Source organism: Myotis daubentonii, chromosome 15, assembly GCF_963259705.1.
Source record: "Myotis daubentonii chromosome 15, mMyoDau2.1, whole genome shotgun sequence".
Taxonomy (NCBI): domain Eukaryota; kingdom Metazoa; phylum Chordata; class Mammalia; order Chiroptera; family Vespertilionidae; genus Myotis; species Myotis daubentonii.
The window spans coordinates 25946963-26084560 of NC_081854.1; the positions used below are offsets into that span (position 1 = coordinate 25946963).

General features: G+C 49.3%; 8 protein-coding genes and 2 long non-coding RNA genes across 33 annotated transcripts; 5 read left to right on the forward strand and 5 right to left on the reverse strand.

Annotated features, from left to right (window-relative positions):
- The first annotated feature begins 17967 nt into the window (after positions 1-17967).
- Positions 17968-32375, forward strand: PRODH2 (proline dehydrogenase 2). Of its 3 annotated transcripts, none has more exons than XM_059666767.1 (10): positions 17968-18212; positions 18289-18485; positions 18664-18802; positions 18885-18971; positions 22052-22132; positions 22215-22370; positions 22447-22613; positions 30613-30723; positions 31123-31208; positions 32112-32375. In XM_059666767.1, the coding sequence occupies exons 1-10, from the start codon at positions 18036-18038 to the stop codon at positions 32294-32296; spliced, it is 1386 nt and encodes a 461-aa protein (XP_059522750.1). In that variant the 5' UTR covers positions 17968-18035; the 3' UTR covers positions 32297-32375. The 3 variants fall into 3 exon arrangements, with proteins under 3 accessions (XP_059522750.1, XP_059522752.1, XP_059522753.1); XM_059666769.1 differs by having other exon boundaries at positions 31076-31208; positions 32112-32312; XM_059666770.1 differs by lacking the exon at positions 31123-31208 and having other exon boundaries at positions 32112-32282.
- Positions 32376-43841: 11466 nt separating this feature from the next.
- Positions 43842-70708, reverse strand: LOC132216978 (rho GTPase-activating protein 33). Of its 9 annotated transcripts, XM_059666773.1 has the most exons (22): positions 57301-57455; positions 55291-55388; positions 55129-55213; positions 54685-54765; positions 54443-54580; positions 53929-54021; positions 53236-53358; positions 53068-53145; positions 52918-52984; positions 52775-52834; positions 52540-52692; positions 52353-52455; positions 51062-51206; positions 50899-50981; positions 50708-50815; positions 49266-49411; positions 48479-48632; positions 48249-48394; positions 48097-48171; positions 45561-46223; positions 45080-45468; positions 43842-44998 (listed from the first exon to the last, which is right to left on the reverse strand). In XM_059666773.1, exons 1-22 carry the CDS (start codon positions 57304-57306, stop codon positions 44201-44203), a joined length of 3792 nt encoding a protein of 1263 aa, XP_059522756.1. In that variant the 5' UTR covers positions 57307-57455; the 3' UTR covers positions 43842-44200. The 9 variants fall into 9 exon arrangements, 8 of the variants coding, with proteins under 8 accessions (XP_059522756.1, XP_059522755.1, XP_059522762.1 ...); XM_059666772.1 differs by having other exon boundaries at positions 43842-45468; XR_009448821.1 differs by lacking the exons at positions 43842-44998; positions 45080-45468; positions 45561-46223; ... (14 more) ...; positions 54443-54580; positions 57301-57455 and adding exons at positions 61698-61779; positions 61864-62749; positions 62860-63035; ... (5 more) ...; positions 69543-69692; positions 70528-70708 and having other exon boundaries at positions 54715-54765.
- An 830-nt stretch (positions 70709-71538) lies between these two features.
- HSPB6 (heat shock protein family B (small) member 6) lies at positions 71539-73925 on the forward strand. The gene is made up of 3 exons (XM_059666795.1): positions 71539-71851; positions 72683-72805; positions 72914-73925. The coding sequence occupies exons 1-3, from the start codon at positions 71654-71656 to the stop codon at positions 73100-73102; spliced, it is 510 nt and encodes a 169-aa protein (XP_059522778.1). The 5' UTR covers positions 71539-71653; the 3' UTR covers positions 73103-73925.
- Positions 73926-73980: 55 nt separating this feature from the next.
- On the reverse strand, positions 73981-79521 carry LIN37 (lin-37 DREAM MuvB core complex component). Of its 8 annotated transcripts, none has more exons than XM_059666786.1 (10): positions 79065-79516; positions 77354-77458; positions 76435-76510; positions 76208-76258; positions 75850-75879; positions 75689-75774; positions 75437-75603; positions 74345-74427; positions 74183-74256; positions 73981-74098 (listed from the first exon to the last, which is right to left on the reverse strand). In XM_059666786.1, exons 1-10 carry the CDS (start codon positions 79288-79290, stop codon positions 74049-74051), a joined length of 948 nt encoding a protein of 315 aa, XP_059522769.1. In that variant the 5' UTR covers positions 79291-79516; the 3' UTR covers positions 73981-74048. The 8 variants fall into 8 exon arrangements, with proteins under 8 accessions (XP_059522769.1, XP_059522765.1, XP_059522766.1 ...); XM_059666782.1 differs by having other exon boundaries at positions 74345-74485; positions 79065-79505; XM_059666783.1 differs by having other exon boundaries at positions 73981-74256; positions 79065-79520.
- Positions 79522-80540: 1019 nt separating this feature from the next.
- On the reverse strand, positions 80541-81900 carry PSENEN (presenilin enhancer, gamma-secretase subunit). 2 transcript variants are annotated; one of them, XM_059666796.1, is made up of 4 exons: positions 81767-81900; positions 81497-81635; positions 81006-81110; positions 80541-80824 (listed from the first exon to the last, which is right to left on the reverse strand). In XM_059666796.1, the coding sequence occupies exons 2-4, from the start codon at positions 81555-81557 to the stop codon at positions 80685-80687; spliced, it is 306 nt and encodes a 101-aa protein (XP_059522779.1). In that variant the 5' UTR covers positions 81558-81635; positions 81767-81900; the 3' UTR covers positions 80541-80684. The 2 variants fall into 2 exon arrangements, with proteins under 2 accessions (XP_059522779.1, XP_059522781.1); XM_059666798.1 differs by lacking the exon at positions 81767-81900 and having other exon boundaries at positions 81497-81760.
- Positions 81901-81914: 14 nt separating this feature from the next.
- LOC132216986 (uncharacterized) lies at positions 81915-83574 on the forward strand. Its single transcript, XR_009448825.1, has 2 exons — positions 81915-82062; positions 82236-83574. It is a non-coding gene; the product is annotated as an uncharacterized LOC132216986 (long non-coding RNA).
- Positions 83575-84110: 536 nt separating this feature from the next.
- IGFLR1 (IGF like family receptor 1) lies at positions 84111-87125 on the forward strand. Of its 4 annotated transcripts, none has more exons than XM_059666793.1 (5): positions 84111-84758; positions 85210-85425; positions 85876-86054; positions 86475-86622; positions 86751-87125. In XM_059666793.1, the coding sequence occupies exons 2-5, from the start codon at positions 85272-85274 to the stop codon at positions 87074-87076; spliced, it is 807 nt and encodes a 268-aa protein (XP_059522776.1). In that variant the 5' UTR covers positions 84111-84758; positions 85210-85271; the 3' UTR covers positions 87077-87125. The 4 variants fall into 4 exon arrangements, with proteins under 4 accessions (XP_059522776.1, XP_059522777.1, XP_059522774.1 ...); XM_059666794.1 differs by having other exon boundaries at positions 85876-86048; XM_059666791.1 differs by having other exon boundaries at positions 84113-84758; positions 86358-86622.
- A 412-nt stretch (positions 87126-87537) lies between these two features.
- KMT2B (lysine methyltransferase 2B) lies at positions 87538-107086 on the reverse strand. The gene is made up of 37 exons (XM_059666771.1): positions 106730-107086; positions 105633-105705; positions 103448-105387; positions 103130-103243; positions 102886-103036; positions 102350-102629; positions 102132-102187; positions 101606-101884; positions 101205-101299; positions 100832-100930; positions 100577-100690; positions 100290-100436; positions 100096-100191; positions 99550-99667; positions 98915-99028; positions 98567-98751; positions 98402-98491; positions 98205-98309; positions 97998-98071; positions 97333-97448; positions 97152-97243; positions 96935-97072; positions 96073-96231; positions 95727-95847; positions 95572-95650; positions 95313-95473; positions 93975-94202; positions 92602-93892; positions 92430-92507; positions 92249-92352; positions 89730-89867; positions 89570-89644; positions 89289-89466; positions 88885-88992; positions 88442-88525; positions 88196-88325; positions 87538-88110 (listed from the first exon to the last, which is right to left on the reverse strand). Exons 1-37 carry the CDS (start codon positions 107084-107086, stop codon positions 87835-87837), a joined length of 8043 nt encoding a protein of 2680 aa, XP_059522754.1. The 3' UTR covers positions 87538-87834.
- Positions 107087-107140: 54 nt separating this feature from the next.
- LOC132216985 (uncharacterized) lies at positions 107141-114029 on the forward strand. 3 transcript variants are annotated; one of them, XR_009448822.1, is made up of 5 exons: positions 107220-107336; positions 108260-109133; positions 109718-109898; positions 112026-112170; positions 112282-114029. It is a non-coding gene; the product is annotated as an uncharacterized LOC132216985 (long non-coding RNA). The 3 variants fall into 3 exon arrangements; XR_009448824.1 differs by lacking the exon at positions 109718-109898; XR_009448823.1 differs by lacking the exons at positions 108260-109133; positions 109718-109898 and having other exon boundaries at positions 107141-107336.
- On the reverse strand, positions 108311-111805 carry ZBTB32 (zinc finger and BTB domain containing 32). The gene is made up of 6 exons (XM_059666781.1): positions 111767-111805; positions 109746-110725; positions 109420-109493; positions 109241-109309; positions 108952-109116; positions 108311-108579 (listed from the first exon to the last, which is right to left on the reverse strand). The coding sequence occupies exons 2-6, from the start codon at positions 110624-110626 to the stop codon at positions 108311-108313; spliced, it is 1458 nt and encodes a 485-aa protein (XP_059522764.1). The 5' UTR covers positions 110627-110725; positions 111767-111805.
- Positions 114030-137598: the final 23569 nt, after the last annotated feature.

Consider the following 137598-nt stretch of genomic DNA (forward strand, 5'->3'; position numbering starts at 1 on the left):
GTTTGCTTCCATTTCATTTAGTTCTTTATCTGGAAATTTCTTCTGTTCTTTTATTTGTGACTTGTTTCTTTGTCTCCACATTTTGGCTGCTTCCCTGTGTTTGTTTCTATGTATTAGGTAGAGCTGCTGTGTCACCTGGAATTGGTAGAGTGGCCTTGTGTAGTAGGTGTGCTGTAGGGCCCAGTGGCTCAGCCTCCCCGGTCACCTGAGCTGGGCACTCTAGGTGTGCCTCTATTTGGGCTGTGTGAACAGTGTTCTTGTAGTTGAGCCTTGATTAATCTTGGAGGATTTGACCTTCAGGTCAATTGACTGTGAGGACTAGCTGCAAATACAGTGGAAGAGCTGCTGTGCAGAAGACACCTCTATGGAGTAGGGCTTGCTTCAATGGACTTGCTTTGTTGCTCACTGAGTCTGCCCCTTGAGTGTGTTGTCACTTGTGGATGTGTAAAGTTGTAATGTGGTGTGGTCTGAAGCTGTCTACTGAGCGCACTGGCTCTAGGGCCTCCCAGGAGGGGCCACCCAGCAGGAACTACAGAGCAATCGGCAAATGGATACTTGTGTTGGGCTTGGAAGTGCCCAGGTGAGGCTCAGCTGTGAAACAAGTCAGCCTGTTGCTAGTGCTGGGTTTTGGACCTCTTATTGATAAGTATGGGGCATGCTGATGCCAGGTGATGCTTGTTTGAGAGATTTTAGAAAAGTCAGAAGCCTGAGCCAGGACAGGCCATTCATATGGAAAAGCTGCTGCCAACAGCTTGGGTGGGGCTGCAAATTGGATAGGGCGGGGTCTCAGAGCCAAACAGTGTCAGCCACATTGATGGAGACTCAGATATGGTGCCTTCCAGTCAGTCCCAATGCCACACAATCCATTTCCTCCCCAAATGTCCCTGGATCCCCCACAAGCCACTGCCCCAGTGCTGGAGCTCAGAGGGAGTGAATCTGAGTAAGTCCTTTAAGAGGAACTTCTGGAACTCCAGCAGCTTCTGTGCCACTCAGCTACAATCCCACTAGTTTTTACAGCCTGAAGTTATGGTAACTTTTCTTCCCAGTATTGGAAGCCTGGGCTGAGGGGTCTGGTGTGGGTCTGGGATGCCTTGCTCCTCACAGGAGGCCTCCACAGCCAAAATATTTCTCCCAATTAAAAGAATGCCACCTGTGGGTGTCAGGCCAGCCAATTCTGCACCTCTGTCCCTCTTACCAGTCTCAATATGCTTTCTTCTTTACTTCTCTAGTTGTAGGGCTTCTGTTCAGCCAGATTTTAGGCAGTTCTGAGTGAAGGTTATTCTGTATTTAAGGTGCAATTTTGATGTGGTTGTGGGAGGTAGGGAATACCACGTTTATCTCTGCCACCATCCTGGTTCTCTTCCCCTCAGTCATTACTTTTTCAAAGATTGTCTTTCTTGCATTCCCTCTAATTTATGTTTGAGGAGCTTTTGTTAGATATTCAGTGTATCTTAATCTCTCATATATTCATCTCTTTGTCTTTCTGTGCTGTGTAATTTCCTCTGATATACCTTTCAGTTCAATAGTTCTGTCTTCAGCTATGTCTAAATGCACTGAGTTTTTATTTTAAGAATTACATTTATTATAGCATTCATCTCCAGAGGTTTCATCTTTTATTTTTCAAGTAAACTTTTTCATTTCTGACATTTTTGTTGTTTGCTTATATTTGTGAGTAATTTATTTATTTAAACATTTTACAAAGGTCTATTTATAAAATCTAGTCTGATTTTGACAATTCCAATAGCTGAGATTCTTTCAGGTCTTAATTTGTTGTGACAGATTGTATTTTTCAAAGATGGCCACAACAAGATTTTCTCCTCTTACAATGTGATTTGACATTAGTCACTGAAAGATAAAATAGGAACTATGTTCCCACTTTGATTTAAGCAGGTTTATGACTGTGGCAGAAGTAACACCGTGTGACTTCCAAGGCTAGGTCATAAAAGGTAATACAACTTCTTCCTAATTCCCTTAGGATGCTCAGTCTAAGAACTTGACCACTGGGTTGTAAAGAAGCCCAAGTATCCTATGGAGAGCAACTGAAGCCCCCAGCCCACAGCCTTGACTGAGATTCCAGTCAACTGGGCAGCACCAAGTTGTCAGACATGTGCATATAGCATCTTAAAGTGCATCCTCCAGCCTCAAGTTGAGCTGCCCCTGCTCATACCAAATGGAGCAGAAATTAGCTAGCTAGACCGAGCCCTGCACACATTGCCAATTTGTAAGCAAAAGAACATATTGCTGCTATTTTAAGCCACCAAGATTATGGATAGTTTCTTTTTCAGCAGCAAATAACAGGAACCATTGCTCCCTTTGAGAGAGAGAGAGAGAGAGAGAGAGAGAGAGAGAGAGAGAGAGAGAGAGAGAGGTGGGGGAGAGAAGGAGAAAGGGAAGAGGGAGAGAGAGAAACATAAATGTGAGAGAGATACATGGATTGGTTGCCTCCTTCATGTACCCAGACTGGGGCCAGGGATCGTACCTGCAACCCAGGTATGTGCCCTTGACTAGGAATCAAACCTGTGACAGTTTGTTGTGTGGGCCGACAGTAAGTCCTGGTCACACTAGGCAGGGATGGAACAATTGCCCTGCTTACTCTCATTCATGGTGGCTTACTTTCTTGTGTGTTTGGTGATTTTTTTGAGGATGAACTTATGGTTTAATCTTAGTTACTGGGAGTCCTGCAAACTTAAATTTAGGAAGCCTTCCTTCAGAGAGGATTTGCTTCTGGTTGTGGTGGTACTTAAGAGAAAATGATTGACCTGAGTCCATCTCAGCCCCTGTCAGGGCCTTGGCTTACCTTGAGAGTCAGATCCCCCATTTTACCAAGGTCAGATCCCCCATTTTACCAATGGCCCAAGACTCAGCATCTTAATAGCAATTCTACTATCAGCAACCACGCTTAGTGCAATTCCTCCTCTCCAGCTTTCCCCTTTGCCAGATCATGATTTTTTTTAAGGGGTGATTCTTGGGGCCTCCTCTATTTTTTTCGAGAATCACAATGACTCAATGTGGGAACCACACCAGAGTCCCCAGATAGCCAAGGCCACTCAGAGTGTGAAAGGCCTTGTTGTTAGTATGATGGAATGTCCAAGGCCACTCTACACCTAGACTAAGATACCATAAGCAGGTGCAAAGAACAAGCACAACAATACCACAGTATACTGCACATGTATGCCCTTCTATAGCCAAAATATGATTGATGTAACTATTGGCACAAAGCCTTCTTTGTCTCTGGAAAAATATACAAGTTACTGACCAGCTAGCATCCTGGAGTGTGAAGTATGCTGAAGAGATGGAGCTGAGAGCTGGTACTGCTATGATGTAAGGCTAAGAGCTCACAGAAAGCTCAGATATAGCTACCATGTTAACCAGCCAGTGTGCTGAGAGAGAAGTTTAGGAGTATTTACTATGTGAGGCTCCAGAGACCAGCCAGTGTGCTGGGCAGGGGAAGTAGGAGAAACTGCTGAGCCAGAGAGGCTGTAGAGAGTACTGAGGCTGTAGCTCTAAGGGAGAGCTCGGGTGCCCCTGCTATGTGAGCAGCTGCTCAGACAATAACTGTGGGTATAGAGATTAATGCTACTATGGGAAAGATATGTATTTACCAGCCAGTGTCTGGCTGCCTGCCTGTATGGAACTGCTGTGAAGGACTATTTTGTCTGATGACTTATGGCCACTGGCTTCTGCAATAAAGACTCATTCTTTTTATTTATTTTTTATTTTTATTTTTATTTTAAATTTCTTTATTGATTAAGGTATTACAAATGTGTCCTCATTTCCCATTAATCCCCAACCTCCCCCCCCCCCACCCCCACACTCATGCTGTCATTCCCCTGTTGTCCGTGTCCATTGGTTTGGCTTATATGCATGCATCTCTCCCTTTTACCCCCTCCCTCCCCTACTTTCCCTCTGGGGATTGATAGTCTGATAGCTGTTTCTCTGTCTTTGGATCTGTCCCTGTTCATCAGTCTACGTTGTTCTCTATATTCTACGAATGCGTGAGATCATGTGATATTTATCTTTCTCTGACTGGCTTATTTCACTTAGCATAATGCTCTCCAGTTCCATCCATGCTGTTGAAAATGGCAATAATTCCTTCTTTTTTACCGCAGCATAGTATTCCATTGTGTAGATGTACCACAGTTTTTTAATCCACTCATCTGCTGATGGACACTTAGGCTGTTTCCAAATCTTAGCTATGGTGAATTGTGCTGCTACGAACATAGGGGTGCATATATCCTTTCTGATTGGTGTTTCTGGCTTCTTGGGATATATTCCTAGAAGTGGAATCACTGGGGCAAATGGGAGTTCCATTTTTAGTTTTATGAGGAAACGCCATACTGTTCTCCACAGTGGCTGCACCAGTCTGCATTCCCACCAGCAGTGCAGAAGGGTTCCTTTTTCTCCACATCCTCTCCAACGCTTGTTGTTTGTTGATTTGTTGATGATAGCCATTCTGACAGGTGTGAGATGATACCGCATTGTCGTTTTGATTTGCACCTCTTGTATAATTAGTGACTTTGAGCATGTTTTCATATGCCTTTCGGCCTTCTGTATGTCCTCTTTTGAAAAGTGTCTATTGAGGTCCGTTGCCCATTTTTTGATTGGATTGTTTATCTTCCTTTTGTTAAGTTTCATGAGTTCCCTGTAAATGTTGGAGATTAAACACTTACCGGTGATATCATTGGCAAATATGTTCTCCCATGCAGTGGGCTTTCTTGTTGTTTCGTTGATGGTTTCCTTTGCTGTGCAAAAGCTTTTTATTTTGATGTAGTCCCATTTGTTTATTTTCTCTTTAATTTCCATTTCCCTAGGAGCAGTATCAGTGAAGAAATTCCTTCAGCATATGTTTGTGATTTCGTTGCCTGTGAATTCCTCAAGTATTTTTATGGTTTCCCGTTTTATGTTTAAGTCCTTTATCCATTTTTAGTTTATTTTTGTGTATGGTGTGAGTTGGTGGTCTAGTTTCATCGTTTCGCATGTATCTGTCCAATTTTCCCAACACCATTTATTGAAGAGACTGTCTTGGCTCCATTGTATGCTCTTGCCTCCTTTGTCAAACATTAATTGGGCATAGTGGTTTGGGTCCATTTCTGGTGTCTCTGTTCTATTCCATTGATCTATATGTCTGTTCTTGTGCCAGTACCAAGCTGTTTTAAGAGCAGTGGCTTTGTAATACAACTTGATATCTGGTATTGAGATCCCACTTACTTTGTTCTTCTTTCTCAGGATTGCTGCAGCTATTCGAGCACTTTTTTTTATTCCAGATGAATTTTTGGAACATTCGTTCTGATCTGTGAAATATGCCATTGGTAATTTGATGGGGATTGCATTGGATCTATAGATTGCTTTGGGTAGTATGGATATTTGATGATGTTGATTCTACCAATCCATGAGCACGGTATGTTCTCCCATCTGTTTATGTCTTCCTCTATCTCTTTTTTCAACGTCCTGTAGTTTTTCGAGTATAAGTCTTTTATCTCCTTAGTTAAGTTTATTCCTAGGTATCTTAACTTTTTTTGGTGCGATGGTAAATGGGATTGCTTTTTTAGTCTCACTTTCTGTAAGTTCACTATTGGTGTAAAGAAATGCCATAGATTTCTTGGCATTAATTTTGTATCCTGCTACATTGCCAAATTCATTTATTAAGTCTAATAATTTTTTGATGTAGTCTTTAGGGTTCTCTATGTACAGTATCATGTCATCTGCAAATAAGGACAGTTTTACTTCTTCTTTTCCAATTTGGATGTCTTTTATTTCTTCTTCTTGTCTGATCACAACGGCTAGTACTTTCCAGTACTATGTTGAACAGGAGTGGTGAGAGGGGGCATCCCTGTCTTGTTCCTGTTCTTAGGGGGAATGGTTTTAGTTTTTGCGCATTGATTATGATGTTGGTTCTGGGTTTGTCATATATGGCTTTTATTATGTTGAGGTATGATCCTTCTATTCCTACCTTGCTGAGAGTTTTTATCAAGAAAGGGTGTTGGATTTTGTCAAATGCTTTTTCTGCATCAATTGATATGACTATGTGGTTTTTATCTTTCAATTTGTTTATGTGATGTGTTACGTTTATTGATTTGTGGATATTATACCATCCTTGCATCCCTGGGAAAAATCCCACTTGGTCATGGTGTATGATCTTTCTGATGTACTGCTGGATCCGATTTGCTAGGATTTTGTTGAGGATTTTGGCATCTATGTTCATAAGGGATATTGGCCTGTAATTCTCTTTCATTGTGTTGTCTTTCCCTGGTTTTGGTATTAGGGTGATGCTGGCTTCATAGAATGAGTTGGGAAGTGTTCCTTCCTCTTGAATTTTTTGGAATAGTCTGAGGAGGATAGGTTTTAGTTCTTCCTTGAATATTTGGTAAAACTCCCCTGTGAAGCCATCTGGCCCCAGGCTTTTGTTTGCTGAAAGATTTTTGATTACTGCTTCAATTTCTCCCATAGTTATTGGCCTATTGATATTTTTAGATTCTTCCTGATTAAGTTTTGGAAGGTTGTATTTTTCTAGGAATATGTCCATTTCCTCCAGGTTGTCTAATTTGTTGGAGTAGAGTTGTTCATATTATTTTTTAACAATCCTTTGTATTTCTGTGGGGTCTGTTATTTCTCCTCTTTCATTTCTGATCTTATTTATTTGGGTCCTCTCTCTTTGTTACTTTGTGAGCCTGGCTAGAGATTCATCAATTTTGTTTATCCTTTCAAAGAACCAGCGTTTGATTTTGTTGATCTTTTGTATTTTTTTTTTTTTTTTTGGTCTCTATGTCGTTTATCTCCGCTCTGATCTTTATTATTTCCTTCCTTCTGCTTACACTGGGCTTTTCTTGTTGCTCTCTTTCTAGCTCTTTGAGTTGTAGGGTTAGGTAATTTAGTATCATTGTTTCTTGTTTTTTGCAGTACGCTTGTAAAGCTATGAACTTTCCCCTCAAGACTGCTTTCGCTGTGTCCCATAGGTTTTGGATTGTTGTGTTTTCATTGTCGTTTGTTGCCATGATGTTTTTTATTTCTTCTTTGATCTCTCTGGTAACCCAGTCATTGTTTAATAGCATGCTATTTAGTCTCCATGTGTTTGATTTTTTTGGATTGTTTTTATTGTAGTTGATTTCCAGTTTTATGCCATTGTGATCTGAGAAGATGCTTGATATGATTTCTATCTTCTTGAATTTAAAAAGACTGCATGTGACCCAATATATGGTCTATCTTTGAAAATGACCCATGTGCAATTGAGAAGAATGTATATTCTGTGGCTTTGGGGTGAAATGTTCTGAAGATGTCAATTAATTCCATCTGATCTAGTGAGTCATTTAGGATTGATGTTTCTTTTTAATATATTTTTTATTGATTAAGATATTACATATGTGTCCTTGTCCCCACGTTGCCCTCTACCCCCCCCCCGCTCATGCCCTCACCCCCCCGTTGTCCGTGTCCATTGGTTAGGCCTATATGCTTGCATATAAGTCCTTTGGTTGATCTTTCCCCCTTACCCCTACCCTCCCCTACCTTCCCTCCAAGGCCCGACAGTCCAATCAATGCCTCTCCGTCTCTGGATCAGCCCTTGTTCATCAGTTTATGTTGTTCATTATATTCCACAAATGAGTGAGATCCTGTGTATTTATCCGCTCTCCAGTTCCATCCATGCTGTGGCAAATGGTAAGAGTTCCTTTTTCTTCTTCCTCTTCTTAAAGAATACCTTTCAGCATTTCATATAATGCTGGTTTGGTGGTGATGAACTCCTTTAGCTTTTTCTTATCCGTGAAGCTCTTTATCTGACCTTCTATTCTGAATGATAGCTTTGCTGGATAAAGTAATTTTGGTTGCAGGTTCTTGGTATTCATCACTTTGAATATTTCTTGCCACTCTCTTCTGGCCTGCATGGTTTCTGTTGAGAAATCAGCTGACAGTCGTATGGGTACTCCCTTGTAGGTAACTGACTGTCTTTCTCTTGCTGCTTTTAAGATTCTCTCTTTGTCTTTTGCTCTTGGCATTTTAATTATGATGTGTCTTGGTGTGGTCCTCTTTGGATTCCTTTTGTTTGGGGTTCTCTGCACTTCCTGGACTTGTAAGTCCATTTCTTTCACCAGGTAGGGGAAGTTTTCTGTCATTATTTCTTCAAATAGGTTTTCAATATCTTGCTCTCTCTCATCTTCTGGTACCCCTATAATTCTGATGTTGGTACGCTTGAAGTTGCCCCAGAGGTTCCTTACACTATCTTCATATTTTTTGAATCTCTTTTCTTTTTTCTTTTTCGGTTGGGTATTTTTTGTTTCTTTGTATTTCAAATCTTTGACTTGATTCTTGGGATCCTCTTGTCTGCTGTTGGATCTCTGTAAATTATTCTTTATTTCAGTCAGTGTATGCTTAATTTCTAGTTGGTCCTTTTTCATGTCCTCCATGGTCTCACTATACTTATTGAGGGATTCATTAAATTTATCGGCGGTTTCCATAAAATTCTTGAAAAACCTTATAAACGTGGCCTTGAACTCTATATCCAGTCATTTGCTTTCCTCCATTTCTGCCATTTGTGATCTGTTTCTTTGTCTCCGCATTTTGGCTGCTTCCCTGTGTTGATAGAGTGGTCCTGCGCGCCAGGTGTCCTGTAGGGCCCAGTGGCTCAGCCTCCCCAGTTACCTGAGGTGGACACTCTTGGTGCACTCTTGGTGCCTTGGTTGTTGTAGGAGCACTGGGAGGAATTGACCTCCAGGCCAATTGGCTGTGAGAATCAGCTGTGTCTGAAGTGGGAGAACTTCTGTGCTGAAGACACCCTTCTGGGGCAAGACTTGCTTCAGTGGGGCTTTGGTGCTCACTGAGTCTGCTCCCTGAGTGTGTCCCTTACGAATCTGAGGAGTTGCAATCTGGATGGTCCCCCTCTGACCACTGGGTACAGTGGCTCCTGGATGTAAGGAGGTGCTAATTCAGCCTCTGCCTGAGGCCACACAGAAGGAGCCACCAAGAGGCTCAGCTGTGAAGCAATGCAAGCCGCTGCGGGGCCTTGGGCCTTCTCTTGGAAGTTCCGGGTCTGCCTGGCTCGGCTGCAGTTAGGTACATTCACATGCAAAAGCCTCTGCCGCAGCCTGGGTGGGACAGGGTCTCAGGGAATCAAAGGGCGGAGCAAAGAGCTATGGCTGATTCTCCGCCCAGCCCTAAGGAGTCGCGGGTCTCAGTGACCCGATAATTGCTGCAAGCACCTCTGAGGGAAAGCCGCCCTCAAGTTCACCCGCTGCCCGACAGTCCAGCTTCCCGTATGAGTCCTGGGTCCCCAGAGACTTCCCAGAACCGGAGTTCAGAGCAGTCGGGAGCTTGTGATTCAAAAAGACAGCCGCGTCCTCAGGTGCCACCCCCTTTCCGCGCACGCGCGAGCCGCCATACCTCTGCACTTCACCTCCGCAGCTCCTCTGGCTCTCAGTGTGCTTTTCTTTCCTTCTAGTTGTAGAATTTACACTCAGCCAGCCTTCCTGTTGTTCTGGATGATGTCCGCTCTGTCCTTTGCGGTATTTTTCAATTGTTGTGGGAGGCGGCAATTTTTTTTTAATTAAATCTTTATTGTTCAGATTATTACATTTGTTCCTCTTTTTCCCCCCCATATCTCCCCTCCTCCCAGTTCCCGCCCCACCCTCCGCCCTCACTCCCCACCCACTGTCCTCATCCATAGGTGCACGATTTTTGTCCAGTCTCTTCCCGCATCTCCCACCCCCCTTTCCCCCCCAAGAATAGTCAGTCCATTCTCTTTCTATGTCCCTGATTCTATTATAATCACCAGTTCATTCTGTTCATCAGATTATTTATTCACTTGATTTTTAGATTCACTTGTTGATAGATGCATATTTGTTGTTCATAATTTGTATCTTTACCTTTTTCTTCCTCTTCCTCTTCTTAAAGAATACCTTTCAGCATTTCATATAATCCTGGTTTGGTGGTGATGAACTCCTTTAGCTTTTCCTTATCTGTGAAGCTCTTTATCTGACCTTCAATTCTGAATGATAGCTTTGCTGGATAAAGTAATCTTGGTTGTAGGTTCTTGCTATTCATCACTTTGAATATTTCTTGCCACTCCCTTCTGGCCTGCAAAGTTTCTGTTGAGAAATCAGCTGACAGTCGTATGGGTATTCCCTTGTAGGTAACTGGGTTTCTTTCTCTTGCTGCTATTAACATTCTGTCTTTGTCTTTTGCTCTTGGCATTTTAATTATGATGTGTCTTGGTGTGGTCCTCTTTGGATTCCTTTTGTTTGGGGTTCTCCACGCTTCTTGGACCTGTAAGTCCATTTCTTTCACCAGGTGGGGGAAGTTTTCTGTCATTATTTCTTCGAATAGGTTTTCAATATCTTGCTCTCTCTCATCTTCTGGCACCCCTATAATTCTGATGTTGGTACGCTTGAAGCTGTCCCAGAGGCTCCTTACACTATCCTCGCATTTTTGGATTCTTTTTTCATTTTGCTTTTCCGGTTGGGTGTTTTTTGCTTCCTCGCATTTCAAATCTTTGACTTGATTCTTGCGCTCCTCTGGTCTGCTGTCGGGCGTCTGTATAATATTCGTTATTTCAGTCCGTGTATGCTTAATTTCTAGTTGGTTCCCCAACATAACATCGAGGGTCTTATTAGTTTTCTTGTAGATCTCATTAAGTTTATCGGCAGCTTCTAAACAGTTCTTGAGAGACCTTAAAAGTGTGGTTCTGAACTCTATATCTTCCACTGACAATTTTGTCCTGTTTCTTTGTCTCCACATTTTGTTATGCTTCCTTGGTGCACCCCCTAGTGGTCTTTGTTCGCAGTCTTATAGTTAAACCTTGATTGTTGTAGTTAATACCAGGGAGGGTTTGACCTCCAGGCCAAGTGGCTATGAGAATCAGCTGTGTCAGCAGTGAGAGAACATCTGTCCTCTAGGGAGGTGCTAATCTAGCCTTTGCCTGAGGCTATCCGGCAAATGCCTCTGTGCAGGGCTTGGGCAGGGCGGGTCGAACAGGATCAACAGGGTGGGCCGGAGAGAGCAGTTATGGCGGCTCTCAGTCCTGTCCCCAGGGGCTCTGCCTCTCTGAGTTCCAGCACCCGCTGCAAAGCTCAGAGAGAAAGCTGCACTCGCTCTGACCGAAGCCAGACAGTCCCGCTTCTCCCGTTTGAGTCTGGGTCCCTAAAGACTCGCCTGTATCTGGAGCTGAGAGTCTGCGACTCCCTCCCGATTGAAAACACCAACCGCGCCCTCCGCTGCCAGCCCACTCCGCGCACTCCGCACCTCAGAATTTGACTTCAGCACTGCGCCTCCTCTGAGTGTCCGTGTGCGTTTCTCTTTCCTCCTAGTTGTAGGACTTCCACTCAGCCAGCGTTCCTGTGGTTCAGGGAGATGTCCGTTCCGTCTTTTAATTTCACTTTTGAAGTAGTTGTTCAAAGCAGCAAACTCCGGCGTTAACCTATGCCGCCATCTTGGTTCTCTCGGAGGCGGCAATTTCCCGGTGTTTATCTATGCCGCCATCTTAGTTTCTCGGATTGATGTTTCTTTGCTGATTTTTTGTTTAGAGGATTTGTCCAATGGTGATAATGGGGTGTTAAAGTCCCCTATTATGATTGTATTGCTGTCCATCTCTCCCTTGATCTCCTCCAGAAGTTTTCTTATGTATTTGGATGCTCCTATATTTGGTGCATATGTTTACCAGAATTATTTCTTCTTGTTGGATTGCTCCCTTTAATATTATGAAGTGGGAGGAGAACCAAGATGGCGGCATAGGTTAACGCCGGAGTTTGCTGCTTTGAACAACTACTTCAAAAGTGAAACCAAAAAACGGAAGGGACATCACCCAGAACCACAGGAACGCTGGCTGAGTGGAAGTCCTACAACTAGGAGGAAAGAGAAACGCACACAGACACTCAGAGGAGGCGCAGTGCTGAAGTCAAATTCTGAGGTGCGGAGTGCGTGGAGTGGGCTGGCGGCGGAGGGTGCGGTTGTTGTTTTCAATCAGGAGGGAGTCGCAGACTCTGAGCTCCAGATACAGGCGAGTCTTTAGGGACCCAGACTCAAACGGGAGAAGCGGGACTGTCTGGCTTCGGTCAGAGCGAGTGCAGCTTTCTCTCCCAGCTTTGCAGCGGGTGCTGGGACTCAGAGAGGCAGAGCCCCTGGGGACAGGACTGAGAGCCGCCATAACTGCTCTCTCCGGCCCACCCTGTTGATCCTGTTCGACCCGCCCTGCCCAAGCCCTGCACAGAGGCCTTTGTCGGATAGCCTCAGGCAAAGGCTAGATTAGCACCTCCCTAGAGGACAGATGTTCTCTCACTGCTGACACAGCTGATTCTCATAGCCACTTGGCCTGGAGGTCAAACCCTCCCTGGAATTAGCTACAACAATCAAGATTTAACTATAAGACTGCGAACAAAGACCACTAGGGGGTGCACCAAGGAAGCATAACAAAATGTGGAGACAAAGAAACAGGACAAAATTGTCAAAGGAAGATATAGAGTTCAGAACCACACTTTTAAGGTCTCTCAAGAACTGTTTAGAAGCTGCCGATAAACTTAATGAGATCTACACGAAAACTAATAAGACCCTCGATCTTATATTGGGGAACCAACTAGAAATTAAGCATACACGGACTGAAATAATGAATATTATACAGACGCCCGACAGCAGACCAGAGGAGCGCAAGAATCAAGTCAATGATTTGATATGCGAGGAAGCAAAAAACATCCACCCGGAAAAGCAAAATGAAAAAAGAATCCAAAAATGCGAGGATAGTGTAAGGAGCCTCTGGGACAGCTTCAAGCGTACCAACATCAGAATTATAGGGGTGCCAGAAGATGAGAGAGAGCAAGATATTGAAAACCTAGTTGAAGAAATAATGTCAGAAAACTTCCCCCACCTGGTGAAAGAAATGGACTTACAGGTGCAAGAAGCGTGGAGAACCCCAAACAAAAGGAATCCAAAGAGGACCACACCAAAACACATCATAATTAAAATGCCAAGAGCAAAAGACAAAGACAGAATGTTAAAAGCAGCAAGAGAAAGAAACTCAGTTACCTACAAGGGAATACCCATACGACTGTCAGCTGATTTCTCAACAGAAACTTTGCAGGCCAGAAGGGAGTGGCAAGAAATATTCAAAGTGATGAATAGCAAGAACCTACAACCAAGATTACTTTATCCAGCAAAGCTATCATTCAGAATTGAAGGTCAGATAAAGAGCTTCACAGATAAGGAAAAGCTAAAGGAGTTCATCACCACCAAACCAGGATTATATGAAATGCTGAAAGGTATCCTTTAAGAAGAGGAAGAGGAAGAAAAAGGTAAAGATACAAATTATGAACAACAAATATGCATCTATCAACAAGTGAATCTAAGAATCAAGTGAATAAATAATCTGATGAACAGAATGAACTGGTGATTATAATAGAATCAGGGACATAGAAAGGGAATGGACTGACTATTCTTGGGGGGGGGGGGGGGAAGGGGTGTGGGAGATGTGGGAAGAGACTGGACAAAAATCGTGCACCTATGGCTGAGGACAGTGGGTGGGGAGTGAGGGCGGAGGGTGGGGCGGGAACTGGGAGGAGGGGAGTTATGGGGGGAAAAAAAGAGGAACAAATGTAATAATCTGAACAATAAAGATTTAATTAAAAAAATATTATGAAGTGGCCTTCCTTATCTCTTTTTATGTCCTTCACTTTGAGATCTAATTTGTCAGATATAAGTATTGCTACCCCGGCTTTTTTTCCATTTCCATTCGCCTGAAAAACCTTTCCCTTCACCATCAGTCTGTGTGCATCTTTTTTTCTGAGGTGGGTTTCCTGTAGACAGCAGATATATGGGTCATGTTTTCTTATCCACTCAGTTACCCTATTTCTTTTGATTGGGGCATTTAATCCATTTACATTTAAAGTTATTATTGATAGGTACTTGTTTGTTGCCATTTTTATTCTTTACCCCTGAGTTCCTTCTTTGTTTCCTATTTTTTCTTTTTACAGCAGACCCTTTAGCATTTCTTGCATTGCTGGTTTGGTGGTAATAAACTCCCGTAGTCCTTTTTTGTCTGTGAAGCTCCTGATTTCACCCTCAATTTTGATTGATAGCCTTGCTGGGTACAGTATTCTTGGATTCAGACCCTTTCTTTGCATGACTTTGTATATTTCATTCCATTCCCTTCTTGCCTGATGTGTTTCTGTTGAGAAATCAGTCGCTAGTCTGATGGGGGATCCTATGTAGGTAACTTTCTGTCTCTCTCTGGCTGCTTTTAAGATTCTTGCTTTGTCGTTGGTGTTTGCCAATTTAATTATGATGTGCCTTGGCATTGGTCTTTTGGGGTTCATTTTGTTTGGGACTCTGTGAGCTTCTTGGATTTGTGTGAGTTTTTTCTTCCCTATATCAGAGAAGTTTTCTGTCATTATTTTTTCAAACAGGTTGTCTATTCCTTGCTCAGTTTCCTCTCCTTCTGGCACCCCTATTATGTGGAAGTTGTTTCATTTCGTGTTGTTCCAAAGTTCTCTTAGGCTCTCCTCCTGCTTTTTAATTTCCTTTTCTAGAAGTTGCTCCACTTGGGTATTTTTTCCTACCTTGTCTTCTAGCTCACTGATGCAGCCCTCTGCTTCTTCTAGTCTACTGTTGATGCTTTCTATTGAGTTCTTTATAGCAGTGATGTCATTTTTTCATTTCTTCTTGGTTCTTCTTCATTTCTTCTTGGTTCTTACACATATTGCTGAATTTGTCTTCCATTCTTTTCATCCACCTTATGACCATTTCTCTGAATTCTTTCTCTGACAGGTTGCTTGCCTACATTGCCTACATTTCGTTTACTTCCTTTTCTGGTGATGTCTGTTTTTCTTTAATATGCGGGCTGTTTCTTTGTCTCTCCATGATCTCTCTTCTCCAGGTGTTTGGTTATGTAGGCACAAAATACAACACAACAAGGCACAATGCACAAGGCACTGAGCACAAATGTATTCACGATACTAATAATCCCAAATAAAGGTGACCACCCGAGCAAAGAGAATTAGGGGATAAGGAAGAAAGAAAAGAAAAAGAAAAAAAAGGGGGGGAGTGCAAAAATTAAATTGGGAAAAGGGAAAAAAAAGTAAGAGAGAAAATAAAGGGAATGAAATAGAAGAGGGGAAGAAACTATTTATATGGGGAGAAAACTCCAATAGAACAGCCATTAATCCCAACAAATTCTAGCAACAGATCCCTGGAGATGAATGCAATCTACAAACAACAACTAATATCAAGTGAGGCAAGGGAAAACAGAAGCAAAAAAATAACTGGGAAAAAACCAACAGAAAAAGAAAAAGAAAAAGCAACACAATCTCACAAACAAGCATAAAAAAACCCCAATATACTCAACAATCAACCAAACAACAACAAAACAACAGGGAGAAAAAAAATTTGAATAATGAAGAAAGATAAGAGAGAGGTGTATATGGATTTAGAGCAGGGGATTGGAAATTAGATATATAAGTAGGGTGAAATTTTAAAAGGGGGTAAAAAGAAGGAACAGGGGAAATCTAAAGTAGGAATAGGGTAAGAGAAACTGGACAACAAAAGGGGAAACGTGAGGGAGAGAGTTTTGGCATAAAGGTAAAGTTGAGGTAGAGAAAAATGATGTTAAAGGAAAGATGAAAATAGAATTTAGACCACTAATCCCAAAATAAAATAAAGAGAAAATAAAATGACACTTTTAAAAAAGGTAAAATGGTAGTAGTAATAATACTGGTTAAAAATAAAAATGTAGTAATTAAAAAGGTAAAATCAGGTGATGAAAAAAAGAAAAAAATATAGTTTCTTAATTAAAAGGTGAAAGAAAAAAAAATGTGCAGTAGTGAAGGTCCTTCACTTCTTCTACTCTTCTGTCTGGCACGCCTTAGTCCTGCCAGGTATTCAGGAAAGTGTTGAAGTTCCCTGCGATACACTGTTCTCCGTGTTGTAAACCACAGTCCTGATTTTAAAGTAGGCCATATTTGCCTCCCAGACTGCCTTTATTTGTATTTACAGAAGAGACAGTTTGTGGTTCAGCCCCTGGGTGGCAGTGTTTCTGGATTGACCTCTGAGGCTATAAGTCCTCTCTATCCAGTAGTTAGGGTTTATTTTCCCTATCGCACTTAATACTGGTTTGGAAGAGTCAGCTATCCATAGCTGGTTCTTTGATCGTTACTCCCCACTCTGTTTCCCAGGTTCCACAAAAACAACTTTCCCCTGCAGTCTCTGTGAATGATCCCAATTGGGCGATCCTATGTATTGGGTTTAATAATCAAACACAAAGATTTAAGGGGGAGAGAAAAAAAAGAAAAGAACCTGAGAAGGTGCACGAATTCGCAACCCTCCACCATCCAGCTCTGTGTGCAGCCTCTTCCGCACGTCCTCTCTCCCTTGTCACTAAGCAGCGGGCACACTGGCAAAATCCGAGGCTGCCTTTTTGCATCCAGTCCAGCTATGGGCTTATTTTTAGAGTTCCCTTCTGCCAGCAGCCCTCCAGGACCCCTTCCACACTCACGGATCACGCTGGCCCCAACGGCCCGCGGACTTTGTGGGGCACAAACTACCCCCGCGCGCGTCCCTCTCTCCAACCTGAATTGCAAACAGCACCTTTGTCTAGGCAAAATCTGACCTTTCCGTGAGGAGGAGCAGGGCTCCTCTGAGTCCACGTATTCGCGCTGCTTGAGATCCGGTGTTTCTGGGTTAGTAGCTAATCCCTGGATGCCGTGGTTGCAGGATTTCTGGATGTATACACTTCCGATAACAGCCACTCAGGGTGGCACAGTCTCCGCAGCTGAGCCTGCGTTCCGGGAGAGATTTCAGCAGCAGTGGAGGCTGCCCGGTTAGGGGAGCCCAATCCAGCAGTCTCCAACAGTCCCCTTTCTCCGGGAGTCCTCTGCCTTTCCTGGCTGCAAACTGTCTCCCAGCTGAATCTACTCTGCCTATTCGGGCTGGATCATGGGAAAGTTTTTTGGGTCAGGGTGAGGGTACACTCTCTCTCAGATGCTGCTCCTGATCAAAATCTCCATGTCTGTCACCAAGGCTCATGTTAGCATCCCTGGCTGCAGTACTCTACATATGTTGTCACACATTGTTGGTGGGAAGACTGGGTGCTACTCACTTGATTCTATTGGGCAAGTACAACTAGACTCTTATGCCTGGCATCTCATGGACCCTATGCTCCTCTTCCCTTTGATATTTTCATCTTTTCCTGAGTTCTATGAGTCCCTCTAGTGAATCATTGAACCTGAGGTGGTTTATTGGATCCCCAACACAAGGGTGATTAATGGTATATACCTCACCAGGGGCACAGGCACCAATGAGATTGTGCATACACAGCATGTGCTGATCACAGCCAGTAGTTATTGAGTTCATATTGTGTACCAATTTTTGTGTGTCTATGAATTCATTGAATCTTCAGGACAATCCTGTGAGATTGATAAATTTTTATTCCCAGCCCCCACCATGATAACTTTTTTACTTTTTATTGTGAAATGTATTTTATACTCAGGAGTATAAAATATAGATGTATGGCTTATACTTATGTGAAAAACTGTGAATCATCATCACCTAAAGAATAAAGGACATAGAAGCCCCCATGAACCCCTACCCAGTGACAATTCCTCCCACCTCCTGAGGTAATAATTTTCTTCCTTCTTTTCTTTATAGTTACAGGTTATATGCACTTTCAGATTTTTTCAATAACACTGCACTCTTTCACATTTTAAGATGAAGCAATTGCAACAAGAGAAGTCAAGTAACTTTCCCAAGATCACAAAGCCAAACTGCCTTGAACCCAGAGATCCTTGTTCCCAGAACCAAGCTCCCACTTAGCACCCACTGGCACATGGTGGACAGCAAATAATTGCGAGCTATTATGCTGAGGGGGTTGGCGGCGTCATTAGGGGTTTTCTCTCCTGTCCATGTTATTCTGAACTCTGTCCCCATTAGTTAATAATTAGCTGCCCCCCAAGAAGCTTGTGATCCTAAGATTTGCCTTTCCCTGCCTACTATCTGGTTAATCAGTCACTGCCCCCAGCTGGTAGCGCAGCTGCCTCCAAAGCCCCGTTGCCTGGTGTAGAAGTGGTGAAGAATTCATGATGCTCCGGACCTGTCCAGTGCTCTATTCCAAGGCTGGTCCCCCAACTGGGGGCTGGCAGCCCCTGAGCTTTGATGGTGGGGCCTTCCACCTAAAGGGTACTGGAGAGCTGATGCGGGCATTGCTGGTGCTACGGCTGTGTGCCTGGCCCCCTCTGGTCACCCATGGCCTGGCGGTGAGCAGTGACCTTGGGGATGGGCCTAGAGGCTCCCTAGGGCCTGGCATTGAGCCCTCGCCCCCTGTCACCCCAGATCCAGGCCTGGTCTCAACGGCTCCTGGGCTCCCGGTTCTCGGGTGCACTTCTCCGAGCATCCATCTATGGGCAGTTTGTGGCTGGTGAGACAGCAGAGGAGGTGAGAGGCTGTGTCCAACAACTCCAGACTCTAAGCCTCCGGCCCCTACTGGCAGTGCCTACAGAGGAGGAGCCAGACTCAGCTGTCAAGACTGGGTGAGTAAGCACAGACACCTCATGGGCCATCACAGTCCATACATGCCTAGTCCTGACTTGTCATGGGAGGTTTGATTAAAAATAACAAAATTTAAAAAGATTGGATGAGTCCAGGGCCCAGGGAGGCTGGTGGAAGGGGGTTGGCTGCTCCAGGACCTGACACCTGCTGGCTGGGCAGCGAGGCCTGGTATGAGGAGAACCTCAGTGCTATGCTGCGGTGTGTGGACCTGTCACGAAGCCTTCTGGAGACCCCTGGCCCAAATGGGAACATCCTCATGCAGTTGAAGGTGACGGCACTGACCAGCACTCGGCTCTGTGTAAGGAGCTGGCAGGTTGTGGGAGGAAGGTGTGGCTGCCCACCATGTCCCCCTCACCACTCCACCTGCCATCCCATTCCAGAAGGAGCTAACCTCATGGGTCAGAAGGCCAGGGGCTTCCTTGGAGCTGAGCCCTGAGAGGCTGGCAGAAGCCATGGACTCTGGACAGGTAAGGACCTCAGGCTGTGCGAGAAATGAATGGTTGGTGGGAAATGTCAGGAGCAGAGACCCCTGATCTTGGTGTAGCAGGCATGTGCAAGTGGGATGTTCAAATTTTTTATTGCCACTACTTACTAGGCTCAGAACAATCACAATAAATGTGGTTGTGGTCCTGGGGCATGGTTGGAAAGGATAGAATGTGGATAATATGGGGGCTCTAGGGAAGGGGTCTGGGGGCTCGAAGCTTTGAAAAGTGATTGAGACAGCAGCTCTCTAGCAACTACAAGAAGATATATCAGTATTATATCAATCAACTCAACTATGCTAGTGTGTGCTGGAAGTTATGGTTAGACCAGTGGGGTTTGATTTAATCATTCATCCATCCATCCATCCATCCATCCCTTCTTATTTTCATGTCCTATTTCTGCCCTGCCTACCATTGGCACCCACTCTATTATATATATATATATATATATATATATATATATATATATATATATATATATATATATAATTGTGATTTTGTTTTGCCAAGTATATAAGTATATACTCTGTGGGGACATATTTTTTCCAACATTTTATTATGAAAATTTCCAAACACATAAAAAAGTTGAAAGAATTTTACTGTGGACACTATATACCTGCCATTGTTAACATTTAACTATATTTGTTTTAAATCATCTGTCTCTGTATCCATTGCTCTATGCATCCATCAATCCATCTTATTTTTTTGATGCACTTCAAAGTAAGTTGAACACATCAGCACACTTCCACCCAAATGCTTCAGAAAGCATATCACCAATTAGAGTTCAATAATTATTTATAGTACTTTATTTCTTTTCAGGTAAAATCCTATATAATAAAAGGCTAATATGCAAATCAATCAAACGGCAGAACGACCAGTTACTATGACACGCACTGACCAACAGGGAGCAGATGCTAATGCAGGAGCTGCCCCCTGGTGGTCAGTGCATTCCCACAGGAGGAGCACTGCTCAGCCAGAAGCTGGGCTCATGATGGAGTGCAGTGTGGTGGCTGGATCCTCTCCCGCCTCCGTGGCAGCACTAAGACTGTCCGACTCACGGTTTAGGCCTGCTCCATCCCCTGAGGGCTCCTGGACTGTGAAAGGGATCAGGCCAGGCTGAGGCCCCTCCACTACTCCGCCCCCCGCCTCCAGTGCAAGAATTTCATACACCGGGCCTCTATTTTCCATTTAATGAAATACACAAATTGTAAAGGTACCCTTTGATGAGCTTTTACACATAGACAAACCTGAGCAATTCAAATCCCTATAGAGTTATATAACATTTCCATCATTGCAGAAAGTTCCCTTGTGTCCTTTAAGATGTATATAAATAGTGTTATGTTATCTATTTCGTTCTGTTTCATACTTTTTCCCACTGAGCACTTGGACTTTAAGGCCCATCCAAGTGTCTTTGTGAACATCTAATCTATTGCTTACAATTGTTGTTTCTAGCTGTGTGACTTATCTCTCCTGGGATGGACACCCTGGTTACCTCCAAGTCTCCACTACCCTAAACAATACTGCAAGGGGCTGATGTTTTCTTTTTGAAACCCTATAAGAAGACTGAGTTAGAGGCAGTTATGATTTCCACATTATAAATGTATTCATTCCCTAAATGTTTATTGGCCATCCACCATGTTCCAAGTGTTGTGCTAGGAGTGGAGGAGTGATGACCAAGACAAACAAACTCCCTGCCCTCAAGGCATCACTTGCTACTCAGGGAGGGGGTAAGAAACAATAATGAAAACCAATACCAATATGTAACAAGTATAAGTAAACATTGTAGGGGCAAATAGGCTGAGGAAGGGGGAAGGGAAGCCCCAGATAGGGAGTTGTAAACTTACACCATGGGAAAGCTCATTGAGAAGGGAATATGGACAAAGATCTGCAGGAGAGGTAAGTGGACCTCAGCAGGAAGAGTGTTCCAGGCAGAAGGAACAGCCAGAACAAAGCCTCTGAGGTGGGAAGATACCTGTTATGTTCAATAGCAGGAAGGCCAGTGTGGTTGGAGGGCAGAGAGCAAGGCGGAGAGTGGGAGGGGCCAAAGCAGCAGAGCCAGTGGGCTGCAATGAGGCCTTGGCATGTCAGAGGAAATTGAGGTCCTAAGAGACTAATAGGAGGAAACACTATGACATGTATTGTGAGCTAGCCACTGCTCTAAGCATTTCCTTAGGTCAATTCCAAGCCACTTCTCTCTCCGAGCTTGTTTCCTCACTGAAAAATGGAGCTTGGAATAACTCCTGTCTACTAGGATCATTGTGGAAAGTAAATAAACAAGATAGTAAATGCAACACCTATTATTATTATAATGTCATGGATTGAGTGCTTATTATGTGCTGGCACTGTCCTGTTCTTGTTATGTCCAGGTGCATCTCACCTAGTAACCCATTTTTACCCACATAACTTAATGAGGAAGCTAATATTATTATCTCCACTAGAGGCCTGATGCACAAAATTTGTGCAGGGAGTGGGGGGTGTCCCTCAGTCCAGCCTGCACCCTCTCCAATCTGGGACCCCTTGGGGGATGTCGGACATCCCTCTCAAAATCCAGGACTGCTGGCTCCTAACCACTCACCTGCCTGCCTGCCTGCCTGATTCCCCTAACTGCTTTTGCCTGCCAGCCTGATCGCCCCCTAACTGCTCCCCTGACACCTGATTGATGCCTAACTGTTCCCCTGCTGGCCCAATCGCCCCCAACTGCCCTCCCCTGCTGGCCATCTTGTGGTGGCCATCTTGTGATGACATGAGGCATCGCGCAAGGGTGCAAGGGCCACCTAAGCTTTTATTAGTATAGATGTTATAGAGGAGAAAATTGAGGCCCAGAGAGGTTATATGACTTGCTCAAGGACAAGCAGCAAAGGTAGAACCAGGATCAAACTCAGATTCTGGGTTCTTAACCACTGAATTACACTTAAATAAATTGTATATATGTGATATAGCAACTTTTCAGATTTCTAAAAATTCTAATCATATTTCCCTTCCTGGTAGCGGGGAGGGGGGTTGGAGACTTGTGCCCTGGAAGAAAGTCCTGAGCTGCTCTCGTCTTCTCTGCTGCCCTCCCCCAGGATCTCCAGGTCTCCTGCCTCAGCACCGAGCAAAACCAGCATCTCCGGGCCTCTCTGAGCCGCTTGCAGCAGGTAGCACAGGTAATGCCTTCTGCTGTGGCCTGGCTCTGCTGCACCCAGTGGGCACCCCTGGGGCTCTGACCATAGTCTTTCTCTCCCTCAGCACGCCCAGGCCCAACACGTGAGGCTCCTGGTGGATGCTGAGTACACCTCACTGAATCCTGCTCTCTCTCTGCTGGTGGCTGCCCTGGCCTTGCGTTGGAACAGATCCAGGGAGGGTGGGCCCTGGGTGTGGAACACTTACCAGGCCTACCTGAAGGTGTGTGATGGGTTCTGGGGAAATTTGGGCCTGGGTTCCAGCACCCTGATCTGAAACTGCCCTTGTGCTCTGCCAGGACACTTACGAAAGGCTGAGGCGGGATGCTGAGGCTGCAGACAGGGCTGGCCTGTCCTTCGGGGTGAAGTTGGTACGAGGGGCGTATCTGGACAAGGAGAGAGATATGGCCCAGCTTCAAGGGACCAAAGATCCCACTCAGCCTGACTATGAGGCTACCAGTCAGAGGTAAGAATGGACCAGGCCAGCCTCTGAGACAAATAATAACATCTAACCTTTAATGCTCACTACCCATGATGCTGAGCATCCTGTATGTGTCTACACATTCCTCCCTCTTCCTGGTCTAGGAGACCATCATTTCTCACCTTTGTCCTCCCTTCCCAGTCCATGACCCACATGCAGCCAGAGGGAGCCTTGTTTATACCTAAGTCAAATCATGTCCCTTCTCAGTTCAAAATCCTTCCATGGACCCCATTGCACCCTCAGTAAACCCCAAATCCTTGCAGCACCCCACAAGGCCCCACATGATCTGGTCACTGTCACCTCTCTAACTTTTCTTTCCACCCTTCTCCTCACTCACTGCACTCCTTGAGGATCCCCAGGGCCTTTGTACTTCCTGTCCTGCTGCCTAGAATGCTCTCCCTCCAGAGACCTGCATGGCACAATCCCTCACCTCCTTAGGTCTTTGTGTATTGGTACCTTCTTGGGGGGCTTTCCCTGTCATATTTATCAAAAACTAGATTCTCCTCACCCACTCTCTTCCTGGATTTATTTTTCTCTTTATCACTTACCAGTAGTTAAGATTCTATACAGTTTCATACTAAATTGCTCATTGTCTATCTCCCCCACTAGTGTGTGGGCCCGGGAGGGCAGGGGTTTCTGATTTTTTCACTTCTGAACCTTCAGTGTTTAAAATTGTGTCTGATACACAGTGGTGCTCACTCAGTACAGATCTGCTGAGTGAATAAACAAACAACTCCAAGCAGTAAGTACTATTATTATCATCCGCATTGCACAGAGGATGAAACTGAGGAACTGAGAAGTGGCAGGGCCAAGACTTGAGCCCAGGCAGGCTGGCTATAGAACCCGCATTCTTACCCATCACAAATCAACCTGTGTTGGGGCAAGATGTGGGTGAGCTCATTGGATCTCCCCACCCCATGGCCCTGGGAAGGAGGACTTTATTTCTTCAACACATACTTGCTGGCCACCTGATTTAGATCAGGTCCTATTTTAGACCTTGGTCTCAGTAGCAATCAAGGTGACCCTAGGTCAGTGATGGCAAACCTATGACATGAGTGTCAGAGGTGACACGCAAACTCATTTTTTTGGTTGATTTTTCTTTGTTAAATAGCATTTAAATATGTAAAATAAATATAAAAATATAAATCTTTGTTTTACTATGGTTGCAAATATCAAAAAATTTCTATATGTGACACGGCACCAGAGTTAAGTTAGGGTTTTTCAAAATGCTGACATGCCGAGCTCAAAAGTTTTGCCATCACTGCCCTAGGTCCTGTCCTGAAGGAGCTTTCAAAGTCTGACTCCATTTCACAATGGACCAAGGAGAGGTTTGTACAACTGCAGGGAATTATGCAAGATTTCAGGGCAAGGGGCCAATCCATCCTTGGAACCCAGGGCCAGTGAGTATTTCTGGGCAAGTACCATACAATTCACATACCATAAAATTCACCATTCAAAAGTGTACAATTAATGCAGTAGACTTTAGTATATTCACAAGGTTGTGCAACCACTGTCACTATCTAATTACAGAACATTTTCATTACTTCAAAAAGAAATGCCATTTCCATTCATTAGCAGTCACTCCCCATTCCCTCGTCCCCTCAACCCTTGCCAACTACTAGTCTTTTTAAAGTCTCTATGAATTTGCCTATTCTGAACATTTCATATAAATAGTATCATGTAATATGTGACCTTTGTATCTGGCTTATTTCATTCAGCATGTTTTCAGGGTTCAACCATGTTCTAGTACATATCTGTGCTTCATTCCTTTTTATGACTAAGTCATATTCCACTGTATGAATGGACTACATTTCATTTATTCGTTCATCAGTTGATGGATATTTTAATTGTCTCCATCTTTTGACTGTTGTGAATAGTGCTGTTGTGAACATTCATGTACACATTTTTGTGTAAACATACATTCAACTCTCCCAAAAGTTCAGTTATCTGGGAGGGGATTGCAAAATCACATGGTAATTCCATGTTTAAACTTTTGAAGAACTCTAGATGGTGTTCCACAGTCCTGCACCATTTTACATTCATACCAGCACCTGTTTCAATTTCTGCACATCTTCTTTAGCATGGTATTATTCATGTTTTAATATAGATTTTGAATACTTAATAAATTCACATGATTCAAAAATCAAAATGATATGAAAATGAATACACTGACATATCTCATTTTGACACAAATCCACATCTAATCATGGATTCTCCCTGGCCCCCCCCCCCAGGTAACCCCTTTTGTTAGTTTCTTACATGTGTTTCCTAAATTCCTTTATACATATAGAGGCAAACACAAAGGTTTTTGTATTTGCAAAAGGCATCATGTTTACATATTGCTCCTGGCTTTTCCACTCAACTGCATATTTTAAAGGCAAAATAGTCTAGATTTAAAATGACAACGGAGTAAGTGGAAGCTACACTGATGCTCCCCCAGGACCAAACTGGAAATACAACTAAAATACAGAAAAAAAATCCTGAAAAATCAACTGAAGACTAGCTGGAGAGAACCCTGATAACCAAGGACGGAAAGTGGAGACCGCATAGAGACTGGTAGGAAGTGCGGAGATGTGAAAGGGGTGGCTGGGCTCCCACAGACAGCAGCTGAAGTCCCAGAGGGATATCTCGGCTGTGGGGGGTTCCCACTGAGAACTCTGGGATCTAAACTTCAAGCTGGGATCCCCAGCCCAGAGCACCAGAACTGAGAAAAATGCCCACATAACACCTGTCTATGAAAAGCAGCAGGTTTGCTGTCTGCCAGACAGAGATGGCTAGAAATGGAAGCACCATTTTGAAGAGCCAATGCACAAAATTTTGTTTTCAGCCACTCACCTTAAGCTCCAACAGAGGGAGGGCAGAGTGGACTGGAGCTGTGTGAGGAAAGTCCAGGGTTGGGGGCTCTGGGGTTGGAGCTCGGAGGGCAGCCAACTCAGTTTCCTATGTTGAGTCATATGTTGAGTCATTATATCACGATGTGGAGAACATCTTTCTCCGGTGGACCTTTGCTATGCAGGTGATTTTTGCTGGGGTAAAGGCAGTCAACACACCCTGTTAGAAGAACTCTCACTCCACCCTGAGGTCAATAGCCTGAGGCCAATCAAAACTGATAACAATCTGACTGCAGGCAGAGGAGGATCTCTAGAGCCTTTGAGTCTTTGCCTGATCTCTTTCTTGGCTTGGGGCTAGGAAAAGCAGACCCTGGTGCACATCTTGGTCCTTTCCAAAGGCATCCAGCCCCAGGAGAAAGAGCTACAAGCTGGGGATTGCTGACAGCTCCAAACAGTACTGAGGGACAGTCACAAACAGTGTTTGAGATTGTCCTGTACTAGAGATTGGGAGTCTTAGCAGATCTACCTAATACAAAGACAAAAACCCAAATGGGAAGCCAAAATGGAGAGACAAAAACAAGCCCCAAAAGAAAGAACAAGATTCTCCAGAAGAAGATATAAATGAAGTGTCGATAAGAAATTTATCTGATATAGAGTTCAGAATAATGATGGCAAAGATGTTCAGTAGCATGAGAAAAAATATAGTAACTATGAAAAAAAGACCAGTTGGAAATAAAGAATGACATAGCACTACTAAAGAGCACATAGAAAGGAATACACGGCAGATTAGAAAAAGCTGAGGATTGAATCAGTGAATTAGAAGACAGGGTAGGAAAAAAATCACTCAGAGAACCAAAAAGAAAAACCAATTAAAAAACAGCAGGACAAGTTAATGGAGATATGGGACAACATGAAATGTAACAATATTCACATTATTGGAATGCCAGAAGGAGAAGAAAGTGAACAAAGGATAGAGAATGTGTTTGAAGAAATAATGGCAGAAAACTTCCCTAACCTGCTGAAAGAAAAAGTCACACAAGTTCAGGGGCATAGGGAGTCCCAAGTAAAAAGAACCCAAACAGGCCCACACTCAGATACATCATAATTAGAATGCCAAAAATTAAAGACAAACAGAAATTCCTAAAGGGAGCAAGAGAAAAGCAAACTGTTACCTACAAAGGAGCTCCCATAAGGCTTCCAGCTGATTGATCATCAGAAATTCTATAAGTCAGAAGGAAATGGCATGAAGGACTCAAGGTAATGAAAAGCAAGAATTGGAAACCAAGATTATTATATTCACCAAGGCTATCATTCAAAATAGATGGTGAAATAAAGAGCTTCCCAGACCAAAAAAAAAAAGACTAATGGAGTTTATCACCACCAAACCAGCACTGCAAGAAATGTTAAAGGGACTACTGTAATGAGAAGAATCAAAGAGAGAGAGAGAAAAAAATAGGCATAAAGAATGAAAATGGCAATAAGTAAGTACTTACCAAAAATAACCTTAAATGTAAATGAATTAAATGCTCCAATCAAAAGACATAGGGTAGCTGAATGGAGTACAAAAACATGACCCAATTATATGCTGTCTACAAGAGACCCAACTCAGAACAAAAGACTGACACAGGATGAGAGTGAAGATATGGAAAAAATTTCTATGCAAATGGAAATGAAAAAATAAAAAGTTGTGATAGCAATACTCACATCTGACAAAACTTCAAAATGCAGGCCATCACAAGAGACAACAAAGGTTACTATGTAATACTAAAGGGATTGATCCAATGAGAGAATATAACCTTGTAAACATCTATGCACCCAAAATAGAAGCACCTAAATATATAGGCTCTAGGGGACCCAGACACATACAATATATATATATATATACTTCTAAAGGACTTTAAGGGAGAGGTCAACAGCAATATAGTCATAGTAGGAAACTTTAACTGCCCTCTGATTTCACTAGATAGATCTTCCAGAAAACAATTAACAAAGAAATAGTGACTCAAAATGACACACTGGATCAGATGGATTTAATTGACTTTATAGAACATTTCACCCCAAAGTTGCAGAATATACATTCTTCTCAAGTGCACAAGGGTCATTCTCAAAGGTAGACCTCATGTTAAGACACAAAATAAGTATCTACAAGTTCAAGAAGATTGAAATCATATCAAGCACCTTCTCAGACCACAATGGAATGAAATTAGAAATCAACTACTATAAAAACACTAAAAAACATTCAGACACATGGATGCTAAATAGCATGTTATTTAACAATGAGTGGGTTACCAATAAGATAAAGAAAGAAAAACAAAATACGAGGCTCTAGGGGACCCAGACACATACAAGGAGAAACTGGATTGTCTGGCATCGGGGCAGGAACCCGGGGGTGGCTTCTAGTGAAAATATTTTTTAAAAAGTAGTCAAAGACCTAAATAGACACTTCTCCAAACCAGACACATAGATGGCCAAGAGACATATGAAAAAATGCTCAAAGTCAATAAAAATATATTTTTTAAAGCAACAATGAGATATCACCTCACACCTGTCAGAATGGCTACCATCAACAAATGACAAGTGCTGGCGAGGATGTGGAGAATAGGAACCCTAGTACACTGCTGGTGGGAATGCAAACTGGTGCAGCCATTATGGAAAACAGTATGAAGTTTCCTCAAATAATTAAATATGGCCTGGCAGCGTGGCTCAGTGGTTGAGTGTTGACCTATGAACCAAGAGGTCATGGTTCGATTCCTGGTCAGGGCACATGCCCAGGTTGTGGGCTCAATTCCTATTATGGGGCATGCAGGAAGCAGCTGATCAATTATTCTCTCTCATCACTAATGTTTCTATCTCCCTCTCCCTTCCTCTCTGAAATCAATAAAAAAATATATTTTTTAAAAAAATTAAATATGGGCTCTAGCCAGTTTTGCTCAGTGAATAGAGCATCAGCCTGTGGACCAAAGGGTCCTGGGTTCTATTCCGGTCAAGGGCACATGCCTGGATTGTGGGTTCGATCCCAGGAAGAGCATGCAGGAGGCAGCCGATCAATGATTCTTTCTCATCATTGATGTTTCTATCTCTCTCTCCCTCTCCCTTCCTCTCTGAAATCAATAAAAATATATTTAAAAAAATTAAATATGGAACTGCCATTTCACCCAGTGATCCCACTTCTAGGAATATATCCTAAGAAACCCAAAACACCAATCAGAAAGAATGTATGCACCCCTCTGTTTATAGCACTAATTTACAGTAGCTACAGCCCAAGTGCCCATCAGTAAATGATTGGATAAAAAAGCTGTGGTACATTTACACCATGGAATATTCTGCAGGTATAAAAAATAAGGCTCTCTTACCCTTTGAGAGAGCATGGAGGGACCTGGAGACTATTATGCTAAGTGAAATAAGCCAGTCAGAGAAAGATAAGTATCACATGAGCTCATTCATATGTGGAATCTAATGAACAAAATAAACTGATGAACAAAATAGATCCAGAGGTTTAGAAGCATGGAATAGACTGCGGAATCTCAGAGGGAAGGCGGGGAGGGTGGGTGGGAAGAGATGAACCAAAGATCATGTATGCATAACCCCTAGGCACAGACAATAGGGTGGTGAAGACCTGGGTTGGGGGTTGGGCGGGCAAAAGAGGTCAATGGGGGGAATAAAGGGGACACATGTAATACTTTCAGCAATAAAATTTTAATTTAAAAAAAGGCAAAATACTCTAGTAATAATGAGCCCAAGTCTTGGAGCATCAGCCTGGGTTCCATACTGATTGGGGAGGCTGAGCACTGGGTCCTATAGGACATCTACTTGGCCATTTCTAGCTGTGTGACCTGGGGACAAGAGACTTAACCTCTTTCACCTTCAATCTCTCCCTCTGTAAAATGGGCGTAATCAGAACATCTGCCTCACAGAGTTGATTTGAGAGTGAGATGAGTGAATATATGTATGTCAGGCAAGGAGACTTAATGAAGGGACTAAATTAATGGAGTGCAGGCAAGGTTGGAAGAACCCACAGGGAATGTTGAGGCACCCAGGAACCCACAAAAGTGGGTAGCTGTTATGGCCCCTGTGCTATAGGTAAGGAAGGAGAGCCACCTGGAGGAGATGTGGCCAACATAGGACAGTTAGGGTAGAGCAGGGGGGGGGCTGAGGGACAAAACACCTGAGTTCTCTTTCCTCTCACCTCTGATCTTCTGCCCATGACTCCATGGGTGATGCAGAACATAAAAGTCAGCCTCCAGAGGGGCAGAGAAGAACAAAGAACAGATCTGGAGGGCAATGGAAATTGCCTGTGAAGGCTGTAAGGTGGCATCTGGCCTACGGCAGCTCAGAAAGCATTTTCCAGTCTTTTCATCTTTCTGTGCCCAGAGTGTCCTTGTTCTTTCTACAGCTACCTGGCCATCCTCTGTGTGCCATCATTCATCTAGCCCAGTGGTTCCCAAACTTATTTGGCCTACCGCCCCCTTTCCAGAAAAAATATTACTCAGCGCCCCCTGGAAATTATTATTTTTTTAATTTTAATAGCAATTAAACAGAAAGATATATGTATTAATGTTTCTACCTTTTTAGTAAAATATAGTAAAGAAAGGTGTAAATTAGAAACATTGAAGTTTGAAATTATGAAACTATTTATTGAACTCAGAATAGAAAGGTAATACAAAAAAAGTTCAAACAAATGCACCTGTGGCCATCACCGCCCCCCTGCATCGCTGCAGCGCCCACCAGGGGGCGGTAGCGCCCACTTTGGGAATCACTGATCTAGCCAGTCCCCTACTTACAGACACTTGGGTGGTTGCTAGTCTTGTTCTATAGACAATGCTGCAGTGAATGACCGTAAGGAAACATCATCTTCTGCATGTGATGTGGCCCTTTGTTGTGAGACTGCCGTCGTGACAAAGGCTTTTTGTACACCTTCATCTCACTCCATCCTCACAGCATCACTGTTAGCTGAACTCACATTGTTACAAGAGAGGAAAAAATGCTCTGGGAAGGAATGTTCCTTGCAGCCAGTCCAGGAGGAAGTGGGGTATTTTGTGACTCCAGAGTTCTTGCTCTTAGGCACCCCATGTCCCAAGAACAGAAATGCCCAGTCCCTGAGGCCTGACCCTTGCTCACCAGGTACCATAGCTGAACGGAGCAACTCTCTTCAGTTACAGACGCTGTCTAGAGCTGATGCTGACTCATGTGTCCCACCGTGGCCCCATGTGCCACCTCATGGTGGCTTCCCACAATGAGGAATCTGTTCACCAAGCAACCAAACGGTATGAGGTGGGCCGCTCCCTTCCTCTCCCTCACTCAAAAGCTAGGGATAGGTAGAGGATGGTGGACATGGAACAAGGGGAGGAGCAGTGTGGGGACAGCAGGTTCAGAGGAATTCTGGGGAGGCTATTAGAAACATTTAACCCCTGCTATGCCTGTAGGTCTTGTAGGCCCCAGCTGAACAAGGCATCATCTCTTATTTGCTGGGGCATGGGGAGGTCTGAGGGCATCAGGGAACTCACTAAGGAAATTTCAGGGACTTCAGAGCACTAGTTATTTATCATTAAGTTTAGAAGTATTTTAATATTTAAATAACTGGAATAGCCCTGTGGGTACCTAATGGCTGACTTTCAGCTCAGATTCAGCCACTGTCTGGATTGATGATCTGGCCTTTTCTGTAGCATGTGGGAGCTGGGCATTCCTCCGGATGGGCCTGTCTGTTTTGGACAACTTCTGGGGATGTGTGACCACGTCTCTCTGGCATTGGGTATGTGAATGGCTCATTCCTCACCACCACCACGCCTCACCCAGCCCCAGGCCTCACTCCTTCTCAGCCAGGTCCCCTCTTACATTTCCAACCATTGCCTGGCCATCCTCCTCTCTAGAGTCTTCAGATGGCCCAGTCTCCAGACCCTCCCAGAGAGATCTGTTACTCCAACGTCTAAGGCCTTGCAGGCCTTTGTCTCTGTGCCTGCTGTCTGTTGTTTAGCTGTTCTTGATCATGCTGTCTTGTTTCCTATGTGCTTTGTTACCTTTACCACTTTGCTCCCCAGGGACTGAGACCAGAAGAATTATGTTTTCCTCTGCCATTGTACCCTAAATTCATAGCTTCAGGTTTCTTGAGATATCCCAGATATGCAAATTTAGGCTGCATATATGTAAGGGGATTTACTCATGGCCACAACCTCTCAGAGGTGGATTTCTCTGCTTTCTTCCCTGCTCTACTTATGGTCAAGGCCGTTCCCTTGGAGTGGAGGGAGCTCTTACTCTGAGGGTGTACATTTTTGTGTTCCAGCTGAATGTGGGGGAGTTCTCTACACCCTGGTCAGACTTTGGCCTCATTTTCTGTATCCCTTGGGCTCTGTGAAGTCATCAAATCTGTCCTCAATTTTGCCTTCAGGACAGAAGCGCTTCCTGTGCTTCCTTTCCCTCTCTGGTTCTCACTTTCTCTTAATTCCTGGATTAGTAAATTCCTTATTCTCTTGGCAGCATTCTAAACTTTAAGATTTTTTTAATGTTAACTCCAGAATTGTTAGTTTTCCAGTAGGAAATGTTGTCTAATTCATTTAGTCTGCCATGTTCTCAGAACTGGAAATCTCTGTTCTAGATGGGGCCTAGGGGAGCCTCTCTCCAGACATGAGCCCACATCCTGCTTACACTCTCCCTGCAGGGCAGGCTGGCTATGCCGTGTATAAGTCCATCCCCTACGGCTCCCTGGAGGAGGTGATCCCCTACCTGATCCGGAGGGCCCAGGAGAACCAGAGCGTGCTGCGGGGTGCTCGCAGGGAATGGGAGCTGCTCAGTCAAGAACTTCGGCGGAGGCTGCTGGGGCGGGGCCTGAGGGTACCTTCTTAGTTCCCCCCGGGGTCATGTGGTCAATAAAGGTCCTGAGCTTCTGCCCAGGCTGCTGCCCTGCACTGAAGCTGCCTCCTTGGAGAGGCAGCCCAAGAGGGTGCTCTGCAGCTCATGAGAGAACTTTAGATAACCCTGGAGCAGTGGTTCTCAACCTTCCTAATGCCGCGACCCTTTAATACAGTTCCTCATGTTGTGGTGACCCCCAACCATAAAATTATTTTCGTTGCTACTTCATAACTGTAATTTTGCTTCTGTTGTGAATTGTAATGTAAATATCTCATATGCAGGATGTATTTTCATTGTTACAAATTGAACATAATTAAAGCATAGTGATGAATCACAAAAACAATATGTAGTTATATATTTGTTTTCCGATGGTCTTAGGCGACCCCTGTGAAAGGGTTCGTTCGACCCCCAAAGGGGTCGCGACCCACAGGTTGAGAACCGCTGCCCTAGAGCATATCAAGGGTATTGATCAAAGACTAATGAAACCTCCCCCACCCTGAAGCAGTCTATTTTAAGATGGGCCTGGGGTCAGCTCTCTTCAGCCAGTCAGTGACTGAAGCAGGAACTTTCTCACTCCAGTGGATGCCCGGATGAAGAGGAGACACTGAGGCACCGAAGTCGAGAGTCTGGGCTAGAGCCACACCTGCAGGGAGAGACAAAGGGGAAAGGCAAACACTCTCATTTAGTAACATTTTCTGAGGCCCCTTCTGAGCTAGACTCTGAGGTGAACAATGCTAGGGACACAACAGTGCCAAAGACAACCCCAGGCCCAGCCTCACAGGGTTCTTAGTCCAGGAGAGGTAGACAGACCCATCTTCAGACAGCGATAGTCCAGAATGGTCAGGCTGTGATGGGGAAAGCCCATGCAGATATCAGGCCAGAGGAGACACCTCTGTGATCAAGAGAGCTTCCCAAAGTATCCATAAGAATAACCAAGTGAGCATGGAGAAGAGCATTCAAAGGCAAGGGCATGTGCATAAACAGAATTGTGAAACAGACTGGAGAGTGTGGAGACAAGGATGGAGGATGGGCAGGGCCAGGTGATGCAGTTTTAGATGCCAGGCTACAGAGCATTGACCTGGTCCCAAGGTCCCTGGGGAGTCAGGAGCATTTCAAGCAGGGGAGAGACGGTCAGGTTTGGCTTTAAGAAGGTCCCCCTGGCTGCCTGTGGTGGGTGAACCAGAGTGGGGAGACAGGCCGGGAGCCCAGGGGAATCTGGAGTAGGAAAAGCCCCAGGGCTAGGCTGTGGGGGAGGGAGAGAGGGCAATCAGGAGACTGAGTGGGATGTGGGGTTAATAGGCTGGAAGGGAAGGAGCCTAGGCCTCTGGCTTGAAGTGGGGACAGTGGGGAAAATCCTGAGACAGGGATCAGGAGGGAAATGCAGTTTGGGGAGATACTGAGGCCACTGTAGGACCTAGTGGGTATGAAGGTCGCAAGAGGAGATGTCTAGGATATTGCGGGGCCCCAGGTCTGGGGAAAAGAGGAGAAGCTGAGGCAGAACAGAGAGATGAAACAGCCCCTGGTGGTGGGTGGGAAGTATTCGACCAAGACCACCAAGCACAGGGATAGGAAGGCCAGCTGCCTCAAACAAGCCCTGAAGTCCCAGGCTGGGGTGGGGCGGGGCAGGAAGGGTACTTTGGAGCAGATGACAGCTCCAAGGCAGAATCAGTGTCTGTTCTCTCTGGTCACCTCAGAGCCCTAGGGGGAGGGTGCCTCTCACTGGAGGGAGCCTATTGTGCAAACGCAAACGTGGCAGGAAGCATTGATGAACCTGCGCTTAGGATTCCCACCCAAATTGCCAGAGCTAGTGCTCCAGGATCACCTGGCAGACACATAGTGATCACTGTTGAAGCCCCATTACCCTGGTCTGGGCCTCAGAAACTTCTTAGAGCTTACTGGGTCCTCAGCTTTCCACCAGACCCTGCTCCTGCCCGGCTGACCCCACCCTCAGGCTGCCCTCTTCTTCCCCACTCCTCTACAGCCCCAGGCCCCACTCCTTTATCATAGCCTGGCTCCATTTCGCAGACCCTTGCCAAGCATGTCAAACGCGCCACCAGTAGGCCGAATGCGGCCCACCAGCCCCGAGTTTGACATGCCAGCGACCCTTTCTGCCATTGGTCCTTCCCCTAACCTGTAGACCCCACCCCAACACACTGACACTTCCCTAAACCGCTGCCTGCTCCCTCACCCCCAGACCCTCTCATAGCCCGCAGACCTTGAGCCCTCTCTCCTCCCTCAAGCCCCAGCCACTACACGCAGGCCAGGGCCCTTTCCCCAGCGCACAGAACCTACCTTCCAACCACCCTCTCCCCTTGGACCTACTCTCACAGCCCGTAGACCCCACTGCCTCTTAGGCCCCTCTTCCTCCAGCACATAGGTAATCTTCAGACCCTCTTGCCAAGCCCCCAGACTCCTTTTCCAGGTCCAGATCCTATCCCTGTAGGTCTGTACCCTCTCTCAGATTTCCTTAGATCCCCTTCGGCTCTCAGGCTCCCTTAGATCCCTGATCTTTATGATCTTACGGGTATGTAGCTCTCCCAGAACCTAACCCTTTCTCATTCAGATGCCTCCCTCCAAATCAGACCCCTGATTTTCTTCCTTTTCAGACCGCCCCTCCCTCCCCCCAGGACTCCCAGCCAGCTCTTTTTTTTCTTTACTTTTTAAAAAATATATTTTTATTGATTTCAGAGAGGAAGGGAGAGGAAGAGATAGAAACATCAATGATGAGAGAGAATCATTAATCAGCTGCCTCCTGCATACCCCTTACCGGGGATCAAGCCCACCACCCAGGCATGTGCACCACCAGGAATCAAACGAACTATGACCTCCTGGTTCATAAGTTGAGGCTCTACCACTGAGCCACACTGGCTGGGCCCAGCTCTGTCTTTATTGCCCCCTGAGGTCCCATTCATCTCTTCATCCCATCTTCATGAGACCCCCCCAGTTGATCCCTGCCTAGGCGCTGACTGAGTCCAGAGCCCACAGATGTCCTCCCTGAGTGAGCTCTCATTTCCACGTGGAGCTGAACTCCACCTAGGATCCAGAAACCCTGGTGGGCCTTCTGCATCATCTGGCTGTTGCTGGCAGTCCAGGCTGGGGCCTCTTCCAGCTCCTGAGATGTGAGGGTTTGGCTGCTGGAACTACCTGTGGAGGCAAAATCCAGGGGCAATATGGAGATTCAACTTTTGGCGAGTCAACAATTTTGTTCCAGACGCCTACTATGTACCCAGCTCTATTGTCTGTGCTGGGGACTTAGGGGAAAACATGATCTTTTGGGTCGATGTGAGTGAAATCTATTATGGGAATTTAAGAGAGTGATGAGGATAAGGTAGACACACTGGAAAGGATGGGCTTTTGGGTGGGGTGGTACTTGAGTCTCACAGTATAAGAGCCAATCATACAAAAAGCTGGAGGAAATGCATTTCAGAAAGGTGGAATGACCATTGCAAAGGGCCTGAAGTCAAAATAAACTGGGTATGTGTAAGTAGCAGCAGGGAGCAAGGGTACTCAAGGAGAGGACTGCAGCTGAAGAGGCAGCAGGAACAGACAGGAAAGAGCCTCAAAAGGAATATATGGATTTTGTTCTGTGTGTGATGGGACATCATAAGAGTCATGGGTAGAAATTAATATTACCCAGTTTGCAATTTCTGTTTTTCATTGATTTGTGTAATTTGATTGTGTATCTGACCACTTTGTGAACTTGCTTAATAGTTGTAATTGTTGATTCTGTTACTTTTTCTTATCTGCAGATGGTGGCGGTTTGGTCTCAGCCCGTCAATCTTTTTTGTTGTTGTTTTTTCAGAGAGGAAGGGTGAGGGAGAGAGATAGAAACATCAATGATGAGAAAGAATCACTGATTGGCTGCCTCTTGCATGCGCACACTGGATATCGAGCCTGCAACCCAGGCATGTGACCTCCTGATTCATAGGCAGACAATCAACCACTGAGCCACACCAGTCGGGCACCAGCCCTTCAATCTTTAAACTCTAATTTATTTATTTTGTCATAAGGTGTTGGTCAAAACTCCCTACCTTATTGTCAATAGGCAATTCTTTCTTTGTTCTTGATATTTAAGGGAATAAGTCTATGTTTCTGCGTTAAGTATCATGCTTGCTCTTGGCTTTTGGTTTATAAATTTTTATTAACTAAGGAAGTTCTTATCTATTCTTAGTTTTCTGAGGTGTTTTCCCCCTAATCACAAGTAGGCATTGAATTTTATCAATTGCCTTTTCTGTATTTACTGAAATAAGCATGATTTTAGTCCTTTAATCCATGAATGTGTTTTATTACATTGATTTATTTTCTTTTGTGGAATTATCCTTGCTTTCTGGGAATAAACTGATGGATTAGCTCTTTATTTAGGGGTTTTGTATATGTGATCATAAATAAAATTGATATGTAATTTTATTTTCTGGTTTAGGAAACTCTCATCTGGTTTTGGAATTAAGGTCATACTAGTGTCATAAAATGAATCTTGACCTCTTTTTTTTATTTTTCTGTTTTTGGAACAACGTGTGTAAGTATCTATATAAAAAATGAAATTATTATCATTATAATAATTATCTAGATCAAGAAATGCTTTGTGGTATATTGCCTCAGGCAAGGGAAATAAGAGGAAAAAATAAACAAATGGGAGTACATCAAGCTAAAAAGGTTTTGCACAGCAAAAGAAACAATCAACAAAATGAAAAGACAATCCACTGAATGAGAGAACATATTCGCTGATACATCTGATATGGGCTTAATATCCAAAATTTATAAAGAACTTATAAAACTCAACACCAAAAAACCCCCAAACAATCTAATTAAGAAATGGGCAAAGGATCTAAATAGACACTTCTCCAAAGAGTATATACAGATGGCCAATAGACAGAAGATGTTCAATGTCACTAGTCACCAGAGAAATGAAAATTAAAACCACAAGGAGATATCACTTCACACCTGTTAGAGTGGCAATCATCAATCAATCAACAAACAACAAAATGTTGGTGAGGACATGGAGAAAAGGAAACCCTTGTGCACTTTTGGTGGGAATGCAGACTGGTGCAGCCAGTATGGAAAACAGTATGGAGTTGCCTCAAAAAGTTAAAAATTGCCCTAACTGGTTTGGCTCAGTGGAGAGAGCGTCGGCCTGTGGACTGAAGGGTCCCAGGTTCGATTCCAGTCAAGGGCATGAGTAGGGGGTGTGCAGGAGGCAGCTGATGGATGTTTCTAACTTTCTATCCCTCTCCCTTCCTCTCTGTAAAAAATCAATAAAATATATTTTTTAAAAATGTAAAAATGGAACTGCCTTATGACCCAAGCAATTACACTTCTGGGAATATATCAAAACACTAGAATTAGAATTTCAAAACACTAATTCAAAAGAATATGCACCCCCGTGTTCATAACAGCATTTACAACAGCCAAGATATGGAAACAGCCCAAGTGCCCATGAATAGATGAGTGGATAAAAAAGCTGTGGTACATTTTTAGTACACAATAAAATACTAATCAACCATAAAAAACAAGGAAAACTTACCTTTTGCGACAGCATAGATGGACCTGGAGAATATTATCCTAAGTGAAATAAGCCAGTCAGAGGAAGATAAGTATATGATTTCACTTATATGTGGAATTTAATGAACAAAATAAACTAACAAAGTGGACACAAACAACAGCATGGTGATTGCCAGAGCATAGGGGAGTGAGGGGAGGTAAAAGAGGGTAAAGGGGGGATAAATGGGAGTGGAAGGAGACTTGACTTGGAGTAAATACGATATACAGATATATATTGTAGAATTGAATAGCTGAAACCTATATAATTTTATTTACCAATGTTACCCCAATAAATTCTATTTTTAAAAGGCATCTAAAAAAAAAGAAAAATGCTTTGTGTTTTAATATCCCTCTGCAGGGGTCATTCAAGACAAATGCAGAAAACCAGTTAGGATGCCATTGAAAAGATGGTGGGCTACTGAGACAAATAAGATGCAGTAAGTGTGATGTTCAGAGGTTCCTGAGGATCTCATTTGGAGAGATTCTGTGGCAGAGACTAAGCTGGGTTTGATCAAGTGCATGGTTCATTAGCCATGTCTGCCAAGGACTTAGAAGTTCAAGGACAAGTATGCCATGTGTGCTATTCCTGAGACATGGGATAGGGCCTTGAAAAGTGGAACTCAGAGATAATGGGTGCATAGAAATAGGGCTTGGGGTATGATGGGTGCAGAGATGAGGGCTTGGGAGGGGTGATCTAAGCAGGATGATAGGGGAGGGGATTAGCAAGAGCATAGAGCAGGGGTCCTCAAACTACGGACCGCGGGCCACATGTGGCCCACTGAAAACATTTATCCGGCTGCCGCTGCCTGTTGCTTAGCAGACGACTCCTCCCAGGCCCGCAGTGCGCATGTGTGGAATGTGCGCTGCACTCTCCGACTCCCCTCCTTCTCTCTGTCTCTGGACTCCTCCTCTCAGTCTCGGGTGTGATCGGACAAGTCACGAGCTTGCCTGTGCAGAGCCTGCTGCTGCCTGAGGGCTGAGGTAAGAACAAGTTAGGATTTATTTTTTTTTTTTTTAAGTTAGGAGGTCTATTTTTTTTTATTTTGAAATTAGTAGGGCCTTTTTTTTTTGAAGTTAGGAGAGCCTTTTTTTTTTTTTTTTGAAGTTTTGTTTTTTTACTTCAAAACAAGATATGTGCAGTGTGCATAGGAATTTGTTCATAGTTTTTTTTTTTAACTATAGTCCGGCCCTCCAACGGTCTGAGGGACAGTGAACTGGCCCCCTGTTTAAAAAGTTTGAGGACCCCTGGCATAGAGGTAGAGGTGCTGAGGAGGTTGCTACCTGGATTCTGCCTTACATGTAGTGTTCAAACTAAACGAGAGATTTCCTGATAAAATCCAGAGAGTTTGCTTTCCTTGAAGAATTGGCAAGGCCTGCACATACACTGAATTAGAGCTAGGTGGAGGCTGCTTGCCCTGCCCAGTGCATGAGGCTCATGTCCCCACAAACTCCACTGTCTCCCTGGCCTCTGGGTACCTTTGTGTGATTTTGACAGCTCTGTGATGGGGGATAGATGTCTGCATGGCAGGTAAATGTCATCCCTTGTTCCAACACTCTGGACTTAATGGTGAGCACTGGGTTGAGATGGATCCTGATGCAGAGTTCCCAGGGGCTGGAGGGTAGGGGTTCCAGGACATAGGAATGGAACCTGGGACCAAGGGTAACCCAGTCAGGGACTGGGAATTGTCAAAGGTGTTGCCTGGAGTGAGGGGCAGGGACAGTCCTGAGCTTCGCTGCCCCTCAGTTGTCTAGGTAGATGGTGAGAACTCTGCTTGGCAGACAGTGCTCTTCCTCTCAGTGCTGTTGGGCCACAGCTCTACCATGCAGCTCCTGCTGGCCCTTGGTGCCAACCCAAACCAATGAGTGGACAGGTGGTGATGCCCCCATACTCCCAGGGCCCTGAGTCAGGGCCCCAGAGAGCCAGGGCTCTCTTTCCCAGAGGACTCTCACTCCTTGATGGCCCTCCTGTCCCCAGTGACCCCTTTTATCCCCAGTGACCCCTCTTGACCTTTCAATTAACCCCTTCTTGTCCTCCAATGATTATTCCCATTCTCCTGGTGCCTCTCATGCTCATAGTGATCCTCTCATCCTCTCAAAGACCCCACTGTGTCCCCAAGCTATCCCTCCTGTCCTGATAGCCACCTTCTATGTTCACAGTGACTTTTTTCATCCCTCAGTGCTCCCATTCTGCCACCTCTTCTCTGGTCCCTTTTCTGATCCACTCATGTCCTCATTGTTCAGCTGCTGCCTCAATTGCAGCACACTTGTGCACACAGATGTCTTCTTCGGCTGCAGCCTGGTGGTATGGCATGTGCTGCAGGTGTGGGGTGACCTGCATCTGCATGAATAGCACTCCTTGGGACTGGGCAGAGAAGTTTGGTCCCAAGCAGAGCCAGGATGTTAGCAGTGGCCCAAGTGGACTGGGAGCATCAGGGCTAGCACCTTCACCGTATCTCACCCCACATGCCCCTCACCCAGGAGCTTGAGATATTACAGCCCTGTCATTCCCACGTATTAGCAGTAGCGCAGGGCGATGAGTTGGCATGCCCTGCATCACTGGGCCAATTGCAGACTGGCTCTGGACATAGCCTGTGTGGCTCCCTGTCCTTGCTGCGGCTGGTGCAGACAGGCAACTGTCCACACTGTGAAGCCACCACTCCCAGCTACCCAGGCTTACCTTCAGACTGCCCTTTACCCAGGGCACTAAGGCCAGAGCAGATCATGAAACCCCCCAAATCCAGCCTCGGGGTTCAGTCAGCAGGAGAGGTTGGCAGAGCAGGGAGCACCACTGTCCTCTTCATGCCTCATAGTCCCGAACCCTTCCCCAGCTGAGCGGCCTGTAGCCACTGGGGCTGGTAACAACTATAGCCCTCATGGGCCCCAAAGAGCAGCTGCCAGCCTAGGTGAGCCCTGTCACACTTATGAGAGCAGCTCACACACTAATCGTCAAGTGAGAGATAGCTCCTCCCACACCCCTGCCTGGCTGTCAAGAAGAAAGCTCCAAAGAGATTCCAGACCTCCTGTTCCCCTCACAAGGAAAGCTCTTTCATCTCAGATGTACACTCTCTCCCCTCCCCATCTCCAGCCTCCTATGGAGGGGCCATCCAATCAGAGCGTGGCAACTGAAGGCTCCTGGAACCCAGGCTGATATACTGTTGGCTGACCTTCAGCACTGCAGGTATGCCACCCCACCCTTCTCCCAGGTCAACCTAGTCTCCTGCCTGCCCTCCTGACTCAAATGTTTATAAACAAAAGACCAGGGAGTATGGCAATAGCCATGGTTACAGTCTTCACTTCTGGACCAGTACCTGGCATGAAGCCCTCCTACTGAAGTGACCCTCCTCCCACTGAATAGTGGGTACCCAGTTCTGTGTGTTGTATCTCATAGGCTGCAGAGAGGAGGTAGGTGTACCACAAACAGGGAACAAACTGGGTGCTGGCTCTCCTGTCCAGTTGCTGGTACAGATCAACAGCCTCTGGCACATGGTGATCTGTGCCCAGGGGTAGCCTCCACCCCATGCAGACTGGGCCTCTTTGTGAGTGGCCTGCTTTTCTCCTACCTAGCACCCTGCACCACCCGACCTGCTGCTGCTGATGGCACTGAGCCCTATGGCAGGCCTGTTGGGGCTGTACTTCCTCTTCGAGCCCATGTGGCTGGGCTCCCATGTGGCTCTGCACACGCAGGGACCAGGCAAGGGCAGTCTCGCACTAAGCCAAGCCTGCTGCCCAGCCACTGCTGCTGCAGGCAAAGAGGCTCTGTTGTTTCTGCAGGCCCACTGGCATGCCTGTGGCAGCCTCAGTTTGCATCTGTGCAGCTGGTGAGGCCAGGCCTGGCCAAAGTGGGCAGCCTGGAGCATGGGCGCCCACTACACCAGTGCTGGCTACAGCCCAAGTGAGTACATGTCTCACCTGCCTGCCCAGTGTTCTTGTCTAGTGGTCAGTAGCTTAGCAGGCCCTTCATTCTCCACAGGCCTCAGCAAGGTTACCTCTGGGGAGGCCCAGGCCCAAGACTACCCCACCTCCCGAACTGTACCCATGGCTGCCACTTGAGCTCATGTGCGGTGATATGCCTGTGGCCACCTCAGACCTCTACAGCTGCTCCACCCTGGCCCAGGAGGTCTTCACTGGTCAGTAAGTGACTCTACACACTGCACTATTGAGGTACCCGGCTGGTTTGGATCCTCCAATCATGCTTCCTCATAAGAGAGCTGGACTGGAAAAGAGGGCCTGAGGTAAAGGCTAACTGGAGGCAGTCTAGAGCCTGGCCTTGGAACCCTTGGTGCCAACCCCCTACCAGGCCTTGGTTCGGGCTGGGCTGGACCAAGAGCCTGCTGACTGGTGGGCAGCCTGCAGAATACCCGATACCTGCCATAGGAGGCCATGGCCTAGGTATAGGACAGGTTGGCAGGGGCGGGTAGTGGCCGGGGAACCTCCGTAGGGCTCATGTTCCCACATCCAGCCTCCTTTCAACAGGATTTGGCTCCTGGGGTGAGCTCTCTGGTGAATTGGACCACACTGTGCCCTGCACTCCAGGGTTCCCCACCAATTTAGAGAGCAAAGAAGGGTGGTGGCAAGTGCTGAGCACAGCTTGGCTGTACCCCCTAATTCCAACCAACTGGTTTATACCCCCAGTGACACTGTACTATGAGCTGGCTCCCAGAGGCAAGACTACGCTCAGGCCTGTGACATCCCAAGGCCCCTCACCATTCCAGGTAGGAGCCAGGGCAGGGATGTGGAGAATCAAGGGAGCTGTGGGGCACCTAGGCCACCCATGCCAGCTCTCTGATGGCCGTGGAGACTCCTAAGGTCACAGGCCACAGAAGAGCCCAGAGGGGCCCAGCCTAGGACTCTGGCAGCATCCCCAGTGCCTAGGCCACAGCCGCACAACCAGGGTCAGCCTGCACCACTGCCTGGAGCCCAGCTCAACAGTATGGCTATCCCTAAAGGTCTGTGTGACCATTCAATCCCTAACTTTTGACCCATCCCCCCAGTAGTCACCAGTTTCTTTGGCTGCCTCTCCTCTGTACAGAAACCACTTCCTGGGACTCCCAACCGTCCCCTCACTGACCTGTGAGCCCTGACCAACCCTGCTTCCCCCATGGCTCTGCACTGCACTCCAGCCTTCAGGACTCAGCTTCCCTGCCAGGGAGCCAGGGCTCTGGTGCAGCTCTCAGCCAAAATCCCAGCTCTGCAGGGAGGCTTCCCATACCCTGGAGGCTGCTGGCAGAGAAGGCCACCAGGGCAGGTGAAGCAGAAGACCCTGAGATCATGCCCTGACCCCCCATCCCCCCCCCGACACACACACACACACACACACACACACACACACACACACACACACCGCCAGGTCTATCCTGAGCCCCATGGCCACTGGGGGCAGCTCCAGCCTTTTCCCCTAAGGCAGCCAGCCCTGAGCAGAGAGGAAGTCCCTTCTTCAGCAGGCACAAGTGAGAAATGGGCCCTGGTAGGAGGGACTGGAGGCCCCTTCCTCAAATCTGAGGTAACCCTCAGTCCATCCCTTCCCCACTACTCCCCAAGGATGGATCTGCTGGAGATTATAGCAGAGCTGCAAGGTGGATGCCAACTCGGAGATAGGCCCAGCCTAGACCCCTCCTGACAGATTCTTAGGATATCCACGGCCCCTCTGCAGTTACCGTCCCTAAGAGCCTCTCAAGAGTGACTCCCCACTCAGCACCTGCTGAAGTGATAAAATGATAAAGCAGCCCAGCCAGTTTGGCTCGGTGGTTGAACGTTGATCTATGAACCAAGAGATTACCAGTTCCATTCCCAGTCGAGGTATATGCCCAGGTTGCAGGTTTGATTCCCAGAAGGGTGTGTGCAGGAGGCAGCCAACTGATAATGCTTCTCTCTCATCGATGTTTCTATCTCTATCCCCCTCCTTTGCTCTCTAAAATCAATAAATACATATTTAAACAAAAATGATAAAGCAGCCCATTGCCTCTTTGTTCACTGAGCCTAGTCCCAGCATGACACTAGCAGCCACATTTTCACCATTTTTATTCATTAATTTTGTCAGATGGTTTAGTGGGGCATGTGGAAGATAGGCAGGAGTTGTCCCCCAACCCCTGTGCATAGGTCAGGACATGCTGGGGGCTCCTGGAGGAAGAGGAAGGGCAGTGTGTCAGCCTAGCCCTCAGATTTGTGTGAGAGCCCCATGATAGAGGTTGGTGGGGTGCCCTTAGTCCAGGGTAGGGAAGCCATACAGGTTAGGGATCCACATCAGAAGCAAGTTACAAAGTTAGAAACCTGGAGTAGGGGTCAGGAGCTCAAGAAAATACAAAACAAGGAATTGAGTTGGGCCAAGATCAGTGAGAAGGGAAGGAAGGTCTCTGCTCTGGTTCAGCAGTAACTTCGGGTCTGGCCCTCAGAGTGAAGGGACCAGCTGGGAGTGGGGTAAGGGGGTGGGGGACCAGCCCCCTCCCTTCCTTGGCCCCCATTCCTGTACAAGGACCCTCGGTGGTGCCTGCCCTGCCTTCCATAGGCTGGTGGAGCTGCCCTGTAGTACAGGAGAGGCTCAGGAGAGCCCCAGGCCCCAGGCACCCTGTGAGGGGTGTGAGGATCCCAGGGGGCCCTCTCTTTCTGGGGAAGGTGGGGGGCTGTGGGGCCTGAATCTGAACGGCTATGGGGATGAGCAGGAGGGGAAGAGGAGCTGGAAGAGGTGGATGAGGGACCCCTGGGCCCTAGGGCTAGGTTGACATAGAGGGGTTCAGGCCGAGTGGGGCACCTGGCAGGGTGCTGAAGGGCTGAATAGCCCAGGTGGTTATGGGGAAAGCAGGAGGGGGGTGGTGGGTAGCTGAGTAGGAAGTCAGGGGACCTATGGAATGGCGGTGATTGGTCAAGCATGCCATATGAGGCATTGAGTCTATCTGGTGGCATGGAGCGAAAGGGACTCCAGGACTGGGTGGTGCCAGAGTAGGGGGACCCCTCACCCGCCTCAATCTCATAGTACAGGTTCTCTCCCCTGTCAAGTGGTGCAGGGGGACCCAAAGGGCTCCTCCAAACTGGGGTTGGGGAACTGGGCTGGAAGGATGAGGAGCCCAGGGGGTACAAGCCTGGTTTTGGGACCCCAAGAAAGGGTGGCAGGCACTCCTGGGGAGCTGAGGAGAAGCAGCCAGGGGTTCTCACGGAAGAAACAACCTGGAGGAGACAGAACATAGGAACTGGGACAATGTCTCTGGCACATCCCTGAAGCCCACCCTTCCTGAGCTGGGTACTGACCTGGGCAGAGCTTCTGTGTCCCCTCCTTGAGATCCCCATGGGCCGCTGGCTCCTCACCAGGCTCCCAACACTTTGTTGCCGTGGTAGGGAGGGTGAGGGTCCTGGAGCCCAGGCATCAGGGTGGGCTAGGGAGGGGGCGGGTGGCCCACTCCCTGAGGTCCCGAGGGGCTCACCACCCACCTTCAGGGACAGTGAGCAGTAGAAAGGGGAGCGGGGAGCCGATGGGGTACTCCCATGCTCCTGTTGGCTCTGTCTCTGGGCCACCTGCTGAGCCTGTTCAGCCAGGGCCAGGGCCATGAGGCGTGCTGGGTTCTTGGGGGGTGGAGGTGGGGCCCCCCCAGGGCGCAGGAGGGACAGGGGTGGGGGCAGTGGTGAATCCATGACAGGTCCTATACAAAGAGGAATGGGAAGGGGCGTCACCCAGGTCTTGGATGCAGCCTCAGGGTCTGTGAGGGTGTCGGATGGGTTGAGTAGGACTCACCATGCTGTCGTTGGGCTTCCCCGGGACCAGGTAGTGCTAGGTTGCTGCTGACCTCCTGTTGACAGGTGTCACTCAGCTGGGCTTCAGCTCCATGTGGCAGCAGGGGGATGACATGGGGGCATAGGCCTGGGCTGGGGCTGAGTGCTTGTGTTGGGGTGAGTGAGGCAGGTGTTCCCCCAGCCCCCAGCAGCTCCAGAACAGCAGGTGGCACTGATACAGACAGGGGCTCTGAGATATCCAGGGCAGTGGATGAAGCAGGGCTGGTGGGCCCATGGGGCAAAAGGGCCTGGGAAGTTGCCCTGGGTGGGAAGGCAGAAGCAGGGGCTGGGGGGGCCGGGCTGGCAGGAGGTGCAGGGTCCCCTGGGGTAGGGCTGCTGCAGCGAAAGGTAAGGGGATCAAAGTCGAGCCCCCGGAGCCCCTCCAGGCAGTGAGGTGGGCTGAAGTCCAGATCATCACCATCATCTAGCCAGGCTGAGGTTCGGTGAGAGGGGGAACCGGAAAGTGCCCCGAGCCCAGCTGCTGAGGATGAGGAGGACTCAGAGGATGAGGAGGATGCAGAGGAGGATGAGGACAGGCTCTCACAGGAGCCCGCTGGTGCTGGACCCACAGGGAAAGCATCACTGCTAGAGTGGGGTCGCCGTAGTCTGCTCAGCCTCTGGAGGCCTGGGGGGGAGGAGGAGCAGTTAGGGCTCAGGGCTCAAAAGTTTACATACCCACACATTAGTGAGAACAGGACACACAACCCAGGAGGCTGGGAAATAACATGCAGAGGCACTTCCCTGGGTAGGGCCACAATGGCTGTGAACCCAGGGAGAGCTGTTCAGACTCACAGTGACAAAGGAAATGAATGGCAAGTCCCTGGGGAGAACCATTCCAGACCCAAGGGCCAGAATAAAGTCTGACAACCCCACGGCTATGAGCATGAGACCAATAGGATCCCAAACCAGGCTGCTGGGAGTACAGGCTGGGGCGACCACGTTTGGAAAACAATTGGGCATTTTCTTGTTCAGTTGAACATGCATATACCCTAGAGCAGCGGTTCTCAACCTGTGGGTCGTGACCCCTTTGGGGGTCGAACGACCCTTTCACAGGGGTCGTCTAAGACCATCGGAAAACACATATATAATTACATATTGTTTTTGTGATTAATCACTATGCTTTAATTATGTTCAATTTGTAACAATGAAAATACATCCTACATATCAGATATTTACATGACGATTCATAACAGTATGAAATTAGTTATAAAGTAGCAACGAAAATAATTTTATGGCTGGGGGTCACAACATGAGGAACTGTATTAAAGGGTCGCGGCATTAGGAAGGTTGAGAACCATGCCCTGGAGTATGTGTAGAGCTCTCTCAGGAGTGTGGGCATGGCAGGGAGCACCCATAGAGCTCCCAGATCCATCAGGAGTGGGATGGACAAGCAACTCCCGATGAAATATCCACATGAAACACTAAAGATCAGCAGGCAGGAGTGAGCCTGAGCTATACCTGGCAACACGATGGTATCTGTAATGCAGTGGTGAATGAAGTCAATTTCCACATACAGCACTAAACCCCCTTTCTTATACCTTTAATTGACATTTTAAAATGACTAGAACTGATCAATGTTTATGTATACATCTGTACGTGATAAAACCTTAAAACCAAGGATGACAGCTCTGGCCAGTTGTGCTCAGTGGTTAGAGTTAAGCCCACTCACCAGAGTTCTGGGTTCAATTTCCAGTCAAGGGCATGTACCTGGGTTGCAGGTTCGATCCCCGGCCCTGGTCGGGGCACGTGCAGGAGGCAACCAATCGATGTGTCTCTCTCACATAGCTGTTTTTCTATCTCCTCTCTCTCTCTCACCCATCCTCCTCTCCCTTCTACTTGCTCTTAAAAGAAAAAAAAGAAATCAACAGAAAAAATATCCTCCAGTCAGGATTAATAAACAGACAAAAAAATCAATGAGGATAGCCGAAACCGGTTTGGCTCAGTGGATAGAGCGTTGGCCTGTGGACTGAAAGGTCCCAGGTTCGATTCCGGTCAAGGGCATGTACCTGGGTTTCGGGCACATCCCCAGTGGGGGATGTGCAGGAGGCTGCTGATCAATGTTTCTCTCTCATAGATGTTTCTGACTCTCTATCTCTCTCCCTTCCTCTCTGTAAAAAATCAATAAAATATATTTTAAAAAAAAAAATCAATGAGGATGATGACCATCTAATCTAGAGGATGCCTCTGGTGGATAGGCAGTAGGTAGGAGAGGGGAGGAGCTTGAAGATAAGGTAGTGGGGGTTCTTCTAGTTCTGGCCAGTGGGTACATGGGTGTTCATTATATTATTTATATTTTTTCAAAAGGAATGAATAAGACTGTTTGAAAGGACCCTGTATGGACCATTGATCACAGTGTGTTATGAACTAAGGGTGATGCTTTATCCAATTCATCATACCCAGTGTCCAAATTAAAAACTATAAACCACCAAAACCCCCAAATTTGAAGTACAGCATTTGGAGGCTCCACCCCGCCACAGGCCAGGCCACCGTGAGCTCACCAGCCCCGCTGGCCTGAGATGACAGAGACTCCTCACTCTTGGCAGATCGGAGTGTGACTGTGTCAGGTCGGTTGCCTGCAAGGAGATTAGAAGGGTCACAGAGGCACTCCAGAGTGCCTCTCCCCCACCACACTGACTGCCCGACCTCTGACCTGAAGGCTGTGGTGGAGCACGCATCCCCCCCAGCCAGGGAAGGGGCTTCTTCCGGGGAATGCTGGGGCCGCGGCCCAGTGCAAAGAAAGTCTTCCAGCTGCTACCACCTGGCTTCCGCTGTTTCTGGCCTCTCTCCCCTTTCCTCCTGGAGTTTGGGTGAGACACAGGAGGCAGTCTGAGGAGCTGGGACCTCAAGGCTTACCCCTCCTCTCCCCTGCACCCCACGCACCTTTCCACAGGAGAGTCTGAAGCCTTGGGAGCTGTGGATTCACTGGGTGTCCCCAGTCGGCCCTGGGTTCGAGCCTGGGCTTCCTCCAGTGTCAACAGGCGAGTGGAGGGGCCACTGCCCACAAGGGACTTGGGCCTGGGAAGGAGGCAGCGGCCTGGGAGTTGGGAAAGTGGGCAGCTGTCAGCCCAGGGAACATTCAAGGTAACAGGTAAAGCTAAGTGCTACTGCCCAAGCTCTGGCCCCAAAGCATAACCCCCACCCCGGCTGGCAAGGCAGGGAACCAGAGAGGATCAGGTGGGAATGGGTGGGCAGCAGGCAGGTGAGCAGGAATGAGGCAGAACCAGCTGATGAGGCAGCTCCCAGCAGCCAGCAAAGGCAGTGGCTCTGGCTTCAGTTACCTCGGGCCAGAGGGCCCTCCGATGTGCTGAATCCTGATTGGACTGGGGTCCCGGGCAGGGTGGGGAGTCTGGGTGGGGCCTGGGCAGGGTCAAGTCTGGGGACCTCCCACCTCCTCCCAGGTGGACCTCTGGCCCCAAGCACCCCCAGGAGCTACAAGGGGTGGAGGAAGAACGATGTCCAGGCCAAGAAGTGGGGATCCTGAGCGTAGGAGCTGAAATGAGAAGGGGAGGGAGGGGAGGGAGAGGCCGGGGCGGGGTCCTCAAGGAGCCAGGAAGGAGGTAACAGCTTCAGTGGGTAGGGACAGGGCTGGGAGCCCTCCTGCCCTCCCACTGCAGTCCTGACAACGAGGAGGCAGTAGCCAGGACATCAGGAGATAGGACAAGCATACCTGCAGGGTCGAGGCCAGCAGAGGTGAAGGTGTCACTGAACAGGACATCCACATGGGTGAGAAGGAATTCCACCACCACTGACTGCACCCGCACCTCACGGAAGGCTGCTGCCCCACCCAGCCCCACTGACTCCAGCTCCATGGACCTGAATGGGAGAGGGAGAGGGAGGTCAGGTGCCTTGAGCCACAGCTGGAGGAGGGGGAGGGTTGTGACTAGGTTAGGTAGGGAGCTAATAGAAGCAAAGACTGTCATTCAATAGCTCTGATTTTATCAAATTGATCACATCTACAACTTGGTTCTCAACTTTTGCCCAGCTTGCTCCCTCACCACCTTCCCCATCTCAGTCAATGCAGTCCTTCAGTGGTCCAGGCAAGACACCTTGGAATTGTCCTTGACTTCACTCTTTCCCTCACACCCACATCCAATCTGCCCAAAAACCTTGTGTGTTCCCCCCACAAAATCTGTCCAGAATCTAAACTAGTCTCCCACTCTACTGCCCCACCCTCCATCCTCTCCCTCCTGGCTGTCACAGCCACCTTCTTCCTTGGCCCCTGGTCCCACCCCACCCCCACAGTCTGCTTCTCATGCACAGCTGGAGGAAGCTATGAACACCTCCTGGCACCTCACTCCTGGTGAAAGCAAAGTCCTCACATGACTCACAACCTATAAGTCTCTCCTCCTCTATCTGGGTCCCCATCACCTACCTGCTCTCATCATCTCCTCCCTCTCAGTCCCTTTCTCAATCACTCACTCAGTTCCAGACACAATGGCCTCCCTACTGTTCCTCCTGACCCAGCCTCAGGACCACTGCACTTATTGTTCCTTCTGCCTGGTTTGCTCGTCCCCAGATATCTCACCTTCTACAGTTCTTGACTCAAATGTTACCTTCTCAGTGGAGTCTTCCCCATCTGCCTTATTTAAAATTGTAAACTTTCTCTGTATTCCAGGTCTATCTGTGTTTCTTTCCCCGCATAGTTCTTACACCCACCACGTATTTTATTTAGGACAGAGAGCTTAGCTTGCCTGTCTCGGTCACCATCAAATTTGAGACTTTCTGTGCTGCTGGCTATTGAAGACTTTTTACTGAAGCCTTCCCTAACACTCTACACATTCCAAAATGCCATGACCCTGTGCATGCCCCTCCCTGCGTTGTAATCTTTATCCTTGTCACTCACTGCTATCAGACCATTCTCTGTGTTTTCTTGTTACTAGTTCATTGCCCACCTCCCCAGGAGCACAGGATCTTGCTCACTACTCCATCCCCAGTGCTGAGAACAGGGGCTGGCTCACTGGAGATATTTAATAAATTCATGTTGAATGAAATGAACAAGAGAATCAAAAGTTGGGTGAATTCCTAGGGTAGGTATAGAAGTAGGGGGAGACTGGGGCTCAGCCCATGGGAGGGAACTGTGGGTGACAGGCTGGTGAGCTGCCAGCTTACCGTAGCAGGTTGGGCGCCCAGACAATGGCCAGGTTGCGGGCATGCATGCTGGTATTGGCACTGTGTCTTGCCATGCGGGCCAAGTGCCTCAGCAGATACTCCAGGGTCCTGGGGTGGGAATGGAGGGGGACACCTGAGCCTCAACTCCCTTGTGAGCCCACCATAGCCCTTCCCTACCCCTCCTGGTTTACCTATAGTGTGGCGGGGGCAGTTGTTGGATGACGTCATGGACACGCACCAGGCGTTCGTCCTCCCCAGGTACTGACATGGCCTCCTGAGATTGTGCACAGGCATGATGGGGACAGGGCCCGATGCATCCCAGCACCCTCCAACCTCACTATCTCCTTTACTCACACTGAACTTCCCGTAGAGCTGATATGTGAGCAGGGGGTTGGGCAGCTCTCGGAAGTAGAGCTTGCAGAGAGAAGACACACTGTGAATGTCCTGTAGGAAGGTGGGGCCAGACAGTTCAGGGATCCTCTCACTGTCAAACTCATGCCTGAGGCCACCAGGTCGAAGAAAAGAAAGACTCGTGTCAGAGCTGGCCCGCCTGGCTGTGCACCCCATACCCACACTGTCCACAGGTGGATGCAACCCTCTTCCCGCACTCTGTTCCTCAAAGGACAGAGACTTACTTCCTCTGCCCCAAGGACAGGGGCGCTCTTTTACAGAGGACACTGACGCTCCGGTGGAGGTGTCCCTCCTGCAGCTACCCAAGGCTATCGGATTCCAGAGCACGACCCTGCTACTGCTACTTCCACCACCTTATGCCATTCTCCTGACTTCAAGAGGGTCACTGGAAAACTGGCTGAAATCCCAGTAGCCCCTCCTCACAAGTGTCTGGTTGTCTCACTGCTTGAGGGGAAAAGCTCAGTGCACATGAACTCATGCTGCGTCTCTCACACCTCCGGGCTCTATACTCTCACTTCAGGGCCTCCTGTCAGTCTCAACACTTGTGCCTCACTCCTTCCCACCTCATGTCTCCTCAGTTCAGAACCCTCCAGTGTAAAAGCCAAAATCCAAACAGTTGTTAAAAAGGCCTTGCACACTCGGCCCCTAATCACTTCTCAGACATCATCTCCTGCTACGTTGCCTTTTGGACTGCCTGTTCCCTCCACCATGAATGCTTTTCCCAGAATATCCACATGGCTCGCTCCCTCCCTCCCATCCTCCAAAAGGAGCTCCCCTCCAAGAGGCCTTCACTGCCCACCCTATCTAACACTGCAATATCCCTCCCAGATTTATTATGATTCTCCTTACCCCCATCTCTTGTTCTCCATAGCACTTGTCACCTACTAGTAAACTCTCTCATTTCCTTGTTTGTCTCTACCTCTAGCATGTGAGGGTGGGAATCTCTGATTATCTCATTGATCATTGTGTCCCCAGTGCCTAGTGTTTGGCACGTAGCAAGTACTCAATGAAGGTTATCTCTCTACTTCCAACACTCATTCTGCTCTCACCTTTCAGGCCTCAGCTGGAGTCACTTCCTCAAAGAAGCCCTCCCTGTCCACAGCCCTGATCCAACCCCATTAGATGTCCTCCCGACTCCCAAGAACTCTTGTCACCAGCACATGGCACAGGGCCTAGACTAGAGATGATGTTCAGTAAGTGTTTGTGGAGGGAAGGGTTGGTGGAGGGCCCTCACCGTAGCCTCTGGATATTGGATGACACGCCTGAGAGTCGGTAGATTCCATCCACCACCCCATGGGCCTCAATAAACTCAGAGCAACAGCGAAGCACCTGGGGCACTGGGAGAAAGCAGTGAGGTCAGGGATGGGCAGGTCAAATCCTGGGTAAGAGGGGTGGGCTAGGCAGATGGGCCCGGACCTCACCGTCCTGGCCTGAGTTACTGAGGTGCTCTCCAAGGTCACAGCCAAACACCCTCTGCCGTAGGATACCCCGTTGTCGTAGCCGCTGCCGAGAAGGGCGGGAGCGCATGAAGGTGCGAAGGAGGCCAGCCAGCTTCCCACGTGGCCGGGGCACAGCTGTGAGAGTAAGGCAGGCCATGCAGGGTCAGTGCAGTTACCAGTCTGATATGAAGGAGGCATAGCCTCTTATTTCCATTACCTGAGGTCAAAGAGGAGACACCCTGGGGAGCTGGAACACCACACAGGAGACCATCGGCATCTGTGGGGTGAACAATGGGTGGGAAGGATGGACAACAGGCAAAGGATGCAGGAAGGATTCCCCACTTTGCTGCCGGCACTTACCCCCCTTGAGTCCTGGACAGGGCCGCTCTGTGAATAGCTCCACACACTCGCTGGGGAAGAAACCGACCTGAGGAGGGTTCAGGGTCAGTGCCTGGGCCACCCTAGCTAGCACAGTGCCCTAGCCACCAGTCTACCCCAACCCAGGCTCACCTGGAAGCCTCGCTTGCCCCGCCACCAGCTCCGATCCTCTGTGGGTGGCATGTCGATCACGGAGACAATGTCTCCCACCTAGGAGTGGGCAGATGAGATGAGGGAGGGTCAGAAGTGGCCGGAAGAGAGGAGTCCAGATGGAGTCTGCCCCGCCCCCCACAGCCTCACCTCGAAGGACAGCTCGTCTGGTGCCTGAGCTGTGTACCGTTTCACCACATGGGCAGCAGCCACCGCGGGGATATTGAGGGAGGCCTCCTCACTGAGGAGCAGTCGCCTGCCATGGTTGTCCAGCTGAGGTGGAGGGTGAATGTGGCAGGGAGAGGCCAGAAGGTAATAAATCATTAAGGCAGAGAAGGTTCTTCCAGGCCCAGTGGAGGCCACTACTTGCTCCTCATCTAAGGGCACCAATCACTCAGAGCTATTGATCAAACGCCTAAATTCATGCCCCTTCTAAAACAAGGCCGCTTCCTTCCTCTCACATGCCTCAGGATTGCTCTACCCTGAAGTCCTCCTGATACACCCCTGCACCCTCTCCATCCACAGCAGACACTGCACATCTGCTCTCTGAAAGCTGCTGGCTTAAGTCACTCTTAGCCAGGCATTCTTCTGTGAGTTACAGCCAAACCTATTCGATATATCTTGAAATTCTCATGTCCCCACAGCCCAACCCCTGCTAACACACACACACACACACACACATACTCATTCTAACAGACATATACCCAAACAGACACTGAAATGCCAGTGACTCCTCCTGTCTGGCTCATTTCCTTCCTGTGCCCACACACACTCCCAGGCTGGTTCTCACTCTTCAGACATGCCTCACTCATTCCCAACTTCAAGCCCCGTTGCCCGGCCCACCTCCATCCAGGTGAGCACAGGCCCACAGTTGAGGTTACTGTCCACCAGTCCTGACAGGGTCTCCAGGTATTGCAGCAGCAGCGGCACCAGCATCTGTGGTCAGATTGTCAGGGTGGGCTCTTGTGAGGAGACACCCGTGAGAGCCCATTGCCCTTCTATACTGCCTTAGCTTGCCTCTAAGCAGGACAGAAATTCAACCTCAAAGAATGGGTGCCACTCTACTGTTAGGTACTAAAATATTGTCATGGTAGTTGGTAAACAGGCTACGTCAAGCTCCTGTGTGTTTCCATTGGTCTGGCCATGTTGATCCTCCCATGGAACTCTTTATGATCCTAAAATAAAGAGGGCCTCCAGAACCCTGTTGCAGTCCTATGGTCTCTCCATTCTGATTGGTTGGGACTCAGGCCATACTTGTGATTAAGTATTTATCAATCCCTCCTGCCTTGATGGTTTCACACAGCGATGATGAGGACACACCATGGCTGAGGCAGGGATGGGATAACAAGCAGTTTACCTGGGCAGCCCTGGCACCCTCTGGGGGTGGGGGGAGCTCTGGGAGACAGGAAAATCTCCGGTCAAATATGCACCGGTGGAGGTGGGTATCCAGGGAACGGAAGTCATCGTAACTGCGGAGAACTGGCCAAGAACGGCCCTGTGGGAGGGTGAGGGACAAAAAGGAGCAATGGTCCCATTTCACTGAGCTGAGGACCATGGCAACCAGTCCGACAGGCCAGATGAGAGGCAGGGTGGCCTTACCTGACAGGTCACCTGCACCCCAAACACCAGCTCATTCTCCCCAGAGAAGCTAGAGCCATCACGCTCTGGAGACAGTAGGAGCTGTAGAGGGAAAGAAAAGCCCAGGAAAGAAAAGCTCACTTTTGTTCCTGTCCTAACCTCTCCAGGCTGGCACTATCTAGGGATGGGGCTGTGTTCCCCAAGGGCAGGGCCTAGTGATGCCCCAATCAGAGTACAGGGTCCTGGCACAGAGCACACACCTAACAAAAAGTTGCTGCAGAATGAATAAAGGAACAAACGATGAGTGAGGAACAGCTCTCCCTTCCCACCCTGCAACTCCTGCCACTGACTTCTCGGATGGGTAGAGCAGCCAGTCCCAGGGACAGATCTCAGGGGTAGGGTGGCTAACATTGCTTCATGGTTGGGTGGGATCTCATCTTCCCACCTGGGTGAAAACCCTCATACCTGAATGTGGCCAAAGTCGACATTCTCATAGTGGAAATGCGCACAGTCAGCCAGCCGGGGAAAGGGACCGCGAGGAGCCGAGAGCCTGGAAGACAGGGGACACATCACTATGGCTTCTGTGCGTGGCCCCCTCCTAAGCTGGGCCTCTCCCACACCTCTCACCTCTTCCCAGGCTTCTCCTTCACACTGGGACCCCCAGTGGGGGGCAAGGGCTGCACTGAGCCCTCCCCTGGGCCATCCAGGCTGTCAGTGCTGCGGGCCTGTAGAGCAGAAAGAAGAATCAGAGGCCCCCAGAGATGGGAACCGAGACAACAGGAGCATTGTTATCTGCCACCTTGAGCCTAGAGGCCTGAATCACTCCATACACTGCCCTGAGCATGGAGTAGCAGAGGAGGTCAGGGGGAGGTGAAGACCAGATGAGGATAGTTCTTCATCTTCCTGTGTGGTCTGGGGTGGGCGGGCTGGAAGAGGAGGGGCCCAGGGTGAGGCAGGAAGAAAGAAGGCTGGTACCATCTCTTTGGATTTAAACTCCTCCTGTAGCCCCTGCAGAATATAGTCATCTTCCAGTTGTGCCTCTCCACACCTCTCATCACTGTCTGGACAACCACAGCTCCCAGTTTATCAGTCTTCCTGCTTCCAACCTCTCCCCTCCTACCAGCATCTCCACAGCAAGCACTAATATAATTTTCACACAACACACATCTGCCTCTGTCTCTCCATAGATCATGGACCTTCAATGGCTCCCTGTTGTCTTCAAGATAATTCTCTGGTCTCTGTTTACCTCTCCACCCTCATCTCTTCCCACTGCCTCCCCTCTCAGACCTCTCAAATTTCTGAGAGCCCAACAAAAGCACCATCTTCTCGTTTTCTTCTAGGCCTTTGCAGAGGCTGTCCCCACTGCGTGGAACACCCTTCCCCATTCCTTCACTAGGTTCACTCTTCCTCATCTCTCACATCTCGGCTCTTCATGTTTCCTCCTCAGTTCTCCCTGACCCTTCAGGCTGCATCAGTCACCTCTCTGGACTCTCCCATCCCCTGAAGTTCCTCCATCCTAGCTTGAGGACTCTGCCTGGTTTTCCCCAGCATAGCCCTGAGCACTCTGAGACGTCACTATCTGGCAACAAGTCCATCTCCCACACTGGACTGTGACCTCCCAGCTAGCTCCCCAGCATTGCCCAGCAGAGGGGGACACAGAATTGGTGCCTGATTCCTCGCTGGGTCCCCATGCCCAATTTCAGCCCAGCTGCCAGCAGGGACCGGATAAAATCTGATGAATTAACCAGCTGTCAGATGGGGATTTCCCAGACTGGCTCTAGCTTCTCCTTCCTTCATCTCCCTGCAACCCCAAGTTCAACCTTGGGTCTCCCCCTCGGATCTGTCCCCCTCCAACCCATGAAACCCCCCAAGGCAGGACGGGTCCTGACTTTCCCTGTGTCTAGAGCATGGGCTTGCAGAGGTCTCAGTGAATATCTGTTAAGTGAGGGAATGAGGGAATGGATGAATGAGCAGGAGCAGCGGGTGGAAGAGGGAGCCGGTAGGGGAGGGAGGATGAGGACAAGATGGAGAGGACCCAAGGATCGTGCTGGGGTTGGGGTGGAGTAAGTAGGAGGGGAGCAGCTGGAAAGGATGAGGTTCAGGCTGATGGGAGCGGAGGTGGTTTGGTTGAGTGGGCCTGGGATGGGGTGAAAATGATGAGAAAGAGAAGAAAAGGGTTAGGCTGAGGATGGAGCTGAGTGGGGGTGGGGCTCGAGAATGGAAAAGTGGCTGGTGGGCGGAGGGGGAGGGAGGCCCGGTCGGGTGGAGGTTGGGATGAGGACAATGAAGGCGGCGCGGGTATGGGGGCTGGTGAGGAGCCCGGGGAGCTTCCGCAGGGCCCCGCGGGGACCGCTCGGGGGACGCCGGATCCTTCCCGGGACCAGCCCCTCCTCCTCCCAAGTCCGAGCCCTCGGCCGCAAACACCCATCCGGGCCGCGGAAGGAGATGCACGCTGAGAGGGCGGGGCCGAGTGAGGGCTCGGACCGAGCCGGGCTGGGGACCAGAGGACCCGCGACGAGGGGTGAGGGGCGGCGCGGGCCCCGGGCTCGGGCGGGGCCGGGGGCGGGGCGCGCGGGGCCGGGCCGTGCATGGACAGACTGCCACGCGGATGGTATGACGGCCGCGTAGGCCCCTCACCACCATGGTCGCGTGGCCTCCTCAGGCGCTGGCCGCCCTAGACCCCTCCATCGTCGTCCTCGTCGCCGAAGCCGCCGCCATGGCGACACAAAGGGGAGGGCGCGAGCCGCGCGCGGGCGACTGTAGTCTCCGCCTCTAGCCGCTGAGCCGCTGGTCCCACGGGGGCGGGCACCGCGGGGGCGCGGCGCCGCTTCTCATTGGCTCCACCCTCGGCCTAGGACGCCCCACCCACCTGGCGGCTTTTCATTGGCTTCGGCTGGAGCACCATTCCCGGCTGGGTCTCTTCGGCCCCGCCCCGAAGAGTTTGACAGCGCCACGCCCAGGACCTCTTTCATTGGCCGTCGTCCCCCGAGACACCGCCAGGTTCTTTACGCTTTGCTTTTTCTAACGCTAAGCAAGGGCCTCCCCTCAGTCTACTCTCAGTGACCGCTCCTCTGACACTCATAACTGGATTCTCCCGTGGGCTCAGGGCTTTTCTCCATCCGCAAGCAGCTTTTCAAAGTTCCAATCCTCTAAGCCACACCTTGCCTGTCCTGACCCCAACCCTGTCTTCAGAATACTGAGGACATTCGCCCATGGGCATTTTCCACGGACTCAAATGCCCTGCCTGGGACATAATTCTAGGCACTCTGCGACTTGGCTCTACCCACTGTTTATTTCCTTGCCTCCTCTACTGTTTTTTACAGGTCAGCCTCCAGCCTTGAATCCTTTTTCCTAGGAGTAAGCTTAGCTCCAAATGCCAGAACATGGCCATGCCTCCCAAAAAGCCAATCCCAATCTTTCCCGCTGCTGACGAGCCAGATTCAGAAAACACTAACACCCTTTCCAAGAGAACTCTCATTGGTCATGCCTTCAACAAGGCTTTCACCTCAGAAGGTTCATCCTTGACCCACCTACTCATTCATTCAAAAAACTCCTACCACTTATTTAATTTGTGGACACATCAGTAAACAAAACAGGAAAATGTACCCTGCCTACATGGAACTAAAAAACTAGTGGGAGAAAACAGTGAACAAAATAAATATTTAAAAACAAAGAATATTAGAAGGTGATAAGTTCTATGGATAAAAAGTAAGCAGGACCCAGCTAATGTGGCTCAGTGGTCATGGTTTAATTCCTGGCCAGGGCACATGCCCAGGTTGTGATTCCCAGGATGGGGCGTACACGAGGCAGCCGATCAATGATTCGCTCTCATTATTGATGTTTCTATCTCTCTTTCCCTCTCTCTTCCTCTCTGAAATCAATAAAAAAAATTTTTTTCAATTAAGCAGGGATTGGGGGAGTACTGGAGGAGGGGTCAATTTACAGTTACTCACTTGAATTTATTAAATTTGCAGACCTCACTCTCATCACAGATACCTCCCATGTGTTGTTCCCTCTACCTGGAGTAATCCTCTTTTCCCACTCAACCTCTGTGGTGGTTGCAAATCCTTTGACACTTCTCTCATGAAAAGGTAGAAAGTACATCCCCTCCCCTTTGAATCTGGGCAGATTTGTGACAACTTCAACTAATAGAGATTGTGACTTCCACCCTGGCCAGCAATGCTAAGTGGTTAGAGCATCAGCCCACTTACCCGAGGGTCACAGGTTCAATTCCCGGTCAAGGGCACGTACCTGGATTGCAGGTCCCATCCCCACCCCCAGTCTGTGTGCGTGTGGGAGGCAACCAATCAATGTGTCTGTCACATAGATGTTTCTCTCTCCCCCTCTACACCCTCCCTTCACTCTAAAATTAATGCGGGGGGTGGGGGTGGGGGGAGGAATTCCTACTCCTTGGGTAATGATTTAAAAAAATGATAAAAATAGAGAGATAATGTGACTTCCAAGGTTAGGTAGTAAGAGGCAATGCAGCTTCCTCCTTGTCTACTGGAATGACTAGCTCTAGATGTGTTGAGGCATGTGAGAAACGTGGTTATGCTGAGATAGTCATCATGTTCTGAGGAAGCCCAAGCCACATGGAAATCATGTGTAGTTACTATAGTCTATAGTTCCAGCTCATCATGTGAGCCCTGGTGCCAGATTGTTTTATGCCACTAAATTTTGGGGGTGATTTGTAACCCAGCAATAGTAATTAAAATAGCCCTCTGTCAACTAGTTAATGTCTACCTGTCACAGCTTAAATCTAACTTCTCAGGAATCCTTCTAGGCTTTACTCACCCTCCTACTAGATCAGGTTCTTCTACTATAAACATCTTTTATTTTTTTATATCTAAACATATATTTCCTTCCTGTTGGTTTAATTTAAATGTGTGGTTTGTTCAAAAAGGTGGTAAACAAATATTTACCATGTCTGTGATATACAGAAACTTTTTACAGAAATCTAGTCCATCCTCCCGTTTTAAAATAGGTATCAAAATAATCCTGATTATATATTCTCCAACGTTTTATTATGAAGTTTCTAACATACAGCACAGTTGAACAATTTACAATATATCCACCACTTAGATCTTACCATTAACATTTTACTGTTTGCTTTATTCACATCCATCTATTTATTACTCTATTCATCCATTAATCTAAATTTTTTAAAATATAGTTTATTGATTTTTTACAGAGAGAAAGGGAGAGGGATAGAGAGTCAGAAACATGGATGACAGAGAAACATCGATCAGCTGCCTCCTGCACACCCCCTACTGGGGATGTGCCCACAACCAAGGTATATGCCCTTGACCAGAATCCAACCTGGGACCCTTCAGTCCGCAGGCCGATGCTCTATCCACTGAGCCAAACCGGTTAGGGCCATTAATCTAATTTTTAATTTATTTCAAAATAAATTAGACATTGGTATGCTGTTCCCTAAATAATTCAGCATGCATATCTTTAACTAGAGTTCAATATTTATTTTCTTTTTTTTTCAATATTTCTTTTTCTTGAGGTAAACTTTACATACAATGAAATTCAAAAATTTCACTGTATGTTGACAAGTGCACACACCTGTGTAACACAAATCCCTACCCAACATAGTAACTGGACTCTTTATATGGTAGCCCAGGGCTCGAGAGAGCAAGAGAGATCAAGAAAGAGAAAGCGAGAGGAGCCACATGGAAATTATATCATCTTTTCTAATCCAGTTTAGAAATTTAAAGCAGTATCACTTCCTCTGCATTCTGTTTATGGAGGTGGTCACTAAGTTCTATCCAGTTTCAAGGAGAAGAAATCTAGATTCTACTTTTTTATAAGAAATGTTTCAAAGAACTTGCTGACAAAACAAACAGGTTTTTAATAGTCCAAACAGATAATGATAGCTTAGACTAAGGTGAGGGCCATGGAAGGGGAAGAAGGGGTTAAATTCTGGATAGATTTTAAAGGTAGACCTGACAGGACTTGCTGGTCAACTGACTGTGGGTATAAGGAAAAGACAGGAGTCAAGGACGACTATGAGGCATTTGGACTGAGCAGGAAGGACAAAGCTGAGGAAAGTTTGGGAGGAGCAGGTTTAGGGGGAAGATTGGGAGCTCAGTTTAAGACCTGTGCAGTATGGGACATCTCTTAGACCTCTGAGTGAGGATGATGAGCAGGTAGCAGGATATAGAAGCCTGAGGTTTAGTGGCCAGGTCTAGACTGAAGATATAAATTTAGGGACTATCAGAATAGAGATAGGATGTAGAGCCAGGAAGCTACAATAGCACATGGGAATGAGTTTAGATAGAGAAATTAAGACCAGAGCCCTGAGACACACCAAAGTGACATGTCAGTGATGCTAGAGGCAGGGGAAGGAAAAGCTTCGAGGGTGGGATCAATGAACCAAATACTGTGCTGGTTCAAGCAGAATGTGGACTGAGGACTAACCATTGTCCAACACCCTGAAAGCTTCATACCAAGAGGGAAGTTCCTTCTGTCTCATCTGAGACAGGAGGATCCACTCGTGAGTTAAGATGAGTCCCAGTCCTACCTGAAGCTTTGCCTGGAACCCCTCCCCTGCCTAGACCTCAAAGAGGATAAAACTAGACGAGATTCTGTACCACAGTCAGTAACTGGGGTGGGGGTGGGGGTGGGGGTGGGGGGGGACTATTTCCCAAGCATGACTCTTGGCCTTTCCAGACTCTTTTTTCAGAGACAACCTGTAACCCGAAAAGAGCATTTCATTGGGAAAAACAGAATTTCTACAATTCAAAGTCTTCTGGCCTCAAGTGAGGCTCCTTCCCTCCTCAGCCGCATCCTTGGGGACCTGGGGGTCGACCTGGCTGGAGGAGACCAAGTCCCTGAATCTTCAGTGTGACTCAGTAGGAGGGATAATTGGGCGTCCACTTTCCTGGAAAAAAGCCAGGTAGTAGAGGCTGAGGTATTGTAATGTGCTCAGGATTGGGGTCTGGGGCTCTGGATAGTTCTGGGAAAGGGGTTCAAGAGAGGTGGACACTTGACGGCAATCTCAGAAGATAAAGCCTGGAGATAGTCACCTTTTCTGCCGCCGCAGCTCGGCCCTCTGAGCCCTTAGCACCTGCAGCACAGGGTCCTCCTGGAACTCGCTGCTGTCGGAATCTGGAGGAAAAAGAGCGAGCTCCAGGGGGCTGGACTCATAGGATGCTCGACAGCAGATCCCAGCAGCCACACGCATCAGCTCACCTTCAGCAGCCTGCAGAAGCCTCGCGGCCTGGGAGAGCAGGTCCTCTGGGGGGGCGTGGTCAGCAGCGGGCGAGGAGCTGACCGCAGCCTCTAGAGACCCCGCCTCGACCGAAGGGGGCGGGGCCTCAACCGAAGGGGGCGGGGCCTCGACCCCGGTGGAAGCCTCTTCAGCTGGAGGGGGCGGGGCCTTGGGCTGAGGATTTCTGACTTCCTTGCAAAGCACGCACTTGGCATCTGGAGACTCGGCCTTAGGCCGACCAGGTGGGGTCGCCTGAGGAAACCGTGAATCCGATAGAGGGGAGGTAACTTCTGAGCACCGGGGCATAACCTTAGTTTTGGGTTGTGCGGTCTTCATTTTCTGAGATTCAGCCAGAGGTGGAGGCAGGCCCTTGAATCGAGGGGGCGTGTCCTCCAGGCTGTCGGGGAAGAGCCGAGCGGTCACTACCTGGCCCAGAGGGCCACGGAGCTGCGGGCTGGGCTCCTGGTCAGCCACCATGACTCGCCCAGCGGATTCTGGGCGCCAGGCTCTACCCTTCCGAGGTTTGGGGTCCTGCCTCTCGAGCTGGGCGGAGCTACATGGCGCAGGGGTGGGCGGGCCCTGGGGAGTGATAGAGGGCCCAGGAGTAGAGGCACAGGGCGTGTGGGGGACGCCCCCAAAAGATACCCAGGAACCGGTCTGTGGGGCCCAGAAAAACCCTTGGGGGTAGGGGCCCCGAAAGATGTGTGGAGAGAACCCTGGGGGAATAGGGGGCCTCTCCACATAAGCTTCCTGGGGAGCAGGCCCAGCCACACTACCCCAAAGTGGGATGCAGTTAGGCTGTGTTCCCAGGGAACTAAGGGTCTCCGCAGGGGCAGGCGAGGTATGCAGACAGACGGGGACAGGAACCTGAGGGGGAGAGAAAGGGTAGGGTGTCCTCAGTTCCACTCAGGTCTCCGGCCTCCCTCCCTCCAACTACCCTTAGGATCCCCCTCAGGTGCCTCCCTCCACCATCTCACCGGAGTAGTGAGGGCAGAGGTCCCTGGCAGCACCCAGGTTCCGTCACCCTGACCTCCTTGAGCTTGTTCAAGTTTCCGCCGCTGTCGCCACTGGTACAGAATGTCATCCTCTGGCCGCAGGGGTGCCTGGGAGGAGACCAAGGCTGGAGCAGGGATGGGGGCTGGTGCGGGAGTTGCTGTAGGGTAAGTAGAGGGAAGAAGGGTAAGACAGGAGGTTGGGGGGGATGAGCAACCTGGTGACAGCCAGTGCACACAACATTCGACTGTACCAACATTCAGACATGCTCTCCAGATATGTCCCAACTCCTCTCTACAGTGGGAAGTGAAAAGGGCAGAGTCAGAGGAGAGAGGACTCATGGACTTCCCAACTTGCCATCATTCAATTCTTCCTTCATTAACAAATGTTTATTTAGCTCTTACTATTGAGCCAGGCACTGGTCTGGCTCAGGACAACAGTGACTCAGGACACGGCCACTGGCTGTCCTCGGTCCAGTACGGCAAAAGAACATTTTCCCGTCACCCAGAGCATCATTTCAACAGCAATGATCAGTAGGGCTACCACTGTCTCTCAGAAGCCTGACCATCTAATGCTACAGAGAGGAGGTGGGGGGGGGGGGGCGACATCATCTCAGACCTCTCTCTCCTCCCCAACTCTTTATATCCCCCAAAAAGATGTGTGGATAGAATCCTGTGATTCTACTTCCAAACCTGGCCACTCTACTCTGCTCCTCAAGCTCTGGCCCAAGCCAAACTACCAGCATCTCTCACTGGGTACCGAGAGCAGCCGGGGGGAGTTTGTTAACACTCGAGGAAAATCATGTACCCTCCCTCCTCAGAACCCTCTCGTGGCTCCCTGGTACTAAGATAATGACCAAATGCCTCCCCAAGCCTACATGGCCCAATGTAATCTACCTCTGCCAATCTGTCCCTCCTTATCACATACTACTCTCACCACTGGCTCTTGCCTTTTCTAGTTCATTGTCTGCACCATGCTTCAGGTCCTTTGAACATGTTAGAAGGCGCTTGTCCCCACCTTCATCATTCAGGTCTCCACCTAGATAGCATCTCTTCTAGGAAGACCTTCTCTGACTTCTCAGCATCACAATCCTCTCCTGAATAGCCCTTGTTTCTGCCTACATTTCACATTTGTTTGTGGGGTTATGTAACTACTCTATTCTACACTCACTATGCTGTGAGAACCCTGAGGATAAAAGTATTTATGGTTGGTTCACTGTGGAATATCTAATCCTACTCTCAGGGCCTCATACACAGCAGAAATTTAATTTTTGTTAGATGAATGAATGAATAAATTTGATCTGCAAAAAAAAAATCATGAAATAGGTACTAGTGATAGCCAGTTAGCCTGGAGGTCAAACCACCCCCAGTATTGCCGACAACAATCAAGGCTTAACTACAACAAGACTGCGCACAAAGACCACAAGGTGGTGCACCAAGAAAGCATAAAAAATGTGGAGACAAAGAAACATGACAGAAATGGAGGATATAGAGCTAAAAACCACACTTTTAAGGTCTTTCAATAATTTTCTAGAAACTGCTGATAAATGTAGTGAGATCCTCAAGAAATCTAATGAGACCCTCAATGTTGTGATAAAGAACCAACTAGAAATTAAGCATACACTGACTGAAATAAAGAATATTATACAGACTCCCAACAGCAGACCAGAGGAGCGCAAGAATCAAGTCAAAGATTTGAAATGCGAAGAAGCAAAAAACACCCAACCGGAAAAGCAAAATGAAAAAAGAATCCGAAAATACGAAGATAGTGTAAGGAGCCTCTGGGACGGCTTCAAGCGTACCAACATCAGAATTATAGGGGTGCCAGAAGATGAGAGAGAGCAAGGTATTGAAAACCTATTTGAAGAAATAATGACAGAAACTTCCCCCACCTGGTGAAAGAAATAGACTTACAAGTCCAGGAAGCGCAGAGAACCCCAAACAAAAGGAATCCAAAGAGGACCACACCACGACACATCATAATTAAAATGCCAAGAGCAAAAGACAAAGAGAGAATCTTAAAAGCAGCAAGAGAAAGAAACTCAGTTACCTACAAGGGAATACCCATACGACTGTCAGCTGATTTCTCAACAGAAACTTTGCAGGCCAGAAGGGAGTGGCAAGAAATATTCAAAGTGATGAATACCAAGAACCTACAACCAAGATTACTTTATCCAGCAAAGCTATCATTCAGAACTGAAGGTCAGATAAAGAGCTTCACAGATAAGGAAAAGCTAAAGGAGTTCATCACCACCAAACCAGTATTATATGAAATGCTGAAAGGTATCCTTTAAGAAGAGGAAGAAGAAGAAAAAGGTAAAGATACAAATTATGAACAACAAACATGCATCTATCAACAAGTGAATCTAAGAATCAAGTGAATAAATAATCTGATGAACAGAATGAACTGGTGATTATAATAGAATCAGGGACATAGAAAGGGAATGAACTGACTATTCTTGGGGGGGGAAGGGGTGTGGGAGATGCGGGAAGAGACTGGACAAAAATTGTGCACCTATGGATGAGGACAGTGGGTGGGGAGTGAGGGCGGAGGGTGGGGCGGGAACTGGGAGGGGGGGAGTTATGGGGGGAAAAAAGAGGAACAAATGTAATAATCTGAACAATAAAGATTTAAAAAAAAAAAGAAATAGGTACTAGTTTTATTCCCATTTTAAAGAAGAGAAAATTGAGGTTCAGAAAGGAAAGGTGAACAAAAGGTGGAACTTAGTTGGAAGGAAGAATCAGACAGGTGAGTTTGAGCAGGATCACACACATGCATGAAAACCTCTCTGGTTACTTGTGCTTGCCTGTCCCCACTCATGGAGCCCCATGAGATATACAGAGCACCTGTCTTGTGCTCCACTGCATCCCAGGACCTGGGCACAGACTAAAAGTAACCACAATGATGGCAGCAACAGTAACTCTGGTCCTTAATCTCATTTCTGAAATCTTGCATGTTTTAGCAAAGTTGTATGGTATATACAGTGGACTGATGCAGTACACCAGACTCTAACACATTGGTATTTGGTTGAACAACATGCAATTGGCAATATTTAACCATTTTTTACTTACAAAGGCAAAAATTTCATATGTTTCAATGTAATATATCCATAGCAAAAAGTATGAAGTTGTCCTAAATGATAGATAGATAGATAGATAGATAGATAATAAATATCCTTCTCATTGTTGAGGTCAGATTTTGCTGTCAAATCAAATGTAGCGCCAAATCTGCAAGAAGCTTTCTGATTTTGGAGCTTTGTGTTTAGAGAGGCAAATAGGATACAGAGAGAGAACCTGTCCTACTAATGATAGCTACTATTAACTGACTGGTGCTAAGTACTCCATATTCATCAACTAATTTAATCTTCACCACACCCACAGTAGAAGAGTACAATTATTATCCCTGTTTTAAAGCTGAGGAAACAAGGAAGGAACAGAGAGGCCCAAGGTCACATAGCTGATTAGTGGCATTTGTGGGACTCACACTGGCTGCCCTCAATCCTTGCTCTCCAGAACTCACCATGTGCCTTGGGGTCAGAGCCCTTGCTGGAGTCAGGGGTGAAGGCCACAGAGGAAGGAGAAAAACCATCAAAGCTGACAGGGAATACGGAATTGCTGGAATTGCTGGGGCTGCAGGAGGAGGAGATGGAGGCTTTGCTGTAGGAAGAATACAGAAGTAAGGCAAGAGGGGTCTCAGAGGCAATGGGTGGGGCCTGGAGTTGAAGGAGTGGAGAGGATGATGGGGGCAGGGAAAGCACCTGTGTTTCAGCAGCCTGGCAGCCCTGCTTTGCAGGCTCAGCATCTCCAGGTCCAGCAGAGATGAGTTCCATGTGTTGAGGCTCTGTGAGGTGAGATGGTCAGAGGCCAGCCCAGATTCCAAAGGCTGCTCAGACAGAGGGCCTGGAATGCACATCTGCACTCCACCTGGTACCCTCACACGCTGGCTTAGAATCTGCTCTTCCTCTTCAGGGAAGAGTGACCCATTTTTCCTGTGTGGATCACACCCCTCAATGAAATTCCTGTTGTAGGAGAAGTGTTGACCCTGCCTTCCTGACCAGGCTTGGCTAATCACAACATTCTGTCCTCTGGTTCACAGTGATTGTGAGCTGATGAGAGTAACAGGGGCTTTGGATGGAGCTATCGGAAAAGGCTCCTCTTTCCTGTGGATTAAATAAGTTAAAAGGCTAGAACTACTGAGGCCATCTTAGCTACTTTGAGAGGAAAGCCTGCCTGAGACTGAGCCCAACAAAGAAGAACAGAAAGCCAAACCAGTCAAGTTTTTCCCAATAGTGTTCAAACACTTGGATCCAGCCATGCCTGAAAGAAGCTACTTTTGGACTTTTTAATTGCATTAGCAAACGAATCCTTTTTTTGTTTGTTTGTTTATGCTTCCTTGAATTGTGGACTGACTCTAATTCTATCCCAGGGCTGGTGCTGTCAGTTCAGGTAACATAGGCGGAGTAAATGGGGATGTCACCTGCTTTATTTCCTGAAGGGGGGCCACAGCCTTAGCCTGTGATGCACTGGCCACCTTGGCAAGAGTCGGGACTTCCGTGGTGAGTCTTCCTTCTGGTTTATTGGCTCCTGCTGAGAAACCCCAATTGATTTAGAAGGGCCAGGAGGAGTGGCTGCTGAGAGCACTGTACAAGAAAGATTCTGGAACAGCATGGAAGGACCTGGAGAGTACTATGCTAAGCGAAATAAACCAGTCAGAGAAAGACAAGTACCCCATGATCTCACTTACATGTGGAATCTAATGAACAAAATAAACTGATGAACAAAAATGATCCAGAGCTGAAACCGGTTTGGCGCAGTGGATAGAGCGTCAGCCTGTGGACTGAGAGGTCCCAGGTTTGATTCCGGTCAAGGGCATGTACCTGGGTTGCAGGCACATCCCGAGTAGGAGATGTGCAGGAGGCAACTGATCGATGTTTCTCTCTCATCGATGTTTCTAACTATCTCTCTCCCTTCCTCTCTGTAAAAAATCAATAAAATATATTTTTTTAAAAAAATGATCCAGAGACCTTGAAACAAACAACAGACTAACGTATTTCAGAGGGAAGGGAGTGGGGGGGAAGAGATTAAACAATGAATTTATATGCATATATGCATAGCCCATTGACAGGCAATAGTGAGGGAAAGGCCTGGTGAGGGGACAGGAGTGGAGGGGGTCGATGGAGGGAAAAAAGACATTTGTAATACTTTCAACAATAAAGATAAATTTTTTAAAAAAGAAAGAAAAGGTTTTGGGCCAGGAGTGGATGGGACTGAAGCAAGTACCTGCTGCAAGTTGACTACTAGGGTCTGGAGATTCAGGCCGCAACCACCAAAAGTCAGCTGGGGTTGGGCCTGCAGGCTGGCGTTCCTCTCGGCTTGTGGGCTGAGCCTGGCGGAACCGGTTTATGAACCTGTGGGCATCAGAGAATGGGAGGAGGGTGGGGTAAGGAGAGCCAAATAATAATAACAGTAATAATCACAACTACCAGGTGCTTCCATAATGCTCAATGTTTATTGAGCATTATGGAAGCACCTGGTAGTTGTCCCTCACTATCCATTCTCTTTTCTTATACAGTAATACAATATTGTGGACACATACCCACTCTTCTATACATACATTTACCAGGTGCCCTTGTAACTTTTATGGCCATGTAACTGGGTTCTTGACTAACAGGGTGTGAAGAGATGTGATTCTGAATAATTGATGTTGTTAGGAGCCATTTTGGTCCATGAAGGAAAGGGCAACAGTCTGGGGAGGGGAGAAGTGGCGGCGGGGAGTGGGGGTGGGGGGGATGAGATAGAAGTAAACTGTGTCTCTGATACCTCAACTAGGGGCTGCTATATTGGCCCTGGTTGCTTCTGCCTATACTGTTAGTTGAGGGAGAAATAAGTACTATTTTTGTTTAAGCCACAATTAATTTGGGGCTCTTTGTTGTAACAGCTGAACTTGTACCCTACAAATCCAAGTGCTCACTATGTGACAAGCATTATTATAGAAGCTTTACAGACAGTAAGTAACTCATTGAAAGCTTAAACAGCCCTAGGGGATATGTTATTCATATCCCCAATTTACAGACAAAAAAACAGACCAAGATCATACAAAGAGTAAGTGACAGAGCTGGGATTTGAACCCAGGCAGCCTAACTCCAGAGCTCTTAACACACATGAAGTGTGATCCTGAAAGTGCTACATAAACAGCACTGGCTGTGGTAATAACAGGATGCCTTCCCCCCGCCCCCCAATCTTTCTTGCCCTCAGGGCTGATGGTACTTACTTGGCCACCACGGAGTCACCACTGTCAATCAGGGTGGATGGTGAGGAGGCACCCATCTGTTCCTCAGTGGTGCTGGGTGGGGAAGGGGTCCCTGACCTGGATGGCCAGGACTCCTCAAATAGCTCAGGGGAGTTGGGATCTGTGGCCAGAGCCTTGGGAGTTTCTGGGATCCTGGATCTCTGGGACCTGGATGGACTCAGGGTCTAAGATAGGGGAGGTAGGGAGAAGAAAAAGTGATATCCCTGAAACAAAGACACACATGAAGTCTTAGTCCAGAGGGGAGGAAACACATCTCACAATGGTAACAACTCAGAGTAAATTTGGCTATGCTGGTGGTAGAGGACTAGATGAAGGAAGGGCCGGGGGAGGGGAGGAGGGACTGTGTTTAATCTCTCACCCGCATCTCTTATCACAGGTCTTCACTCCCTTGCTACTAGGCTGGCACAGACCACTCTCTGTGTGGTGTTCTCACCTTGGGGTCCAGGTCTAGCTTTGACCCAGGGGAGCATCCCCAAAGGGGCTGTCTTGAGTGTTGTAAACTGGCAGGCTGCAAGGAGAGAGTAAAGTTGGTAGGCAGAGCATGGTCACTGCAGCCCAGGAGGAATCAGGGCAGGAGGATGGGAAGAGGAGGGCAGAAAGACTACAATTCCCATGGATTCCTGTAAGAGATGGACCATAATTCCCACAAAGCACCACTGCACATTCAAGATAATGATACTGGAGGCGCCAGCCCTTGGAGCAGTCTCAAAAGAGAAGAACCGAGGAACTGCTAATGGTGGCTCTCAACACTGGATCCAGCCTAGGAGCTGTCTTTAAACAACAACAGATGTGTGGTCCTCACTCCAGACTAAAAGAATAAGAATTATCGGGAAGCAGTTGTTAGGCATCTGTATCTTTTTCCTAGCGCCCCGGAGAATTCTGGAGTGGAGCTCGGGTTAAGAACCATGGCTAAACCCTATCGCAGTACATTTCCCATAAGTCTTGGGGGCACTAAGGAAAAAGGGGCAGATGCACTACAATCCCCATCAGTCAATGGGCTCTTCCTAAGCAAGAAAGATAAACAAACAAAACAACACCTATGGGAGTCTGGGGGCAATTTCAAAATTAAGAAACTTGATTCCCAAGATGCCCCTGGACACTCTTAGAAGAAGGAAAAAAACCATCTTGGGGTCACTAACAGCGGAACGCAAGGCACTATGGGACCCCCGGGGACGGTGGAGTCCACGACTGGAGCAGCCAAAGCTGTGGAACAGTTTGCGGGTTTTAGTTCCCTGCGGCCGAGGAGAGACTCCGGACCCCAGCCATCCGGCCCCCAGGCTGTGCTTCTCTCACCCTGGTCTTCCCGGGGCATCCTGCGGTCCCCGGAAGAGGGATGGCCTCACCTGCGGTTCATCCGGTGGCTACTTCCGCGCTTCACGGAGCCCCCCTTCACCGACCGACCCAGCGCCTCTCGGTCGCTTAGCAACGCCCTATCAGCCCGCCCCCTCCGGGTGCCCTCGCGGGACTACAGCCGCCTCCAAGGCGACCAATGATGAACAGTAATTGGAAAGCGGCCAAAGGCGGGTGACTGAGAGAGCGTGTGTGATTGGAGAACCATAAGTGCAGCAGTGATTGGCAAGCCTATGGACCAATGGAGAGAATATAAAACTGTTCAAGGTTAGGAGGGGTTCTAAAGTACTCGCGCTTCCCCGCAGCCTGGTCTTACAACCTTCTTGCGGCGGGAATCTCGTCCAGACTATTCCAACAACCGCTTTTCCCGTTGTAGGGGCAATCAGGGAGACTGTCCCCTCTCTAACGGACATCCCTCCATCAGTCGGACCTGCAGGACCGTCCCTCCCGGTCACCTGCTTCCATCTTGCTGCAGGAGCAGCTGGTTGCGCCAAGTGCCAGGCCTGGGCTCCTGGCCAGGTGGCGGGATCAAAACAAGCTATTTCGGGCCAGGCGCGCGCCCCCCCGGGGGCCAACCTGGACTCTTGTCCACGGTCCCTGGCCGCTGCTCACCTGGCAGACCCCGCTACTCTGCATCCGAGACTGAGTCAGAGGCACAGAATTAGGCCCGGCTTGCCCGGGACTGGGCTGATGGAAATAGAGTCTGTCCTGTGTCCTTCTGACCGTTTGGCTGGTCCACCGCATTCTCTGTACCCACGACTCTGCTCATAAGACTGCCATCTGCGTCATCCCCAGAGCTGCCTGCGGGGCGGGGGTGGAGTAAAGGGACTGGGAGCTCTGCAGAGGGCTTCTCAAGCCCTGGGTCCCAAATTCCGGCAAGGCTCCGCCTCCTCAGCCTTAGTTTCCCTTCGGGGAAACTGGAGAATCTTGATACCTCTCTGGCATCCAGCAGGAGCTTAATAAATGGCCAAGTCATTGTTGGCTTTCTAAATAAGGCTCTGTTAGTGGCTGGGTCTGGCCGCAGTCCGAGTGTCCCCGGGCGGCCCGCGGAGGGCGGACACAGGGCGTCCTATAAAGCTGCGGGGCGCACCAGGGGCACCACCGCGCAGGAGGAGCAGGATGGAGATCCCGGTGCCCGTGCAGCCGTCTTGGCTGCGCCGCGCCTCCGCCCCGCTGCCCGGGCTTTCGGCGCCTGGGCGCCTCTTCGACCAGCGCTTCGGCGAGGGGCTCCTGGAGGCTGAGCTCGCTGCACTCTGCCCCACCACGCTGGCGCCCTACTACCTGCGCGCACCCAGCGTGGCGCTGCCCGCCGCCCAGGTGCCGGCCTGGGGAGGGGTTCTGGCCATCCTCGGGGGGATGAGGGAATGTCCCGTGACTTTGAGAGGGACGAAGAATCCGGCCACTCAGAGGGGTTTCCGGAGTTCCCCAAGTACGGGATTTTAGAGGCCAGATTAATGGAGGGGTCGAAGGTCCCCGTCCATCTGAGGAGAATCTCAGTTCTAAGGGGACTGATAGGGTGAGGTGGTCACTCTGAGGGGGGAATCTTGGTGACTTTGAAGGAGGCTAGTAACCCAGGGAATCTGGGGTGGGGGTGGGAGGCCGATCATTCTGAAGGGCGTAGGGGCGCCCAGTGACCCCTGCGGGGAGGGAACGTTGTGTTATTCTCGGGAAGAGCTTGTAGATGATATGAAGGGACCCTATTCCCCGGAGAGGCAGAGGGGAGGGTCTTGTGACTCGAGAGTGGGGAGGGGCTGGCCACTCTGAGAAGGGAGGAGGACTAGTAACGGCTGAGGGGCCAGGGGTCCCGTGTGGGTGTGGCAGCGAGGGCCCCAGGGACTCTGAGAGGTAAGGGCCCGCCGAGTCAGCGTCCAGGAGGACACATCGACTGTGGGGTCGCCGACGGGGGAGGAAGGGGACTCACTCTGTGAGGCCTGAGGCCTCTGACTGGCGGGGAAAGGGGCCTCTTCCCTCGGGTGAGAGGAGGATGAGACCAGTTATTCGGGATGAGGCGGCCATCCATAGCTACACGTTGGAAAGGGGACTCCCAGTTTCGGAGGCCAGAGCCAGCTGCGCTAGAACCCCGGGGGGAGAGGCCTGGCTTGGGTCCTGGGAGCCCTGCCGCGCCCGATGACAATGGGCTGTGCACAGGTGCCCGCCGACCCCGGGCATTTCTCGGTGCTGCTGGATGTGAAGCACTTCTCCCCGGAGGAAATCACTGTCAAGGTGGTTGGTGAACATGTGGAGGTGCACGCTCGCCATGAGGAGCGCCCGGTGAGCCCGCTGGTGGGGGCAGCGCCCGGTGAGCCCGCTGGTGGGCAGGCCTCGGGGAGCAGGGCAGCCATAGGGAAGGGTGGGCCTCTCAAGCCTCTCCGTTTCCAGGATGAGCACGGATACGTGGCTCGGGAGTTCCACCGCCGCTACCGTTTGCCGCCTGGTGTGGACCCTGCCGCCGTGACATCAGCGTTGTCCCCTGAGGGCGTTCTGTCCATCCAGGCCGCGCCCGTGCTGGCCCAGGCCCCACTGCCGCAACCACAGGCTGCTGCCAAGTTGGGGTCTGGGCACACCTGAAGCCTGGGGACCGCCGCAGGACACCTCTTTTAAAGCCGACCTGACTCCGCCCAGCCAGATGTACCGAGCTCGCCAAGACCACCACCCCTACACCCCATCTGGGGTCCAGCCCGGACCCTTCCAACCTGGACTCAGCCCTGATCTCTCTCACACACCCTCGTTTTCAAACCCCAACACCTTCCTAGCTTCCAGACCCTACGAGCCCATCCCCACTAACCCATTTCATGGCTTGTAAACCCACTCAAAACCTATTTCCTTCTCATTATGAAAATAATCACTCTGACGCCTGATTATGATATAGACAGCCCTGTTCCCACCATAGGCCAATTAAGCACAACCCTCCCCCCACCCCCCCACCCCCACCCCACAAAGCCCGACTCTGCAGACTTCCCACACCAGATCACCCAAGCCTGGTCTTCCCCTCATTCTAACCAGACAGCCCACCCCACCCCTCTTCTCATCTTCTGACATAAAACCTCAGCCAGCCACCTTCAGACTCTTGAATCCCTTTTCAGACCCCCGCCCTTGGAAAACCCATTCTAGACCAACCAGGACCCTCAAAATGTAGATATCCTGCTCATTTCCCCAGGCTCTGCAGAATGTCCTAACCCTCCTCCAACTTCACCAAGGACACCCCAGTCACTTTGTCTTGACCCTTAAGTCTCTAATCACAGGCAATCCACCTTCCAGACTCTACCCCTTATTCTCCAAGACCCAGCCTGCAGCCACTTTCTTAGATTTTGATTCCCCACAATTTTTCTCCCTCCCTAAATTCCCTGCTGTCCTATCCCCTCACTCCTCAATAAATGTGCTAGAGCTGTGCCATCTGCTTTATGTCTGGGCCTGGAAGGATAGGCTGGAGCAATCAGAGGCCAGTGTAAAGAGGGGAAATGTTTATTGAGGTCAGGGGAACATCACTGTCGCTCATACATCTCCCGTAGGATCTTCATGCTTTCTGAGTAACGAAGCTGGTTCCGATGAGATGCCTCCTTCCACCTACAGTGGGCGAGGGAAAGCAGAGGGAGGGCTCAGCAGTTGGGGCAGAAGCCATAGAGGAGCAAGCAGGTTGGGGATGCTTACCTCTGGCGGATGCGTTTCCAGCGCTGCATGTTGCGGTAGATGAGTGTGGAAGGTGAGGGTGAGGGCTCAGAGGGCTGTGTGGACAGAGAAGCCAGGTTCGGTGGCCATGCCCAAGCCCCACAACATATGTCCCATAGCCCCAGGCAAATTTTGCAGACCCACCTCATCCTCAGGGGTACCCTGTGTCTCAGGCTGCAGTGGGGATGGAATTCGGGATCTGCAGGCATCTCCAGGGGGCCCAGGGGCTGTGGGAGGAGGCAACTTGTACACATCACGACTCTTGCTGGTGGTGACCTCTGAACCCTGGAGACACAGGAGCCCCATAACAGATCCAAGAGTCAGAGATGAGGGCCAGGGGTACACATTTTACCCCTCCTTCCTTTTCTAGTGACAACAAACATGAAGGTCTCCTCTGGGACCTGTACTTGGGAGTCATGTCTACATTTCTATCTATGCCTGCATACCTTAGGGCAGTGGTCAGCAAACTCATTAGTCAACAGAGCCAAATATCAACAGTACTTCTTCAAAATAGACTCGCCCAGGCCGAAAACCGACTTCTGCGCATGAGCCATGAAGTTTCAATCGCACTGTACGCGCGCCCGCACATGGTATTTTGCGGAAGAGTCACACTCAAGGGGCCAAAGAGCCGCATGTGGCTCACGAGCCACAGTTTGCCGACCACGGCCCTAGGGCATCCCCATCTGCTCCTGAAGATCAGGTGGCTATACCTGTTTACACTAAGGACCCCTTTCCAGCCCCCCAGCTCTGGGGATCCCAATCTTAGAAGTCACACATATCTGCCCAGGTGAACCCTGTCCCCTCTTTCTCCCAGTACAGGTAGCCATGTGTGTCTGCTCTGGAGAGCTCCATCCATACTCCTAATATAAGGGTTCATATCTGTGTGCCTCAATGGATCCAGGAGACATTTAAGGGACACAGAAAACTGCCTGTCTATCCCAAATAGCTGGTGAGGAGGGTACCTTGGTCCTAGACCAACCAGGACCCTCAAAATGTAGATATCCTGCTCATTTCCCCAGGCTCTGCAGAATGTCCTAACCCTCCTCCAACTTCACCAAGGACACCCCAGTCACTTTGTCTTGACCCTTAAGTCTCTAATCACAGGCAATTCACCTTCCAGACTCTACCCCTTATTCTCCAAGACCCAGCCTGCAGCCACTTTCTTAGGTTTTGATTCCCCACAATTTTTCCCACTCCCTCCCTGGCTGTTGGGCAGGGGCCTACCACCCATCCTACCTCCTCATCCTCGGGCAGTGGGGGCAACGGTGAGCTGGGTGAGCGTTCGTGCTCACGCACTGTGGGGCTGTTGCGCATCCAGGCACGGCAGATTGGGTACAGCGGTGTGTTCTCACTGAACTGAGCTAAGTCCACACTCCGGTCAAACAGCTTAATCACATACGTGTCTAGGAAAGTGGGAGTGGGAGGTATGTGAACATGCTTATATAGTCCCCTATCACTGACCGCCCTCTAGGGCTACCACCTACTCACTAGATCGTTGTGGCCCTCCTTCGGCCAGCCCATCATCCATCTCCCTTCTCTTCTTCCTCCGCTGGTGGGGGAAGCGGGCAGATGGCCTGCGTGAGTTGAGAGAACATCAGGACCAGCGCTGGGGACTTCTTTTTACTTGGCTGAAACCCCCGCCACCTTACCGTTTGCCAGTGGCCACAATGGAGCAATCCCTGTGGGAAGAGACAGGGCATGAGCAGGCTCACCCTTGAACAAATGCCTGCTCAAAATCTCCCAAAAGACACCCTATGGATCCTGAGATCAAGCCTGAGATGCCCACATGTACCCCACTAACTCTGTAGGCGTTGTGTCCCACCCAAGCCCCTGGGGCTCTAGTTGCCAAGCATGACGGGACCTAAGCTTCTGCTGCCCCAGGGTCTTTGTGCACATAGAGTGGTTCAAACTGTGGTGGAGGAAGCAGGGGACAGAGTGGTCAGGGCTTGGGTGAGGGAAGTAATTCACCACAAACTCTCAGATACAGATCCCACCAGTAAAACTTACTTGCTGTGGGTGTCTGAGGGGGTCTTCCTGGCTTCCTCATCCAGACGCTCCCTGGTAGCAGAAGATAACTGTGGACTCAGGGTTCCAAGGGCCCAGAGTGGTAAGGCAATGAGTGGCCTCTCCATTGGGCCCCTTCCTCCCTAAGCCAGGTTCTGGGGTCCCACCTAGACCCACCCAGGACTAGAGGGCCCAACCCCCTCTGACCTCAGGCTGGCCCAAGTCCCAACCTGTCCATGTGACTCTTCTCCAGCAGACACTGTAGAACGGCATCCAGTTGGTTCCGGGCCTTGGCCATCTCCAACTCTGGGGAAGAGGGTACCAAGCAAGAGTCAGTTCCCAGGCCCAAGGCAGGTGGGAAGCCAACTGGGCTGGGGAAGGGCACGCACAGTCAAACCTATGGCAAGGCTCAGGTGTGCTGAGAGGGTGTGAGGGCAGACTACTGAAATGATGAGTAAGAGCTCTGGGTTCCTGGGCTGTCCCACCTAAGACAAGTCATCTTACCTCACTGAGCCTGTTTCCTCTTGAAAATAGGTCTCCAAATGATACCTATTTGTTAGGACTGTTCTGAGACTTAAATTGACCTATGTTGTATATGAATCTCTTAGCAGAATGCAATAATAAGTAATATGTACAGAGTACTTATTATGTGTCAAGCATTGTTTCAAGCATATCACACATATTAACCCACTGAATTCTCACAATAACCCTGGTAGGTACATATGATTTTTACCCATTTTACAGATCATGAAACTGAGGCACATAGATGTTAGGTAGTTGCCCAAAGTCACATAGCTAGGGAATAAGGATTTGCATGCAGGCCATCTGGCTCCACAGCTGAAATTATATGGCAGGGACTCATACGGGGTGCGGTATCTAGTGCCCAGATAAGCTTTGTTTGGATAAGGCAGTGGAGTTATATTAAATCTGAATTAAATCTGAATGAACTCACATTGAATTGGGAGATTTCACCCAAGAGACCCATTTTTGCACCCCCCCCCCCTCCAACACACACACACACACAGGAAATGAGATCTGGGCCCACTTCCTGCATATCACAGGCCCTGCCTGGCCCTGCAGCCTGTGTCTTTGCCTCTGTTCATCATAGAACTTAAGGAGGTAATGATATTATAAATATTCTCTTCTCACCCTGTGAGGTGTTTGCTCTCCTCTTCCAGCTAGTAGGTGCTTTGGCACAGTGCTCAGAGCCTGGAAGGACACTTGGGGATATGCTTTGGCCAGCCCTGGGACTTCCTGAGGAGACCAGAAGACGCACGGATTCCTGACATCACTCAGAGACAGGGTAGGGGTGTGGATTGGGGCAGCTGAGATTCTAGCAAAAAGCCTTGTTCAGGAGACAAGGTATGGATCATGCCCACATCTCTTTCCCTAGCCCCCACTTCTCTCCTGAACCTCAGATCTTGGGATCCCATGGACTCCTGGACACCTCCCCCTGGTTCTTCTACCTATTGGCTCCCACATTATCACTGGCCTCAGTGTTTCTCTAAACTTACCCTCTTTCCTGGACCCCCATCTCAAGAGTAGCTCTGCTGTCCCCCAATCCCTCCCTGGGCCTCAACATGGACACCTCTCTCTCTCCTCCATCCCAAACCACCGACTCTTGTCCACTTGGCCTCCTTTTCTACCCCCTGTCCCAACCCTACCCTGCCCACCCTGGTCCTTTTCGTTCCTTCCCTTGGGTTCCCAACCTCAGTCTCCCCTTCTGATCCACCCTCCACAAGGTGGCCAGGGAGATCTTCCTAAAATCAATCCTGACCCCGATACTCCCCCTTAGAACCCTGCACAACTCTGTAGTGCCCACATCATCATTGCGGTCAGGCCCCCTACACTTTTCCATCCACAATTTTTTTGGCATTTGAAAGGCATCTTTATTAACTCACTCCTCAATTCAAAACCCTCCCTTGGTTCCCCATTTCCCTCACAGCAAAACCTAAGTCCTAACCTGGGTCCACAGATTGGTTCCTCTCTCCTCCCCGCTTTGCCTCCATCTCCTCACACTCTCTACCTCAGTCTGTTCCAACCACACTGGCCTCCCGGCTGATCCTCGAACAGGCCAGACAAGGCTTTCTCAAAGCTATTTCCTTCGTCTTATTCGCTGTTGGCTCACATATCCTCATGGCTCTCTCCCTCACCTTACCTCACTCCTGATCTCACGTTTGCTCTCCTGTTTCATTTTATTCCACGTATGCCATCTAACATCGTACATCATTTTACTAGTATACTTTGTCTGGATTCTGTGCCTCTCCCACCGCCCTTAACCTACCAGTCCTGGGTTCCCATAAACTCGGTCCCAACCCAAAATGAATTCTTCTCTCTCAGCTTGTTTTCCCATCTACCACATTTCTGACTTCTAGGATTATTGGGATACAGTGACTTCAAAGATTAAAAACCTCCTTGTACTTCAGGCACTCAGTACAATGCTTGATTCATAACTATTGCTGGAAATGGAAAAACTGAGACACAGCCAAGTAGTCTTTCTCGGGGTCACGGGGCTGGGAATCCCCATGCCTTGCGGCACCACACTGCCTGAGCCACCACCACTCAATCTCAAAGCAATCTCGAGCAGACTGGTAAGGTATGCAGCGGCAGGAATCGCTCAATGCCTGACGTAGCGATAGGCAGAAGGGCTGCAGGGAGAAGTCTCAGTCTACCTTATCGCGATAACCCTGACTATCTCAGGGCCTGGGACCTCGCCTCGGGCTCTCTGAGTCCCCCCGCCCCCCCCCCCCGCCCCCCCAGGCCCGCAGCTCACCAACTTCAGGGAGGGAAGGAGGCTGGGGACTCGCATACCCAGATCAGTCCCGTGCTCCTCTACAGGCCCCCGACCTAGAAACCTCACCTGATTTCTCCACTTTCACCTTCACTGGGAACATGGTTTGGGTCTGGAGTCTGGCTAGTTGGGTCAGAGGAGCCCAAAAGGGCCTAGCGTCACAAGTCAAGGGCAGAGGCAGACGGAGACCGTCAAAGATAAGCTTCGTACGCGGGAGGTCTTCTGCCCCGAGCAGCGTCGGTCTACGACAGCCGCCGCCGCCAGCACCTCTTGCTCCCCTTTGGTGGGGCCCCATCGGCAGTCGCTTGTTCCCATTAGTCAGTATAACCGTCGATCTCGTACCTTGACCAATTGACAGCTCTCAGCTCTAAGTCCCACCTTGCTAGGGACCCATTTCCGGAAACAAACCAACGACATCCCGGCACGCTTTCTGGGAGGTGTAGTTCTGGCTCCCGAGACTCAGCCGTAGTAACAGCGCCTGCGCCGCGCGAGGCACGGTGGGAGATAAAGGACCAGGGCATCGCGAGGTTTTTTGGAATGAGGTTTTTTGGAACTTATAGTGTTAGTAGCTTTTATTTATTTTATTTTTTATATATTTTATTGATTTTTTTACAGAGAGGAAGGGAGAGAGATAGAGAGTTAGAAACATCGATGAGAGAGAAACATCGATCAGCTGCCTCCTGCACATCTCCCACCGGGGATGTGCCCGCAACCCAGGTACATGCCCTTGACCGGAGTCGAACCTGGGACCTTTCAGTCCGCAGGCCGACGCTCTATCCACTGAGCCAAACCGGTTTCGGCTAGTATTAGTAGCTTTTAATAAAAGCCATTTAGGTATTAACAGTAACTATTTAACCATGTGCTTCTTGCCCCTAATTGGAAGACAGTCTGGAGTTAGGCTTTTTCCCTCTAACTGAGTACTCACTAGTGCCAGCTACCTATTAATCTCTTTTCAGGCACAACTTTATTCACTTAGCATTCACTTTATTCAAATATTATTACTGTGTGAGTCACTCTTCTAGGCACTGGGGACAAGCAGAGTACAAAACAAACAAAAATATCTGTCCTAATAGAGTTTATATTTTGAGGATGGGGGCACACAATAAACAAGTAAAACACTGAAATTTTAAATAGGTTGGTTAAGCAAGCTTTCTCTGATAAGCCAGACATCTCCTTCAGAAAATGGAGAACTTCATTTTACTACATATGCCTTGACCCAGATTAATTCCAAGAGGTAGCATTGTGGTCCAAACTTTAGATGAGAATACTAAGGCCAAAAGGAAAAGTAATGTTTTCAAACTCACATAATACCAGTACAGGATAGCAGCTACTAGTAATAGAATATTCCCTTCCTGGTTCTGCATCTGTAAAATAGGTTTCTGGAGCAGGATAGTTCCTATTTCAGAGGGTTATGAGTAGTATTCAGTGAAAAGATGCACATAATGTGTGAAGCACTAACCCTGGAACAAAGTAAGCATTTAATGAACGTTTCTGAATAATAATCATTTTCTGTTTCAATGTTCAAAAGATCCCAGGAAGTCAACATAGAGAATCAGGGACATTTATTGGAGTATGTCAACAGAGAACACAGGAGATAGGAATAAGTATTAGGGGCTTGAAAGTGGGCTGGGAGTACAGAAGCCCATCCTGGGAGAATGATCAGGTCCCAGGCCTGTGCTGAAGAATTTGTCAGGGAGTACCCAGAGGTATGGTGAAGGAGAGGTAGTCCCCAAGGGCGCCCCAACGGGGCCGGTAGATCTGGAAGATGGTGATCCAGGTGGTGAGTATAATCACCCAAAAAAGGAAGCCCACAGCAGAGCGCCAGACATCTGTAAAAGGCAACAGGAGTGGGTAAGGTTGGCTTCCACCTGCTCTCTGGTCACCTCCAGACAAGTTCTCTCTTTTCTTCCACGGAGCCCTAGAAATCTGGAACTTCTTTCATCCCATCCCACCAGAGCTCCACTTCCCCACCTCCCCAGTGGCCTTCTTTCAACTGTACCCTGGACTCACAGCCTTTGATTTGGCTCTGCTCTGTGTATGCCGGGACGAGGAAGGCCTCTCGGAAGAACCAGAAGATGTTGACCAACCAGAGAAAAGGCAGGAAAGCAAACCCACCTAAAGAGAAAAAAGCCAAACTAGGACATAAGACAATGAGTATCCTCCCCAACGCCCACTTAGATGACTTATTTGGAAAGCCCTTCTCCCACACCCAAGTTCAATTGAGATCTCTGCTATTAAGGACTCTGATATCAAGGCTCCTCCCTGGGATCCAGGAATTTGATTCCTCAGCCATCTCTTTGTCAGGATCCAGCAGTCCAGCCCCCAACTCCCCTCTTGGGACCAATAAGCTCTTGAGGCCCAGCCTCTCCCTCCTCAGGACCCAGTTCCTTCCCTCAGAGCTCGCGCTCCCAGCCGCTTCATCCCTTAGACCCAAGCATCCGGCCCTACAGACTTTATTCCGTCCCCTCTCTTCTCCTGGACCCTAGGAGACTGGCCCTTACCCAGGTAGTACTTGCGGCACAGGTTCAACTTCTCTTCGTTGGACACCCGCTCCAAGTTCATAGTGGCGCTAGGGCTAGGTCGTTCCGTGGGTCTGAGGGGCAAGACACTGAGATGCAAGGATCGCGAAAGTCCACGCCCCTTTTACGACAAAACAAAGATAAATTCAAGGTTGGGTTTGCTGAAAGTAGGGCGCCCCCGCCCCCACCAGCAAGTTGATTGGGTTGAGACGCTCTTGTTTACTGGGGTGCGTGAAACGACCCCCATCTCACCAGTGGAGTTTACTTCCTCCGGATAGATGCCTTTGCCACTTTCAACTTACGGACGTGTGCGTGTGATGCCGCAAGGATCTCTGGCGTTTGTAGTCTTTTTTATAGGCAGCGCTGCACGCATGCGCTCTCAGGGAATTTCTGTCGGTGATTCTGTGGAGAGGGGGCAGGCTTCCAACACGCAAGCGCATTAGGGAGTTTCTGAGCGTGCTAAGCAAGACGAAGCAGCGAAGAACTACACTTCCCAATGTTCTGAAGCAACGGACGTGACTTCGAGCCAATCGAGTTGGAGAGTTCGGGTAAAAATGGCCGAATTCTTCAATATTCCGGACTGAGGACAAGCGGAAACGGGCGCAGGCACTATCCTATCGGGGTTGCTGGGCGACGTGGGACAGTATTTCTGGGGTATCCAGCCCTCAGCTCACCTCTGTCTTTGCACCCCTTCCAGGGTTAACTGCTCCTTTTACTTTAGGATCGGGGCCTTCCGGCATGGGGACCAATGCTCCCGGCTTCCCGAAACAAACTTTCAGGCTGGTGAGACTTGGCACGGAGCCTGGAGGGTTAAAGCCTCCCGGCTGTTCCCCTTCCGTTGTCCATCATCCCGAGGTCCCGCCTTTTCCGGATATCTTAGGCCCACCCCACTGCCCGGCTTTTTTCTTGTCGGACCTCTGCTATTCCTCCCTCAACCTACACCCCTCGGTTGTCTCTCACTTCTAGGTCCTCCCTCTGCTGGTTTCCTTAGGGACATGCATCGCTGATGCATTCAAGATGCTTAGGCTTCTTCCCAGCATCTTTGCACATAGCCCTGCTCTTTCTGCTCAGGACCCTGCTCCTCTTAATTCTATTCAGACAATAGTGCTGCTCAACCTGTACCGGAATCCACAGAACACCGCCCAAACCGCAGACGGATCGCACTGGAGGGACCATTTCTTGGGGGCAGGACGGACTGCCCTCTGCAGGCCACTTCCTGATTCCACTCTACCTACCCCCTCCAGGTCACGTGCGTGAGGTAGAGGTACAAGAACACTATGATAGCGTATTTGAGGTGAGGATTGGCAGAGATGGGTTGAGTTGTGGGCCAGGAGTTCAGCTGAACACCTCCTGGTCTCCACAGGAGGTGATCATGGAACTGCAGGAGAAGTACGGGGAGATTGAAGAGATGAATGTGTGTAACAACTTGGGGGACCACCTCGTGGGCAATGTCTATGTCAATGTGCCTGCTTTCCTCCCATTAGAGACCAGAGGTGGAGGCATTTCAGTGCCTAAAGATCACCACTTAAGCCTCATAGTTTGAGGTCCATCACTAAATCCAGTCCAGCCCCAGAGCTGCTTACAAATCCCCTGAAGGTTTCTGAGTTTGACTACCAAACTTGACCTACTTCCGGCATGAAGAGGATGCTGAGTGGGCAGTAGCTGAACTCAGTAACCGCTGGTTCAGTGGGCAGGCTCTGCATGCTGATCTGTCCCCTGTCACCGACTTCCGGAAGTCATGCTGTCGGCAGTATGAGATGGGGTATGGCAGTAAGGGGGTGGGATGGGCACCTGGAGTTCCAGACCCCTGTGTGTGTATTGGTGGGGCTGTCAATGACAATGTCCTCTTCCACCCATCCATCCTCAACCCAGAGAATGTATTCGTGGTAGCTTTTGCAACTTCATGCACCTGTGACCCACCTCCCGGAACTTCTGGCAGCAGTTCTATTGGTTGGAACCCAGGCTCAGGTATCTCAGGACCAGCCTGCCAAGAGTTCTCAAACTCTAGAGCTCCTATAACCTGAGATGAACCTGATTCTATGTCTCAATAACAATATCTCAAGCCTTTGGTATCCTAGGACTAGTACTGAGCCCATTCCAAGACCAGCACCTAAGTCCCAACCCCCAAACCATTCTGAATCCCAAACTGAAGACCAGCTTGGATCTCTAATCCTGAGATCAGCTCCTGAGCACCTGTCCTAGACCACCCCCAGGAACTCTAGTTACTTCATCACCTGCTCTGCCCCATGCCTCTAACCCAGCCGTGGGCAAACTACTGCCCGCGGGCGGATCCGGCCCGTTTGAAATGAATAAAACTAAAAAAAAAAAAAAAAAAGACCGGCCAAAACCGGTTTGGCTCAGTGGATAGAGCGTCGGCCTGCGGACTGAAGGGTCCCAGGTTCGATTCCGGTCAAGGGCATATACCTTGGTTGCGGGCACATCCCCAGTGGGGAGTGTGCAGGAGGCAGCTGATCGATGTTTCTCTCTCATCGATGTTTCTAACTCTCTATCTCTCTCCTTTCCTCTCTGTAAAAACTCAATAAAATATATTAAAAAAAAAAAAAGACCGTACCCTTTTATGTAATGATGTTTACTATGAATTTATATTAGTTCACACAAACACTCCATCCATGCTTTTGTACCGGCCCTCTGGTCCAGTTTAAGAACCCATTGTGGCCCTCCAGTCAAAAAGTTTGCCCACCCCTGCTCTAACCCTTCTCCCCACTGCTGTCCCCAGGTCACTCCCAAGGTCCCATACCTGCTACTGTCCCAAAGAAAGAAACTGATGACATTCCCCAGGCCACCAGCAGGGTCACTTCTAAGATCTTGACCCTCTTGCCCTCCACCCCTAACAGGTAGATAGGTTCCTGGCCAGGACCCCTCCTCAAAGCTCCCTTAACTCCCCAGGGCCATCTTCCCCAGCCCCTAGTCTGCCACCCCTCCCGAATAAAGTTCTGTATTTTGAGTTTGAGTCTAGCTGCGGGCTGGAGTTTCCTTCCACCCCCACATCCGACGAAAAGGGGAAGTAGGTTGGGCTCTAGCCACAACTGCAGTTGAAGAACTTCAAACAGGTGGAAAATTATTGGACTCAGGGCTCAACGCCCTAGAAACCCTCAAGTGGGACTGGTGGAGCGCCTTCGTGCTGGAAACTTCATATCCATCTGAGGCTTTTCAAAGGGAAGACGCCTAGTTGTGGCAGATTGGAGGATTCCCAACCCAGAGGAGTTTGGGGTTAGGATCTAAGGTAAGGCCACTTGGAGTTGAGTTGGAGTCTTCAGTAAATGAGGGCTGGGTCCTCCATCCCTGAGTCCCTGAAATGGGAGTCAGTAATACCTAATACTTAAGCTTGCCATATACCAGGTGCTGCCCTAAGAGCTTTACTTATAATAAGGGTTTTTTTAAAAATCACTTTTTATTTTTCAATTATAGTTGACTCTAGTAAGTTTTAGTTCTCCACAATACCCCTATGAGACAGGTGGTATTAGCCTACTATACAGATGGAACATGGCAGATATGGGATATGAATCCACAGACTGGCTTCAGAGCCCTTGCTCTAGCAATCTTGAGGCCTTGTGGTTTCTGATAATGGGTCAGGAGCTGGACTGAGGACTGGGAGCTGGGTGTAGGTAGGTTCCCGTCCTATATCCCCACATTCACTGTTTCCTTCTCCCTGATTTCCTGGGAAAATGGCAAAGGCGCTGTGGCCGGAAGTCCTACAGTCTCGGGCCCCCAGGCTGCACGCACTCGCACCGCTGGGATGAGGCCCCAGCACCTCTTGTCTGCTGCGCTGTTCCTGGCCCAAGCGGTGCCACATGAAGCCTCACAACACTGCAACCGCCTTGAGTACTGGAACCCTGACAACCTGTGCTGTGGCAGCTGCCTACAGCGCTTTGGGCCTCCCCCGTGCCCTGGTGAGGAGCTGAGACTGGGCGTATCCCTTTATCTACCTATGCATATGTTCGGGCTGATTGAGGGGGTGATAGAGATCCTGTGAAGGAACAAGGTTTGGGGGCTTGCTTCTAGGTAGGGGCAGTGGGCTTTAATCAGTAAGGCAGGTATGGGGGCTAAGCCTGTGAGAAAGGTTGGAAGCAGGATCCAGGCAGAAAGGGGTGAGCTATACAGATCAATCCCAGCATGGGCAGAGCTTGGTGTGGAAGCAGGAGGGGCATGAAGGGTAAGGAGCCTGTGGAGCCTTTTGAGACTAGCAGGGCTAGTGTGGGGAAGGGAGAATGGAGGGGTGAGCATGTCTGCTGATGGGTGGATAAAGTCCAAGGGGTGAGGCCCGCTAGGATAGGACAAAAGGGAAAGGACCTTTTAGAGGTGGGGCTTAGAAGCCACTTACAAGCCTTGTCTCCCACTAGACTATGAGTTTTCAGAAAACTGCGGGCTCAATGACTTTGGTGATCACATAATGCACCCCTTCCAAGAGTGTCCTCGTGGGCAGTGCAATCCGGACCTCGCAGAACTATGTAGCTTCTGTGGCAGCGGAACCAGGGCCCCTACTCCCGAGGGAAGCCGGCAGCGCTGTGGAGAGGTGCTTGTCTGGCTCAGACTGCATGGGCAAAGGTGTAGCCTGCCAGAAGTGGGGTGGGGTGTAGAGGGCATGGTTTGGGATTGGGATTGGGTGGGCAGGGTCTGGATCAGAAGTGGTGGTGTGGCTAGCCCCACTGAAGAGGATAGGGGTGGGGACATTTGTATCTGGGGGTGACCAGCTAGGGTTAAAGTAGTACGGGGGGGGGGGGGGGCGTGTCTGGATCAGGCGAGGACGTGGCTTATAAGGATGAAAAATTTGGGCTGAGGGGGCAGGAGTGGGGTTTGCCTCCAGCTCTACTCCTATTCTCAGAAGCCTGCCCCTACCAAGGAGCCCTGTCCCCTGAAGCCTGAAACACCCAGCGTCCTAAGCTCACAGGAGACCAGCTCACCAGCCTCTCGAACATCTGAACACACCATCCCTTGGCAGGCCTTGCTGACTTTTGCCCTGCCCCTGGTGCTGGTTCTGCTCGTGACCTCAGCAGCCATCCTCCTGTTTGCCCGGAAAAGGCACAGTCCCTACCTCCCCTATCCTGGCTCCAACACCTCTGGAGGCTCTCTGATGACATCGGAAGCAGGTGACTCATGGGTTTCTCTGCTCCCACTCCTGGCGGAGGGGGGGGTGGGATTAGTCCCAGACATGCTGAGGGGAATATGGACTGGAAGCCCAACCTTCCTCCCCCTCATCCCTCCCTCTGTTTCCCAGAGCTGCCAAATCTGGCATCACAGCCCCTGTCTCGCCTTCTGGATGAGTTGGAGGTGCTGGAGGAGCTGATTGTGCTGCTGGACCCTGAGCCTGGGCCAGGTGGGGCTTTGGCCTGTGGTACTACTCGACACCTGGCTGCAAAATATGGACTGCCTGCTTCCTGGTCCACCTTTGCCTACTCACTGCGACCCAGTCACTCGCCTCTGCGTGCCCTCATTGAGATGGTGGTGGCAAGGGAGCCCTCTGCTTCTCTGGGCCAGCTTGGCACACACCTGGCCCAGCTAGGGCGGGCAGATGCCCTGCAGGTGCTGTCTAAACTTGCCTGATCTGGAGCTCGCCTGGCCTAGTACTCAATAAAGTTTCCCTTGAAATTAAGTGTCTGCTGTGACCTGGACACATTAGGAGCCCTCTTGAAATAGTCTTAATCGGGCCAAGACCCAGCAGACATTCTCATCCCCCACCCAGAATAGGGCCCATTCTATCACAGAAGACCAGGTGTGGGAGAGCTGGTCTCAGTGCTTCTGGGCAATCAGGGTCCCCTCTTGAGGAAAACTCCCACTACCCAAGAGGGATCCACAGGCATCCAGCTGGGTTCTAACTTACAGTATATAAAACATTTGTTGCTCTGAAGCCTGACAGACCCCACAATGTACTTCTAATTCTGAACAGTGGCCTTTCACCTGCCTGTTGAGGCTGATGGGCTTCCTTGGTTCAGAATAGGTGTGGGGCATGGAGAAATGGGAGCTCCTACATGCCTCCAGCACCATACAAACTATAAGACCACCTCTCCAAACATTGACAGACTTTATTGGGGGAGGTTCCCACCTGGGATCCCACCTCTTAAATAAAAAAGTGCATAGAAAAGAAGGGATTTAGAAACCTTTGTACAATATCTACATTCTGGGCCCCCAGGGCAAGAAGGGGGCAATTGCTGAGTGGGCTGGAGGGGTAGGGGCAGGGCCCTTGCCACCTGCATGCCCACATTCACCCTGGACATGAGGGTGGGGGTGAGATGCTCTGGGGGGACTAGGGAGCCCCCAGACCAGGGGCAAGATGGCAGCGGGAGGTGTGGGCAACCACAGCTTCAGTTAAGGAACCGACGGCAGCGCTTGGCGCCACAGTTGCAGGGCAGCTTGTTGCTGGCATCCTCAATGGGGAACTTGTAGTCATAGGTGAGCTCCTCACCACGCAGGATGCGGCGCAGGGCAAAGATGACGATGTGCTTCTGGCCCTCCACGTGGATGACTCGAGAGAAGCAGTTGGGCTCACAGGAGTGGTTGATGAAGCGGGCGGCATTGCCATGCATTGTGGCATCCACCACGTCAAAGTCATCCATGCGGAACATGTAGCACCCAATACCCTACAGGGACAAGGGAGGGGCAGTTAGATGCTCTGTTCCCAGAGTAGGCCCTGCTTCTCCCACCTCATGACCTGGCAGAGCCCACCTTCCCATCGTAGAACTTCTCCCGCTTGTCAGTCAGCACAGAACGAATGACAATACCAGAGTACTCAATGACCATCTCGCCAGCATCGATGTTGCGCTTACAGAACAGGCCCCGCCCATGGATGGCAGACCTGCAGGGTAGGATGGGCAAGGGGAGCTCAGGGGGCAGGGGAATAAAACCAGGGCAGCCCCACACCAGGGCACCTGTCATCCTCCCAAGGGGCATCCTCCCCCCAACCCCACTAACCTGTAGACACCTACAGCCTCTTTGGATGTCTTTTTGAGGTGGCGAAAGCGCATGGCCATGGGAAGCTCCAGGCTGGTGGCACGTCTGGTGGGGGACAATAGTATCACAAAGGCTAGTACCCAGAAATGATCTCTTTAATTTATTTTTTAAATATATTTTATTGATTTTTTACAGAGAGGAAGGGAGAGGGATAGAGAGTTAGAAACATCGATGAGAGAGAAACATCGATCAGCTGCCTCCTGCACACTCCCTCCTGCACACTGGGGATGTGCCCGCAACCAAGGTACATGCCGTTGACCAGAATCGAACCTGGGACCCTTCAGTACTCTGGCCGACACTCTATCCATTGAGCCAAACCGGATAGGGCGAAATGATCTCTTTTGCCCCTGGTCACCCTGTCAGACCCTCCAGACTACCCCAGCTCCCTGGTCTGTCCTCCATACCTGGTTGACCTGAGCTGTACCTCATCCTCTTCCTCATCACAGGTGGCTCCCTCAGGGAGCACCCTGTGCTGAGAGGCCAGGAAGTTGAACATGTCAAAGGTGCATTTCCTGTAGGTAAAAGAGAAAAATGGATGGAGGTACAGATCCATTCCTTCGAGATGCTACCCTCCTATTCTTGGCCTGGACCTGCTGCTGGCAGAGTAAGAGTAATACAACTACTACTGAAGACAAAGCAAAAGGGGAATGAATGAGGTTCATTCTGATATGACCCCTAGAAGTAATTCCTGGAATGGCCTAGCGTCTTCTCCCAGGCCTCAGTTTCCAATCTGTACAGACTTAATTCCCACCCTCAAGACTGCCAATAGGGTTCCCCCGACCCAGGCATCACACCCCAGACCTCTCACCGAAGATAGACCTCGGCGCGGGCTGCCCCATGGGGATTCAGGGGTGGCTCCTCCTGGCCTTCTCCCTGCTGATGGTAGCGGAACTTATAGTGCTGGCAGTGCTGGGCCCCAGGCAGCTGCTCTGCCAGGAAGATGACAGCATCATGATGGATGCCGAGGAGCCTTGCTCCACTCATTCCTGAGGGAAGTCAAAGGTGAGGATGCACAAGTCATGTCAGTGACCCATCTTGCTCTCAGGACGTGATCCCAGCCCCCGGCATCCCTGTGGATCCCCCACTTACCACTAAAGGAGAGATGTCTTAGCCGGGCATGCCCTCGGGCCTCTTGCACCTTCTCAATCAGAGTTCTCCACGCCCCTGAGGAGAGGGCAGAGCCACAGCAGAGTCAGGATGGTATTCTATGGCACATTCTCCCTCCCTGTGACCATTAATCCTAACTCACCCTCCAAGCTCTCTGCCTCCACGCTGAACCCATCCTCACTGCTGATCTCGAAGCGCAGATGTGGACCAGCCCGTTTTGGGGCCTGGTTTTCTTTATCCTCTGGAAATGGAGGCTCTTCCTCAGAGCTTGAAGCCTCACCTGGTCCCAGGTAGCAGATCAGAGTAGGTAAGGATCACTCCTCAAGGAGTCAAAACCTTCCCACTGCCCTCCCTCACTCCCTGGGCACAAGCACAGACTCTGGGTCTAAATGCCTAGTGAACCCTACAGACCAAACATTTTTTCTAAAGGGCCTGCGGTTCCTTTTCTGCAGGACTTCTTGGTTACATGAGCAGTTCCACGGAAGTTTGGAGTGTTTTGGCTCTGCAGGATATACTGTGGCTTACTCAAACCCCAATCTACCATAAACACCCACCCCTCATTCTTTTGTCTCACATAAAATTAAAAATATTGGAGAATTAAATTTTACACAAGTATATTTTTATATACAGCATATTGCTATAAGTATTACACATATTATTTTATAGAACCATACAGAATCAAATACATGTACATTATGAGCTATTTAAGGGATTTCTCATGGGCTAAGATTTTAAAGACAGAGCAGACAGGACAGGACTTACTGACGTAGGAGATGTAGATGTAAGAGAAGGGGGGGGGGGGCGGTGGTCAAGGAAAACTCTGACGTTTGGAGCCTGAGCAACTGAAAGGATAGTGATAGTGAGACTGGAGGAGAAACACGTTTTGGTAAAGGTTGAGAGCTCAGTTTGGAACATGTTGAGTCTGAGATTCCTCTTAGAAAAACATTCCTGGCAACTTGCTGGTGGAGATGGCAAGCAGGTACAAGGAGTGGATAGCAACTTGGGGACTATCAGAATTAGAAATGGGATTTAGGGCCATGAAATTAGATGAGAGCACCCTGGATGTGCCAAAGCTGACAGGCTGGGGCAATGAGGAGGCACAACTGGAGGTGAGGAGAGGGATGGGATTCTGGAAGCCAGGAAAGAGAGTGCTTCACAGACGGGAGGGATCAGCACACTGAATGCTCTTGGTTGAAGCAGGATGTGGACTGAGGACTGACCACTGTATTTGGTTGGAGTGGGGGTAGAGTTTGAGTGAGCACACTTTGAGAGAGGCAGGACACACATGGTTGCTCTTTTCTCCACATCACTTCTCTGGGCCAACATGCCCACATGACCTCCCAGCCCTACGCAAGACTCTAAACCTTGTTGTTGTGTGACTCACATCATCTCTAGGCCTCAGTGCTCCTGGGTCTACCTCTGACAACTTCTTCTACCTCTTCTTAGCCCTCTCCCATCCTCACTCCACTCTGTTCTTTGAACACAACTCATTGCCTTCTTTCTCACAGTGCTCATTCTAAGCTGCAGTGCACTAATATGTACATGTCTGCTTCCTCTACCAAAATGTGGTATGTTCCCTAAGGGCAGTCGAGACTGTCTTGTCATGGTCACTGCCATATCCTCGTGCCCTCTCTGACCCCATAAGCAGCCTTTCAGTTAAGCAGTTTCAGTCTACCTCACCCCACTTCCATGCTCAGCAGCTGTATTCTATACAATGACAAAATCCACAGATCAGAACAGGACTGGGGCCACTAGAAATTCTAAACCTCGGGCTGCTAATGACCAGCTTTCATGGTTCCCACAGCTCTCTCTGCCCTCCGTGACCTACAGAATACTTCTCTTCTGGCTTCACTGAGATTATCAGCCAAATGATTCCAAGTGTCCTCATCCTGTATACTGATGTCTCTGCTGATACACCTAACTTCACCTTTCTTCCATCTCAGGGGTCTACTATTCTACCTGACCACCATGCCTCCTCTCACCTCTGCCTTCATCCTTGGCTTTGCTGTTCAGCCCTCACAACAAACCCCTATGAGCTGTTGGCCCGCCTCCTCCTCCCAGACTCTTAGCTAAGCTTTTCAGTAAAGCATCTGGGTGTTGTTTTGACTTCCTCATTAACCATCGTCTTTGATTCTGGACTTTGGCCCACACAGTACATACCAATCCTAGACCCTGCAACCCTAGGGTCCTCTGTGGCAGTTGGGACTGCTGACTACTCCCTTCCCTGGCCTGTGGGACTCCACACTCCTTTGACCTTCTTCCTATGGTTCTTGCCCCTTCTCTGGGTCGTAGGTGGGATCCATCTTCTCTGGATAATCCAGAACTTCATCTTTGGTTTTACCAGGTAACTAACCCTCTGACTCTGGCAGACTAGGCGCTGAAGCCTTCCCTGGCGCTCTTGGACATGCTGGACAAGGTGCTTTCAGAGACCCTTTCACATCACGCTGAAACTTCCTATCTCTGTCTGTTTCTGTCACAGGCCATAAGCTCCTCGAGGGTATCTCTATAATTGTAACACCCAGCTTCAGCCCTGTTCCCAGGTGGGTGTACAATGTGTTCCCACATGTTTTCTGAAGGGTACCAATTCTTCACTGTACCTGTCAGTCATTCAGCTGAGCAAGTACAGGGAAGAAGGCAGTGAGAAGAAAAGGTTGGCCCTACCTGAGTAGTGGTGCCACTGGGATTCAAGGTCAGGGAGACCATCGGGAACTTGGGGAGTACCACCTTCTGCAAGTGGTCGCAGAGGGGACTGGTCCTGGAGGGGCCTGTGAGGAGAGACCTGTCAGAAGAGGGAAGGGACAGAGATCCCAGAGCTTCCAGGAAAAAGGGTCTGGCCACTCACCTCAGACTTTCCTCCCCAGGATCATCCAGGTTGAGAACACCACGCACAGTAGGCGTTTTCATCCTCACTCGGCTAAACCTGGTAGGGAGTGGGGGGGGACCACAAGAAGCCTGAGCTGCCTTCTCTTGCCAACTCCCCTGCCCGCCTCCGCAGCCTCGGTGTACTCACTCACCCGCTGCCACTAAGCCCTGGACCCTGGGGGGGGTCCTCCAAGGCCTCTCCATCTTCCTCCATCCGGGGAGTCTTGCTCGGGGGAGGTGCTGGTGGGGAACGGCCAGAGAAGGTGGACACCCTTTTGACACGGATGGCCTGGCGGGGCGGGCTGGAGGGCCCACTGCTCAACACCAATGTCAGTGGAGGGGGGGGTGGAGGAGGGGTAGGGCGGACCACCCCCACCACTGGCAACACACCCAGCAGAGGTCCTGAGGGCAGAGTCCAGGAAGTGGGGGCTGTGGGGGTAATGGGAGGGGGAAGAGGCAGCTGCTTCACTGCAGGGGAGACAGGTTCACCCTCCCCAGCCATCTTCACAAACACTTGCCCCAACTTGTTGACAAGGATGATTTTGGACGTGGCAGGTTTGGGGGGCTCTGGGGCAGGACCCAGGCTCAATACTCGAACCCCTGGAGCCCCAGGGAGCCAGGCAAACGTCCGAGTGGTGTCAGCAGGACTAGGGGGCAGGCCCTGGGGGGGTTGGCTACCATTGGCCAGTGGAGGTGCTGGGGGGAGTGGCTCCTCTCTGGGCCCAGTAACCCCCTCCCCAGGCCCCCCTAAGTTCTTCAATACAAAGTCCACAATTTCTGATGGCAAGTCCTCAGGAGGTCGGACCCTGTCCCCTGCAGCCCCAATAACCCCAGCCCGGCCTGCTCCTGGCCCTGAAGGAGTCTCATGGCCCCGAGGCTGCTGGACTGCCTCAGCCTCGCTGTCTGTGCCATCATCCACTCCGTCCAGCTGTTCGATGCGAGGGGCTCCAGAGAGAGTGCCAGGGGGCAAGGGAGGGCCAGACACAACAGTCACAGGGAAGTGGATGTAATGGGGGATAGGGCTGGCCTCCTCCTCTGAGCTGTCTCCTGCGCCCCCATGGCTGCTCCCCACTGCCCCTGCAGCCACAATCTCTTCCTGAAAGGGCTCGGTCCCCAGCAGGCTCTCAGCAAAGTCCAGGTCAGCAGCACTCAGTCCTGACACCACCTCCATGTCCTCAAAGTCTGGGCCCAGGTCTTCAGGGGGAAGTGGGGATGTGGCCGGGCCAGGGGGAGCCAGCTCCCCTGAGGTAGGTGTACAGGCTCTAAGGGATGAGGTAGGAGGGGGCACCCTGAGCTGAGGAGAGGTTCTGAGAGGGGGGGAGGCCCGCCGTGACAGTGGTAGCCTGGGGGCCAGGGGGCTGGGACGACGGGAGCGTCTGGGGGGAGCTGGAAAGTCCAGGTCTCCCACTGTAGGGATGTGGTGGGCCAGAGAAGATGGACTTCCTGTGGGGGGAAGGGTCATTGTCAGCCAGGTGCTCCTGCCTCACCTGCCCCTTCCCTCCCCTGAATACTCCCAAGTACTCACCAGGGGAGGGTAGGGGTCCAAAGGAGACACCCCCCAAGGGCCTCCGGGATGGTGAATAGTTGGGCACTTTGATACGAGCCCCAGAAAAAGAGCGGGGGGCTGGAGGAGGGGCGCTGCTTGGATCTGGCCGTAGAGTGGGGTCCAGGTTCTGAATAGGTGAGTGGTGCTCAGGAGCTCCAGGGATAAGGACATCTGTATTTGGTGGGGGGTTGACATGATCTGGGGGCTCTAAAGAGGCAATAAAATGGCATCAGGGGTGGCTAGGGCTCTTTATCAAAGCCTTTTTTTTACGTGCCCTCCCTTCTTTTAAGCCAAATGCATCTTCTCCGCCCTTGCCCCTGACCCAGTCACAATGGGCACTGGTCCCATTCATCAGCCAGGCCCCAAACCCCTGCATGGCTTCTGCAAAACCTCCACACATACCTGGGGGTGCTTTGTGACCCTTCCTCAGCCATCCTTTGCCATCTCCCCACTTCCTGGCCACCGACTGCTTTGATTCAGGCCCTATATGCCCTGAGGGACACTGCCCTCTCTCCAGCAAGGCCAGTCCTACCACTTTCTTACCTGCTCTGTGCATTCCTGCCACATCAAACACACTGCTCCATCCTGGTGCTTTTGGCTCCCCTATACTTGGCTCCACCCAACCTGTGCCAGCTGATCTCTGCCACCTCCTCCCAACATTCCCTTATTTCCATCCAAGACAGCTGCACCCTCCTCCCCTCTCCATTTCATGTCAGACTCTAACCTGGAACAAACTCCTTACCTGCAAACACAATCCCAATCTTTCTACTCCCACTCAGCCCCCAATGGCCTCTCCCTTCACCAATCTCCAAGCCCATTCTTTGCTCTGTGCCATCCAGTCCTCAGCTACATCCCTCAGTGCCAACATGGCTATGAAGGTGCCAGATTGGGAACTAAGCAGATCAGGCTAGAATCCTGGCTCCACCATTAAGTTACTGTGGAGAACGACTACCCTTTCGAGTTGCAGTACAGTGGAGCTTGTACCTTCCTCAGAGCTGTGGGGAGCATTACATAAGCATGGAGCCCTGAGTCAGGTGGCCCTAAACGCTCCCTACATTTGTACAGTAGTTGTGACCCTGCCCCCTGCCCCCCACCGGCGCCCAAAGCAGGTAGCACAGTGCTATCCCCTCACTTTCTGTGAAACCTGTGCAATGTTTAATATAGCCCTGTCACATAATGCACAGCCATTAAGTCATGTTACTGCCATTACAAGGAAGGAAAGAATGTAAGCATCCTGGAGTTTCTTTAGGGAAGAGGAAAGTAAGAACTGAGAGGGTGGCATTCAGGGAAGAAAATGCAGTGGTTCTAAGGCCATACCGATGGAAGGGGCAGGGCTGTGCACAATGGTCTGGTTCTCCTCCGCTGCCTCCAGATGAACTGGCTCTTCCCTCGGCCCCCATGGCCGATACTCAAGAATTCGGCACCGATACCAGCAGCGCCGCCGAGCATCCACTGTGCTCCAATACAGACGGGAGCATCTGTTGGGTGGGCATGTGGGACATAAGGTCAGGACAACTTGGGAAATGAGATCTAGTCCTGGAGTCCCGAACCCCACCAATTCCCCCGGGCTGCTCACTGGTAGCCAATGGGGAAGAGACGTCCCTCGCAGTCCGAGAGATCAGACAGAGTACCCAAGGAGTCAATTCGAATGGAGCCTAAGGGCAGAGGAGAGTTCAGGAGGGTGGGCCTAGGCAGGGTCAGGAAGAACCCGGTAGACAGCAAGCGGCTTACCAATGAGCACATTGATGACATCAGGCTCGAGCCCTGTCAAGAACTTTCGCTTGAAGTTGATGCCCTCAAAGTCTACATAGACTCGGCGAAGAACATCAAACCCATCGGGGTTTACGATCTCCTGGGAAGTGGGTGGCAAAGGGGATGGCTGGATTGGTAGGGTATGAGAGGGATGAAAGGAAAGGCTCTGTGGGTAGGGACTTGTGGGCAGGTGGCTTGGCTTAAGGGCTCAGGAGAACAAGGAGACACTGAGGCAGCAGGGCCAAGTCTAAGAGGCTATGGGGATCCCTAAGTGGAAGAGGGAAAGAGAACAGTGGGAGCTATCTCCCCCATAGTAATGGCCCACCTTGCCATCTAGCAGATCTGTGTGTTTCTGACAGAAAACTTTCTTGTCATCCTGGAAGATGCAGTAGCTGGCCCGAGCACACATGAAGTGAAAGTTGCTGAGGCAGGAGGAAAGGCAGCAGCCCACCGTTGCTCCAGGCTTTAGGCAGAGCTCACAGCGCTGCAGGTGGAAGGGGCTGCTGAGGGGAGAAGCCAGTGACCTGGGCCAGGGCCTGACACTCAGCATCACTGTCCTTGAGATTCTGCTTGGGCTGCCTAGCCTAGCACTTCACAAAGGGCACTCACCAAACAAAACCTCTCACCGAGTGGCATCCAGGGTCAAGTTCCTATCAAGCTACTTCAGACTTTTTTGAAGCAGTGTTACAGTGGAAAGAAAAATAACAGCAGCTAATACTTGCTGAGTGGCACTTACAATCTTTCTCACATGACTCTAATGTAGAACCTGTATTATTTCACTTAATCCTCAACCTGCCCCCTGTAGTAGGTACCTCTATCATCCCATTTTCTGACAGTGAACTTGAGCATTCCACAGGTCCCACACTGGTGAGGGAGATTCTAACAAAGGCAACACCTCACTTCACAGGGATGTAGTAAGAGGTAAGTGCCAAACTGTATGGAAAGCATCCAGGACAGGATCAAATGGAGGTCTTTTAACCTTTAGTCTCCCAGGCCAGAGGGCTCAAAAAGGGGGGGAAAAGCCACTATGTCTCCTGCACCAGAGTCCTGGGACAACAAAAAAAAGGTATGTAGGACCAGCAGTGAAAGGACATACTGTGGTAGACTGTGGAACAAGAGCTGTCTCCATTGAAGGAAGGGCCCCAAGACCCCAAAGGCTGCCCACCTCTCCAGGCCCGTGCCCTCACCATCTGCCTCCCTCGAGCCACAGCAGCGTGCACATTCTTGAGGGAACCATCATTTTCCTCAAATACTTCAGCTGACCAAATGGCACAGTTAACGTGTGTCCATTCATTCTGCCCGATGTACAGGAGCCGCCCCGCCTCCTGAGGGCAAAGGAGTGATGTGAGGAGAGGCCCCAGGGACCAGGCCCCACAGCCTGGGGCTTCACGCAGTAGCCCTCACCTTAGAATCCGCATCACCATACTTGAGGCAGAGTGCACACTGACGAGGGTCCTCCAGGTGCGAAAAGGCAACTGGATCCTTGCCCTGGAAACCTGGAAGGAGTGTGGGAAGGGACGTCTAAGAATCAGGACCCAGATTACCAACTCAGGGGCTCTAGTTTCCAGTTCCCACTTCCCAGTACCTGCTGAGGGGTCCCCTGGAGGCTGCCCTGATTCTGGCATCTCTGGTTCCTGCTGTCTCCACTGAGCGTAGACATGGTCCAAGGATGGGGGCAACACAGCATTGGGAAGGACTCCACTGTGGATAGGCTGGGTCAGCATCTGACATGTCTAACAAGGATGGCTGGACTAGACCCACCCAAAATCTCAGCCTAAACATGCCATGACACCCTCTGTCCTCTCTCCAGGTAGCATTTCTCTCAGTCTCCCAAACAAGCGAGGCCCTCTCATGCCACCTTTGGCACATGAAATGCTTATTGTTCCTCATGCCTGGAATACTCTTCCTTCACATCTCGGCTCAGACGTCATCACTTCTAGGAAGTCTTAGGCCCTAGGCTCCAGTAGGCACCTCCCTTGGGCTTCCTCATCAGGATCCTAGACTGTCTAGGTCATCAGTGCCAACCCAACCCCCCAAACACAGTTCACCCACTGCTGTCCCCAACAGTGCCTTGCACAGAGTAGAAACTGAGAGCCAACTCCAGTCTGAATCTTTGCTAGTCTACAACCACTAGGGACTGTCATTCTAGTCCTACCACCCTCCAGATCCGAACTCTGCTCCTTATCCCCTCAGGTGCCCTTGGCCTTTGCACTCACTCCGATTCCCCTCCTGCCACCCAGCCTTGCTCACTTTGGCAGCCGGGTACTCCGTCGCCAGTACTTGGGGTCGTGGGCGTCGAACCAGCCGAACGTAGACTCTAGCAGCTGGGGATTGGGTAACAGGATGAGAAGAACTGGCTTCCCCAGGAGAGTCGGCAGGGTAAGGATCTGTGAAGGACCCACTCTCTCCTCCCCACTACCACTGAAGCCACCCTATAAAGATCCCCCAAGAGCTCACCTTCAATAGGAGCCCCCTCATCTGGCCTCCAGCCCGATGCTCCGAGGGCTCTCCTTCTTCTGAGTGCCCCATCAGGATGCTCACCACATCCTCCATGAAGCTGTGCTGTAAGGGGGCTTGTCAGGATCCAAGCCCCTGCCCAACCCCAGCCCTCTCTCCTCCTGGCATGCACTTGTTCCTCTCAGTGTCCCACTCACCACAGACTTGTAGTGGCCCTCCTCAAAGCGCTGGCTCACAGCTTGCAGATTGCAGGGCCCAGGGTGCAGCTGCTTTCCATCTTGCCCACACTGCAAAGAGGGGATGTCGGCAGGGCTGGTGCTAGGCCTGGCCCCACCCAGTCCTGCCACCTGAGCCCTCCAGACCTGGGTGCACAGCAGCAGTGGGACTGCCATCTTGGAGCTCAACAGGCCCTGGAGCACCTGTCGCAAGCCACCCTGCAAGGCTCCACTCAGGGCCTCTCGCCAGCGGGGGTGCGTGGCCCCAGCACACGGTCCACAGGTGTACAACACTGAGTCTGGCAGCCCCGAAAGGATCTCATAGTCTTCATCTAGAACAGCCCGGGTGAGAAAGAGAAAATGTTTTGGGGCTCTTAGCAGCCCCTAGTTCACTAAAGACATTTAGCCCACCTCTCCTCTGAGGGCCTGTGGTGAAGACAGGACAGGGATCCCCACAGGGTTGAGGTCACACCCCTGGTACTCCCCGCAACTCACCTGAGAGCCCCTCACACTTAGCATGCACCCAGTGGTCACACTGTGCACACTGCATCATCTTGCTCTCGTAGTCGTTGTCTTCATAGCAGCGTGTGCAGATTGGGCAGTAGTTTCCTGAAGGCAAAGGGAAGAGGGCAAGTCAGAGCTTCTGCCACGGGGGTGGGAGCATCATCCCTAGACTACTACATGGGCTGCCTCCATTATGCTCCATCTTGGGTCCCTGCCATTCCCAAAAACCTGGCTGAGGATAAAACCTCTCTTCTAGCCCTGTAGCCCCAATGCTTCATGAGGAATAGGGCCTTGCTAAACATGATGCCTGAATAAATGGGGAATGCGCAGGTTTTCCAAGTGCTCAGTGGAAACTTGAGGTTCTGGGAAGCATCTCAGGGACCACCATGAGGGTTGGTTCCCAGGCCCTCCACTCCCACTGACCTCAGAGAGGCTATGTCCCTGTTATATGTACTGGAAGAGCCTCTATTGAAGAGTATCCTAAACAGAAGGAAAGAGTCCATGGCGAAAAGAGGGTGGAAAGCAACTAGAAAGGAGCATCTGTTCTAAGTGCCTATGCAGGAGCCTGGCCCACTCCCCGGTGGACCCCCAGGACCCAGGGCCCAGGACCCCTGCCAAGTCCCCACCTTTCTCATAGAGCTGGGTGCACCTGGGGCAGAGGCTGTAATCTCCAGACCACTCGACGTCCCAGTTCTTGCCTGGAGTTGCCCCACAGCTTTTACAGCGCACACAGGCTGAGCAGATCTGGAGAAGCAGGGCAATATTAGGGGCAGAGCCAGATAGATACCTGGCTTAGAGCAGTGCAAGGGGAGGATGAGCAAAGAGAAGATAGACGGTAAACAGGAGATAGATAAAGAAGGAAGGGTAAGAGAAGGAGAACAGGAGAGAAATGAAGCAGGGAGGCTGGTGAGGGGGAAACTGGAAGGAGTGGAGGTTAGGCTAGAGCAGGAGATTCTGAACCTGGGATTGTGGAATCCATGAACCCCTGAAAAATAGTACATCTAATTTCTTATCTATGTGAAATGCCTGAAGAAATGTTGTTTATCAAACTCTCAAAAAAAACCTCCAACCTTCCCCTCCTCAAGAGTCCTGGCCTGCAGTGGCGGGGGGGAGGGGAGGGGGGAAGCATTAATTAGGACTCCAAAGCAAGGGGTGTGGGCCTCCTCTCTCACCCAGTGGCGCCTTTTGCGAGTGGCCCGGGTTGGGTAGCTGGGCCCCAGGCAGGCTGGGTGGTAAGCATGGCGGCAGCGCTCACACTCCAGGAGGTGCTGTTGGATATTGGAGAGACAGCAATGGCAGGACCTACTGGCATAGGGATACCCCTCTCCTCCATTCCTCCATCCCCCCATGGCTCCAGTGCCTAAACCTTGGATCCCCGGCCTTTGCGCCCACAGACGTGGCAGAACTTGCAGCGGCGGCAGCACCAGGTGTCATGATGTTGGGGCAGGGGCCGCTCAGCTTCCTCCAGGCAGAATGGGTGGAAAGGGTCACAGCAGACTTGGCAGAACACCAACTGGGGGTGGGAGAGTGAAGAGTGAACGATGAGCACAGTGAGGTAAGGGCCTGAGACCCTGCTGAGAGAGGCCAAGAAAAAATCAGACAATAAGGGCTAACGGAGATGTGAGGGGTTGTGAAAAAAGGCGAGGAACCAACCTCATGCAGGCCTTTGCTGGCACACAGCAAGCACACCATAGGTGGCCCTCCTGGCACAGAGGTAAGCACACTCAGTCCTCCCATCAGCCACACATTCTCCAGGTCACAATCCTCCTGAGGGAAGAGAGGACACAGGATCAGAGAGCAGTCAGGAACATGAGTCAGATCTGTCCATCTTAAAGCACAGGCTTCTCAGACACAATCAGTAACTTTCTTCCAACCACAGTCCTTGCCATCGTCCCCTCAAAGCCATACCTTAAAATCCACACGGACCCGGTGCACACCATCAGGAGATTTCTGTTTTCCAGTCCAGCCATTGGGAAAAGAAGCAAAGGGACCAGGGCCCAAAGCATCCTAGGGAGGAATGGTGATGGTCAGAAGGCAGCCCATCCCATCTTTACAAGCTTCTCTCCTTGCTGCCCTCTCTCCCAGCCTTTCAGACCCTGTCTCTTGCCCACATCCTCTGTTTTCCAGGACAGGCTGTCTCATCCATCAGGGCCTGTTTTCCGGTATGGACACACCACGGCACTAAGGTGAGCCCATTACCCTGACTTGCCAGGAAACTCCTGAAAGGAGGGAGCCATGCCTTCCACGGGGCTCGGGGTTCTTGGAGTGGGGCCGTGCTAACCTTGTCTAGGCGCCTTCGGGCCTTGAGCTGCAACACAGGCTGCAGGGTGGGTTTGCGGGGCCGGCTCTGCTCCTCAGGTTCTGGCACTGGTAGCTCTAGGCAGGACAGATGAGCAGTGAGCGTCCCTCTCTTGCCTGCCGCACTGTCCTTCTTTTACAACCCCCAAACGTAACCTGGATCCCCAGGGCCTTCTTTAAACCACCAACGTATGTTAGGATGATCCTTAAGCCTTGCTCAATAAGCTACTGAACACTTAACATGCCAATTCCCCATCCACCTAAGACTACCCCCTTCTCTGCACTCAGCTCTTCTATTACACAGAACCCTGGGGTCAGAGCCCCATCACTTCCACGAAAAAGACATAGGACTGACCAATAGAGGAAGCAACAAACAATTCGCACCACTCTCTCGGGGAGTCCGACGACGGGGAGCAGGGGGACCCCCGGGCTCTGAGTCATCCGAGTCCTCGAAGATATCATAGGAGGGTCGCTGTTTGACGCAGCGCCTGGCTGACTTGCGCTGCAGTAGGAGGGAGTCCTGCTCCTCGGGCCCTGGCGGGGCCACCACCTCCTCCCGGGGCCCCCCAGCTCCCGCCCCCCGGCGTGGGCCTGGAGGACCAGGGGAGGCCTCAGGAGATTCATCGGAATCCCAGGGCAACAGCGTCTTCACTATCGTCCGGCCTGTGGGAACAGGGGACTTAGTAGGATCTGACTTCAGCCAGGAACATGGGACATTTGGATGAGAAAAGCCAGAAACAAGTGGGGCAGAAGAGAACAAGTACAGGAGAGGTACAAAAGCACATGATGGAAAAAAGACAAAGGTGGTGGACTGCAAAGGTAAGGGGAGAAGAGCAAAGAAAACATGGTTTCCTCCAGACAACAAGTCTAAATAAGGTTGTGTAAAGAAATGCTCCTCAAAACTTGTTACCTTTCTTAGCCAGCCGCTCCATCTTCCGAGCCTCTATCTTGTCGCACTTCCGGTATCTGGGGAGGGGAGCAGCACGTCACCAGGGTAGGGGACTGGTGGTCTGGGGGGAAGAGAGGAAGCTCTCCACAAGGATGCCAATCCCACTGCTCTGGTGGGGCAGGGGGCCTTGGTGATACACAACCATGGGTGGGAATGGAGGCTGAATCCCAGCTACTCACACACAGCACTGCTTCTTGGTGTTAGGGCCACCAAACTTGGGCTTGTCCAGGCAGTTGACACAGGAGCCACAGTCCTGCACACGCAGGCAGCCCCGACAGTGTCCACACCGTGCCATCCGCATCTTCTTGCCATGATGGGAGGGCAGTGAGCGCTGAGGTGTATGGGCCAAGGGTCCTCCTGACCCTGCAGGCTCTGAGTCCCCCCCCGGCCCTGCTGAATCCACCTTTCCCTGCTGTGACCGCGATGGGACACTCTCAGTCTCAGATGCTGATGATGTATCTAGAAAAGTGGAGAGGGGATGGAGCTACAAAGCCACCAGGCCTTCTACTTCACCTCCCTTAAACCTCATTCAACTGGCCCTCAGACTACTTTTGCAGTGCTCAGGTCCCACATGTCCCCAAACCCGCTTTGTCTAAGACCTAGCATGTGCTCCAACCCCCTTGCCACCTAGCCTTAAGCACCCAACTCAATTACATTAGCTCGCTCCCAGACTTGGCAAGTTTGTCCAATTTTCCCACAAGACACCCATCCCTACCCTCTGTGGCAAGGTCCTGCCGATCGCGGAGAGGGAGAGCACTGAGGCGGGGGACGTCTTCAGGCACCATGGCCCGCGCCTGACCCAGGGCCACAGCAGCGTGACGGCAGACATGTTTGATGCGGGGGCCTTGCACAGGGGACTCGGGGCCCTGAGAGAGGAGACACCAGGAATACATGTGGGTAGTTGCTACTTGCATTCCTGCAACCACCCTCCTTCAGAGGGCCCTCCACCCACTCCATACCGATGGTCTCTCTCTCTTAGTTTCCATAGATTCGTCTTCAGACCTGACAGGACCTCTATCTGAGATTTGCTTGACTGTGCCCACGACCTCCTCCATCTGCCCTCCAGGGCTTGGCTGGTGGGGAAATAATAAGCAGGGTTAAAGGCTGAAAAGTGAGCAAAAACAGCGTCACAAAAGGAATATAGGAAATTATGGGACAGGGAATGGCCTGGCTCAGAAGGTTGCCTGCAACGTTGGAGGGAGACCGGAGGCTAAGGGATTGCAGGGATTGAGGCTGGATGACTGGGTACAGGGGCCTGGCCAAAGCACCATGCTTACCGGCATCAAAGATGCCACCTTCTGCTGCTGCTGCTGCTGCTGGTCAATCTTGAATAGCTGCACCTTGGCTCTCTTGAGGAGGCTGAACATTTTCTCCTCTACACCAGACAGTGGCAAGGAACCAAGGCCTGCAATCCGGGCCTTTTCCAGTGCTGGTGGCTGCAGTTGTAACTGTGGCTGCAGTGGTGGTAGTGCCTGGGGCAGCAGCTGAGTTTGCAAGGCCTGGAGCTGAGCCTGAGGCTGCTGCCCATTGCTCAGAGGTGGACTCCCAGATGGGGGCACCTCCACCTTAACAGGGGTGGTGACCACAGGGGCAAATCGAGGCAGGCTGAGATGGTTGGTGCGGCCCACTGCCCGTGGCTCAGGCTCAGCTGGAGAGTCATCAACAGGAGGCGGCTCTGGCTCAGGGGCTTCAGGGGCCCCAAGTGGAGCAGTAGTAAGCACCGATTCATAGATCTTCAAGTGGGCTTCACTTGGGGTAAACTGAGGGGCCCGAAGGAGCAGGGGCCTCCGGGATGGATTGACAGGCGCAGGAGGTGGGGGTGGAGCTGGCGGAGGAGCTGGGGGAGGAGGGGGCAGTTCCCGGGTCAGTGAGGTCCAGCGAAATGTGGGTTCCCTTAGGATGGACCTTCTCTTTTCAGGAAGTGGGACTGGGATAGATAGGGGAGTTGGGGCACATGGTGGAGAGGGGGCTGGCGCTGGCTCCTGGGGGGCGAGCGGTGAGATAGCAACAGGAGGCCGCAGAGGTGAGACTTCCACCTTCAGGGGCTTGGGGGGATCTTCATCCATAAATCGCCGGGGTGTCTTGATGACACGGGAGGACCGGGCACTCACCACAGGCATAATAAACTGCCGGATGTTCTTCAGGAAGGTGGTGCTTTTGGAGGCCACAGTGGGGCTGTCTTCCAGAGGGCCTCCTGTGACGGTGCCAGGGGTTGGAGTGGTAGGAGAGGTGCCCTCTGGCCCTGCCCGAGCAGCTTCCCGCTCTGCCCGTTGGCTGGGAGTCAGGGGAGGCCGGCCCCTCTTCCTGGAGCATGTAGCTAGGACCACGGGAGGGGATTCTTCCTGCTCCTCTGGGGCAGGAGGTGGTGGAGGGGATGGTGGGGTTACTGAGGGTGGTGAAGGGCAAAGTGGGGATGGAGGAGATGTTGAGGGAGATGGAAGAGGTGGGGGGACTGGAGGAGTCAGGGGTGGTGAAGGCAGCTTTGCCTCTTCCTTTTCCTCAGCTATCATCATCTCCTCCTCAGTTAAAGCTCTCTCTTCCTTCTTTTCCCCTTCTTCCTTATCTTTCTCCTCCTCCGACTTCTGCTCCTTGCTCCAGCAAGGGCCCTCTCCCTGTCCAGATTCAACTCTTCCTTGGGGAGCATCCTGCCAGCTTTCCTCATGTTGATCCTGACCCTGACCTGATTCAAGTCCCAAGGACAATCGTCCCATCTTCACTCTTTTGGCCTTTGAAACAAACTTGATCACGAGGGGGAGTCCACCTCGGCCTCGGCCCCTGCCTCCACGGCCTCCTCGCCCAGACTGTCCTCCACACTTGGGGGTCCCAGGTCCTGGGCCAGGCCCCTCCTTGCACTTCCAGCTCCCAGTGCGATGTTTTACTGGAACCATAGGAGGTGGGGGCTCAGATTTAGGGATTGTCACAGCTGCTTCTGCCACCATTACTGCTTGTTGCTTCTTCCTGCACGGGCCTGCAGGCCGTCCTGGGGGCCGCCCCCGAGACCGACGGGGGGTGGAGGGCTCACATGCCCGGTTCCGGGGGGTTGGGGGTGCCTGGGCCCGCCGGAGAAGTTCAGTCAGTGCTTGCACCATCCGCTCTGTACCCTCCTCACCCCGTTTCCGGGCAGGAGTCTTTGGGGGGGTAGGAGTCACATCTGCTAGGCGAGGAGGCAGAAGGGGGATCGTCTTATGCTTGTGGCCGCGACCTCGAGGGGCTCGACCTAAAAGGAGAATAGGTGTGGGGAGATGGGTCAAGCTAGCCCTTTGGACTAAGGAAGGTGCTGCAGGAGGTCCAGAACTAGTCTTATTTGTCTGTTTCCCCCACAGCCCAGCCTAGCTTGGGTTTTGAACACAGAGCACATCTGGTAACTGATGGAGACTGTAGTTGAACAGGGAAAAGCTGACACAAAGAGTGAGGAGTAACATTCCTTTAGAACTATAGAAGTACAGTTTCCCCATCACTCACCTCGTTGTGACCGGAGCGCAGAGCGCAGGGAACTGGGGGCCACATCGTCATCTGAATGAAAACCCTGAAATTCCTGATTTAGGGGACCAGGGGTGGAGGGGAGAAACAGCAGTCAGTGCCACAGCCCTTGTCCCACCTGAGACTCAGGTATTGAGGAATATGCCCAGCTTCCTCCCTAAGGGACCCCTGCCTACTTACAAACGGACTAAAAAGACTAGAAGGTGAGGGGAGTAGAAAACGGTCTCTCCTCAGGCAGGAAGACACGGTATGCTGAACCTCCACCTCCTAGGCCTGACCATCCCAGCACAGAAAACAAAGCAGGGCCTCTGGGGCCAGGCAGCAGGCACTACCCTGACTCCCTAGACTCCAACACAGAAAAAGGGGGGCTCTGTGCACACCCTCTTGGGCATCAAAGATGCCACCTCCTGCTGTGAAGGTGGGAATAGGGCCACCGAGCTGGTGTGTGGCTACCACACGGGTTAGCACAGTGGGATCCCCACTCCTTCCTGCCTTTTCTGCGAGGCTGGGGGTACACCGGGAGCTGAACGCAGACCTGCTCGAGTGCCCAGTCCCGGCTTTCGTTCCCTTTCTCAACCTGTGCCCCAGGAGGAAGCCCTCCACCATTCCAGCCCCTCTCCGCTTCAGGTCGGAGGGGAGAGGGGCACTAGTGGAAACCAGGGCTGTGTCAGAGGTGAGGGCTGGGCGGGGCAGCCTGCAGCGGGAGCCCGGAGCCAGCTGGTCCCCCGAAGCCGGGCTGCTGCTGTCACCACCCGGGCGGGCCTGCGCTCCGCCGGCCCCTCGCCGTGTACACCGCTGCTCCCTGGCTCTGCCGACCACCAAGGGCCGGCCCAGGGCACTCCAGGGAGACCCGCCGGGGCCGGTGCCCAGGCAGCTCGGCTTCCCCGGCACTTGGAAAGGCCCCTGTCGCCAACAGCTCCGTGCCGCCGACCTCCTCCCGTGCCTCCTGCCAGGCCCCTTTCTCTCCGCCGGCGCCCCGAGGACCCCGCTTCCCCACGTCACTCCTCAGGGCTCCCCGGACCTCTGGAAGCCCCGGCCTCCGCCCCGCCCGGCGCCGGGGACGCCTCCGACCGCCTCACCTCATCGTCTGACTCCCCGTCACTGCTCTCCTCCTCCGGCATGCAGTCCCGGCTCGGCCCCCAGCCCCGGCCCCGGCCTCGGCCCCGCTGAACGCGCGGGCCGGCCCACAGGCGGCGGAGCCGGCGCAGGCCCCGGCGGAGCCCCAGCAAACGGAGCAGGGCCGTGTCCTCCCCGGGCTCGGCTGCGCCCGGCCCCGCCGCGCCGCCGCCGCGCCGCAGAGCTACCCGCACTCTCTCGGCCCCGCTGCCCCGTCCGCCGCGGCCCCCTCCCCCGCCGGAGCCCCGCGGCCGGCCCGGGAAGCGGCCCCGCGCGGAGCCAGGCCCCGGGCAACTGCCGCCGCCCGCCGCCGCCGCCATCTTGGCACCGTGAGAGGGGCCGGGGAGGCCGGGGGAGGGGCGGCCGAGCGCAGGCCGGGGGAGGGGAGGGCGGGGCGGGGCGGCGCGGCTGCGGCTCACGACAACTACCGGCGCTGCCGCGGGTCTGGCGGGAGCCGGGGGCTGGGCCGGCCACGCGCGGGGCACCACGGGAGCGGGAGTCCGCGGCCGGCGGGCCGTCACCTGAGACCGCGCCTGAGGAGCGGAGACCCCGCGTCGCGGCCGGAGAGGGGTGAGGCGCAGGGGCCTCCGGGAAATGTAGTCCAGGCGTCGCGCTTCTTCCGCCGGGCGCTGGGGCCGCGAGAGCTGGGTCTGGAGGGGTCCCGACCCGACCCAGAAAGAAAGATCGCTCCCGAGCCGCCGGGAGGCGTGGTGTTCGCCCCGGACTCCTCCCATCGTCCTGGTGCGGCCGGCGGCCGGCGGGAACTACCACTCCCAGGGTGCAGGGGCTTCTTTCCCGGGGAGCCCGAGGACACCGCGAAGCGAAGTTCGCGACTGCGGGCGCTGGGGCTGGGGAGGGGGCGGCGGCCAAGGGTTAGGCTCAGTTCCAGGGTCGACCCGGCCGCCGTTGCACGCAGCGTGGAGCAGATTTGCCGCAGAGTGGAGTACGCGGCTCCTCGAGCCCGGGCCAGGGACCCCAGACTCGGACTGCGTGCGCCTTGGCTTGCCGTGGAAAGGGCAGGACCTGGGGTTCTTAAGCTTTCCCCCGCAGGGCTTGCTGCTAAGTCAACCCGACCATGGAGCCCTCCCGACCCTCTGCCTCCCGGGAGGTCGGGGAGACCGAGGAGGGGGCCGCCGTGCCGAACAGCGGACGTGCGGCCACGAGGGGCCGCTACAGGACCGGGGGCGAGGCTGAGCGCACCCCCGACCCGCGCAGACTAAACTCTGGACTCGGCTTTCTTTTCCTGAGAGGAAGGCACAGACAACGCTTTATTTTAGTAATGAAGTCAACAGCCCCCACACAGTTAAGATTCACTTGTGCAAACCTCACTGCCCTCGCCCCACACCGCTTCAGCCGTCCTTGGTCACCGGGAGAGGGCTCTCGGGCTCTTGCCGCGATGCTTCTTAGCCGAATTCGCTGGACTGCCAAAGCGGGGTGCCGGGTCAGAAGCCTAGCCAGCCCGCCGGCCTGTCTTTATATCTTTCATTCTTTAGCTGCAGCCAAAGAAGCTAGTGCCAGCCCGGCAGGTGCAGGAGGCAGGGGACCTACTTGGAGGTGGAGTCCCAGGATGATGGCCTCGAGGAGGCAGAGGCGGAGGAGGAGTAGAGGAAGGTGGAGCGAATGGTCCATCCCGGCGGGAGCTGGCTGGGCGAGTGGCCCCGCATGTGTGCCTGCATGGAGGCCAGGCTGGGGCAGCCGGCTCCGCACAGAGAGCAGCGGTAGGGTGCAGCCCCGTGTGTCCGCAGGTGCTTGGTCATGGCCGAGAAGTCCCGGGAGCGCTGGGGACAGAGGCCACAGGAAAAGGGCTTCTCTCCTAGGGCGGGTGGAGGGGAAGGGCGGTGAAGATAAGAAGGGGGCGAAGCCCTAGCCGGTTTGGCTCTGGATAGGGCGTCAGCCTGCGGACTGAAGGGTCCCAGGTTCCATTCTGGCCAAGGGCACATGCCTGGGTCGCGGGCTTGATCCCCAGTAGGGGGCAGCCGATCAATGATTCTCTCTCATCAGTGATGTTTCTATCCCTCTATCTCTCTCCCTTCCTCTCTGAAATCAATAAAAATATATTAATTAAAAAGAAAAGAAGGCAGCCTAGGGTAGATCGGGGGCAACTGGACAAGGGAGTTGTGTGGGAGCTAGGCAGCAGAGAGGGACATAGGGGCAGGCAAGTCAGTGCTTGGCAGGGTGCCCATACCTGTGTGGACTCGGTAGTGTGTCTCCATCTGATGCTTGAGTGAAAACCTCTTTCCACAGACAGAACAAGAATAGGGCCTGGACCGAGCAGGAGGAGGCCTGAAAGGCTGTTGGCGAGATGGGCAGCCTGCTTTGCCCACATGACCCACACAGGTTGCAAGTGTACCTGTGGGGACAAAAAAGGTAAAGGAGGGCAGAGCTGGGAATCCCAGAGTTGGATCACTGGAACACCCAGCAAGATATCAGGGGCTACAATGAGACTGAAGCAAAAGTATCCTCACCCTACTCACCCGTGTGCCTCTGATCAGACCCTTCCATCGCCCCAGGGCTGAGCTTCGCGGGGCCCTGGGGGAGGGAACCTGGAGAGAACAGAGTGAAGTAGGGGCCCTACTCAGGCTGGACTCCTGCAGCCCCAGCCCCAGCAGAGAGACCATATTACAGGGTTCATGCAGGACAGTGAAGGGCTTACCTGAGGTAGAGCTAGAGAAGGCCAACTGATTCTGGCTCCAGAGCCCTTTGTGGAGGTTCAGGGACAGTGGAATCCTAGGGGTGGGGGGAGAAGAGTAACAGAGTTGGCAAAACCTGGGATCCTGACCGACCCCATCCTGAAGAGGAAGGTGATGTATATTCTCAGGTGCTGGGCTTTGGTTTCCCCTGTGGTGGGAGCTTTTTGTCCTATCTCCAGTTCAGGACATGTACAATAGAGATAAAAGATGTGGTGCCCTTTCACCAATCACCATTGCCTCACATGAGCTACTCCCTCCCAGATAGGCTTCCATTGGGCCCTTCACTCACCTCTGATCCTGAGGCCAGACCTCTTGCCAGGCTGCACTGATTGAAGTACTATGGGAGAAAGGAGTGCCATATCTGGGCGGCAATAGCAGGAGGCTCCACAGGGCAGGCTGGCTCTCCTTCAACCAGGGGGCCTCAGCCCACCAGGGCCTAGAGGTGATGCTGGTTTGGAGGGAACCTGGTGGGGGTGGGGGGCCAGGCAACTTCCCTAAACTTTCCTCAGAGCCCCCTGGACTCTCCTTCACCCACATGATCACTTCTTGTTTCCCACCTACTCCCCTGTGGCCAAAAAGGGATTGGTCGAGTTTCTCCTCTGATCTCATATGCTCCATCTGATCCTCCTGCATTGCCTCTGCTATCTCAGAGCTCTCTCTCAGTGGCCTGTGCTCCTGCACCATCTCCTGTTCTCTCCCACCAGCTCTAGGAAACTTCTCTGGTCTCTGCTCTCCAAGGTCCTCCACTCCACTCTCAGAATCCCTTGTGGGTTTCTCTGGCTTCTGATGTTCCTTCAGCCCTTGACTAAACTCTGCTCTAGCCCTGTCTCTTCGAGCCTTCCTGCATGCCTCTTCCAGGGACTGCACCCCCAAGGCCCTGGCAGCCTCCTCAAGGGGCCCCAGTTCCGCAGGTTGCAGCTCAACACTCTCTCCGTAAACAAAGTACAGAAGCTGTGCAAAAGTGGAAGGGCTGATCCCTTTCACCAGAGTCCAGTGACCCCTGCGGCCTAGCTGCTGGCTCACACCTGCCAGCACCAGGCTGTGTGCAGGGAACTCCTGGCTCCCCACGGTGATCATGGTATCACATAGTGCTGGCCTGAGCCTGGCTGCTAGCCGCACCAGCCGATCAGAGCCATAGGGGCTAGGCAGTCTTGTTGGGGACAGGGGCATTTTGCCTTGCCTGGGTACCAGTCTCAGAGGTTCTGAGACAAAGGCCACAGTTCGAGGTCCATGGTGGGAAGGGGAAGAAGGAACAGCATATTCTCAAGCCTGTGGAGATGAGGGGAGAAAGAATGAGTTGTTTGTTCTGGATCAGAGCTCTCTGTCCTGAATGGAGCAAATAAACTAACCCAAGAGAGGACTTGAGCTTATCCAGAACCATAACAGGGGCCTAGAGTTTGGTGGCAAGAGAACGGAAATTAGACTACAGTGAGGACTTAAAAAGCAAGGATCAGGTAGTTCACAACTACATTAAGTAGTGGGCTGAAGACTAGTAGGTGGATTCTGCCAATTAGCAATCTCTGACTTAAATGATAGCACATACTGATACTTCTGCTTCTCGGAGCCCCTCTGAGCAGGCCAGGCTCCCTTCATTCGAGACAAAGAGATCACCTCCAGACCCAGTCATCCCTGTCAGTTAGAGATGGAGCAAGACACAGCTCATGGGAGAGTTTAGAGAGCTAGTGTGTCCCCATACAAGTCCATCACGCGGAGCTGAGGGTCCTGAAGCAGAAAATCAGCAATACATGGGGTCATAGTTGCAGGAGGGCAGGTTCCAAGGCATCAATCATCTCCTTGAGGCTGAAGCATCTAGAACAGATCCTCAGAGAAGGAACTGGAAGAGACCGAAGATGCCTGTCTAGTGAGTTAAGAGCAGGTGTAGAAGTCACAGGAGAGAAGGCTCTTGATCCAGGGATAGAGAGAGGTTTTGGAGAAGACTTTGACCCCCGAGGAAGTGAGAGAAAGGGAAATGAGAACTACAGAGGAGAGGCTATTTCCTCACAAGGTTAAGATAAGAAGATGGTTTAATTTTGCTTTTCATACGCCAAAAGTGAAGAATAAAAAGAACCCAACAAGACAGGAATTTCTCACACATCAAAATCACCACGTTGGCTTTTAAGAAGAGAACTGGGAACTCAGATACAAAGAGGCAGACTTAGCAGGCATCTTCCTAGATGTGGTGAGGACTCTTGTGGGAGGGAGGATTATTACTTGGTCACCTCAGGGAGCAGGCTGTAGGTTGGCAGGAACTGGACAGGAAAAGGGGTATAATGGGAAGAAAGTCTCAGCTGGGGAGAAGAAACTACTCACCAGTTGTAGCTTCCTCCTGAACACCGCATGTTCTGAACTTCTGTTGGGCTCCTGCCCACCCTCTACCCCAATAACTCCGCCCCTGACCTCACAACCTTCCATTGGGTGTCCCAAGTATGTCTGCCACAGTTCCCCCACAGGGTGTGGTTTTTTACCCCTGGCTCTGCTTCACCCTTCCAGGAGAGACCACCCCTTCTAGTCTAGAATCCAGGCATCCTGCCTCCTAACCTGTCTCCTTATTTCATTTGTGAACTTCTAGAGTCAAAGAAGTGTATCTGAGGCAACAAAAAACTCTGAACTAATCAGATCTGCATTTGAGTCTCATCTCTGCCATTTACTAGTTGAGTCACCTTGGGCAAATCATCTCTCTGAGCCTCCCTTACTTACCTCATCCATGAAATAGGGTAAACTTCTGCTTATCTTATTTGGAGGTGGGGGTGAAGATGAAATGATGAATGTGAAAGAGGTTTGTCAGTACATAGTATCACTCAAATAGTATTAATTCTGTTTCTTAGAGGTGTCAGCGGAGCTCCAGCAGATGAAAGCGGTTTCTACTATCTCAGAGGCAAAAAGGACTGAAATATCTGGATTCCAAGGAGAGAGTGAAGGAGAGCCGAAAGCATGCCCGACTTGATACTAGGAAGCCTTGACTGCTTTGTGGAAATGACCTCTGTCATTTGAGCCATCACTGAGGACTGGGTGTGTGCGTGACTCAGATCCTCCCATCAAACTCTGAAGGGGGTAACCCCAGAAAGGGTCTGTGGTGGTCTTTGAAGAGAAAAACTCCTTTTCTTGGGTTGATGACAAATTACATTTCTCTGAAATCAGAACTCCGGGGTTTCTTTCACTTCCTGCCCAAAGAGTCAAGGTCCTCGGAGATTTCCCGTCTTTTCACTTTAGCACTTGTTAATTTGGGAAAAGGATGACGTCTGAGAAACTCAAATTTCTTTTTCATATTATTCCATGATCCCTCACTCTATGACAAATTTTTATTGATTTGATAAATCACTTATATGAGCCTGGCGTATCATATATGCCCAATAACAAAGATAAACAAGTCAGGCATTGGAAGGCTTCTCTGGTTTCCCCCCACTCTCCAGGCTTTTCCCTTAGATTCTGGGTCCTCTCCTAGACTCAAATATTATGTCTCTAAACTCCTGTTTCTCCCTTTGGACCCAGGACCCCAAAATATTCAGACCAGCCTTCTACTTTCTCCCTCCAGACTTAATATATCTTCCCTCTACCTCTTGTTCTAGCTTGGGTGCAGGCAGATGTTAACCCTTCCTACATCAGACAGGGTGTGCCATTGGGTGGGGCTGGTAGAGGGGCAATAATAGGGTGGGGAGAGGGGAAGATGAGTCAGAGTGAAAGGGAAAATGCAAATGGGTAAGCTGTATTCATTTGCTACTCTGAACATTAAATGTTTTTCATTGCTGAGCTTTCTAACTCCTCACACCACCACACCCAGGGACTCATTATACATCATATAAAAGACACTAGACCTAGACACATAAAAGCATCAATGCCTGATATTTATACAGATTGTGTATACAGAGGAATACACAATCCCTGAAGATACGGAATAAGTGGGGAAAGCCACGAGGGAGAAACCCTAAGTATATAAGGAAAGGTACAGTGGTCTGGAAGATTATATCACCACCCAGCGGTGTGTGGTCCCCCTCACCTCCCAGGCCTATATCATGTGTCTGTGACTCAACATCCCCACTGGTATGATTTGCCCATTGATGATCAAGAGAGTTGGAGACAGCTCAAAAGGCAGTGTCCTCTGAAAGCCGCCAAATGTAGTTGGCAGGGAGTAGTCAACAGGCTTTTTGGGTCTAAAAGGGAGCAGAAGAGGCAAGGGATCTCCCCATTCAGTGAATAAAAGCCCCCAAGAATGGGAAACTTATTTTGCCTCCCACTTGGTGTCTACTCCATCTAAGGATATCCCTTTAAAGACTTCCTTTCCCTTAGAGGTATCTCTTGAGCTCTCTACACCTCAGCCCTTAGGCTAGTAACACTCTAGGCCAGGGGTTGGGAACCTTTTTTCGGTTGAGGGCCATTTGGATATTTATAACATCATTTGTTGGCCATACAAAATTATCAACTTAAAATTTAGCCTACTATATTTGGTCAAACATTTAATTAACCCAGCCCCAATGCTTTGGCAGGTCCAGATCAAATTATTTCATGGGTTTTAAATGGCCTGAGGGGGGTCAGACGTTCCCCACCCCTGCTCTAGGCGCATCTCTCTCTCTCTCTCTCTCTCCCCCCTCCCTCCCTCCCTCCTTCTCCCCCCTCTCTCTCCATATATATAGTTTTTAAATTGATTTTGAGAGAGAGAGGAAGGGAGAGAAACATTGATGTGATAGCAAAACATTGACTGACTGCATCCTGCACACCCCTGCCAGGGATCGAGCCCACAACCTGGGCATATGTCCTGACTGGGAATCAAACCAGCAATCTTCTTTGTGCACATGCCCAACCAACTGAGCAACATTGGCCAAGGTTCTCTCTTTACATTTTTTACTGCACAGCCCAAGCCATCTTGCATAAAGTGAGCAGTGACACCAGAAGCAATGAAAGGACAGGGACACTGCCCTTTTTATTTTTGAAAGGTCTCTCCTCCCCAGTCTCAGAAGCCTTGTTCACCTTCCACTTTCCAAGCTGACTCTAGGAATCGCCTGCAGTTTTCTCCCTGAGAACCACAGGTTATGAGGACACAAGCCTGGACCCTGGGAGAGGGTACAGTAGGTAGGAGAGATTAGGAGGACATAATTGGAAGAGAAGTATGTGAGAAAAGGAGGTATGATTTTTGCCTTTCAGCCTTTTATAATACTCATATTACTAAGGAAAGTTTGAAATCTGGTATTTTTTGTTCTCACTGATAAGCTTAACCAAGAGCCCCTTCAGGCACAACCCATCTTGATATAAATACAGGGTGTTTCCCCACCCCCCACCCCCCGAAGAAAAATGTATACACTACTAGAAGTTGATAGCTCAGTTTGTTTCATTCTTTTCATGTTTAACTCATTGGAATTAATAATTACTCAAAGTGTGTATACATTTTTGGGACACCTTATTTTATAATTAAAATTAATCAGAATAGAGGGATGGTTATTTTATGAAAAACATTCTTCCTTTATCTCACTTATTTTAAATATTGAGTAACTCCAAAGCTAAGTTTTAACAAAATTCTATTCAGGAAAATTCTATGAACTTTCAACTCTTCCCAGGAACACATTTCTTTACCCAAATTAAGGTGGTTAACACTCCCCGCGCACCGCCCCCCCCCCCCCCCCCCCCGTACACACAGCTTTTTTTGTTGTTAATTCTCACCCGAGGATATTTTTCCATTGATTTTTTTTTTTTTTCTTCAGAGAGAGTGGAAGGGAGAAGGAGAGATAGAGAGAGAAACATTGATGTGAAAGAGACACATTGATTGGTTGCCTCCTGCATGCACCCTGCCCAGGGCTAGGGATCAAGCCTGCAACACAGGTATGTGTCCTTGACCGGAATCAAACCGGAACCCTTCAGTCCTCTGGCTGATGCTCTATCCACTGAGTCAAACTGGCTTAGGCACACACAGTATTTTTTATAGATTAAGACCAATTATCCAAATCTTACATAAACATTTAAATGTTCAATCATTCTGGTTAAATACATCCAACACATACCAGAGAAGAGACAACATAGAGTAAATTCCTTTTTCTTCCCTTAAATCTATAGTCTACATAACCCAAGAGCTAGATATAGGCATAGCCAGGTGAGCTAAATCTAGGTCATAGAGAACCTATCATAGCACACCTTAATTATTATTTTGTTGTTGTGGTGGTTAATTCTCACTCGAGGATATTTTTCCATTGATTTTTAAAGAGAGTGGAAGGAAGGGGAAGAGACAGAGAGAAACATCAATGTGAGAGACACACATCAACTGGTTGACTCCTGCATTAAGGCAGGGATCCTGCCTGCAACTAAGGTACGTGTCCTTGACCAGAACTGAACCTAGGACTCTTCAGTCCGAAGGTCAACGCTCTATCCATGAGCCAAACTGGCTAGGACTCATAGCATACCTTTTGAGAATTAAGTGGAAAAAGAACTAGACTAGACATAAAACAAAACACAAAAACTTAGGTTTCACAGCGTCCTCACATCCTTTTTCTTCAAGACCCTAAGTCTTCCAAGACCCTCAACTTCCTCACAGGGACTGTTTTCAAGAACAGTACTGAATACCAGTATTGCCTAAACCCAGGGAGAGGGCCCCACTCTGACATCCTCTGGCTGTGTCCCTCTCCATAGGCTGAGACGTCCAAGGGAATCTAGAAGTGCCCACCTGGAACCTGTGCCCACCCCCCAATTCTAGACCTGCTCTGGGAACTCAGAACCCTGGACCTCTTAGCCCAAATGACCCAATTCCAGGGCCTACATGTGCCTCAACCCCAGATCTATACTCATGAGAGTGAACTTCAGGACTGATGTAACCTTAGACCCTGTGTGTGAGAGGCAGGTAGCCTGAGCTTGGACATGCAGGCTGGTATGTGAGATACCTTGACATGTATGCCAACAGCAGGTCTGAGGGAATCTTCATTTCTAGGTCCCATAAACAATATGGAAGCTTGTTTTAATCCAATAGTCCTTAACCTCTTAGGGCAGTCACCATTCCTTTGAAAATATAAACTATGGAATCAACTCTTTACATCAGAAAATTGTAGTCTCATATCATTTTGCATATGAATGATAAGGAATTCACAGTCTGCTCTAAAGCCCATTCTTTTTAAAAAATATATATATTTTATTGAATTTTTACAGAGAGGAAGGGAGAGGGACAGAGAGCCAGAAACATCAATGCGAGAGAAACATCGATCAGCCGCCTCCTGCACACTCCCCACTGGGGATATGCCCGCAACCAAGGCACATGCCCCCGACCGGAATCAAACCTGGGACCCTTGAGTCCACAGGCCGACACTCTATCTACTGAGCCAAACCGGTTAAGGCTAAAGCCCATTCTTGAACAGGTCAATTACTCCTCACATATCCCTGTGACCACTTTTGCCCCCCCTCTCCCAAAAATCCAACATGCATAGTTTTTCTTATAATTTCCAAGAGTTCACAGACTCTTGAAATCCACTCATAGACTACCACTCCCTTGTATCCCCCACCCTTGGTTTAAGAACTCTGGGTGTATCCGGCCGGTGTGGCTCAGTGGTTGAACATCAACCTAGGAACCAAGAGGTCACTGGTTCAATTCCTGGTCAGGGCACATGCCTGGGTTGTGGGCTCAATCCCCAGAAGGGGGCATGAAGGGGGCATGCAGGAGGCAGCCAATCGATGATGTTTCTATCTCTCTCCCTTCTTTTAAAAACATACTTAAAAAGAAAAAGAGAACTCTGGGTGTACATGAAAGCACTCTGAAAAGCTTTAACACCAAGTAATGCTGGAAAAGCTGAGTGAAAGTCGATATCAACACCCTGTCCCATAACTATAAAAAATCTTCAGTAAAGACAACCTGGCTGGTTTCCTGAAGAGCAGGCTATTTCACAGACCACCTCCTGTGCCCCAGTACAACATCCATCTTTCCCATGCACCTGCCCCATGCTTACAGCCTGATATCTTCTGGGAGGGACCAGAAAGGGTTTGGGAAGAGATAGGGACAGGAACTAAAATGCCCCAGACATGACCCAATCTGGGTTTTGTCTCTAGTCACCACAAGTCAATGATACTTCATGGAGGACAAACAACTTGGCTGGGGTTTGGAGACACCTCCCTCCCTCCCCAGAACCTCCATAAGACTATGGGCCTAACCTCCTAGCCACATTGCCCAACCTGCACCCAATACTGTAAAATCTGCCAAGAGCACCTCAACCCCGAATCCAGAGACCTCTAAAAGCCTGCATAGCCTGGATGCAGTGACTCTTGGCAACTTCCATTGGGCTTTTGACTGCATCAGTGCTCATTCGTCAACCCAGGCTGGATCCAAAGACCCAGGAAACCCCTGAAGTGCATACTAGTTTCATCTCTTGGCCAGTGAATCCCAATAACCTATGGAGAGTCACAGGCCTCTTCCTCCAGTCACCAGATCCAGACTCAGTCCAGAGACCCCAGAAAACCTCTCACAGTTCAGAGGCCATACCTCATGGCCAATGATGCCACACAGGGCTCCAAGGGCCTCCAACTGCCCCACAACCCACTTCCAAATCAGGCTGGCACCAGGAACCATGGGCCAACTCATAGGGCGTGCTGGCCTGGCCTCTACCCGGCCAGGGCCCTAAGGTGCCCAGGAGGCCCCATTTCCAGCCTCTCCAAGGCAGAGGGAGTTCCAATGGCCTAAAGTCCTCAGCCCTCACTTCCTGACCCTCACGGTAACCATTCAATCGCCCATGTCTCAGTTGTGCCTGAGCCAGGCCCAAGCTCAAAGAAGAGTAAGAAAAAAACATGGCACTTACCAGTTCAGACCGTTCCTCTTCCCACTCGGCCTCACATACATTCTGCGCGCGTAAGCCTGGGTGGCCGTTAGAAAGTGGGGATCGTTGCTAGGCCCGGAATGGGAGACTGTGGCGCGAGCTCTTCGCACCTGGATCCCGAGGCAGATGCTGATTGGTTGCAGGCTGGCTGCACCCTCTTTCCCGGCTCCCACGTAATGAGCGTGCCTAGCAGCCTGGGAGGCACCTAGGCAGCGCCAGAATCCTCGCACCCGCCGCTGATTGGCTGTGGGTCTCGAGCTCGCTAAGGCTCTGAGGACGGTAGGGTCTTGAGTCTGATTGGTCTGCGGATTGATGCTTCAGGCCTCTAAGGGTGAGATCTAAACCTCCAGCCTGTGCCCAATTTTGATTGACTGCGGAATTTGCCCTCTCCCACCCTTTCTATAAGGAGACTGGGACCTGAACCTCCTTCACCTTGGAGGCTGCCTTCGCAGGAGTTCAGGGATACCGCCGCTTTCCTGCTTCTGTCTTGCCAAGCTGAGTAGCTCTAGTTGCAAACCCTTTCACCTCTTTCTCAACTCCTTACAATCTATGGAGAAGTGTGTGTGTGTGTGTGTGTGTGTGTGTGTGTGTGTGTGTGTGTGATTGGCTGGGAGGCCCTCTAGAGCCAGCCAGACTCCAGGTGCCTGTGGGCGGCTCCCCTTTCCCGCCTCCTGCCCTGTCCCATCACTGACTGGCTGCAGATCGCACCCTGCCTCCACAGGAAGTATGCGGGGACAAGGAAGACACAAGAGGAGGCAGCGCCTCGACCCGTGAATGGCCTGGGCCTAGATACTCACTCTTCAAATGCTCAGGGACACCTCGACTGTCAGCTGAGTCAGGATTACCTGCGTACTTCGTTTACCAGACCCCACCACACTGTAGAGAAAATGTCCCATGGCACTGCCCTGCCATTAGTTGGCCTGGTCTTAGCGCCCGGCCAGCGGACTTTCTGCCTAGGCAGGGTTTTGGTGCTGACGGACCGCAAGCTCGCGACGCGACAGCCTGCGAGGGCCCACCGCCTCCTTGCTCCCACCAGCATTTCTCCGGTTGTGTCGGTTGCATCGCTGATTGGTCGGCCCTGCTCTCTTCTAAGCGCCTTAGCCTTGGATTCGCGTTCCGGCTCATCCAATGAGGTACAAGGGCGCTTTGAGGAGGCGAGCAGTGCTCAACCGCTTTCACTTCTGATTGGTCCCGAGAGTTGCTCCTTCGCTTTTAATCAATTAGAGGGCCGGGAGGCAGGAGCCCAGCCCAGCAGTTTCAGGCGGTTGCGGTTGTCCCGGTGCTTTGGCTGAGCTCTGGGGCTCCGCGGGAGCAAACCCCTCAAAAAGTAGGGGAAAGACAGTCTTTGTAAATAAAAAACCAAAAATACCCTCATTTATAGATGAGGTAAACCAGGGCCAATTGTGACCACATCAGACCCCATTTCGCATCTGCAAGATCAACTCTAATCATAGTATACCTTGAATGCTGGACTCTCACCAGAACAAGGTCGGAGTCTCAGCAATGCCCATACTCGCTGTGGGAAAGGTAACTGCTACTGACAGAGAGGTTAACCTGGCATAGCAATCGGGTTATTTAGGAGCCAATGAGATGCCACAGAACGCGTAGTACAAGTCAAGGGCTCAGTAAGTGGAAGCTGCTATCACTACGTTTTGGACTTGAATCTGATCCTGAAGTCCCCAGCACTCGGTGCATATTTGCACCTCCTCAAAGTAGTTGGACAAATGCATTTGTATTCTAGAAAAGGAAACTTTAAAAATCAACTTCATCATATGTTTGCCACTTATTTGCCACTTACACGGAAGCAGGCCAGTTTTAAATGCTTTACATGCATCACTTGATTGAGTCCTCATGAAAAGCTCTATCAGATATTTACTGTTATAGTTCTCACTTTACAGATAAGCCAATTGAGGCCGAGAAGAAAAAAAGTAATTTCCCTAAGTTCTCACCGGAAGTAATTGCCAGAGCTGGAATTTGAACTAGGTCTGTTGCACTCTGACTCACAGCCTAAGCTCCTAACACTGTTATGCATACCATCTAACAGCTACAGTGTCCACAGCGTGGGCACACATGGTTCTGGGCAATCCTCAATCAGCCTAGGAAGAGGAATGATGACAAAACCCATTGAAACAGACAACCAAGGTGTAAGGGGGTGAAGACACTCAGCTTAGAAAGCTGGTCCTTGGCAGCGCAAGGAATGGAATGATACATAACCTTCCGAATTCAAACCCACATCGTAATCACTCCTCGCGTTACTCCTTTCCCACTTGACAGATGATGATAATGAGTCTCTCAGGAAAATCAAAACTGAAATTCAGACATAGGTCTATCAGACCCAAGAGATTGTGCCCTGAACCACACTGCCTCCAGGAAGTATTGTCTGGTAGGTAGATCCTGGGTTGCATCAGGTGAGAGGTCTTTTCATGCAGCCAGCCTTGTCTGCAAACAATGAGTTCATCTGGTCCCAACTTTGATGCAGGTGGTTGGGAGTGTATTTTACAGCCTTAGGACCATTGGGAGCTTCTCATTGTGAAGCCCTACTCATAATTGCTACCACTTCCTATGGGCCAGACAAGGTAGAAAGCATTTGCATTTTACAAGTGAGGACACTATGACCCAGGGAGGGATATAACATTTCTTTGTTTACAGAGCTAGTGAATGGTAGAAACTGTGGATGAGAATCTAGAGAGCCTTACTCTAAAGCCCTGAAATCCAGCTACCCAGGATGTGCACGCATGAGAAGGTGAAGTGAGGGACCCTGGGCTCTGGCAAGGTGGGGTAGGAAGGGCTGTTGACTTCATTCTGAGGGTTGGATTGTAAGATAAGGAGAGTCAAATGTTTGAGAACAGCAGAGAAATAACTATTGCTTACTGTGTAACTACCCTGTGCCAGACCCTATGTTAAATAAGTTTAAATTAAAAAAAAATTTTTTTAGTTGATTTCAGGGAAGAAGGGAGAGGGAGAGAGAGATAGAAACATCAATGATGAGAGAGAATCATTGACCAGCTGCCTCCTGTACAATTCCTACTGGGGATCGAGCCTGCAACCCAGACCTGTGCCCTTGACTGGAATCAAAACCCGGACCCTTCAGTCCACAGGCCAGTGCTCTATCCACCGAGCCAAACCAGCTAGAGCTAAATAAGTTTTAATATACATTGAGAAGTGGAGAGCCTTGTAGTTAAAGCTGTACACTAGCCCTAACTGGTTTGGCTCAGTGGATAGAGCGTCGGCCTGCAGACTGAAGGGTCATGGGTTCCATTCCAGTCAAGGGCATTTACTTTGGTTGTGGGCATATCCGCAGTATGGGGTGTGAAGGAGGCAGATGATTGATGTTTCTCTCACTATCCCTTTCCCTTCCTCTCTGTAAACAATCAATAAAATATATATTTAAAGAAAAAAGCAAAAGCTGTACACTAGATCCAAAACTTCCTGGATTATTATCCTATTCCTGCTACTTAATAGTTGTGAGACCTGCCTGGCTAGTGTTGCTCAGTGGTTGAGTGTTGACCTAGGAACCAGGAGGTCAGGGTTTGATTTCTGGTCAGGGCACATGCCTGGGTTGTGGGCTTAATCCCCAGTGGGGGATGTACAAGAGGCAGCCAATCAATGATTCTCATTATTGATGTTTCTATTTCTCTTCCTCTCTCTTCCTCTTTGAAATCACTAAAAATATTTTTTAAAATATAGTTGTGAGACCTTTGGCAAGTTACTTAACCTCTCTTGGCCTCAATTTTCTTATCTGTAAAATGGGGATAATGATAGTAAATACCTACCAAGGCTACTGAGAAGATTAAATGAACGAATAGAACTGTAACATCTCTTCCCCAATGCCCTGAAACTGAGTTGCTTCCTCACAGTCACCATCACCTTATTTGACTCTGGTGTAGACACTGAAAATTAAGGCCATATATTTGCCATAGAAAAGTCTGGAGGAAGTGTGCTCCTAGAAGAGGTAGCAAGTGCAAAGGTCCTGAGACAGGAGTGAACTTAGTAGCAAGAAGTCTGACTGGAGCCAGGCAGATGACTAAGGCTCAGGAGTTCAGCTCAAGTGCACAAGTATTCCTAACAGACACAAAAACGACCCTGTGCTTTTTGGAACATAAAGAACTTTCTTCAAGCTTTTATTTCCGGATAAACCCAAGGCCATAATTGCTTTTGAGGCTCATAAAGCTTAGAACTCAAGTCTTGTTACTCCCTACCCAGCACTCATGTGTGAGGGTCAGCAGATTTGCATTCACTCAAATATTAAGCTCTGTCAGCACTTGCCATCTATGCTGAGCCCTGGAGAAGACTAGCCCATTTGAAATCTTTAAATTCAAAGAGAAACCCTTTTTAAAAAAATATGTTTTTATTGACTTGAGAGAGAGAGAGAGGAAGGGAAGGGAGAGATAGAAATATCAATGAGAGAGAAACATGGAGGATACATATGTAATACCCTTTGTAATACTTTAAGCAATAAAAAAAAAAAAGAAAGAAAGAAACATGGATTGGCTGCCTCCTGCATGCCCGCTATTGGGGATCCAGCCCACAACCTGAGCATGTGCCCTGGCTGGGAATTGAACTGGTGACCTCCTGGTTCATGGGTCAATGCTCAACCACTGAGCAACACCAGCTGGGCTACCTAAACTTTTAAAAAAATTCTTATTGATTTTAGAGCGAGAGGAAGGAGGAGAGGAAGAAAGTGAAAAAAAATCAATTTGTTGTTCCACTTATTTATGCATTCATTGGCTGACTCCTGTAATACCCTGACTGGGGATCAAACCTACAATCTTGGCATATAGGAATGATGCCCTAACCAAATGAGGTACCTGGCCAGGGCCAAATATTACCTTTCAGAACGAAATTATCCTTCCAGAACCAAATGAAAAATATAGCAACTGAAACCCAGAAGGGGCACTTAAGCCAGGGGAAGGAGTGGGGGAAGGATGAGGGAAGACTTTTCAGAAAAGGTGGTGACACCTGAGTATATATTTTTGGAGTGCTTACTGTATGCTAGACATGGTGCTTAGTACAAAATATATAATGGCAAGCAAGAAGAGAGAATGTATTAGGCTGCTATGGCTGACATAACAAAAATACCACAGACTGGGTGGCTTAAACAACAGAAATTAATTTTTCACAGTTCTGGAGGCTGGAAGTTGAAGATCAAGGTGCTGGCAGGGTTGTTTTCTCCTGAGGCCTCTCTCTTTGGCTTGCAGAGGCTGCCTTCTCCCTTTGTCCTCACATGGCCTTTCCTCTGTGCACACACACTCCTGGTGTCTCTTCCTCTTCCTATAAGGTGCTAGAGAATGAGTGTTTGCCTCTCCCCCAAATTCATATGTTAAAATCCTAATGCCCAATGTGCTAGTATTAGGAAATGGAACCTTTGGGAGGCGATTAGGTCACAAGGGTGGAGTCTTCTTAAATGGATGAGTGCCCTTATAAAAGAAGCCACTTATACCACATGTTACAGTGAGAAGACAGCCTTCTATGAGCCAGAAAGCAGATCCTCACCAGATCCCAAATCTGCTAGAGCCGTTATCTTGGACTTCTCGGTTTCCAGAACTGTGTGCAATAAAATTGTGTTGTTTATAAGTACCCAGCCTCTGGTGTTCTATATAGCACCCCAGAAGGGCTAAGACATAAGGACACCAGTTCTATTGGATTAGGGCCCTACCCTTATGACTTCACTTCAACCTTGATTTCCTTCTTAAAGGCCCTATCTCCAAATGCATTCACATTGAAGGCTAGAACATGAACATATGAACTGGTGGTGGAAGGGGTCACAATTCAGTTCATAACAGTGAATATCTGCCATTGAGGGGATCACTGCCTGGTAGGGGAAATTCATATTATTACTTCAGAGGGAGGGAGAAGAGCAGAATGATTAAGATGTCAGCTCTGACAGGGTTTGGGTCCAACCTGTACCACTTACCAGCTGTGTAACCCTGAGCAACTTTCACTTTCTGTGCCTTGAGAAAATCAAATGAGTAGACACCCAGGAAATTCTTAGAACAGCTCCAGCACAGAGTACTTGCTAATTAAATGTTGGCTATTTTTATTAATTGCAAGTAAAACTGCACTAAGTGCTGCGTGGAAATAAACCACAAGATAGATCTGGTCAAGGTTTTTAAGGATGACTTCCTGGAGGAAGTAATGCTGGCATTGAGATCTGAAAGATGAATATTCACTAATTAGAATCCAAAAATATGAAGATAGTGTAAGGAGACTCTGGGATAACTTCAAGCTTACCAATATTTGCATTACAGGGGTGCCTGAAGGAGAAGAGAGAGAGCAAGATATTGAAAACCTATTTGAAGAAATAATGACAGAAAACTTCCTCTACCTGGTGAAAGAAATAGACTTACAAGTCCAGGAAGTGCAGAGAACCCCAAATAAGAGGAACCCAAAAAGGCCCACACCAAAACACATCATAATTAAAATGCCAAGGGTTAAAGACAAAGAGAATCTTAAAAGCAGCAAGAGAAAAGCAGTTAGTTACCTACAAGGGAGCACCCATATAACTGTCAGCTGATTTCTCAACAGAAACTTTGCAGGCGGAGTGGCAAGAAATATTCAAAGTGATGAATAGCAAGGACCTACAACCAAAATTACTCTACCCAGCAAAGCTATCATTTAGAATTGAAGGTAAAAAAGAGCTTGACAGATGAGAAAAAGCAAAAGGAATTTACCACCACCAAACCAGTACTACATGAAATGTTGAACTGTATTCTTTAAGAAGAGGAAGAGGAAGAAATAAGAAGAAGAAAAAGAAGAAGAAGAAATAAGAAGAAGAAGAAGAAGAAGAAGAAGAAGAAGAAGAAGAAGAAGAAGAAGAAGAAGAAGAAGAAGAAGGAGAAAAGAAGAACTATGGACATTAAAATGGCAATAAATACATATCTATCAACAATTGAATCTATAAATCAAAATAAATGAATACGAAATCTAATCAACAAACTAAACTGGTGAATAAATAGAATTAGAGACATGGAAGCATAGAACAAACTGACTAATCTCAGAGGGAAGCGGGGAGGGGGAGGTGGGAGGAGATTAACCAAAGATCTTACCTATCTATGGACACAGACAGTAGAGTGGTGAAGGTCTGGGGCAGGGTGGGAACCAGGTGGAGACAGGCAATGAGGGGAAAAGGGGGAAATCTATAATATTCTCAACAATAAAGATTTAAAAAATAAAAAATAATAAAAGGATTTGTTCTCAGGGAAAAATCACACCAGAAACAAAGGGGGCATCTGTAATACTTTCAACAATAACGATTTTAAAAAAAAAAAAAAGGTTGCTGGTTTGATTCCAGTCAGGACACATTCTGGGTTGTGGGCTCCATTCCAGGTCAGGGACATGCAGGAGGCAGCCTATCAATGTTAGGCTCTCATATAGATGCTTCTCCTTCTCCCGCTTCCTTCCCCACTCTCTAAAAATCAATAAAAAATATATTTTTTAAATCAGTATTTTAAGCCATTCTGTGTTGGGAATGGTTAGCAAAAGCTAACTAAGATACCCCAGACCAGAGTAATTTCTAGGCAACAAATATCACTTGACTTGACTCTGAGTATAGATCTTGAAAGTTAAAAAATTCCTTCAATTTCCAGACTTATTTCCTTAATTTTCTTTTTTTTTAAAAAAATATATTTCTTTATTGATTTCAGAGAGGAAGGGAGGAGAGAGAGATTGAAACATCAATGATGAGAGAGAATCATTGATTGGCTGCTTCCTGCACGCCCCCCACTGGGGACCAAGCACGCAACCCAGGCATGTGCCCTTGGTCAGAATCGAACCTGGGACCCCTCAGTCTGCAGGCCGACGCTCTATCCACTGAGCCAAGTCGGCTAGGGCTCCTTAATTTTCTTGATGAATTTTTATGAGATGAACTTTAATACCATAGATTTTTTTTTTTCTTTAAACATTTTCCCAGCAGTACTGGAAATGACTCTTTGAAAAGATCCTTGTCTCTCTGTTTTGCATCTTTCTATTTCCATTTGCAGAACATCAGAAAAGACAGTCAATTCAGTGAGAAATCATGATTCTATTCCATGTTTTCAATAGATGTCTTACTTGGGTTAAGTGTTGTGTCCCTAGCTGAGCTCAAAAAGGTGGTGAGCTACAATGGGAGGAGAATAACAGCCACCTACTGGTCACAGCCACGGAGGAACAAGAACAAAGCATTGGAATCTGGAGAGAAGCCCCTAACTTCCGCAATGTCCTTCTAGCGCCCTCTACTGACAAGGTCTAACCTGTGCCATCTGATAAATTTTGGAATTAAGAGGCAATAAATCGATAACTGGCACAGGTGAGAGATGGGGCCCCCTGATATTAATAAAAATGACAGTAGTGCTCTAACCGGTTTGGCTCAGTGGATAGAGCGTCAGCCTGCGGACTGAAGGGTCCCAGATTTGATTCCGGTCAAGGGCATGGACCTTGGTTGTGGGCACATCCCCAGTAGGGGATGTGCAGGAGGCAGCTGGTTGATGTTTTTCTCTCATCGATATTTCTAACTCTCTATCCCTCTAAAATATATATTTTAAAAAATGACAGTAGTGTTCTGGCTAACAATAAATTCCCAGTACTTTCTGTGTCATTTATCATCAAGAGGAAGGTTGACGAGGAGAGGGGATAGTGGTTCTTTCTACCTCCAGTGTCTGTTTATTTGTAAAAGACTATGACTGATTTAATTTGATGTACAGAGCAGAGTGTGTTCTCAAGGTTAAAAATATTTAATGGCACTTGTACTTGTGTTTTGAATATTTTATGAAACACAAATACTTTATGAAGTGATGAGTAGGTGATGGTGATTAAAGTTGCTTGCTAAATGAATATTTGCTTAAATCTGTACAGTTTCAGTGTTTATTTATACAAAGAGTATACATACTTTTAAATAATTCTTTTAAAACGCTTTATATTGTTTGACTAGAAATTGCTGTTTTAATAAATGTGAATTTTTTATAAATGTGAATTTAAAAAAACAATTTTTGCTTTCTCCCTTGCCTCTCCTAACCCCCCAGCTTGCTCCGAGTAGCCAATTCCTCCCTGCTTCCAGCTGGACCATTGGATGAGGCTGACTCCATTCCAAGGCAGGCACACGTCCCAGGAGTGGCCAATCAGAGCTCCCTGCCACAAGGCGATGGGACGGCACAGCATCCAACTAGAACAATGGGAAACAATCCAGAGGGGGTGCATGCCACTGCTGGAAGCTCACACATCCAGTTGGGATGAGAATGTGGTGATGAAAATCCCTGCCTCCCTTCCCCACTAGTTTTAAAAATTATTTTATTTTTACATTTTATTTTTGTCTTTAGCACTTACTACTCTAACATGTCTATTTCCCTTATTATTTTTCTCTACCTCCCTCTCCAGAAGGTAAGCTTTATAAAAGGAAAGCGGGAGCTCTTTTTTTAAAAAAATATTTTATTGATTTTTTACAGAGAGGAAGGGAGAGGTATAGAGAGCTAGAAACATCGATGAGAGAGAAACACCGATCACTGATCAGCTGCCTCCTGCACGTCCCCCACTGGGGATGTGCCCGCAACCAAGGCACATGCCCCTGATCGGAATCGAACCTGAGACCCTCCAGTCCACAGGCCGACGCTCCATCCACTGAGCTAAACCGGCCAGGGCAAAGGGGGAGCTCTTGATTTGTTCCCTGCTGGATCCCCAGAACCTAGAACAACGCCTAATGCACACGATAGGCGACTAAGAAATATTAGAATGCATGAATGAGTTGATGGTATTCACAATTTTACTGGAAAGATACTCACAATTTTACCACCTGGGACAGGGGAAGAAGCAATCTATCTCAACAAGACTTCCTGGGCCTTCTGGGACATGGGTATCGTGCATAAGATAGGTTCTCATTGGATCTGGAAAGTTGGTTCTTGTAATACTACAGCCCTTGAATCCCCGGGACTTATATCACCATTCGGAAAACCTTACCTAACAATGGAAGCTTTTCCATATAAGGTAGGTTAACCCACAATGCACTCCTGGTTCTCAGTCATAACTCAGGGTCAGCCATGCCACACTGGGAGCCAGCAAATTCAGTGGCCAGATTTCCTGACGACTATGACTGTCTTCAGTTTCTCACCTTTCTGAGAAGCCCGTTCCCTGCTGTCTGCTCTGCCTTTGACCCAGGACACTTTTAGCTCCATTGCTCTGAGGCAGTGGTCGGCAAACTCATTAGTCAACAGAGCCAAATATCAACAGTACTTCTTCAAAATAGGCTCACCCAGGCCGAAAACCGACTTCTGCGCATGGGCCACGAAGTTTCAATCGCACTGTACGGGCGCCCGCATGTGGTATTTTGTGGAAGAGCCACACTCAAGGGGCCAAAGAGCTGCATGTGGCTTGCGAGCCACAGTTTGCTGACCACGGCTCTGAGGGAACCTAAGTAAAGAATAATCCATTTCCCTACAATCTGTTAAGCCATTTTGGTTAACACTGTTTAAAGCATTTTTGTTCAATTCAATGAGTGGGCCATTTGGTGATACGAACATTTTGTGAGTTGTTTCTAGTGAATTGCCCTGTTTCTTTACTTTCACTCCATTCCTCAGCCCTGTGTAATTTCTAACTGCAATCCAAAACGAAGACATTGGATGGAAATAATCCCATCAGATTAAAAACATCAAAGAATGACATTGGGCACTCTGAAAAAATCATAATGCAAGTGTGTGTGTAAATTATTTTTAAAATAGTCATCAATTATCAAACTGGATAATCATTCCAGAATTAAGAAAAAGTAATCATCATGTATTCTGTGCATACACAAACTTATCTTTTGCCTCCTCTTTAGAGATCTACAAACATAGAAACATACAGTCAATTTTTTTTTCAAATGAACTTTTATTTTGGAAGAATTTTATTTTTTATTTTATTTTTTTAATTAAATCTTTATTGTTCAGATTATTACAGTTGTTCCTCTTTTTCCCCCCCCATAGCTCCCCTCCACCTGGTTCCCACCCCCCCTCTACCCTCACTCCCCCCCCCCACTGTCCTCATCCATAGGTGCACTCAATCCAGTCTCTTCCCGCATCCCCCACATCACTTTCCCCCCCGCAAGAATAGTCAGTCCACTCCCTTTCTACACCCCTGATTCTATTATAATCACCAGTTTATTCTGTTCATCAGATTATTTATTCACTTGATTTTTAGATTCACTTGTTGATAGATGTGTATTTGTTGTTCATAATTTGTATCTTTACCTTTTTATTCTTCTTCCTCTTCTTAAAGGATACCTTTCAGTATTCCATATAATACTGGTTTGGTGGTGAACTCCTTTAGCTTTTTCTTATCTGTGAAGCTCTTTCTCTGACCTTCAATTCTGAATGATAGCTTTTCTGGGTAAAGTAATCTTGGTTGTAGGTTCTTGCTATTCATCACTTTGAATATTTCTTGCCACTCCCTTCTGGCCTGTAAAGTTTCTTTTGAGAAATCAGCTGACAGTCGTATGGGTACTCCCTTGTAGGTAACTGACTGTTTTTCTCTTGCTGCTTTTAAGATTCTCTCTTTGTCTTTTGCTCTTGGCATTTTAATTATGATGTGTCTTGGTGTGGTCCTCTTTGGATTCCTTTTGTTTGGGGTTCTCTGCGCTTCCTGGACTTGTAAGTCTATTTATAGATGCAAAGATAGTACGTGTATACCCTTCTCCCAGTTTCCCCTAATGTTAGTATATTATATAGCCATTGTAATTTCTTGGTTAAAACCAAGAAATTAACATTAGTACAATACCATTAATTAAACTCCAGATTTTTTTTCAGTATGTACTAGTTTTTCCACTAATGTCTGTTGTTGTTATTTTTTGTTGTTGTTGTTTTTGGTTAATCCTCACCTGAGGATATTTTTTCCATTGATTTTTTAGAAAGAGCGGGAGGGAGACAGAGAGAGATGGAGGGAGAGAGGGAGGGACAGAGGGAAGAAGAGAAGGAGAGAGAGAAAGAGAGAGACAGACAGAGAGAAATATTGATGTGAGAAAGACACATCGATTAATTGCCTCCCACTTGTGCCCGGACCAGGGCCAGGGATCGAACTTGCAACCCAGGTATGTGCCTTCGACCAGGAATCAAACCCAAGCTGACACTAACCACAGAGAAACACCGGTCAGAGCACTCTAATATCTTTTTTATTCTCTTCCAGGATCCAATCTAAGATTGCATTTAGCATACATTTAGTTGTTTATTTTTAATGATTTTATTGATTTCAGAGAGAGGAAGGGAGAGAGAGAGAGAGAGAGAGAGAGAGAGAGAGAGAGAGAGAGAGAGAGAAACATCAATGATGAGAGAGAATCATTGATTGGCTGCCTCCCACATGCTCCACACTAGAGATCAATCCCGCAACTGGGCATGTGCCCTGACCGGGAATCGAACCATGACTTTCTGGTTTGTGGGTCGACATTCAACCACTCAGCAACACCAGCTAGGCTAGCATACATTTAGTTTTGTGCTTTGCCTTTTTCTCAGTGAACAATCCATCTTGGAGATAGTTTCATATAAGCAAATATAAATGGAACGCCCTTTAAACTTAACTGCATAGTAGTCAAATATGTGAACAAATGAATTATATACTAGTTCCCTTCTGACATGATTTAGGATGTTTCTTAGTTATTACTTTTCAGCCACTCCTGTACATAGGTCTTTGTACAAACTTGTAATTGTATATGTAGGATAGAGTCTCAGAGGTGGAATCAGTTGAATCAAAGGAATGTAAGCTTCACATTTTAGTGAATAAGCCAACTTGCCCTTATAGAAGTTACAGTGGTTATAGTCAGAGCTGTGCTCCTGCTTGATTGCTATATAACATTGTGGTTTATTCTTTCCATTCTATGATCTCAGATGATGAGAGAAAGATTGGGTTAGTGAGGCAGGAGAAAGAGATAAGCCTGGGGAAGTGGCAAGGAGACCGGCCATAAGGGCCCTTCAGGGCCTGACTGAGCAGTTAGACTCTGTGCTGAGAGCACTGGGAGCCATGGAGGGTTAGAGGCTGGATTGAGTCATGGACAGATGTGACCATGTAGCAACAGTCATTGAGTGACTGCCTTTCTCTTGGGTGCCCTGACACTCATGTATTTGCTTCCCTCTCACCCACAGAGTGGGCCTCTGAGTGGAGGGACCAGGGCAGACTAACCTGTCCTACCAGCTGAGCCCCGCCTTGGACAGGTCACACTGCTGCCACACTGTGACAGGTGTGTGGCCAGATGGAGCCAGAGAGGTTAGTGGCAGACATGTGACAGAAGTGGGCAGGCCTGCCTAACTGCTGCACAGAGGCTTATTTGATCCCAAGCCTGACCTGTCTTGACTGCTCAGTTAAAGTGAAAATGTTTAGTGGGTAACTTTTCTCAATGCACATCTCATGTCCAGCAGTGACATTTTTATAAACATTTATTTCTTGATTTTTGTTGGAGGACAAAAGCAATAATCATCATAGAATATTTGGAAAACACCAAAATGCTCAAGGAATGAAATAAAAATCCCCTGCAAGTGTCTCCTCTTCCTTAAGGACTAATGTTAACCTTTGGGAGACTTTGTTAACAATTTTAATGCAAATGTGCATATACATATGTTAATCCTCACCCAAGGATATTTTCCCCCCATTGATTTTTAGAGAGAGAGGAAGGATGGTTGAGAGACAGAGAGAAACATCATGTCAGAGAGACATTGATTAGTTGCCTCCTGCATGTGCACAAGGCCCGAGGCCAGAGGGGGGTAGGGAGTGGGGGGAGGCAGGGATCCAGCCTGCAACCAGGTAGGTGCCCTTGACTGGAATCAGACCTGAACCGCCTCAGCCTGAGGGCCGACACTCTAACCACTAGGCAAAAACAGCCAGGGCCACATATCTATATTTTTTATCAGAAAAGCAAGCATGCCTAGCATGCTCTCTTGTAATCTTTTTTCCCACATAATTTTGTAAGTATTTTCCCATGACAGTTTAAATATTTTCTCAGCAGACAGTTTAAATATTATTTCACAATGTGCTTTTTTAAGGCAAAAACTGATTTTATGCATATTAGTCACCATTAATTCCACATTCTTTTTTTTGTTTGTTTTTTAAATATATTTTATTTATTTATTTATTTATTTTACAGAGAGGAAGGGAGAGGGATAGAGAGTCAGAAACATCGATGAGAGAGAAACAGATGAGAGAGAAACATCAATCAGCTGCCTCCGGCACACCTCCTACTGGGGATGTGCCCGCAACCAAGGTACATGCCCTTGACCGGAATCGAACCTGGGACCTTTCAGTCAGAAGGCCGACGCTCTATCCACTGAGCCAAACAAGTTAGGGCTAATTCCACATTCTTCAAAGACCCTCAGGCAAAGAAAGAAAAACAGAACATATTAACTTGAACATATGCTGAGCCCTTCTCTCAGAGAAATCACCAGCCATTTTCAAGTACAACTTCACTTTTCTAAGTACAAATATCTGAGTCACTTCAGAGAAACAGCTTCTATTTGAGCATAGGAGAGCCTCAAACATTTGAAATTGGGGTTTACCAAATAGTCGCAGCCTCAGTAGACAGTTTATTGCTGCAGGCTGGAGAAAGTTCCCAGTTCACAACCAAAAGGTCTGCTGGTTCCTGCGCTCTGAGAGTGCTTGGACTGTATGCTGTGAGGTAGGGACTGTTGGAAGCCCCATTTCACAAAGGGGCACATTGAGGCCTAGAGTGTGGTGAGGCTGGTGAGGACACAGTGGTGCCTCTTTTCCTCTCTCAGAGAATCCCAGTCACAGACTAGGTCGCTGTAAACTTGCTCATAAGGACATACCTGAATTTAAAAGCAAGTAGAGCCCTAACCGGTTTGGCTCAGTGGATAGAGCGTTGGCCTGCGGACTGAAGGGTCCCAGGTTCGATTCCGGTCAGGGGCATGTACCTTGGTTGTGGGCAACATCCCCAGTGGGGGACGTGCAGGAGGCAGCTGATGGATGTTTCTCTCTCATCGATGTTTCTGGATCTCTGTCCCTCTCCCTTCCTCTCTGTAAAAAATCAATAAAATATATTTAAAAAAAAAAAAAAAGCAAGTAGATTAGGCTGGAATTGACACATTTACAAGGAAGCCAAATATGTGCCCAGGATGGAGGAAAAGTCTTATTCCAGGGCCTGAAGAAAAGCCAGTTAGGCCAGTTAACCTGGAGGGGCCCGTGTGTGTTAAAATAGGTGCATATAACATCTAAGAGGTGTTTTAAATTCTGGCTTCAAAAGTAAAGGTGTATATTGTTTAGTATTTTATTTTATTAATTTTTTAAAATAATTTTATTGATTTTTTACAGAGAGGAAGGGAGAGGGATAGAGAGTTAGAAACATTGATGAGAGAGAAGCATTGATCAGCTGCCTCCTGCACACCCCCCACTGGGGATGTGCCCTCAACCAAGGTACATGCCCTTGACCGGAATCGAACCTGGGACCCTTCAGTCCCCAGGCCGATGCTCTATCCAGTGAACCAAACCAGCTAGGGTTTGTTTAGTATTTTAGAAACCCTTTTACTAGTCTTTTGTTTTTGAAAATTAATAGATAATCTTTACAAAAATATTTTTAAACATAAAAATATATATGATGTGAAAATTCTTCCTCGTCAGCCCTCCATCCTACTCTCCCTCTCAAAGGAGTCCTTCATGGGAAATATGTACACCTAATTTTTATAAAAATGAAATAAGTTATGCATACTATTCTTCCCCTTGTTTTACTTAACAACACATCATGACAATCTATGATACATCTATACTCTGAAATACATTGCAATCATAAGAAAAAAAGGGGTGAACTCATATATACTGACAAGAAAAGATGGCTATAATATATATATATAGGTAAGTGAAGAAGGCAAGTTGCAAAGCAATATTTAAAGCATGTTCTATTAAACACATGTGTGTACTTTTATAAGTATATATAGATCTCTCTATATAAACTTTTGAAAAGTTGAAAAGGGATTTTATTAAGTGTTAATAGCAGTTATCTAGGTAGGGAGTTGGACCAGATTTGGGATGGAGGGAATTTACTATGGAGTGAACTATGGGATGCTTCTAAAGCAGGATAGTAAGAAGCTAGGAAAATTCCTGGGCAAGTAGAATGGGGAAACTGGGACAAGATAATTAAACAAGGCCAAACAATTTGAACAACTTACAGCCAGCCAGTGAATCACAAAACCTTCCCTTCCCTAACCAAGAGCACTTGAGAGCAAATGGGTTATACCCTTCTCCCTAACCAGAGAATAAATAGCTTAAATCACCTTTGTTGGGGAGATAGGTAACAGAGACCCAATTGGAGCTATTTGTGCCAAGGACAGATGAAGTCAGGGAACAAATAACAAAAAACCTGATTAGAGCCAGACAAAGCCAAGATGAAAGTAAAACAGTAAAGCTGACCAGAGTGATCCCAAACTCCCCTATACGCTCATTTTAATGAGTCAGCATACTTTAAATGTACCTGGAAAGCTGATGGATATTCTACTGAAACCCTCACCTAAGATTCCCGTCCACAGAAGAAAGATAAAAATCCCCAAGATAGCCGAAACCGGTTTGGCTCAGTGGATGGAGCGTCGGCTTGCGGACTGAAAGGTCCCAGGTTCGATTCCAGTCAAGGGCATGTACCTGGGTTGCAGGCACATCCCCAGTAGGGAGTGTGCAGGAGGCGGCTGATCGATGTTTCTCTCTCATCGATGTTTCTAACTCTCTATCTCTCTCCCTTCCTCTCTGTGAAAAATCAATAAAATATATTAAAAAAAAAATCCCCAAGATAAAGACCTGGTGCAGGCTCGCTCTAGAGCAGCGGTTCTCAACCTGTGGCTCGCGACCCCTTTGGGGGTCGAACGACCCTTTCACAGGGGTCGCCTAAGACCATCGGAAAACACATATATAGTTACATGTTGTTTTTGTTATTAATCACTATGCTTTAATTATGTTCAATTTGTAACAATAAAATTGGGGGTCACCACAACATGAGGAACTGTATTAAAGGATACAGTTCCTCATGTTGTGACCCAACCATAAAATTATTTTCGTTGCTACTTCATAACTGTAATGTTGCTACTGCTATGAATCGTAATGTAAATATCTGATATGCAGGATGGTCTTAGGCGACCCCTGTGAAAGGGTCGTTCGACCGCCAAAGGGGTCACGACCCACAGGTTGAGAACCACTGCTCTAGAGCATGGCCATGCCCCTTCTTGGGGATGAACTTTTTACTTCCTCCTAAACTCTAAGGGTCCCCACAAGACTTGCAACCAGGGGAGCAGTAGCCAGCGGCAATCTGTCCTGGGCTCACCCCCTGATCCTGTCTCCAAGGTCCCCTTTGTCTTGACTTCCCAGTGAGCTGAAAGCAGCCCCGCCCTGGCTCACTTCTTTCCTGTGATGTTTCTAGGGAGCCAAAGCAGAGCACTGCCCTAGGCCCTCTCTTGTGGCTGCTTCCACCCTAAGCCCTTCCTTTGTTTCACTGTCCCCAGCTTTAAAAAATGTGCTCCCAAAATCACCTGAACTTGTGTTGTGAAATCTTTCCTACAGGAAGTGAAGAACCCACACACTATAGGCTGGCCCGAGGCAGAACTGCTCTGGGCCCTAGGCCCTGTCCGGTAACACTTCCATTTCTAAATTTTTATACACTTTTAAGTGAAAGGGTTACAAATGACTTTACTTTTTTAAAAATATATTTTTATTGATTTCAGAGAGGAAAGAAGAGGGAGAGAGAGATAGAAATATCATTGATGAGAGAGAATCATGGATTGGCTTCCTCTTGCATGCCCCACATGGGATCAGGCCTGCAACCCGGGCGTGTGCCCTGACCGGAAATCGAACAGTGACCTCCTGGTTCATAGGTTGATGCTCAACCACTGAACCATGCCAGCCAGGCTGATTTACTTTTTAAGAAGTATTTTCCTGTCCTAGCTGGTTTGGCTCAGGGGACAGAGCATCAGCCGACGAATGAAGGGTCCCAGGTGAGCTTGATCCCCAGTAGGGGGCGTGCAGGAGGCAGCTGATCAATGATTCCCTCTCATTGCTGTTTCTCTCCTCTCTCCCTTTCTCTCTAAAATCAATAAAAATATGTTTTTTAAAAAAGTAATTTCTCTATTATTTTAAACTTTTAAAAAATATCTTGACCCATTTTTTAAAAATCCAACCCTACATATGTATCTACAGGAATAAAAGTACTGTATGCAGTTAGCAAGTTTTTCAACTTTGCATTTCTTAGAGGTTTTTCCATGTTAAAACATTATTTTTTATTACTTTGTGGTGTTGTAAACATATAGAATAGCTTCTCTAGCCAGTTTGGCTTAGTGGCTAGAGCATTCGGCCTGTGGACCAAAGGGTCCCAGGTTCAATTCCAGTCAAGGGTACATATCTTGTTTGCAAGCTCCTACCTGGCCCGGGCCCTGGTCAGGGTACTAATTAGAACTAATCTACTGATGTTCATTTAGGTTACTGTAATGAACATCCTTATATATGCTTTCTGGTTATTTATATCATTGTGACATCTTTTGATATAAGCTCACATAGATGTACCTTATTTTTTAAAAACTCATACAGATTTTTATTCATTTTAGAGATGGGAAGGAGAGGGAAACATTGACTTGCTGTTCCACTTATCCATGCATTCATTGTATGTGCCTTGATCCAGGATCAAACCTACAACCCTCGCATATAGGGACAATGTTCCAACCAACTGAACTACCCATCCAGGGCAGATCTATCTTCTTCTTCTTTTTTTTTTTTTAAATATATTTTATTGATTTTTTACAGAGAGGAAGGGAGAGGGATAGAAAGTTAGAAACATCAATGCGAGAGAAACATTGATCAGCTGCCTCTTGCACACCCCCTACTGGGGATGTGCCCGCAACCAAGGTACACGCCTTAGCCGGAATTGAACCTGGGACCCTTGAGTCCGCAGGCTGACGCTCTATCCACTGAGCCAAAGCGGTTAGGGCCTATCTTCTTTCTAGCAGCCACTGAGAATTCCAGTCCAAGGATAGAAAATGAGTTGTGCAACCCATCCCCTGCTGATGGATATGAGGTTGTTTCCAATTTTTCATCCCAATAGACTTCTTTGACCATTACAGATTTTTTCAAGCTGGTATCCGAATTTAGCACCTGCAGACCATCAGTAGACCAGTGGACTGAATGAGGACCCCGAGAAACTTCATTTGATGGGGAAGGAAGCCAGGCTTTCCTGGCAGGGCCTAATTGCTGTAAAAATGGCCAGAGGATGAGCTTGCTTCAGAGAGGATAAAAGAGCAGTGAGGACAGTCTTAAAGTTTGCTGTCTGTCATGTTAAAATATTATTTTTTATTACTTAGAGAACTAGCTGGAAGCTCTAGTCCCTAATAGGGGGGTGTCTATCACCTGTACTGGCGCATCGGCCCTGTGCTCTGATTTTCCTTTGATAAACAACCCCTTCTCAACACCATC

Excerpts from the sequence above, each read along its gene's own strand:
- HSPB6 (XM_059666795.1), top strand. The coding sequence starts at position 71,654 with ATGGAGATCCCGGTGCCCGTGCAGCCGTCTTGGCTGCGCCGCGCCTCC. Across the intron at positions 71,852-72,682 it reads TGGCGCTGCCCGCCGCCCAG|GTGCCCGCCGACCCCGGGCA; the intron begins GTGCCGGCCTGG and ends GGCTGTGCACAG. Across the intron at positions 72,806-72,913 it reads CTCGCCATGAGGAGCGCCCG|GATGAGCACGGATACGTGGC; the intron begins GTGAGCCCGCTG and ends CTCCGTTTCCAG.
- PRODH2 (XM_059666767.1), top strand. The coding sequence starts at position 18,036 with ATGATGCTCCGGACCTGTCCAGTGCTCTATTCCAAGGCTGGTCCCCCA. Across the intron at positions 22,614-30,612 it reads TATGAGGCTACCAGTCAGAG|TTACAGACGCTGTCTAGAGC; the intron begins GTAAGAATGGAC and ends AACTCTCTTCAG. Across the intron at positions 31,209-32,111 it reads CCACGTCTCTCTGGCATTGG|GGCAGGCTGGCTATGCCGTG; the intron begins GTATGTGAATGG and ends CTCTCCCTGCAG.
- IGFLR1 (XM_059666791.1), top strand. The coding sequence starts at position 85,272 with ATGAGGCCCCAGCACCTCTTGTCTGCTGCGCTGTTCCTGGCCCAAGCG. Across the intron at positions 85,426-85,875 it reads TGGGCCTCCCCCGTGCCCTG|ACTATGAGTTTTCAGAAAAC; the intron begins GTGAGGAGCTGA and ends GTCTCCCACTAG. Across the intron at positions 86,623-86,750 it reads TCTGATGACATCGGAAGCAG|AGCTGCCAAATCTGGCATCA; the intron begins GTGACTCATGGG and ends TCTGTTTCCCAG.
- ZBTB32 (XM_059666781.1), bottom strand. The coding sequence starts at position 110,626 with ATGCCCCTGTCCCCAACAAGACTGCCTAGCCCCTATGGCTCTGATCGG. Across the intron at positions 109,117-109,240 it reads GTCTGATCAGAGGCACACGG|GTACACTTGCAACCTGTGTG; the intron begins GTGAGTAGGGTG and ends TTGTCCCCACAG. Across the intron at positions 108,580-108,951 it reads ACACTACCGAGTCCACACAG|GAGAGAAGCCCTTTTCCTGT; the intron begins GTATGGGCACCC and ends CACCCGCCCTAG.
- PSENEN (XM_059666796.1), bottom strand. The coding sequence starts at position 81,557 with ATGAACTTGGAGCGGGTGTCCAACGAAGAGAAGTTGAACCTGTGCCGC. Across the intron at positions 81,111-81,496 it reads GTGCCGCAAGTACTACCTGG|GTGGGTTTGCTTTCCTGCCT; the intron begins GTAAGGGCCAGT and ends TTTTCTCTTTAG. Across the intron at positions 80,825-81,005 it reads GCAGAGCCAAATCAAAGGCT|ATGTCTGGCGCTCTGCTGTG; the intron begins GTGAGTCCAGGG and ends TGCCTTTTACAG.
- KMT2B (XM_059666771.1), bottom strand. The coding sequence starts at position 107,086 with ATGGCGGCGGCGGCGGGCGGCGGCAGTTGCCCGGGGCCTGGCTCCGCG. Across the intron at positions 97,244-97,332 it reads TCCAGGGGACCCCTCAGCAG|GTTTCCAGGGCAAGGATCCA; the intron begins GTACTGGGAAGT and ends CACTCCTTCCAG. Across the intron at positions 88,111-88,195 it reads AGAAGTTCTACGATGGGAAG|GGTATTGGGTGCTACATGTT; the intron begins GTGGGCTCTGCC and ends TTGTCCCTGTAG.
- LIN37 (XM_059666782.1), bottom strand. The coding sequence starts at position 79,290 with ATGGGGCCCCACCAAAGGGGAGCAAGAGGTGCTGGCGGCGGCGGCTGT. Across the intron at positions 74,486-75,436 it reads CACTGCCCGAGGATGAGGAG|GGTTCAGAGGTCACCACCAG; the intron begins GTAGGATGGGTG and ends CTGTGTCTCCAG. Across the intron at positions 74,099-74,182 it reads TGGAAACGCATCCGCCAGAG|GTGGAAGGAGGCATCTCATC; the intron begins GTAAGCATCCCC and ends CGCCCACTGTAG.
- LOC132216978 (XM_059666772.1), bottom strand. Across the intron at positions 50,816-50,898 it reads CTGCCCCCGCCACACTATAG|GACCCTGGAGTATCTGCTGA; the intron begins GTAAACCAGGAG and ends TTCCCACCCCAG. Across the intron at positions 48,172-48,248 it reads TGCTCCACCACAGCCTTCAG|GCAACCGACCTGACACAGTC; the intron begins GTCAGAGGTCGG and ends ATCTCCTTGCAG.